The 144,179-nt window shown below is 43.0% G+C and overlaps 1 protein-coding gene across 1 annotated transcript; it reads left to right on the top strand.

Annotated features, from left to right (window-relative positions):
• Positions 1-64,775: 64,775 nt before the first annotated feature.
• Positions 64,776-135,289, top strand: VTCN1 (V-set domain containing T cell activation inhibitor 1). The gene is made up of 6 exons (XM_050778995.1): positions 64,776-64,906; positions 107,979-108,043; positions 120,861-121,208; positions 124,824-125,102; positions 131,109-131,279; positions 133,666-135,289. Exons 1-5 carry the CDS (start codon positions 64,875-64,877, stop codon positions 131,231-131,233), a joined length of 849 nt encoding a protein of 282 aa, XP_050634952.1. The 5' UTR covers positions 64,776-64,874; the 3' UTR covers positions 131,234-131,279; positions 133,666-135,289.
• Positions 135,290-144,179: the final 8,890 nt, after the last annotated feature.

Raw genomic sequence — 144,179 nt, 5'->3', positions numbered from 1 at the left:
TTTTATTTTCTTTTTCTTTTGTTTTTAATAATTTACCATAATGTACCTAGTTTTGGATTCATCTGTTTTTATCCTGCTGAAGATTTAATGTATTTCTTGAATATAGAGATTTACATTTTTATTATTTCTTAATAATTCACTATAATTTTATATTCAAATAATTCTTTCTCACTTATCCTAATCTTTCTTTTGGGAAGTATGACTGGTCATTCCTTCTTAGTCTATATTTTTCCTAACTCTTAACTTCTTTTTCATGTTTTTTATCCCTTTATCATTTTGTGTTACATTCTGGTTAATCCTCTAAGATTTACCTTCTAGTTCATTAATTGTTTCCTCAATTGTGTTTATATCTGCTATCTAATTTTTCCTTTGAGTTGTAATTCCAACTACTACATTTTCTTTTATAAAAGTTATTTTAAAAATCTAGTTCCAGGCCGGGCGTGGTGGCTCACGCCTGTAATCCCAGCACTTTGGGAGGCCGAGGCGGGCGGATCACGAGGTCAGGAGATCAAGACCATCCTGGCTAACACGGTGAAACCCCGTCTCTACTAAAAAATACAAAAAACTAGCCGGGCGAGGTGGCGGGCGCCTGTAGTCCCAGCTACTGGGAGGCTGAGGCAGGAGAATGGCGTGAACCCAGGAGGCGGAGCTTGCAGTGAGCCGAGATGGTGCCACTGCACTCCAGCCTGGTGACAGAGCAAGACTCCGTCTCAAAAAAAAAAAAAAAAAAAAAAAAATCTAGTTCCGGCCAGGTGCAGTGACTCACTCCTATAATCCTAGTACTTTGGGAGGCTGAGGCAGGCAGATCACGAGGTCAGGAGTTTGAGACCAGCCTGGCCAACATGGTGAAACCCCGTCTCTACTAAAAATACAAAAATTAGCCAGGCATGGTGGCAGGTGCCTGTAATCCTAGCTACCTGGGAGGCTGAAGCAGAAGAATTGCCTGCACCCGGGAGGCAGAAGTTGCAGTGAGCCAAGATCGTGCCACTGCACACCAGCCTGGGTGACAGAGTAAGACTCGGTCTTAGGAAAAAACAAAAAACAACTATTTCCTTTTGTCACTTTCATTATTAATATTATTATCAGAGACAGGGTCTCGCTATATTAACCAGGCTGGAGTGCCCGGGCTATTCACAGGCACCATGATTGAGCACTATAGCCTTGAACTCCTGGGCTCAAGCTGTTCTCCTGCCTCAGCCTCCAGAATAGCTAAGAGTACAGTTCAATTATTTTAAAAATACCGTTTTTATAGGCTCTTCAGATTGTACCATTGTCTAAAATTTGCAAAGCTACTTAATCCTACTAGTCATTGAGTTTATTGACTTTCCTAAATAGGGGATGGTTTAGTTACAGGGTAATCTTTTATTGTAAGCTGATTTTTAGTAAGGATATTTTATCCCTTTGGGTTCTCTTTGTCCTCTAAATCATAGGTTGGCAAACTTTTTCTATAAAGGGCCAAATAGTAAATATTCTAGGCTTGGCAGGCTACACAGTCTCTGTCTCTTCCTCCTCCCTTTTTTTTTTTTTTCTAGTAATAACCTTTTAAAAATATGAAAACTCCTTGTTTTTTTGTTTTTTGTTTTTTGTTTTTTTTTAGGAGACAGAATCTCACTCTGTCGCCCAGGCTGGAGTGCAGTGGCACAATCTCCACTCACCGCAAGCTCCGCCTCCCGGGTTCACGCCATTCTCTTGCCTCAGCCTCCCGAGTAGCTTGGACTACAGGCGTCTGCCACCACACCTGGCTAATTTTTTTTGTATTTTTAGTAGAGATGGGGTTTCATCATGTTAGTCAGGATGGTCTCGATCTCCTGACCTCGTGATCCGCCTGCCTCGGCCTCCCAAAGTGCTGGGATTACAGGCATGAGCCATCGCACCCGGCCGTGAAAACCATTCTTAACACACAAGTTCAAAAGAGCAGGCCGTGGCACTATTTGGCCCACGGACCTTGGTTTGCTGACTCTGGCTCTCTAGATGTTGGAAATGCACGCTTCCCTCTGCCGAGTTGATTTGCTGGCTTCAAACCGGTTTATTTTAATTTCTCGGATTTGAGGATTCCTATGCCACCTGGGTAGTTTATATTTTTGTTAAAGACAGGCTTGAGGCTTTGGGTTTTAAAGGAATAATTTTTCCTCCGATCAGAGTCCCAGGCGGATTCAAATTTCCTTATTGCTTTTCTGGGCAGAGAATTTCTTGTTTCTAGTTCACTGGAGGGTACCTCTCAAGGTCCCAATTTTATGCAGTGATCTTAGTGATAGCTTACCACCCTGGGCAGGCCCCAAACCCTGTCTATCATTTCCCTGAATGATTATTAGAGCCAATATCTGGATTTGATACCCTCACTCCTATCCCCAAAGTTATCACTATATTATTTCATTATTTCATAATTCTGGCTTTAAACTCCCTCACTGTTTACATATTATTGTTTTTCATTTTTTTCTTCAGCTTAGCTATTCTTTTAATTATATGTATCATATATCATTTACTATTTCTCCATATTGAGTGAAGCAAGGTGTCCACATTAGTTTATTCCTCCAAGCTGCCAGAGTAACTCTAAATCAGAAAAGGTGTTGAATTTTATCAAAAACCTTTATTCATTCATTGTGATTATAAGATATGTCTTATCCACTGTGAACGGCCAGGTGCGGTGGCTCACGCCTGTAATCCCAGCACTTTGGGAGGCCGAGACGGGCGGATCACGAGGTCAGGAGATCGAGACCATCCTGGCTAACACGGTGAAACTCCATCTCTGCTAAAAATATAAAAAATCAGCCGGGCGTGGTGGCAGGCGCCTGTAGTCCCAGCTACTGGGGAGGCTGAGACAGGAGAATGGTGTGAACCGGGGAGGCAGAACTTGCAGTGAGCCGAGATGGTGCCACTGCACTCCAGTCTGGGCAATGAGCAAGAGTGCATCTCAAAAAAAAAAAATGTAACATGTTATATTAATATTTTTCCTAAGTTATTCTTGCATATCTGGAATAAAGCTTTCTTGGTTATGAAGCATAGTCATTTAATATTCCGTGGATGCAATTTAGTAGGTTTATGATCCCAAATGTATAAATAAGCTTGATCTAAAGTTTGATATGCTTTTCTTTTTCTTGTTTCTTTTTTCTCTTTTGTATTAGAGTTATCTTAGTTCTGTTAAAAATTGTGTAGGTTTCTATATTTATTTTTATATCTATATGTGTTTTTAAAAATTATTGATTAGATGCTTATCTTTTGTACTTTTCCTCCAGAGTAACTAAATCTTGGATTTATCAATCTTATCTTTTTTGTTTGTTTTTGCACTTATTTATCTTGGTTGTTATTTTCGTAGTTTTCTTTCTCCTTTTCAAAGAATTTTCTATAAATAAAGTATTTTCATTTTTGCACGTCCTGCATCCAATTCTCTAACTTGGGTATACAGTGTAGGTCATCTCTCTGCTGGAATGTTCTTTTCCAAGATCTTCACAGATGAATTATTTCTAATGTTCAGATCTCAGCTTAAATGCCACCTCAGAGAGGCCTTTCCAACCAAAAGTAGTGCCACTCCTATGCCAGTCACTCTCAGTCACATCATTGTGTTTCATTTTTCTTTAAACTAGTGTTACCCCCTGATATTTTCTTATTTATTCATATTCTTGTTTATAAGCTATCTTCTCCACTGTACTGGTGGAATGTAAGTTCCATGAGAGCAGTGTTGTATATCCTGCTCTTAGAACCATGTATAGTATCTAGTAGGTAATCAGTAACTTGGGTTTATTACATGAATGCATAAAACAGTTCTCATTTTATTATTATTATTATTTTTTTAGATGAAATTTCACTCTGTCACCTAGGCTGGAATGCAGTGGCACGGCCTCGGCCCACTGCAACCTCCACCTGCCGAGTTCAAGTGATTTTCCTCCCTCAGTTTCCCAAGTAGCTGGGATTACAGGCACCCGCCCAGCTAATTTTTGTAGTTTTTAGTAGCGACGGGGTTTCACCATTTTGGCCAGGCTGATTTTGAACTCCTGACCTCAGGTGATCCACCTGCCTTAGCTTCCCAAAAGGCTGGGATTACAGGCATAAGCCACTGCGCTCAGACTCGTTTTATTATTTTAATAATAGCCTATATCTACAATTTTTGTTTTATTTTGTCACAATAACTGTTTGAGAGTTTGCCCTCCACCTTAAAGTGGATGGTTTATTTGCTTGTTTAATTTTAAGATTTATTACTTTGTGACATGATAAAATGGCTCATATAAATTTCATGCTTTGAAATTTACTGAGTTTATCTTTATGTCCTATTTACAATCTTTTTTTGTAAATGTTTCACAGAAGCTTTAAAAATGGCATACTTTCTTTTTATAAAGAATAATTCTATGATTTAGATCTTCTAATTTTTTTTTACAATTTTTATTTATTTGAGCTGTCAGTTTGAGATATTTGTGTTTAAAAGTCTCCCACAAATATTGTGTTTCAAGCATTTTTTTCCCTCATGTTTCTAACTACTTCATTATTGTCACATAAAGATTCCAGGTGTTAGATCATTATTGTGGATCGTACCTTAGTTCCACATAAAATGTTTTTCTTTGGCCCATTTGATGCTTTTTGTCATAAATTCTATTTGTCTGAAATAAGCCACCCAGTCCTCTTTTTATTTGTATTTGTCTGAAGAGACAATCTGGGAACCTCTGGCCTAGAGCTCTGATGGCTCCAAGTGCCCCTTTCATAATGTGCACAAAAGGATAAAATGGTACTCTGAGGGCCAGCTGAATTTGAAGGGTTATTTAATGCACTGTTTGTTTCAGTGGCTTCTCTTGCAGGAAATAAAAGAAATCCATGGGCAAATCCCCAGGAGTGCTAAAATGACAACTTTACTAGGGCCAAAAATTACATACCTATCAACCAGCTTAGAAAAGTCCTACAATATCCAGGCATCAAAACTGCCTCCATAGTAGCTGCAGTTGAGATTCACTCTTGACTATGTAATTGATTCTTTTGCGATGATGTCCCTGATGCTGACCATGATTCGAGATAGCCAGAAAGTTTTCTACACATAGCTAAGGGAGAAGGTTAAGGGGCAAGGTGCAGGAAGGCTGTGTGCAGTGGCAGGAAGGTCTATTTTCCAGATTCTCTCTGGCTTAAGTTGGTTAATAGTGGTTTGAGACATTTGTGATGGTTAAATTTATGTGTCAACTTGACTGGGCCAGGCATGCCCAGGTATCTGGTGAAAACATTATTTCTGGGTCTGTCTGTGAGGGTGTTTCTGGAAGAAGTTAGCATCAGAATATACGTACACAAGGTTAAGAAGATCAGCCCTCACCAATGAGGGTCATCCAATCTGTAGATGGCCAAAATAGTACAAAAAGGCAGAGGGAGGGTGCATTTTCTCTCTTTGTTTAGCTAGGACATCCACTCCCGCCCTCAGACATCAGTAGCCCTGACTCTTGTGCCTTTGAAGTTGGACTAGAACTTACACAATTTGCTGCCCTGGTTGTCAGGCTTTCCGGCTTGGCCTGGAACTATGTCACTGTCATCGTGCGGCTCCAATTTGCAGACAGCAGATTGTGGGGCTTAGTTTTATAATTATGTGAGTCTATCCCGCATAATAAATCTCTTTCTATATTTGTCTGTATATATCCTATTATACTATTTCTCTGAAAAGCTGACTAATACAACATGCTCATGTACTCTTACAAAATCTTCGTTTTGGTACTGGAGCGTGGGAGTAGAATATGCCTGAGAAAGTTCATGAAGTTCTTGTGATGGGGCAGAACTCTGAGAAGTCATTCTCCAGAAAACAAAACGAAAACAGTCTTCAGGTTTGGTTTCACAGCATCTGTTTACGGTAGCAAAATAAAAAGTAAGCAATATTATAGTAGCAGAAGACCTGTATGATTCTCTGTCACTGTCACTGGCTTATCATATGTCACTTTTCATTATGAAAAATCGGCATGAGAAGGGCAAGGAGAACTTCACTTCTCAAGAGACTTCAGCAAGTGGGTGAGAAAAATGTGCTAGTTTGTGAAGTGTTGAGAGCAGTTTGAAAGAAAATTGCAGTTAAACAAAACAAAACAGTATAACCAAGCTATAATGAAAACTGTGATTACCACTCTGATGCCCCTTCAAAGAAGGGCTTCTTGTCCCAGTTGCTGGGAGTGCTGTTGGCAGATGACCTTTAGCTGCTTCCACTGCAGGATGCCCGTGCATCTAGGGTACCCCCTTTCTTCAAGTGACCCCCCTACTGATTGTTAGGGGGGATTAGAGGCCTTGCCAACTTTGGGGAAATATATGTATATGTCACCCAGGCTGGAGTGCAGTGGGACAATCATGGCTCACTGCAGCCTCAACCTCCCAGCCTCAAGCCATCCTCCCACCTTAGTCTTCTGAGTAGCTGGGGACCACAGGTATGTACCACCATGCCCAGCTAATTTCTTTTTTGTTTTTGTTTTTGTAGAGATGGATATCCCTAATCTGCCTAGGCTGGTCTCAAACTCCTGAGCTCAAGCGATCCTTCTGCCTCAACCTCCCAAAATGTTGGGATTATAGGTATAAGCCACCGTAGCTGGCTGGGAAATACAATTAAAAAAAAAAAATCTTCTCTCGGCCCAGAAAACCTCTCCATGAAGATAGTGGAGGAAAAAAACAGTTTTATTATTAAATAAGCATTAAACCAGAATGTGACACACATCATAGGCAATCCACTAAGGGAATGCAGAGACAAAAGGTATTATACCCCTTTACGTAGCAATCTTAGTCTGATTCCTGCTGCTATAAGAGAATAACACAGGTTGGGTGCGGTGGTTCACACCTGTAATCCCAGCACTTTGGGAGGCCGAGGCAGGCGGATCACCTGAGGTCAGGAATTTGAGACCAGCTTGGCCAAGATGGCGAAACCCCGTCTCTACAAAAATTAGCCGGGTGTGGTGGCAAGCACCTATAATCCCAGTTACTTGGGAGGCTGAGGTGGGAGAATCACTTGAACCTGGAAGGTGGTGGTTGCAGTGAGCCGAGATCATGCCACTGCACTCCAGCCTGGGCAACAGAGCAAGACTCCTTCTCAAAAAAAAAAAAAAAAAGAAAAAACAAAGAGAGAGAGAGAGAATAACACAGACTGGGTAATTCATTCAAAAAAAAAAAAAAGATGGTTATTTGGCTCATGGTTCTGGAGGCTGGAAAGTCCAAGAGCATGACTGGCATCTGGCAAGGGTCATCCTATGACAGAAGGCATTATATGGTAAGCAAGCAATGAGGCAGAGAGAAAATGGGGTGACATGTATTATTTTATCAGGAGCTTGCTCCCAAGAAAACTAACCCACTCCTGAGATAATGGCATTAATCCATGGCTGAGTGTAGCGCCCTCATGACCTAATTTCCTCTTTAAGGTCCCACCTCTTAACACTATCACAATGGCAATCAAATTTTAACATGAGTTTTGGAGTGGTCTTTCAAACCATAGTAATAGCCAAGCAGATAGAACCATTATGAACCTGTTTTCGAGATAAATAATAACTAGTTCTCTGGCCGGGCGCGGTGGCTCAAGCCTGTAATCCCAGCACTTTGGAAGGCCGAGACGGGCGGATCACTAGGTCAGGAGATCGAGACCATCCTGGCGAACACAGTGAAACCCCGTCTCTACTAAAAAATACAAAAAACTAGCCGGGCGAGGCGGCGGGCGCCTGTAGTCCTAGCTACTCGGGAGGCTGAGGCAGGAGAATGGCGTAAAAACCCGGGGGGCGGAGCTCGCAGTGAGCTGAGATCCGGCCACTGCACTCCAGCCCGGGCGACAGAGCCAGACTCCGTCTCAAAAAAAAAAAAAAAAAAACCAAAAAAAAAAAAAAAAAAAAACAAAAACAAAAACAAAAAAAACTAGTTCTCAAGTAAGATAACTTATCACATATCATTTATCCTAACTTTATCATGGTAATTGAGGACCACCTGTGTTGGTTTTATCCGGAGGAGAAACAAGTTTCTTATCTCTTTCCAACAGGACATAGTTTTGCAAGGCACTAAGTACTCACTAAAGTTAGGCTAGTAGGGGAGGAAAAAAAAATGTTCTCTAATCTGGGACTTCCTATAACAAAAGATAGATTAACAAGAGAAATACAGACAGAAGCTTATTAAATGTATACCTCACATACACATGGGAGAAAACCCAGAGAAATCAGTAAATCTCTGGAGTATATCTCAAAAGAAAGCATTTAAACTTCAGGCTTAGATGTCATCTTTCTCTGGAAGGAAAGATGTGGAGGAGGTCCTGGTTTAGATGAAATGAACTGGGAAAGCATCTTAAACAAAGGTAAGGTTTGTTTTGCAGATTTAAGTAGATACCTTCTCCATTGTTTAAGAGTCTCTAGTGATTTAGTCTTCTTTTCCTGGTGCAAAGATGAAGAGACCCTTGCAAATGGTGATCTCCTTTACAGATATACGTTTCTCTTATGAACATCCAACTTTTCAGAGCTACTCCTGTGTCTTCAGTTTCTCGAAATAACCAGCTCAAAATAATCAAGATGCCAAAGAGGCATATTTTGGGGTGACATATTCTAGTTTCCTACAGTCTTTTTTTGAGTGGTGTGTCCTAAGCCCCATCAGACTCTAACTCTTCCACAGACGTGGAGGATAGAAAAGCAATTTTTTCCTGATGTTTGCATTTTAAAAAGATGGCTTTAAGGTTCTTTTTTTTTTTTTTTTTTTTTTTTTTTTTTTGAGACGGAGTCTCACGCTGTTGCCCAGGCTGGAGTGCAGTGGCGCGATCTCGGCTCACTGCAAGCTCCGCCTCCCGGGTTCCCGCCATTCTCCTGCCTCAGCCTCCTGAGTAGCTGGGATTACAGGCGCCCGCCACCGCGCCCGGCTAATTTTTTGTATTTTTAGTAGAGACGGGGTTTCACTGTGGTCTCGATCTCCTGACCTTGTGATCCGCCCACCTCGGCCTCCCAAAGTGCTGGGATTACAGGCTTGAGCCACCGCGCCCGGCCTGGCTTTAAGGTTCTTGAGGAAATATTTCTGAGTTATGAGACTGGCAAGAGGCCTATTTAGCTACTATAGAGATTTATATACATTTGCAAAGGCTAGAGAAATTCTGAAAATTAAAGGGAAATGGGGAGAACTCTTCCCTTACTTTCAATTACAGGAATTGAAATAAGAATTAAGACTCTTATTTCTGATTTATATTTGCCCTTGTGCTGTCTTGCTCCAACTCAGGAAACTATGAAAGGCCAGTCTAGGTTCATGATCCCTCGAGGAGTTTCCAAGGCTGTCATTGAGACTATGTAGCCGGACTTCATTGAGACTGGATCCTAACTGCAATATGAGCAATGTAGACTAGTAGACGTGATCTGAGGGACCAAAATAGATGCCCCTTTATCAACTAAGATGGATCCCAAGGTTAAGAAAACAAAAGTTACTTATGAGTCAACGGTCCAGGGCTTGGCTGGCACAGCAACTTCCTAAATTCTGACTACAAGAAAAACCTTGAGCTTGTTAAACTCCCTAACAATAGGGCTATCAGGCAAATTCCTACTTCTGATTTACAATGCAGACCACTACAACTCTGATTGGACAGAGGAAAAGCATTCTTTTCTGATAAGCAACTGAAGACCTCAAGCCAGTTTCAGCCAGCTTACAGAGACTACATACAATCTCTGTCTTTGTGTCCTATAGTTTAACTTTTGGTGTAAAGGGCCAAACTCCACCGCGTTTTAATACTAAAATACTGCCCCTACATGAACATGAGATGCATGCTATATATTATGTTTGCCCATCGTGCATGAACTCAGCTCCTCTCATAAATAAATATGACTTTCCCCCCAAACCTGCTAAGTATGTATGACTCTATTATGTATTACAGATCCTGTGAGGCATAAAACCCAACCTGTCCTTTCCCTTTTCAAAGAGAGGATACCTTTGGTACACACTGAAGACTGACTTCCCATTTTGCAAACTGATGTTGCCAGTAAAGCTTTCCTTTCTACTATTTAGTCATCCTGGTGGTCTTTTGAATGGCATAGGAAATTATTTCTTTCAACATTCCTTCACCAGAATTTAAGCACATCTTGAGAACAGGTATACCTCACCTTAAAAAAACACTGATTATGTGAGTTTTTATTGAAAGAGTTAAATTGGAGGGAAATTGTAATAATAGTGTGAAAGGAAAATATCTTGGGCTCCTTCAAGCTAGGAACAGCTCAGGGCAAGTCTGCCTCACAATCAAAGTCATCCCTCTGCTCGCAGAGATAGGTGCATGTTCTGATTGTCTCTTTTGGAAAGACTTATCAGAAACTCAAAAGAATGCAACCATCTGTCTCTCACCTACCTGTGATCTGGAAGCCCCCAGTGGCGGGGGGGGGGGGGACGCCTTGCTTTGAGTTGTCCCCACCTTTCTGGATGGAACTAATGTACTTCTTACATATATTGATTGATGTCTCATGTCTCCCTAAAATGTATAAAACCAAGCTATTCCCCAGCCACCTTGGGGCGTGTCGTCAGGACTTCCTGAGGCTGTGTCCCAGTGCATCCTCAACCTTCGTCGAAATAAGCTTTATAAATTAACCGAGATCTGTCTCAGATTTTCTGCTTTCACAATAGTTACCGTTAATTTAGCACTTATTATGTGCCAGATCTTGCCAAATGCTATATAACTATTGTCAGGCCTCTGAGCCCAAGCCAAGCCATTGCATCCCCTGTGACTTGCAAGGCACTAAGTTTTGTAGTGTGACTTGCACATATACGCCCAGGTGTCCTGAAGTGACTGAAGAATCACAAAAAAAGTGAAAATTCCCCGCCCCGCCTCAACTGATGGCATTCCACCACAAAAGAAGTGAAAATGGCTGGTCCTTGCCTTAAGTGATGACATTACCTTGTGAAATTCCTTTTCCTGGCTCATCCTGGCTCAAAAATTCCCCCACTGAGCACCTTGCCCCCACTCAAAAATTCCCCCACTGAGCACCACTACTCCTGCTCCCCAGAGAACAAATCCCCTTTGACTGTAATTTTCCTTTATCTACCCAAATCCTATAAAACGGCCCCACTCTCTTTTCGGACTCAGCCCACCGGCACCCAGGTGATTAAAAAGCTTTATTGCTCACACAAAGCCTGTTTGGTGGTCTCTTCACAAGGATGCGCATGACAATTATTAGCTCATTTAATTTTCATAACAATCTTTGCAGAGATCCTATTATTAGCGTCATTTTATAGCTGTGAGAAACTAAAATTTAAAAGGTTAAATAATTTGCCCAAGTTCGAATCTAGAAAGTGGTGGAGTGAATTTGAAACTCAATTCTGTCCCACACCAAAAACTTGACTAATTAACAACTACGCAAAATGCCCCTTGCAACTATATTACAGCAGGCAGCATGCTTCCCTTGCTGTGAATAATTAGTTCTTTTGTAGCACTGAGAAGAGAATTGTATAATGCAAAAAAAAAAAAAAAAAAAAAGACTGTGTGTGTTATGTAGTATGTTTTCTGGGGGAAAAATGGACACTTGTAGCTGCATAAATATGAAACCCTTCCTCTCATTTTCTTCAACATCCATGAAAATAACTGGAAATAGACTAAAAAGCGTTTCTCAATATTCAATACATCAGGAATCTATAAATTATTCGGGACAGTAGGATCTACATAAAAATGTATCTTGAAAATAGACCTTGTCTGTTGCCCAAGAGATACAGGGCCATTTATAATTTAAATGCCCTCTTTGGTTTATATGGACAGTGTTAAGCAAAATAACTTTTAGTGTATCTTTTTTTAAACCTCTTTCAAAGAGATATACTCTATCAAGTTTGTTTTCAATGTTTCAGTACCTCCTGCCAGAGCCCTGCACATGTTCCTACATCCTAACATGTTCACTGTGGGCTATGTCTTGAGAAGACCTGCTTGGTTCAGCAGCTGTGGTACCCATGAAAAAAATCCATCTCTGACCCTCTGGTAAGTGAAATCAAATTTCCCTGCATTTCCGTAAGACCCCCTATGCCAAAACACTGTTGGGGCTCACAAACTTATACCCCAAAATATGCTCATTGATATACTTAACTGAAGAAGCCTCAAGGTCTCTCTGATCTTCCCCATTTGGCCTGCCTCGTCTGTCCCAAAGACAGGATGATGTTGAAGTTCCTTTATCTGGCCAGATATGGTGTCTCACGCCTGTAATTCTAGCACTTTGGGAGACCGAGGTGGGCAGATCACTTGAGGCCAGGAGCTCAAGACCAGCCTGGCCAACATGGTGAAACCCCATCTCTACTAAAAAAAAAAGAAAAATGAAGTCTCTTTATCTGCCTGAGATGCTGAACAGACCCTTTCACAAGATAACATACAAGTTCATCTCTGTTCCTTGAACCATTCATTCTCTCCAGCAATTCCCATAATAGAATTTCTCTTCTCTATCACCCCATAAGCTATTTTGCCAGGACGTTACATAAGCTTCTGAATCCCGGTGGGGTGGGGTAATCACTCTGTGATTCATTCTGTGTGCATGTTAATAAATTGGTATGCCTTTTCTTCAATCAATCTGCCTTTTATGAGTTGATTTTTCCTCGAATTTTTTTTAGACAGAGTCTCACTCTGTAACCCAGGCTGGAGTATAGTGGCATGATCTCGGCTCACCGCAACCTCTGCCTCCCCGGTTCAAGAGATTCTCCTGCCTCAGCCTCACGAGTGGCTGGAACTACAGGTGCCTGCCACCATGCCCGGCTAATTTTTGTATTTTTAGAAGAGACAGGGTTTCACCATGTTGACCAGGCTGGTCTCAAACTCCTCACATGAATATTCACACTGAATATTCATGGTGATCTGCCCTCCTCAGCCTCTCACAGTGCTGGGATTACAGGCGTGAGCCACTGCCCCCGGCCCTCAGTGAAATTTTAGAGGGGGAGGGGAAGCTTTCCCTAGGCCCCTACAGCACAATAGTCAGTTTAGTATCCCTTGTTTTCAATTCCTTTTGTCTTTGCTAAGAATTTAAGTAACACCTGAAGCACCAGTCGGGCAGCATTCCAAAGAATATTCAGCCGCATTTAAACCCTTGTGTCTCCCTATGAGGCACTCCAGGCCAGATCCCAATCTCAGCCACATTCTTCACTTACACTTGACTGACTGAGAAAGAACAGAACAAAACTGCCTGGGGTCAGAGGCCACTTTTTTTTATATCAGATGATCTAAGCGGTTCCTGGAAGGATGTTTATCTCCTGGAACAAACACCCTGGGGCCTCCTGGCTGAAGCTGCGCTTTCCTCCGTCCGTGCATCCTCCAAGCCTCTCCAGAGAGGTTTGAGCAGCCTGCCTCGTCCGTTCTTTCCATTTGTCTCTGTCTCCCCACAGAGAAATGCCACAGGGAAGTCCATGACAAGCTGCTATGTTACCTTAACATTGAATTCCCAGCAGGGATCACAAAGCCATGGAAGAAACTGGTTCAGAAGTTAGCTGAGAGGGACAGAGGGCTTTTAGCAGAGGAGTACTGGTTTTGCTTTAGAGAGCTTTCTGGGTGGTGCTCTGACTAAGGGCATTTAGGTCTTCATGATTCAGGGTTATTATAATGGCAGGGCTAACTTTTCTTGCGTACTGATGTAACTGGCAGCACACTAAGTGCTTCACCTATATTACTTCAGTCTTCCCAAGAATGCTATGAGATTGGACCATTAGTGTTTAGGAAGTAGGAGGCCTGGGAGGTTCCCTTGCCCAAAGCTATACCAATGGTCTGAGCCACGATTCGCACTGGTCTGCCTGGCTTTAGAATTCATCCCTCACTGTTGCTATGCTGCAGAGGATGAATTGGCAGCCCATGGGCTGGATTTTGTTTTGCCTGCCAGTGTTTTAAAAGACATTTGAAAATATGAGCCAATATTTAAAATGCAAGTGATTTCACACATAAACAAACAAAATTCTAACATCTCTTAAAAATAGATATGACTGGCAACACTGGGTCCTCAATCCCAAAGGCTCCTGGCTATTGGAGGTAAGTGTTAGCTTACCTCCAATATGGGCATGTGCTCACAGTTTCCCATAGAACCTAGTATGGCAGGCTGGCTCCATTCATATACCTGCTCCAGAATTGCCAGGCTTGCATTGTAGCCTTCTAGACCATGATTTTTGAGTGCTCTGTGTATCTCTGAACTGGCATAGCCCTAGGAACAGAATTCTGTGCCAACACCATAGCTTGGGTTAGTTAGGAACAGAGAACTCAAGTGTAAGCTGCTGAGGGTTTCCGGCAGGTAATTAGTTTATGGTTAATTCCAAAGTCAGCTCATCTCCAAGGGAGAAGGCAGAATAAAGAGGTGGCATGGGAAGTGCTAGAAGTGATTATAGACTTGGGATTGACTCCAGGTTCTGCCACAGGCTGGTTACATGAGCCACATTGAGTCACTTTTCTTCTCTGCACCTATAAGAAGGAGAGATTGGAGTTGGTGTTGTGAGGTGGGCGTCAGCTCTGAAACTCTAATATGCCACTGCTTGTTAGTCAAATTTTCACAAGAGGAACTGACTTTGGAGGTGTATCTTCTGGCAGTGGACAATGGGTGCAAATGAATAGGTAAGTAGCAAACAACTCCGGCTCAGGTTCAGAGCAGCTGGAAGGTTATGGACCCGGCCCAGTGAAGAGAGGTGTGGGCCAAAGCACTGCAGCCATTTTGAATGCCAGAGCTTTCCTTCACATTAGTTCAGGGGTCAGTTCAGGGCTTGGCTCTTTATTTAGAAACCATAATAGGAACTACTTAAACCATTCTTTTCCAGAGCAAATGCCTCACCCCAAACAATATCACCGGGAACTCTATTCAGGAGAATTGCACAATCTTTCAGGGCATTCAGAGGAACTCACAGGAACTGTATTGGTTTCTACTTTCTTCCTTGCTTTCTAAATACAAACCTTATCACAACAAAGTGAACCTGTTTCTCCAATTAATTAAAGTAGTCATGAAAATAAATAGTTATCCACAAAACTGCTCTAAAAGAAACAAAAATAAGTCAGTAGATAAGCAAAGCACCAAGAAAACTCCTTCATAATACATTTTACTTACCTGCTCTTTTGTACCTCTGCAGGTCTTATAATTCCCTCTGGCCTGTCACCATCTCTGAGTGTACATTTCATTGGCTTCTTTGAATAAGCGTTATTTTCTCTTTAGCAAAGGTGGTGTGTGCAACCTTATGTTCTGTTGCTTGTCTGAAAATTAGACCTCAGGCATAACTTCCTGGTATCTCCCAGGAATGAGCAGGTGTAGGGGTGTGGACTCATAAGAACCTCTTCTGAGAGCCAGATACCAATCGAGGCTCTTAGAGACATCTATGAGAAGGCCAACTTGACTGAACTGAGCCTACTGGCTTGACTTTATAGAACCTTCCCTCTATATTGGAGGCTAGCTGACTTTCCAGCTTGTTCTGGGGCAGTGCCTCCTAGAGCAAGGCTTCTCCAACTTTAACGTAAGAATGTAGATTCTGATTCAGAAAGCCTGGGGTGTGGGCCAGGAGAGAGACTGCATTTCTCCCAGGGTCCCTGGTGATGCTGACACTCCTAGTCCAAGGACTGCATGTTGAGTTGTAAGTCCCTACACTAGTAATTCTCAACGTCTGCTACCGGGACCAACAGCAACAGCATCAACTGGGAACTTGTTAGAAATGGAAATTCTTAGGCTCCACCCCAGATCTCCTGAATCAGAATCCCTGGATGTGATCCAGTAATCTTTTTTTTTTTTTTTTTTTGAGACAGAGCCTCGCTCTTGTCACCCAGGCTGGAGTGCAGTTGTGCAATCTGGGCTCACTGCAACCTCTGCCTCCTGGGTTCAAGCAATTCTCCTGCCTCAGCCTCCTCACTAGCTGGGATTACAGGCACCTGCCACAATGCCTGGCTAATTTTTGTAGTTCTGGTAGGGACGGAGTTTCACCATGTTGGCCAGGCTGGTCTTGAACTCCTGGCCTCAAGTGATCCACCCGCCTCGGCCCCCCCAAAGTGCTGGGATTACAGGCATCAGCCACTGCACCCAGCTGTAATCTGTATTTTAACAAACCTTCCAAGTAAGCCTGATACATGTGAGAGTTTGAGAACTACTGTCTGTGTCATTGCTATGGGTTGAATTGTGTCCCTCCCCTAAAGGATATACAGAGAATTCAATATATTTCAATATATGAAATCCTAACCTCCAGTACCTATGAATGTAACCTTATTTGGAAACAGGGTCTTTGCAGATTTAATCAAATTAAGATGAAATCATTAGGATATACCTAGCCCAATATGACCAGCGTCCTTTAAGAAGATGATCATGTGACATCACAGAGACACAGAGGGCAAAGGTGGTCCTATGACAACAGAGGCAGAGGTTTGAAGTGATGCATCTACAAGCTAAGGAATGCCAAAGATGACCAGGAAAAAAAAAAAAAAAAAAAAAGAAGCTAGAAGAGGCAAAAAGAGAGAATTCTCACCTACATGTTTCAGAGGCAACATGGCCCTGCCAACATCTTAATTTCAAAGGTTTAGCCTCCGGAACTGTGAGACAATAAGTCTCTGTCATTTTAAGCAACATCATTTGTGGTACTTTGTTACAGCAGCCTTAGGAAACTAATACAATCATGAAAGGCTTTCCCTGCTCAGTGATAGAGTAGCAGGTACCTACAGGGCTCAGGTGTGGGTATTGACTGATGGGTAGCAGAAGATAGGGAAAGAAGTGGAAGAAGGCAAAATAGAAAGCAAGAAGCAGTGATGATTTTTGTTCTGAGGTATTTGTGGGCTTAATAATTTTTAAAACATTATTTGTAAGTTAATTATCAAACATTTATTGAATGCTTACTACATGCAAAGATCAGTTTTAGATTCTGGGGATTAACAGTGATCAAGTCCAGTTTCTTTTCTTCAAGAAACTTGCAGTCAGTAGAGGAAAAAGGTGAGTAAACATGCCCGCACTCTGCAAGCGCAGATAGCACTCAGAGTACACAGGCTATGGGAGCAGGGTAAGCCACATCGAGTTGTGTTGGTTGTGCACAGAACCACACATAGTCTCAGATATTAATAGTCTCCCCTAGGGTTGTGTGGTGCACAAATGCTCTACTGAGCATGACAGCTCCATTGGGAAGATTCAAGAGGAACATTAAATTCAATTCTTTTGATTTTTATTTTATTTTATTTATTTATTTATTTATTTATTTATTGATTTATTTTTTTTGAGATGGAGTCTCACTCTGTTACCCAGGCTGGAGTGCAGTGGTGCAATCTCGACTCACTGCAACCTCCACCTCCAGGGTTCAAGCGATTATCCTGCCTCAGCCTCCCAAGTAGCTGGGATTACAGGCACCTGCCACCACACCCAGCTAATTTTTGTATTTTTAGTAGGGACGAGGTTTCACCATGTTGGCCAGGATGGTCTCAATTTCTTGACCTCGTGATCCGCCCACCTTGGCCTCCCAAAGTGCTGGGATTGCAGGTGCGAGCCGCTGCGCCTGGCCGTCTTTTTATTAATTTATTAAATTTTTTTTTTTTTTTTTTTTTTTTTTTTTGAGACGGAGTCTCACGCTGTTGCCCAGGCTGGAGTGCAGTGGCGCGATCTCGGCTCACTGCAAGCTCCGCCTCCCGGGTTCCCGCCATTCTCCTGCCTCAGCCTCCTGAGTAGCTGGGACTACAGGCGCCCGCCACCGTGCCCGGCTAATTTTTTGTATTTTTAGTAGAGACGGGGTTTCACTGTGGTCTCGATCTCCTGACCTTGCGATCCACCCGCCTCGGCCTCCCAAAGTGCTGGGATTACAGGCTTGAGCCACCGCGCCCGGCCTTAATTTATTAAATTTTCAAGGCAGTTCCCTAGGGTCCATTCAGTTTATTCTTGAAGGTCAAGAAAAGATTCCCAAGGGAAATAGTATCTAAACTGAGACCTGAAGGGTAAGTAGAAGTTAATCAGGTAAGGGAAGCTGAGGGGGCTTTGGGGAATTGAAAAGGAAAGTGTTTAGAAAAAGAAAACCACATACGCCAGACTGAGAGACACTGGGAGCATCTGTGAGGTGTGTACTCCATCGAGGGCTCTGTAGGCAAAAAGCTAACTACCTGATTTGCTAGTCAGATTCTTATCAGGGCCTAGAGCCCCTTAAATAAGCTCCATTTTGTAGTAAGACTTTCTTTGGTTGCTCAAATATCTCCAAAGTAATTAAAGTCTGCAGATCTTACTCATTAAACTGCCTGATGCAATTTTCTTCTAATAGAATAATTTAGGTGTCTAATGGAACAGAATATAATAGAGTAGAAGACATGAGATGTCAATGCTGTATTTAAAATGTGTATGTCTAGTTGGCTAAGTAACTGTAACTTTAACTTTCTATTTTAGCCAGGAGTCCTCCTCTTTTCCTTCCCACTGAGAGTCAGTTGTGGAGAGACCATATTAAAGCTGGCTTATGTTTTTTTGTTTGTTTGTTTGTTTTTTGTTTTTTTGAGACAGAGTCTTGCTCTGTTGCCCAGGCTGGAGTGCAGTGGCGCGATCTTGGCTCACTGCAACCTCCGCCTCCCGGATTCAAGCAATTCTTCTGCCTCAGCCTCCCGAGTAGCTGGGACTATAGGCATGCGCCACCATGTCCGGCTAATTTTTTTTTTTTTTTTTTTTTTTTTTTTTTTTTTTTTTTGAGACGGAGTCTTGCTCTGTAGCCCGGGCTGGAGTGCAGTGGCCGGATCTCAGCTCACTGCAAGCTCCGCCTCCCGGGTTTACGCCATTCTCCTGCCTCAGCCTCCGGAGTAGCTGGGACTACAGGCGCCCGCCACCTCGCCCGGCTAGTTTTTTGTATTTTTAGTAGAGACGGGGTTTCACGGTGTTAGCCAGGATGGTCTCGATCTCCTGACCTCGTGATCCGCCCGTCTCGGCCTCCCAAAGTGCTGGGATTACAGGCTTGAGCCACCGCGCCCGGCCCCGGCTAATTTTTATATTTTTAGTAGAGATGGGGTTTCACCATATTGGCCAGGCTGGTCTCGAACTCCTGACCTCGTGATCCACCTGCCTCGGCCTCCCAAAGTGCTGGGATTACAGGCGTGAGCTACCGCGCCTGGCCAGCTGGCTCATGTTTTTAACGTACTGTACCTTCTCAAAAATTCAAGGCATGTGTAAAGTCCACTCATGTAGAGAGAAGGAACCTGCTCAAGTTCTATTCTTGGAACTAGAAAAATCAGTCTTCCCTTTGGTGTTGAGTGTGAATTTCTGACTGGGAAGTCCAAGCTGAGGAGCAGGTGGAGGCCTGGGGGACTGGCCATAGCTTGGAGAAGGCAGCCGCAGCTCAGCCGAGGCAGCCATGAGAACAGGACAAATTGGCCAGACTGCTCCTGGCAGCACAAGTTAGAGAGCCTGTTGGGTGCGTCTGTTAGCGGTAGAGAATCCATACTGGTCTGCAACAGCCTCAGTTCTTGCCTCCTCAGAAGAAAGAATTTGGCCAAGGGGTATAAAGCAGAAAAAAAGTCCTGGCAAGTTTTAGAGCAGGAGTGAAAGTTCATTAAAAAGCTTTAGAGCAATAACGAAAAAAACTAAAATATACTTGGAAGAGGACCAAGCAGGCAACTTGAGAGATCAAGTACACAGTTTGACATTTGACTTGGGGTCTTATACACTGACATGCTTCTGGGGTTGCAGCCCTTCTTCCATAATTCTTCCCTTGAGGTGAGCTGTCTGCATGTGCAGTGTGTTTACGGGAGTTGTACGCAGGCTCACTTGAGGCATTCTTCCCTGGCCAGCCGAAAGTTTCTAGAAGGTCACATACCAGTTAAACTCTGCCATTTTGCCTCTTAGTGTGCATGCTTGAGCCCACTCGCCCACCTCCCGAGATCTTATCGGGAAGCTGTTGATCATCAGCTTCAAGTGTTTTCTCTCTATTAGGAGACTGCCTTTCCCTGGAGCCAGCTGTGCCCATTATTATTTTAGAGAAACAGTTAACAAACCTCCTGACCATCACCTGATGGTTGCCTGACATTCCAGGTGTGGGGAGGGGCCCCCTCTTGTCCTGCTCACGTCTGCCTATCTACTGGAACCCTTCTCCAGAAGCAGCACATAATATCATTCAGGTGAGACCAGGATGCACTGGACACTGGGTCTACAGGCTGGGGTGGCGGTGATGGTGGAGCTTCAGGGGAGGCCCAGAAGGGCAACACACACACCTGGAGAGCACAGCAGCAGCTCCTGGTCCCATTCCTCATCCTGGGAGTTGAGGGATAAGCTAAGAGCTGGCTGTTTATTTACAAGCTGAAACAACCTTTGCAAACTTATAACTGAGGAAATTATGACAGTGAAAGAAATCAGACCTAACCGACTGCATCTTGCTTTTAACTTTAAGCTGTCCTTGTTCATTCCTGGGCGTAGACCGAACTAACTTCGGGAAGGAATTCAGTTCATAATATGACTCTGAAACAAAATTGATAACAGCCCTTTTCCGAAAAGACCATCCTTCTTGCCCGGGAACCAGTTTGCCTTTGCAGGACTAACAAATTAGCTGTAAGATTAGAAATTACAGTTTAGGGGTCATGCAGTGTCTGGCTCTAAGGGTCTGAACTGCCCCAGATTTTAAAACCTAAGGGCAGTGCTTGAGATATTTTGCAGACCCTGCACTTGATGGATCCGCTGACACCACCCAGACCAGGAATCTGGCTCAACCAGTTCTGCCATCCCACCCAGAAACAGAAAACAGCAAGAAAAACTCACTTTGACCCCCTATGATTCCATCTCCAACCTGACCAATCAGCACTCCTCACTTCCCAAGCCTCCACCTGCCAAATTTTCTTTAAAAACTCTGATCCCTGTATGCTTGGGGAGACTGATCTGAGTAATAATAAAGCTCCGGTCTCCCACACAGCCAATTCTGTGTGAATTCCTCTTTCTCCATTGCAATTCTCCTGTTTTGATAAATGGGCTCTGTGTAGGCAGTGGGCAAGGTGAACCCATTGGGCAGTTACAATGCCTCAGATTCCTTTAGGACCAATGATTGAAATTTCTTCCTAAAATCAGGAATTCCAGAAGTGGAAGCAGTGCGAAGGTCATCACATATAAGAATTACCCTGGCCTCGAACATCACACATGGGGGCCTGTCGTGGGGTGGGGGGCTTGGGGAGGCATAGCATTAGGAGAAATACCTAATGTAAATGACAAGTTAATGGGTGCAGCAACCAACATGGCACATATATACCTCTGTAACAAACCTGCACATTGTACACATGTACCCTAGAACTTAAAGTATAATTTTTAAAAAAATTAAAACAAAACAAGAACCATCTCGGCCTCATTTTGCCCTCCATTTCCCTCCAGAGCATTCGTGCCCTGCAGCCCACCAGCACCTGAGTACCATGAGAGCAAGTTGCTCTCTGTCTCCTGAACACAGCTCTGCCTGAGGAAATTTTCCTTTTGGATTGAGTGACAATGAATCTTTCTGTAGCTTTCTTTCACCAGAATTGCTGTCCCTTTCTCAGAGACCTCCACCACAACCTTGCTAGGTGACCTTGGGCAGCTCACCTTTTCTTTCTGTGTCCACATTTTCTCCGCCTGTCCAATGGGATTTCTGGCAAGATCAAGTTAAATTACTATATGAAAGCACTTTGAACAAGTAGACTGGACACATGGTGGTCACGGTGGTTATTGGTGTGTTTGGTATTATGTTTCGGCTCTCTCTGACCATGGTCTTCCTGTGCTCTGCCAGCTGCAGAGCTCTATACTCTGGATTATGAAGAAAAGATCTTGTATTCCAGTGCCCAGCTGTCCCTGTGTGAGCCGCTCATTGTTCTGATCTCCTCAAGAGAGAAGTGAAAACAAATTTAGGAATTTGAAACATTTAGACCACACCCCCAAACACAGCCCTAACAAATAACATACATTCAAGTTTTCTGAAAAGATTAAATCTTGTCCACATATTCCATCAAAAACTACACCCCAGTGCATCCAAGAGCTCTTCAACAGGGGTGTTTACAAACCTGAAACCAGCCATCAGAGCCACTGAAACTTCAGCTGGCATCTGTATTAGGGAGTAAAAATACCTTTATTCTCTGTGTTTAGGTTTAGTGCCTGGAGTTCTGCAGATGAAACAGAGAAAACACAGGTTAGCAAGAGAAAAGGGTTTCTTTCATATGCATATGGAGGACGCACAGAGAAATGAAAAAAAATCCCATGGGGTGCTTATACCTGGAGACTTATATACCATTTTAACAAAGAAAAATAAATTTGTAAAGAAGTGAGAAGATAAAGTTTGAAGTTATTATGAGTAGTAAACTGTGGGAAGGTAAATACATGGAGAAAATAAAGGAAATAAAAGGGATATTTTAGTAATATTTGGTATGCTGGTTCCTCTCAGACTCCAGTGATTAAGAGTCTAATCTCTCTGCCCTTCCTGGTATGAGCGATGAAAAGGGCAATGTCCTCATGAAGGGAAATTTATGCCCTGCCTTTAGGCAAATAGGAGGAGGATAGAGAAATTTTTTTGTGTCTGCTGTTTTTTAGTTGCCTTCAGCTCAAAATAATCTTTATGCCAAAGTGGCATATTTGGGGGGGCCTATTCTGAGCACCTTCACTTGCATAATCTTCTAAGCCATTTGTACTTCAGTTATTTCCCTCTCATTGTCCTTTGTGCTCAATCATGCTGAGACTGAAAATTATCCAAAAGTTTTGCTGGCCGCAGTTAAGAATCCCCAACTCTCTAACCAAAGGGTCAAGACCCATCCCTACCTGTCAAGATCCTACTTATGTGTAAAGGGATTATTTTAAAGGCAGTGAGTAGTTGATGAGTACAGAGTCATTGGTTTGGAAGTATAGCCACAAATTGACTTTTATCAATCATTATTGAGTGCCTCCTAAACACCAGGGCCTGTTCAATGTACTGGAAAACAAAGATAAATCAAGCACAATTCCTGCCTTCAGGGAGCTTTTCCTCTTGGGGGTCTGATATAGTTTGGCTGTTTTCCCACCCAAATCTCATCTTGAATTGTAGTTCCCATAATCCCCACATGTCATGGAAGGGACTAGCTGGAGATAATTGAATCATGGTAGAGGGTTCCCCCATTCTGTCCTTGTGACAGTAAGTTCCCACAAGATCTGATGGTTTTATAAGGGGCCTTTCCCCCTTTTGCTTGGCAGTTCTTCTTGCTGCTGCCATGTGAAGAAGGACATGTTTGCCTCCCCTTCTGCCATGATTGTAAGTTTCCTGAGGTCTCCCCAGCAATGCTGAACTGTGAGTCAGTTAAACCTCTTTCTTTTATAAATTACCCCATCTCAGGTATATCCTTTTAACAGTGTGAGAATGGACTAGTACAGTAAATTCGTACCAAGGGAGTGGGGTGCTGCTATAAGAATACGCAAAAACGTGGAAGCAACTTTGGAACTTGGCAACAGACAGAGGCTGGAACAGTTTAGAAGGCTCATAAGAAGACAGGAAAACGTGGGAAAGTTTGGAACTTCCTAGAGACTTCTTGAATGGCTTTGAGCTGAAAGGGATATGGACAATGAAGTCTAGGCTGAGGTGGTCTCAGATGGAGATGAGGAACTTGTTGGGAACTGGAGTAAAGGTCACACTTGCTATGCTTTAGCAAAGAAACTGGCAGTATTTTCCTTCTGCCCTAGAGATCTGTGGCACTTCAAAGTTAGAGAGATGATTTAGGGTATCTGGTGGAAAAAAATTTTAAGTGGCAAAGTGTTAAAGAGGAAGTGAAGCATAAATGTTTGGAAAATTTGCAGCCTGACAATGTGACAGAAAAGAAAACCCCCTTTTCTGGGGAGAAATTCAAGCTTGCTGCAGATATTTGCATAATTAACAAGGAGCTGAAAGTTAATCACTGAGACAATGGGGAAAATGTCTCCAGGGCATATCAGAGACCTTCACAGCAGCCCTTCCCATCACAGGCCTGGAGGCCTAGGAGTGAAAAATGGTTTCCTGGGCCAGGCCCAGGGCCTCTCTTCTCTATGCAGCCTCTGGACATAGTGGCCTAAGTCCCAGCTGCTTCAGCTCCAGCCATGACTAAAAGGGGCCTACAGCTCAGGCTCATTGCTTCAGAGGGTGCAAGCCCCAAGCCTTTGTAGTATACACGTGGGTATACCACGTGTATACCATTGGGCTTGTGGGTGCACAGAAGTCAAGAATTGAGGTTTAGGAACCTCTGCCTAGATTTCAGAGGATGTATGAAAACACCTGGATGTGCAGGCAGAAGTTTGCTGCAGGGACAGGGTCACTGTGGAGAACCTCTGCTAGGGCAATGTGGAAAGGAAATGTGGGATTGGAGCCCCCACATAGAGTCCCCACTGGGGCACTGCCTAGTGAAGCTGTGAGAAGAGGGCCATCATCTAGGCCCCAGAATGGTAGATCCACTGACAGCTTGCACCACGTGCCTGGAAAAGCTGCAGACACTCAATACCAGTCCTGAAAGCAACTGGGAGGAGGACTGTACCCTGCAAAGACACAGAGGTGGACCTGCCCAAGGCTGTGGGAGCCCACCTCTTGTATCAGCATGTGCAGGATGTAAGACATGGAGTCAAAGGAGATCATTTTGGAACTTTAAGGTTTAATGACTGCCCTATTGGATTTAGGACTTGCGTGGGGCCTGTGGCCCCTTTGTTTTGGCCAGTTCTCCCCTTTGGAATGGGTGTATTTACTCAACGCCTGTACCTCCATTGCATCTAAAAAGTAACTAACTTGCTTTTGATTTTACAGGCTCACAGGCAGAACAGACTTGCTTTGTCTCAGATGAATCTTTGGACTTGGAATTTTGAGTTAATGCTGGGATGAGTTAAGCCTTTGGGGGACTGTTGGAAGGGCATGATTGTGTTTTGAATTGTGAGGACTGAGATTTGGGAGGGGCCAAGTGAGGAATGATATGGTTTGGCTGTGTTCCCACCCAAATCTTATATTGAATTGTAGTTCCCGTAATCCCCATGTGTCGTGGGAGGGACATGATGGAGAAAATTGAATCATGGGGGCAGTTTCCCTCATCCTGTTCTTGTGATATTAAGCTCTCACAAGATCTGATGGTTTTATAAGGGGCCTCCCCCTTCACTTGGCTCTCATTCTTCTCCCTCTTGTCACCATGTGAAGAAAGACGTGTTTGCTTCCCTTTCTGCCATGACTGTAAGTTTCCTGAGGCCTCCCTAGCCATGCTGAACTGTGAGTCAATTAAACCTCTTTCCTTTATAAATGACCCAGTCTTGGGTGTGTCCTTATAGCAGTGTAAGAATGGACTATTAGAGGGTCTCAGAATCTAAACTGTAAGTACTCTGAAGAGCTACAAGTGCTGTGATAGACTGAAATGTAGTATCCAATGTGGATATAGGGAGGAAGAGGTCATTTCTATCTGAGGAGGATGGGGTGGGATAGGGTAAATCAGATAAATTGTCATAAGCAAGTGATGTTCAAGGCTGAGTTTTGAAAGAATGGGTACTCAGTGGGTGTTCAGGGGCCTGGCGCAATAAAATATTGCAATGATTCCCTTGCTTCTCCATGGTTTGTACCATTTACCCAAGGCTCAGTCATTAGTCACGTGTCAAGATTTGTATTCCTATTTGGGAATTATCTGGTTTCTTCATTCCTTGGTTCAGCAAGGGAACCTAAACTTCAACTTGACGAGCTTTCAATGGCAGCATCCACCTTCTCAATTGGAAATTATTTTCTTTGTGTTCCTATGACACTTTCTGAATTCCCTTCTTATAGGATTTACCTAGTAATATAACTGCTGATATACCTATACTATCTGTTATCAGTTGTAAGTATGATCAGGGCTTTGAAAGGAGAAGCACAGTGTGGTGTTTCAAGGTAAAGTAGGGAAACTGACATAGTGGAGATCCCAGGAAGGTGCCCTCAATGGGTACATTTTTTTTTTTTTTAGACAGAGTTTCACTCTGTCACCTAGGCTAGAGTGCAGTGGCACAATGTCAGCTCACTGCAAGCTCCACCTTCCAGGTTCAAGCTATTCTGCCTCAGCCTCCCAAGTAGCTGGGATTACAGGTGCATGCCACCACGCCCAGCTAATTTTTGTATTTTTAGTAGAGATGGGGTTTCACCACATTGATCAGGTTGGTCTCGAACTCCTGACCTCGTGATCTGCCCACCTCGACCTCCCAAAGTGCTGGCATGAGCCACCGTGCTCAGCTACATAATTCTATGTTGTTTAAATTAAGCTGGAAGACACTTGTCCCCAACTTCTGCCTGGCTAGTTTTACTCTTTGGTGTGCAATGCTCCCATATTTACCCTCTAGTTCAAAATCCTATAAAATGCCTCTCTTTATAAATTCGCTGTACCAGAGATCAAAGCCCCAATAGCTATCTATCATTCTCTTTTCATTTGTCTCCTTCTCTGTCTTCTATAATAAAACACCAATATTTAGCTGGGCAAATGGTCACTCGGTTAGCAACTGTATTTCCCAGCCTTTGTTGTAGCTAAGAGGGAAATATGACCAAATTCCTCCTATTGGAGTGTGAGTAGAAGTGATGTGAAGAACATCAGGGCCACATTCTTTATAGATAAAAGGGCTTGTTTTGCTCCACTATCCATTTCCTATTGTGTGGGGAAGAGCAGCAACAGCAGCAGCCACTTTAGGCCACATGGGTGCCACCACTGAGGGTAACAGAGCTGCCCTGTGCTGATACCTTGGGATAATCTTAGGGAACAGCATTGCCTGTCTGCTCTGGAATTCTAGACTCTCTATGGACCCTTCCAAGAGGGAAAATTAAACTTCTGTCTCACTGTACTTTGGGGTCTCTTTGCCAGGGCAGTTAAACTTGTATCCTAACTCATATATCCAGGCACTGCCTTTGGGCATGTCTTTAGTTTAGCTGAAGGCCATAAAAGCATCTACCCACTTTGTCATAATCTGTGCATAGTTTCAGTGGGAGGTTTCTGTTGAGTGATTTTCCAGTTTAAATATTATCATCCCCATCTGGTTGTCATTTCTTTTCACTCATCCTCCCCTAATGCTCACTTTTATTGTACAGAAGCTCTAAATATTTTGAGAACTGAAGTCATGGAGTCATGGGATTAATTGACTGGGTCATAATACTTTGGGAAGAGTGCACTAAGAGAGAAAGAGGATATGAATGAGATTCTAATATGAAGATGAAAGCCTTAGTTACCCAGAGTCACAGCTCTCCATTAATATGAATGTTTTCACCACACCTTGAGAAAGAAAAAAACTATGATCAAATCAGCTGTTATTAGAGATCCATTCAAAAAACCAATCTCGTAGGCCTATGCCAGAGTTTCAGCCCAATTGGCTACCCTTCCATGATGACATCCACAACTCTCTGTAATGAAGTGAGAATTTGTCATAATATCACTGAGGCCATCTTTTCAAGATCAGAGAGTCTCTGGTTTGTCAAAGCATTTTATTTGAGGGGAAAAATGGATGGCAATGCTTATTAAAGAATACATCCTAAAGAAGTACTATACACATGTGCAAAGGTACACCTACAAGGATATTTATTGTGGTATTGCTTACATTGGTAAAAAAGTACAAACATCCTAATAGCCAGCAGTATGAGGAAGATTAATAAAGTTTGTCTTATTATAGAAAGCAAAGCAGCCACTTCAAAGAAGGTATGTCTGTATCGACTGACTTGCAGAACTGCCCACAATATGTTGTTAGCAGAATGATTCTATTTTTGATAATAATAGACAATAGATATTTATGTATACCTTGTCATATACCTAGAAAAATAGCCTGGAAGGATATGCATGAAATTATTAATAATGATTACCTCTGGGGAGTAGAATTAGGCAGGATGGAGTAGACTTTCATATTTTACTCTGTATAATTCTATATTGTTTGAATTTTTTATGATGGTGGGAATTCATGATGAGACAGAGGTCATACTTATCCTGCTCACTGCTCTCTCATGCATAGAATAGAGGAGGTGATCAATAATAATAGTAACAGTTGCATACTACCTACCATGTGCTAGGCACCTTCCTATGGACTTTACATATGTTAATCTATCTAATTTTCATATATATGCTATGAGATAAGTACTATTACTATCTCCAATTTAAAGATGAGGAGACAGAGCATAGAGAGAGTAAGCAGTCTGCCCAATAGAACAAAGTGATGGAGCTGAGATCCAATCCAGGCAGACTGGCTCCAGCGATTCATCTTAACCACTATCGTTTGTCGTGTTGATTAATTGATTGAATTAATGAATGAATGAATGCTAAAAAAATTAATTTTCCGGCTAAGTCTTTCATAAGTAGAAGAATCAATAAGCCAGGAAGGCTCATTCCGAGAGCATTCTACTTAATCAGGAGTTTACGATTTATCTTTCATTGCAAGGTAATGGGCTATTTATACTTACAGCCTTCCAAATGCTGAAAAGACACTGATGTTAACTGTTGTTGATGAGTGACAGGGAGAAGCTGAACATTTTAATTTCAAGTAAGTGAAAGAATTAATTGTCAGCAAATTAAAAGGCTTCATCCGCTGTTCCTCTGCCTTCCACCTGGAACAATAGCAAGGGCATCGTGAGCAGAACATGACAGCCTGACTTTCCCTTTTCAAGCTGCCTGGTTTTCCAGCTTGTGAAAATTGTCTTCTCTGTGTTTACATCTGGTAATTTGGAAATGTAGGACAGAATTCTCTAGTCTGGAACTATCTCTATGCCTTAAGTGACCAATGGGACTCCTCCCTCGGGGAAAATGGCTAAAAAACAGACCATGCCCTTGGAGCAGAGGAACTAGCTTTTATCTTCTTAGTATTCTCAGCATCTGACAGAGTACCTGGCAAATAGTAGGAGCTTTATATGACCTAGAACAAGACCATCTTAACTGTCAGGTCAATAGAAATTTTTATGGTTTAGAGACAAGCACAAGAAAAATAAAGCATAGGCCAGGTGTGGTGGCTCACATTTGTAATCTCAGCATTTTGGGAGGCCATGCGAGCAGATCACTTGAGGTCAGGAGTTTCAGACCAGCCTGGCCAACATGGTAAAACCGTGTCTCTACTGAAAATACAAAAAAATTAGCCAGGTGTGGTGGTGCACACCTGCAATCCCAGCTACTCAGAAGACTGAGGCAAGAGAAATGCTTGAACCCGGGAGGTGGATGTTGCAGTGAGCTGAGATCATGCCACTGTACTCCAGTCTGGGCAACAGAGCAAGACTCTGTCTTAAAAAAAAAAAAAAAAAAGAAGAAGAAGAAAGAAAGAAAAAGAAAAAGAAAGCATACTCCTTGGTTAAAATAGTGTTTTCTAAGTATAAAAATAGCATTCATTTAGCAAATGAATACTTAGCACCTACTATGTGTAAAACACTGTGGGAGATACAAGTGAATACAAAACGGTCCCAGTCTTTAGCTTGTACTAGAGCCTGAGAGATATATGCGCGTATGTCAGCCCTGTGAATTTAGGATAGGAGAATTTTGTAAATTTGCAGTAGTCCCCCAACCAACCTTGTTTTTTTTTGTTTTTTTGGGTTTTTTTTGAGATGGAGTCTCTCTCTGTTGCCCAGGTTGTAGTGCAGTGGCACGATCTCAGCTCACTGCAACCTCCGCCTCCTGGGTTCAGATGATTCTCCTCCGGCTTCAGCCTCCCAAGTAGCTGGGACTACAGGCGCCTGCCACCACACCCAGCTAATTTTTGTAGTTTTAGTAGCCAGGCTGGTCTCAAAATTCCTGACCTCGGGTGATCTGCCTGCCTCGGCCTCCCAAAGTACTAGGATTACAAGCATGAGCCACTGTGCCCGGCCTCTCTCAATCTTAATGTACAACTCAGGAGTAATCTTGTGGGCGTGTGGAATTTGTAGACATCGCTAAAATGCATTTTTGTGTTATAGAGGGAGCAAATAGAATTTCTTCCTGAGGACAATTAAATGTGGTTTCCTGGCAGAATGGGGGTTGGTTTGCCCATGCATAGTTGAGTTGACAGTAGGTCTGCAGATAAGCACCCATGAGAGAGAAGGCAGAAGAAAATCCCATGGGAAAAAGACACATCAGTTTGTTTGCTGGAACAAATGAAGTTTTTAGGGGAGGAGGAAAGGAGAGCAGTACTTAAATTAACAATTGTGCTGGTTCCCTGATCATTAATGGTCTTCATACAAAGGGCATAGAGCACTACATAACTGACACAAAACTAGGGTGGAGTTAGAAAGGTACTTGTGGGAGAAAATTTGTGATGCTCACACTGTGTCTCACTCAAAGTGGATCTGCACAAACATTAAAGTTCTGAGCTCACACAGAATGGGAATGTTGCAATTCTGTTTGTTTCTGTTTAGAAATAATAACACCTCGGCCGGGCGCAGTGGCTCATGCCTGTAATCCCAGTGCTTTGGGAGGCTGAGGTGGGTGAATTGCCTGAGCTCAGGAGTTTGTGACCAGCCTGGCAACACGGTGAAACCCCATCTCTATTAAAATACAAAAAAAAAAAAAAAATTAGCTGGGCATGGCGGCATGCGCCTGTAGTCCCAGCTACTTAGGAGGCTGAGGCAGGAGAATTGCTTGAACCCGGGAGGCGGAGGTTGCAGTAAGCTGAGATCGCGCCACTGCATTCCAGCCTGGGAAACAGAGCGAGCCTCTATCTCAAAAAAAAAAGAAAGAAATAGTAACACCTCATCATATATTTTTCATGAATCTTTGAGCCTTTGGGAAGACAGCATAGTTTAGTGGTGAGAAGAGCAGGTGCCAGATTGCCAGGGTTCAAAACTTATCAGCTGTGTTACTCTGGGAAAAAAACAAAGAAACACCTTATGTGGGCAGTAATATATTCAAAGGGCTAATGTTAAGATTGAGACAATAGATGTAAAATGTGCAGCAGATCATAAGTACTCAAGAACTGCTAGCTATGAACAGCAACAGCTATACAATTATACATTACAACAAGAGGTAATGTGTGCGGAACCTTAGCTTGCAAAGTGTTTTCTTATGCGTGTTCTGGGGTGGTATCTTACATGTCTGAGTTTAGATACTGGTTCCCTTCTCACCAACTTTGCAAACATGGCCAAGTTAGTTAACCTTTAAGCTGCAGTTTCTTTATCTGTAAAATTGGATGAAAACAGTAAGAAGCTGTCCTCACAGGGCTAACAAGAAGACAGAAACATAGTTAATTCTGGACAGAAATATAGCTATAATTAAACAATCAGGCTGAATTTTGACTCACTTTTTTGCAACCAAAAGTCAGGGAGCACTAGATACTGACCACTTGTATCCCCATTGTTCCCATAGATAGGTTTTCTAGCGTTAGCGTCATAAGGCTTTTGTTTAAGATAGATAGAATATCTGACATTAGAATCATAAAGGTTTTGTTTTAGGAATTGCTTAAGCAGATCCTGAATTCTGGTTGAATAGCTGATGCCAACCAGTTTGAAGACCCCCACAAAGGAACCCAAACAACATTGGAATACAGTTTTTTTATCTTCCTGCTCACGACATCACCCTGTACTCTTCAACCAATCATCCATCTCCACACTTTGGCCCACTCCAAAACCCTTAAAAACCCTCCTCCTCGGGGGGTGGATTTGAGGTTTCCTTCTGTCTCCTCAGGCAGAAGCCCTACACTTAAACCTCTTTCTCTGCTGCAACCTGGCATCTTGGCACACTGACTTGGCACATTGACTTGCTACACATTGGGCAATGAACCTATTATGGTTACAAGTACACAAAGTGTATAAAGCAGTTCTGAATGTTAAATTGAATCATGTATGTGAGTTGTTTAGTATATAGTAAGTGTTCAATAAATGTTAGCGATTGTTCATCATCCTATTTATTCTCCTAAGAGGTGTATTCTGAGGGTCCTGAGGCTCAGAGCTGGAAGCATTCCAGAGCACGACTGAGATCAAACTCTAGTGCATGCGGAGCCCTTGCCTGAGAACATTTTCCAGTGATGACATAAGGGAGATGATACAGTTTGGGTGTTGACCCCCTCCAAGTCTCCTGTTGAAATGTGATTCCTGCCGGGCACGGTGGCTCAAGCCTGTAATCCCAGCACTTTGGGAGGCCGAGACGGGCGGATCACGAGGTCAGGAGATCGAGACCATCCTGGCTAACGCAGTGAAACCCCGTCTCTACTAAAAAATACAAAAAATAGCCGGGCGAGGTGGCGGGCGCCTGTAGTCCCAGCTACTCGGGAGGCTGAGGCAGGAGAATGGCGTGAACCCGGGAGGCGGAGCTTGCAGTGAGCTGAGATCCGGCCACTGCACTCCAGCCCGGGCGACAGCGCGAGACTCCCTCTCAAAAAAAAAAAAAAAAAAAAAAAAAAAAAAAAAAAAGAAATGTGATTCCTGTGTTATAGGTGGGGCCTAGTGGGAGGTGTTTGGATCATGGCAGCAGATCCCTCATGAATGGCTTGGTGCCATCCTCACAGTAATGAGGGAGTTCTCACTCTACCAGTTCACGTGAGATCTGGTTGTGAAAAAGAGTCTGGGTCCTTCTGCCTCTCTCTCTTGCTCCCTCTCTCACCATGTGACACACCTGCTCCCCCTCTGCCTTCTGCCATGAGGAAAACTTCCTGAGGCCCCACCAGAAGCTGAGCCAATGCCAATGCTATGCTTGTACAGCCTGTAAAACTGTGAGTCCAATAAACCTCTTTTCTCTATAAACTATCTATTCTCAGTGTTCCTTTAGAGCAATACAAAACAGGCTGACACAGAACGTGTCTCAGGAAATGAGCTGGAGACTTTCAGAAGGCATACCTTGTACCTGAGCCAAAAATGAAGATTCTAGTCCCAAAGGCCTTAAAGTCAGCAAACCCTTTCCCTTGGAGGAAGGACTCTATTTGAATCTGGCACAGTGACACAGAGATTCTGTCACTTCCCTAACGAGGACATTAAGTGGGCATTCTCTACTAGGCTTCTTTCTCATCATCAGGAATGAAAGCCAGTAGGGAAGTCATAAAGGGCCTTGATGTGCCCAGAGAGCTCTTGGCTGTCCTCAGAGCTCTGCTGCCCATGCCCTAAATTAAAGAAAATCCAATACAGGGAGTCACAGAAGTGGGGCCAGCTTGGGCCTCTTGGGTCAGCACCCACGAAGCTATAGGATGCATGATTCAGCTCTGAGATCTCCTGCTAAGTCAGAGATAATTGTCTCCTTACAGGCACATGTAGCATTTGCAGTAAGAGACATAAAAGAACTACATTCTGTTTCTGTTGATTCTATCCTCCATTCCCCCTACTTATTTTCTCTTTCTCCCTCCAATTACCTCCCACACTGCACTTACTCAGACCCCACCTTCTTCCTTGTGAACCCCTAATAACTGAGACAGGTCTCAGTCAATTTAGGAAGTTTATTTTGCCAATGTTAAGGATGCGCACTTGTGACACAGCCTCAGGAAGTCCTGACAATATGTGCCCAAGGTGGTCGGGGCACAGCTTGGGTTCATACATTTTAGAAAGACGTGAGACATCAATCAATATATGTACAATGTACATAGATTCAGTATGGAAAGGTGGGACAAGTGGTGAGGGGGGCTTCCTGGCTATAGATAGATGAGAGACAAACGTTGCATTCTTTTGAGTTTCTGATCAGCCTTTCCAAAGGAAGCAATCCAGATATGCATTTATCTCACTGAGTACAGGGATGACTTTGAATAGAATGGGAGGCAGGTTTGCCCTAAGCAGTTCCCAGCTTGACTTTTCCCTTTAGCTTAGTGATTTTGGGGTCCCAAGATTTATTTTGCTTTCACATCTTGTATGCAGATGCCTACTCACTCAACTCTGTTATTGAGTTTTATGTATGCATGGTCCTCTGCATAGACCACACTGTCTTGATGAGTGTCTATGCCTATCTATGTACAGTGTTCACTGCAGTGTGCATGTGAATATGTGTATTGGTGTAACATAGATATGTAGGGTCAGGGACTTAAGCCAAAATCATGAAGCTAAATCCTCAAACAAACATATTGGTTTGCTGAACTAAGGTAAATCTAAAAGTTAAGCTTACCTTGAACCAAAGCTTAGAAAAAAAAAGGGGGGGCTTAATTTGATTTAAGACAAAGAATAATTTTTAAAAAAATTATTTAATCTTTAACGTAAATAAAATGTTTATATGATTCAAAATTAAATAAACTTATATACATATATTTCTTTTTTCCACCCCTGTCCTGCATATGTTCATTTCCACTTCACCTTTGCAAACCAGTAACCAGTCAATGTTTTCCTTGAATTCTTTTTTTTTTTTTTTTTTTGAGACAGAATCTCGCTCTGTCGCCCAGGCTAGAGTGTAGTGGTGTGATCTTGACTCACTGCAACTTCCACCTCCCGGGTTCATGCAATTCTCCTGCCTCAGCCTCCTGAGTAACTGGGACTTTTTTATATTTTTAGTAGAGAGGGGGTCACCGTGTTAGTCTAGATGATCTCAATCTTCTGACCTCATAATCTGCCCACCTTGGCCTCCCAAAATGCTGGGATTACAGGTGTGAGCCACTGTGGCCGGCTTCCTTGAATTATTCTAGAGATTTTACGTTCGTATACGAGCAAATACAAATTTACAATTCAATCTCTTCTTTTCCATACAAATTAGAAAACTATGCATATTATTCTGCGTCTTACTTTTTTTCACTTTATAATTCATCTTAGCAACCTTTCAATATCAATTCATAAAAAGTGTCTTCATTCTTTTTCTATTAATACAACTATACAATATTCTATTATATGGATGTACTATAATATATATAACCAATCCCCTAATGGTGGACATTTAGGTTGTTGTCAAATTTCTTGCTACAGTAACTGCAATGAATAACTAATTTTTTTTTTTTTTTTTGAGACGGAGTCTCGCTCTGTCGCCCAGGCTGGAGTGCAGTGGCCGGATCTCGGCTCACTGCAAGCTCCGCTTCCCGGGTTCACGCCATTCTCCTGCCTCAGCCCCCCGAGTAGCTGGGACTACAGGCGCCCGCCACCTCACCCAGCTAGTTTTTTGTATTTTTTAGTAGAGGCGGGGTTTCACCGTGTTAGCCAGAAAGGTCTCGATCTCCTGACCTCGTGATCCGCCCGTCTCGGCCTCCCAAAGTGCTGGGATTACAGGCTTGAGCCACAGTGCCTGGCCTTTTTTTTTTTTTATACAGGGTCTCCCTTTGTTGCATAGGCAGGAGAGCAGTGGTGTGATCACAGCTCACTGCAGCCTCGACCTCCTGGGCTCAAGTGATCTTCAACCTTAGCCCCCAAAGTAGATAGGACTATAGGTGCATGTCACCATGCCTGGCAAATTTTCTGTATTTTTTGTAAAGACGATGTTTCACCATGCTTCCCAGGCTGGTCTCAAACTCCTGAGCTCAAACAATCTGCCTGCCTCAGCCTCCCAAAGTGCAGGGATTACAGGCATGAGCCACCATACCCAGCCTTGAATAACCAATTTTGATGGTTGTTGCTATGTTGCCTACCTACATGACTAAATGCCATTTGCAACAGTGGGTAGGGTAGTACTCATGTCCTTCTTCCATGATGACAGTGTGAATTAGTACACTTCAGTTTTACTAATTTGATAGTGAAAATGGTATCTCATTGTAGCTCGAGTAATGTGAGTAAGGTTGACACTCATATATTTAAAAGTTGTATGTACTTCCTTTTTTCTTTGAACTGTCTCTTTATATTCTTTGCCCAATTTTCTTTTGGATAATTGATCTTTTTTTATTGGCCTGTACGAATGCTTAAAATATTAAGGACATTAAACCTTGTCTGTGAAATGAGTTGCAAACAACTTGTTCCCATTTGTCTTTTGACATTACTCAAATAGTTTTTGCCAAGCAAAGATTTTGATTTTTATGGAATTTAATTTTTAAAACCTTTTCCTTTATGCCTTCTAGATTTTATCTCTCATAGTTAGAAAGGTCTTCTTGCTCTGAATTTATACAGGAATGTTCCTTTTAGGACTTACTTTTTACATACAATATTTGATTCATTTGGAATGGATCCTGGTATAATACATCAGGCATAAATCCAACTTTATTTTTTCCAAATGGACCCAGAGTTGTTCCAACATGATATATTGAATAGTCTATTATTTTCCTCACTGATTTGAGATAGCAACTCTATCATAAATCCCTATATGTATTTGAACCTATTTCTGAATTTTTGATTCTGTTGTACTGATCTGTCAAATAACAGAATATTTAAAACTGTGTAAATCACTGAGCTATCAGCCAAAACAGAAATATATCCTAAAGGACAGAGAAATTTGGGAAATGAAAATAATACTAAACTAAAGCCTTCTACAGGAATACTTGCTTTTCACAATTTCAGTGTGAATCTGAGGAGTGGGGCCAGGAAAAAAGTCAGAAGGATGGTACTGTGTGATCTGAAGGCTGGACACAAACATGCAGATGATTCTCGTGGCTTTGCCATGTTCTCCATGAAGCCTTGCCCATCCAGCCATAGATATCTGGCCCAGGATTGAGGCTCTGACCCAGAAGAGAGCCAATCAAAAACCTTTTCAGGAATTTCTGAACTGGAGACCAGAAAGAGAATCAGGCAGTTCTTGGTGGAGGTAATCATAAAGTGTAAACTTTGGAACTTCCATGAGCCAGGTTTTTTCTGCATGAAATAGGCAGCAGAGAAAGAATAAAACAATACAGAGAAAAAAGCAGAGATGATGGAATACTATTCAGCAATCAAAAGGAATGAATACAGGTCACACAACAGCATGAATCAATCTGAGTGAAATCAGACAAAAATAAGTACCTACTAGATGATTCCATTTATATAAAACCCTTGAAAATGGAAACGAATTCGTAATGGCAGAAATCAGGTCAGTCACTGCTGGGAAGGGAGGAGAGGAGAGGTGAGGCAGGTATGGGAGGGGGAAATTACAAAGAGACATGGGGAGATTGGGGGTGTTGGATATAATGAGGGTTTCATGGGTGTGTGCGTATTTCAAAACTTATACAATTGTATGCTTTAAATATGCACAGTTTATTTTATCATTTCAATTCAATAATACCTCAACAGAGCTGTTTAAAAAAAAAAAAAAGCAGAGATGAGAGGGAAACTAGTAGAAAGAAGCAGAAAGTAGGGTTGTGAGTAGGAGAGAGGGCAGGCAAGGGGAAGAATGGATTTAGATTACATTTGTTCTTTAGTTTTAGATACACAGTTGCATCTCCAATTTGTTTTCTTAACCTAAATTTGGATTCTGAGGACAATATAGTTACCATTTTGCCCGAGTTGAGTTTCTGACTTTTGCAGACAGAATAATAAGACCAATATTTACCCACAACGTTCCCAAGAAAGAATCAGAGTTTGTTTTGCTATTCTTCCTTATCTGTCACACTCAGTTTATTACCCAGTACAACCAATTCTACTTCCAAATATTTCTTGCATTTGTTCTTTCCCATCCAGATGTGCAGAGTCCAGGCTCCCATCCTCTTCCACTTCGACTCTTTTAAGGCCTCCCAAGGGGTCTCTCCTCCATCTTCTATCTGCCATGTTGTTTCCAAAGTTACATATTTAGAGCATAGATCTGATTCTTTCATCCCCCTTCTTAAAACAATAATATTGGCAACTGGTGACCACTTAACACGGTATGGTGCTCACTGAGCCAACCCCCAGCGTCCCCTCCCAAAAATCTCCAGCAGGCCCACCACTCTCGCAAGCATCAAACCTCAGCCATGCCAAGCATATTTACCCTTGAGTGCTCTTATCCTATTTGTCCACCTGACAAACTTCCAACATATTTAAAGGCCCAGCTCAAATGTTGTCTTTTTATATCTTTGTTTGGCTCTCTCCAGCTGAATTAATTGTTCCTTCATCTGTGTTCCCATAGCTCTTATCATCTCTGTTGTGATGATTAATGAGTCTGTTTTTCCCACAAGATGATAAACTTCTAAAGAACAGAAAGTGTGTCTTATTTATTTTTATATCCCTAGAAACAAGAATACTTCACAAAATATAGCAGGTGCTTAATTAATGTCTGTGTAATTGATTTAAATCGAGGGAATTGAAATAGATCAATGGTTTTCAAGCCTTTTTGAACACCCCACAGTACAACTCCTTAAAAACAAAATGTTACAAGGAATCTCAGCACGTAATTTAGATGAAGGTGGAACTGATCTTGTTGAAGAGTAAATCAATGCATTTGATACAGATGCTATTCTGGTTTTTCATAGTTTTCTTTCTGTCTGCATCCATGTATATAAGAGGTTTGCTTTTCTGCCACTTTCCTCAATTTCCTCATCTTCTCCATCACCTGATGAAGACTCCACTCACCCTTTTTAGATAGAAGTATCTGTAACCCTTCTGTATCATGAAATGTCCCCCAAAACAACTCTTTGTGCTACGAGGCGCCCCTGCTCACAGCTTTCATGTATCGTAAAAAATTCCCAGTCATGAAAAAACCAAATGGACAAGTTTTTGGACAAAGATATCTCTAACCACAGAGAAAGACAGTTCTCATAAAGAGGCTTCTGTTTGCTCAAGTTACTAAGCTAGTTTCCAAACAAGTTAAATGCAAGATTAAATGTGTCTCTAAAGTACCAAGGAGTCTGGGAGTTAAGCCACTAGTTAAGTCATTCATTCCTCCTGAGTTTAAATCGTAATAATAGGAGTGCTTCTCCTATTTATTCTTCCTGCATGCAGAGTTTTAGTTTAAAATTTTGAGTCTGTTGTCTTTTATTTCCAGAATACTGCTTTATAAAATTGATTCTGACATTGTTTTTTGTCCTGTATTATCCAAAGAGATACCATGTATTAATTCTTCCCGCAATTTTATAAATAAAACTGGTTCAATATAGAACCCAATGGGCTATATTTGTAACCCACGGGAAGCATTCAGAATATTTGTGACATATCAAATTTATAACAAAGATAAAACTAAAGCAATTTCATTGTGTTTGTAGGCAAAACGAGGACATTTAGCCAGATGATCGCCAAGGGCTCTTCCAACCTTGAGAGTTAATGACTGTAGGGCAAATGAGAACAACAGCATAGGTTTCAGATGAATTATGTGAGAAGTATATTGTCTTTGCACAGATGAATAGAATATAATGGCAACAAATCCCAGGACGAACATTTCCAAAATTATCTTAAATGCTTTATTATTGTACAGTTTCATTTTTTGGTTTTCTTACTTTGTAAGAAATGCCACTCTTGTGGGGTTTCAAATGTAATTCAGCAAATGATATGTCTAATTCTAATTTCTTCCATATTCCCGGGACAGAAGCCACAGGACCAAGAGCTATTTTGCAAGGTCAATGGGACTAAGTGAGGAAAGGGGAGAACATTATCCAGTTGTTTATCTGTCCAGAAAGAGAGTGTTTCAAAAGTTCATCTCTTGGTAGGAATTCAAAATGCATTTGCCCAAACCATCAAGACTATATGGTTAGGTTACCAGGCTAGATTCTAAGAGCCTGTTTAACCCTAAATATAAAAAGGTTATTAAGCTGGACATGGTGGTTCATGCCTGTAGTCCCAGCTACTTGGGGAGGCTGAGGCAGGAGGGCTGCAGTGCTGTGTGCTGATCAGGTGTCTGCATTAAGTTCATCATCAATATAGTGACTTCCCGGGAATGAGAGACCACAAGGTTGCCTAAGGAGGGGTGAACCAGCCCCGTTTAAAAACGGAGTAATTCAAAACTCCTGTGCTGATCAGTAGTGGAATCACACCTGTGAATAACCATGGCACTCTTGCCTGGGCAACATAGCATGACCCCATCTCAATAAATAAATAAATAGGATTCTTCAAAATTTTATTTTGATTTATTTAGCCTCATGTATAGCATCTTTTTCTTGGGAAAAAAAGTCCACACTCCCAGCTGTAATGCCATAGACATATCTCCCCCAGCCCAGTAGTAGAAACAGACTTGCAGTGGTGAAGACAGTTTATGGGCAGGGATCTGTGTAGGTGATCAAATCCACTGAGTAGATACACCTAAGCTTTGCATCTGCCTAAGAGAAGGCAAAATTGTTGCAAACTGGAGAACAAGGAAAAGTTACCTTGAGGAGTGGAGTTCTGAGTGTCAACTCTCCCCCTTGCTATATTTAAATTATATTACACATTGAATATTCACAAAGGGGTGCTTGTCTTTGCATTCATTTTGAATCCTGTTTTGTGACCATAATTAAGGACTCAAAGGTTTTTTTTTTTTTTTGTCCTTTGTCATACTTAGTAAATGGTTTTATGTTCCTTGATTATGATAAATTTGTTTTGGAAATTCATTGCAATATCTAAATTGATGATTATCACAAATGAGTGTCAGTGCTTGGCTGTCAGTGTTTTTCTTTTAGCAGAAATGAATGAACAAAATTTTTGAATTACTATCTTGTGGGTTTCATTTTTAACTACTGGAAGAGAAAAAACACAGAATGATGAAGTATATTTTGAACCAAACATGAGCTCAATCATTCATTCAACAAACATTTATTGAGTACCAATCATTGGGCTAAGTGCTTTGGAGTATAAAAAGACGAATAAGTCACATTTCCTGAACTCACGGAACATGATTTGAGGAAATAAGACAGATAAATAAATAGCTCTACTAAAGGTAAAGTGAATAAATACCTTAAGAGATGACAGAGCTCTTTGGGCATCAAAGTGGGAGTGGAGACCACATTCAGCTGAGAATTTTCCAGAGAAATTGGCACATAAACTGATTCTTGTTAGAGAGGGAAGATTTAAAAAGTATTCAAACGGGACCCCGAGAGGAGAGAATGGAAAACCACTGATGGTTTTAGAAAGGAAAATGACATGGGTTAGCTGTGTGCTTGAGAAAGATCACAGGTACTAGCTCGGTGGCTACTGTAGCGATTCAGATAAAGCTGTGAGCCAGGTAAGAGACCACAAATGTGAACGGAACACACATATTTGAGAGAGGCTTCAGAAGCAGAATCAACAAACCTTGGGGATCCTTTGGAAACAAAAGGTGGAAACACAGATCTGGCAATCAGTAAAAGTAATTACTAAAATCTAAAAATAGTGGTTCTTAAGCTTATCAAGCACAAGAATTACCTGGAGAGCTTATTTAATGGCAGGTTTCAGGCTCCACTCTGCGGAGAGAAAGATTCAGTTAGATTCAGTGTTGAGACCAGGAATCTATTTTTAAGCAGCATCCTAGAAGATGTGGATGCAGGTGCTGGGCTGATCACACTTTGAAAATCACTGCGATGGAAGTAGAGATTCCCCAGAGTGCCTAGGAAGAACAAAAGGCTCCTGAGAACAGCTTTTGTGAACCACCTACACTCAGGAGGTGGGAGGAGGAGGAGAATCTGCACACTGGAGCTCCTACTGTGTGCCCCATGCTTTTCCTGGGATGTCCTACTGTGTGCCCCATGCTTTTCCTGGGATGTCCTACTGTGTGCCCTGTGCTTTTCTATGTCCTGGGATAGCAAGGCCTTGACTTCTTGGAGCCTCCATTCTAATGTAAAATAATACACACAATAGACAAACACATACATATGTAATATGGTTTTAAATAGTGCCATGGAGAAAATAAAGCAGAATAAGGGCTTGAGATTGATGGGACGTGGGGAAGTGGGGGAGGGAGGAAGAGGAGTGGGGGTGGAGGAGCGCTTTTTGATTGAATAAGGAGAAGCCTCTCAGACAGTGACATCTGAGTAGAAACCTGAGAAGAGGCGGCCATAAGAAGGTCTGGAGGAAGAGCATTCCAGGCAGAGGAATGAGATGTGTAACGATTCTGAGTTGAGAAACAGCTGGTTGTGTCTGGGGAATGGCTGCAGAGCCAGGCAGGGTCCAGCAGGGCTGCAGCAGAGTGAGTACTGGGGAGGGGAGGAAGAGAGGAAGGCAGAGGAGCCAGCAGGAGCTGGGCAGGGAAAGAAGACTTTTGGCTATGGCCTTGTAGGCGCTGGTAAAAGGTCTTGGAGTTTATTCTTAGATGTGTTGGGGACCTCACTGGGAGCTCTGAGGAGAGTGACATGATCTGACTTGCTTTTTAAAGGCCCAGTTTGTCTACTGTGGACTGTAGAAAGTAAGTGTGGAGTGGAAGACCCACCAGCAGGCCACTGAGCTGGTGCCCAGAGATCACAGTGGTTGGGTCATGGATGGGAGCAATGGAGATGGTCAGAGGAGGGCAAACCTGACATGCGTTTTGAAGGCAGAAACAACACAACTGCTGAAGGGTTAGCTGTGGTATGTGAGAGAAATTTCCGGTTTTCTAGGGTTTTGGTAGAAGGAACAATTGAACATTTAAGAGATAAAGATGATGTAATGGGATAGAAGGCAAAGGAAAAGAGGACATCAGAGCCTTCTATGTCTTGGTATTGCTAATGCCTCGCACCATGATGCGCATGGCAAGCTCTTAACGAGTATGTTTTGAATGAATGTTTGGATGACTCAATGCTGCATTTAAGCTAAGCAGGCAAGGACTGAAAAAGTCATTAGATGGTATAATTAAGATGCTGTTGGGGGTCAGGGTGGACAGTGATGTTACTAACCAGATGAGGGACATGGAGGAAGCGGCAGTTTGGGGGCAAGAAGGTAACAGTTTACAGATGTGATGAGGAAGATCAACAGAGGAGAATGGGCCTTGGCAGGGCTGAGCTGACACCGATGAGGGAGAGAAGGAGTTTGAACCTAGAGGGGTAACCTAGACCAACTGAATAATGTCTGATACCTAGAAGCAGCACCATAATTAAGTGCTAAATTATTCTTCACCCTCTCCTGTGGGGACATGTGTGTGTGTATAGATGAGTGTGCTTACACATTTGTGGAGATTTGGATCCATGAGAGTGGTGTTGGTTAAGAGGAAAAGGTGTTTATATCACAGAAAAAATATCTTTGTGCCAGCAAATTGTAGAACTTTCTTCCATGCTTCTCTTTCTCTCTTTCCTTCTCCCTTTCATCCCTCTCCCTTCATTCTTCATTTTTTTCCCACCTAGTTTTCTTTGTTAATAATTTTTATATTGATTACATGTTAAAGTGATACTATTTTGAACATACTGGGTTAGGTAATATATAAGTCAAATTCATTTCACATTTCTTGTAACTTATTTAATGTGGCTACTAGGAAATGTAAAGCCACAGATGTGGCTTGTGTTGTTTTCCATGGGCCAGGGCTGCTGTGGAGCCTCACGCTCAGTAGCAATGTTCTTGCCTGCTTTAAAGACCTTCAATTAATGAGCTATGATACTCCCTTGGAAAAAGGATCCAATTTAACTATCTTGGTAATCAAGAAGGAAATGAAGGATTTCTGACCAATGTCATACTTTAACAAGGCCCTAGGACAAATGGGAGTAGACGTTGTGTTTCCAAGCTGAACTAGTGACTTAAAGTGTGTTTCAAAAGAGCCTGTGGCTACTTTCCAAGCAATAAGCAGTGGACTGCCTTTTGTGTAAGTGTTTCTAAGCATAGGTAAACTTTGGGTTTCCTTTCATCTGTGACCCTTTGAACTATTTTGATCAGAAAATATGGTTGCAAAAGGCTTACCCCATTCCAGTAAACAGCATCCATTATCACTTAACGGATAGAATCTTGGAGAAGTAGTTCACTTGCATAACATTTTATCTTTTCCAGACAGGCCCATTAAATTAGTTTTAAGTACCTCATAAAATAAGGCCATATTCCAAGTTTGTGTTCCTATAAGATTATCTTCAAATAAAATATCGTAAAGACCTTTTCTCTTGACACAACAAACTACCATTTTAATACAACTTCCTGAATTTGAGAAAATTGCCGTATCTAAGTAATCACTTTTAATTGGTTAAACAATCTGCCTATTCTATGCAAACTTACAACAGCAAAACTAATGCCACATTGGACTAGTTAGTACCCCACCTTTTTGTTGTTGTTGTTGTTGTTGTTGCTGTTGTTGTTGTTTGAGATGGAGTCTCACTCTGTCGCCCAGGCTGGAGCTCAGTGGTAGGATCTCAGCTCACTGCAAGCTGCGCCTCCTGGCTTCATGCCATTCTCCCGCCTTAACCTTCTGAGTTGCTGGGACTACAGGCGCCAGCCACCACGCCTGGCTAATTTTTTTTTTTGTATTTTTAGTAAAGACGGGGTTTCACTGTGTTAGCCAGGATGGTCTCATCTCCTGACCTTGTGATCCACCTGCCTCAGCCTCCCAAAGTGCTGGGACTGCAGGCGTGAGCTACTGCACCCGGCCTACCCCACCTGTTTTTAAAGATATGTGTACAAGTTTTTGTTTGCACCCGCTTCAATTTTGGGTGGTATATACAAAGGAGTAGAATTGCTAGATCATATGCTAATTTTATGTTTAACTTAATGAGGAACCACCAATCAACTGGGCACCTTTTACAACGTCCTCTCTGAAGACTTTTTTGAACTGTCCTTTCCCTTCCTACCCAAGTTATCCCTCCTTCTATTCCCACTGTTTCCAATTTACATATCTCACCTAGCACCTGAACTTGAGTTTAATAACCTTGTATTACCTGCCTCCTATCAGTAGTTTGTAAACCTCTTAAGAGCTTACTCCTTTGTATTGTTTACTTCAACTCCATTTATCTTTGATATAGTAAGCCCTCAATAAATCTTTACTGGGCAAAATAATAGAAAGGCTGTTCTGGGTGCAGAAAAGACTCAGCTTCAAACAGGGTGACTTTTCATTTGGAGAACCAAGAACTTGAGATGTTATGAAGTGTTAATTGCTGTTTTTATCTGTAATTGCTGAGACTATGCTGGCTCACCAAGGTTGCTATTATATTTATTTAGGCAAGAAAGAGAGGGTGTATGTGTCTATATGTATGGGGAAAGGGAGGCTGTATTTGGTATGCTACAGCTTTTTGACAGTAAGCTACATTTACAAAATCTGTCTACCAGCCAAGTGACCTCAACCAAAGTGGGAGGAACTTCTCAGAACTTCAACTTTGCACAAGCCGGAGTTGCTGGGCTCCTGGCTGATATGTAGATATCTGAAAATGCTGCATTTTACCAGCCATGGTTCTGCCTAGAGAGGCTAAAATTTTTGGCAATCTTGCAAAAATCACAAGGGTTTTAATTAAATTGCTTTCAACAGAGCTTTACTTAATGGGTCATAGGACAAAATGTTGAATTAACACAAAGAATTTCCTAATAGAGTGAAAACAAATGGGAGGTGGCTTCTCTTGTGAGCTTCCTGTAATTGGAACCACCAGTCAGAGGTGTCCGCATGAGGGCTCCCTGAAGGAATCCTTTTTTCTCTTTTTTTTTTTTTTGCCTCTGAGTCAGCACACAAAATTAAATGCTGAAGAAAGGTTGACTTTCCAAGTGCATCATTGCTGAGGATCAGACAGAGAAACTAAGGCATCGCTTTTCTGCTTGCTAAGGGCTTATCATCTAGCTGTAGAGGTGTGAAAGGGACACAAAAGATCTTAATAAATGTAGGTAGCATGTAAGAGAACTAAAGGAATAATATAAACAATTGGAATTAGGGGCATTAGTTGGGATGGAAGTCAAGGGGCGAGTGCTCACTGCAGCCTTGGGTGGGAAGAGAGATGTTACTTGAGCACGCCCTTGAATTGTGGAGAAGTTCATTAAGACAGGCAGAGAGGGTGCTGTGTGCCAAAGGAAGAGCATGATGATTGTGAAAAGCTTGTGAAGGTCAAGGGCCGTGGAGTAATCTAGTTTGAATGGAGTAGGACATTCAAATGTGCCAATGCAAGAATGGCATGGGTACATTGGGAACCAGATTGAAAAGAGCACTGAAAATAAAAATAAGTTTAGATAAGGCCAAGTGCAGTAGCTCACACCTGTAATCCCAATACTTTGGGAGGCTGAGGCGGGTGGGTCATCTAAGGTCAGGAGTTCAAGACCAGCCTGGCCAACATGGAGAAACCCCATCTCTATTAAAAATACAGAAATTATCCGGGCATGGTGGCATGCACCTGTAATCCCAGCTACTCAGGAGGCAGAGGCAGGAGAATCGCTTGAACCCGGGAGGTAGAGATTGCAGTGAGCCGAGATCATGCCACTGCACTCCAACCTGGACGACAGAGCGAGACTCCATCTCAATAAACAAACAAACAAACAAACAAACAAATAAATAAATAAATAAATAAATAAATAAAAGTTTAGACAGATTTTCTTCTGTAGGGAGTGAGAAGCTGTTTAGGTTTCCAAGCGGGAGAATGACACATTGACAGTTATAATTACAGCAAAGTAATCTAACCATGTTTTGTGGACTGGCCTAACTGGAGAAAATAACAGAAAAGAGACATAAATTAAGAGCTTATTGCAATAGTTCAGCTGAGAACAGAGTGTTTGAACTAGAGCGGTGGGAATAGGCATATAAAGAAGGGTATGGGGGGCGTGTAGACCCAATCAATAAAGTTTGAGTCCCTTTTTTTTCTTTTTGGAGATGGAGTCTCACTTTGTGGCCCAGGCTGGAGTGCAATGGTGCAATCTCGGCTCACCACAACCTCCACCTCCCGGGTTCAAGTGATTCTCCTGCCTCAGCCCCCCAAACAGCTGAGATTACAGGCATGTGCCACCAGGCCCAGGTAATTTTGTATTTTTAGTAGAGATGGGGTTTCTCCATGTTGGTCAGGCTTGTCTCAAACTCTCAAACTCTGGTGATCTGCTGCCTTGGCCTCCCAAAGTGCTGGGATTACAGGCGTGAGCCACTGTGCCCGGCCTAAGTTGGGGTCTCTTTAGTTTTAGGTAGATATTTTAAATTGATGGGTTTTATTTTTAATGTCTCTGCTCCTACTTCATTTTCTCCAGACAGTGCTCTGTTGGACATCAGAATCCCTTAGCTGACCAACACACAGTCATGGGACTGCTCTCATTCATAGCTTTGATTCTAACCTCAAGAGGGTCCCGAGTGCTGCCCGGCAGTCTGAGCACATTTCTCTAGTGGATTCACTGGAGTGTGAGCTCTGCGTGGACAGGGATCTCTGTGCTATCCCAGGTGCCTGCAAGAGTGCCTGGTATATGACGTGCAGTGAATGTGTATGGCTAGTCATTTCATACTCTTTCCTCTTTCCTCAGACCTCAAATTCATTTACCACAATTTGCACTCAGCTATCCGTCTTACTACTTGTTCCACTGTGAAAATAGAATTAATCTGAAGAGAACATCCACACACTCCCACAACAAAGTCAACCAGCCCACGTGCAACCTTATCCACAGGGCTCCTTCCCACTCATCATAATTCAGCTTGTCCCAGCTGCTGTCTAAGGCTAACCCTCCCAACTGTGCAATGGATGTTACCCTTCCTACTGATTGACTCTTCTCTCTCCTGCATGATCAGTTTTGCCTCTCAATGGGATAATTCCCATCAGTATACAGAGAAGTTCTGGAGGAATCCCTGAGGTAGAAAAGCAAAGAGGTCCTCTGGTGTGTGTCTGATGCAGGATGCTAGAAACTTGCACAGACCTGTCCACAGGGCACCCACAACACCTGCTAAAGGAGTTTACACAGTTTTCAGTACGTAATTTTACACCTGAAAATAAGTAGGTGCTTAATACATTGTCACTGAAGAGTGAATATCTCCCATCTTCAATTGTCCCTCCTTTAACTCCACATCCCTTCCAGCTACCATCCCATTTATCTGCACCCTTTTATGGCAAAATCCACAAGATCATTGTTTATATACTCACTGTCTTCTCCTCCTGTCCTCTTAGTCTCTCTTGCTCTCACTTGATTGGACTTTTGTCTTTACTCCTCTACTGAAACTCCTCTTTTGAGATCACCAGTGACTTCCATTTTACCAAATCCAGTTCTTAGACCTCTTCTGACTTGACCTTTCAAGCACCATTTGATGAGTGAGTCGCCTCTTCTTCCCTTTTCCTCATTGGCCCCTTCTTCTCAGTTGAATTTACTGCTTCCTACTCAGCTCTCCAATCTTTTCATGTTGGGATCTCCCAGCTTCTGCCCCCAGACAGCTCGTTTCTATCACCCTCTCCATCTTAGTGTCCTGTCTAAGTGCTGGTGACTCTCAAGTGTACGTCCAGGCCCTGAATGCAAGACTCATGTATTCAACATCTCCTCTTGGATTTTGAATAGACGTTTCTCTCTTTTAAATTTCAGGCACATAGAATCATAATCTGTGGTTGATGACACACTTGTTTTTGTCAGTGCTTGGCCCTCTTTCTAAATTTTGTTTATTTATTGTTTTAAATAATCCAATAAATACCTGTGAACCCACATCCCAATACAGAAAATAGAACATTGACACAAGGCCCACAAGGCCCTACATGATCTAACTCTCTGAGTCCTCATCTGCTACCATTCTCCTTGCTGTTCTTCCTTTGGCATAGTCTTTGAAGTTGCTATTTCAACTGTCTAGAACACTCTTTTTTTTTTTCTTTTTCTTTTTTGAGGCAGAGTCTCACTTTGTCACCCAGGCTGGAGTGCAGTGGCCTGATCTCGGCTCACTGCAAGCTCCGCCTCCCGAGTTCATGCCATTCTCCTGCCTCAGCCTCCCGAGTAGCTGGGACTACAGGCGCCCGCCACCACACCCGGCTAATTTTTTGTATTTTTAGTAGAGATGAGGTTTCACCGTGTTAGCCAGGATAGTCTCGATCTCCTGACCTCGTGATCCACCCACCTCGGCCTCCCAAAGTGCTGGGATTACAGGCTTCAGCCACTGCGCCTGGCTAGGATACTCTTTGCCAAGATATCTTCATGTCTTTCTCCCTCATTTTATTTGCGTTGTTATTTATCAGTGAAGCCTCCTTAGCATTCTCATTAAAAATAACATTCTTGCTTGGCTCCTGGTATAGTTTGGCTGTGTCCACACCCAAATGTCATCTTGAATTGCAGTTCCCATAATTCCCAAACTGCCCGTGTGTCGTGGGAGGGACCTGGTGGGAGGTAATTGAATGATGGGGGTGGTTACCCTCATGCTATTCTCATGTTAGTGAGTGAATTCTTATGAGATCTGATGTTTTGTTTGAGATGGAGTTTCACTCTTGTTGCCCAGGCTGGAGTGCAATGGCATGATCTTGGCTCACTTCAACCTCTGCCTCCCAGGTTCAAGCGATTCTCCTGCCTCAGCCTCCTGAGTAGCTGGGATTACAGGCGTCTGCCACCATGCCCAGCTAATATTTTGTATTTTTAGTAGAGATGGGGTTTCACCATGTTGGCCAGGCTGCTCTCGAACTCCTGCCCTCACGCGATCCACCCACCTCAGCTTCCCGAAGTGCTGGGATTATAGGCATGAGCCACTGCGCCCGGCTGAGATCTGACAGTTTTGTAAGGGGCTTTTCCCCCTTTTGCTCGGCGCTTCTCCTTGCCACCACCATGTGAAGAAGGACATGTTTGTATTCCATTCTGCCATGATTGTAAGTTTCCTGAGGCCTCCCAAGCCATGCTGAACTGAGTTAATTAAGTCTCTTTCATTTATAAATTACCCACTCTCAGATATATCCTTATTAGCAGCATCAGAACTTACTAATACAGCTCCTAAGTCACTTTCCAATTTGCTTATTCTGATCATCACCTCCTTTAACTTATTATGTGTGTGTTTGTTTATTGTCTGTCTTCTCCCAGTAGATTGTATGCTCTGTGAGGGCAGAGACTTGTTCTTGTTCACTACGCCACAAGCTAGACTAGTACCTGGTACTTGGTAGCCACTTGTTGCAGGTTGGTTCTCTGGGAAGCAGACTCTGCAATAGTTTGATGTGCATGACTTCTGTTAGAGAGTGCTCTTAGGATCAACAGCTATAAAAGGAGAAGAAGGAAACAGGATGGGGCAGAGGAAGAAGTTGAGCTGTGATGCAGTCTGACGACAGCTCCAGCCAATCTCATAGGAGGCTCTGAAGTTGTTCCAAATTGGTGTATGGGGCCTGAACCTTTATAAACCCACATAGACCACAAGTTGTCCTAGGAAGGGGGCATGACGTTGGAGGAGGGGCTCTTTTTAGCTAGACAATTGTATTGTGTGATAAGGGCTGAGGGCTTGCTGTCAGCAGCACCCCCAGGAGCTGTGTAGCACATCATAGTGCCCATAAGAGCCCCATAAGGTGGTTGGTTGAACAAATGGACTCAGTGAGATCTAAAAACAGAGCAGATGCAGTGAGGGTTCATGACATGCAAGACAGAAAGACAAGGAGAACCAGGTCAGTGAATTCTCCTGCCCAAAGTCCTCCATTTTCTTGTTTATCCATTTTCCTATTATAGGCAAAGCCCTGTCTGGGTACTATAAGGGATCTAACATCACAGACAATGTCCCTGACCTCAAGGAAGAGAATGAAACATAGGCACAAATATCCGTGGTACAAAGCAGTGTGATATAATTTACATGTATAGCACAAATGGGTGCTTATAGAGGGGAAAGAGGAGGGAGAGTGCTTCCAGTAAGGGGAAGGAGGAAGAAGGCCCAGAGAAGGCAACATGGAGGAGGCTTTTGAAGCCTTGAAAGAGAGCTAAGATTTTGTTGCACAAAGGAGGACGGAAGGCAGCCAGCAGGCAAAGAGGTAGCAGATCAAGGGCTCAGTTGTAGAAAATCCTAAGCCTTGGGGTCAACAGTCCTCTCTCCTCCTATGCGCTGATGCTTGAGGGTTGGAGGCTTGACCACATATGAATCCCTCAAATGCATACAACCTGTGTGTTCAGGTCAAATCCTGAGAGAGGAAAGTGCTGCCTCTTTGCCTGCCAACACAATCAGCCTCAGGGGGTAAATTTGTAGTTCTATGTGACTTGTTCTATTTTTAAAACTGTAATGAGCCAGTAAATCCAATCACCCAAACTATGAAACAGACCATTGTATTTGGGAAATGGAATGTAATCTGCATGGAAAAGACCACACCTTTCTGAAGAGAAACCAATGGGGTGTTAGCTGGGTCCCTAGTTTTAAAAGTTTAGACTCAAGTACGTAGTATAAAGCTCATCACTAGGGTAATCTTACAGGTGAAGAAACTGAGGCACAGAAAGGTGAAGGGACTTCCTCAAAGTCACGCAGCAGATCAGTGTTTGAGGTAAAATCCAACCGTAAACACAGCCCCTGCGTTCCTTGAACAGCCCTCTAAGGTTTTTGATCAGGACTCCTTGTATGACATCTGCTTTCCTCCTTCTTTAATTAACAACAACAAGAGCCACTGGCCAGCCAATCCAGTTGCAGGTCAAGTGGCCCCTCTCATCTAATCGTAAACACTGCAAAGAGGCCTGACAGCAATGGAGTCAGCTTGGAGTGTGTTTTCTTGTAGCTCATGGATAGCAAACCCAGAAGTAAACTATGGGCTTTATTGTTGGAGAAAGAGAACGATATACAAGGCCCTGGCAGGTCATCGGCCTTGGCTCTGATGGAAAGAAGGAAATAATCCGGGGCTGCAATTTCAGGGAGTGACAAATAGTCACTTGAAACCATGGTTTCAGCTTGAGGTTCCAACTTGGCTTTGTGTTTTCCTGCCAGTTAACTAATTTCTGTTTGCCTAACATAATCAAACTGAGTAACAACTTCCTGATGTGCTTCTAAAACAGTCTCTTCCCCCACTCCCCATACTAGAAAGGCACCCAGCATTTTTTTTTAAGGAACTAGACTCCTTTGACTATGGCATAGTGATCTCAGACTTCAGCTTGGAATGTGTGGAATATCTTGTGATCAGACCAGGGACCAAGGTGAACACCGGGTGCCAATAGCAGTAACTGCAGGGTTTGACCTTCCTGGAATCAGAACTCAGATGGGAAATGACGCTGTTAGAAATTAGGCCTGCCGGGCGCGGTGGCTCAAGCCTGTAATCCCAGCACTTTGGGAGGCTGAGACGGGTGGATCACGAGGTCAGGAGATCGAGACCATCCTGGCTAACACGGTGAAACCCCGTCTCTACTAAAAATACAAAAAAACTAGCCGGGCGAGGTGGCGGGCGCCTGTAGTCCCAGCTACTCGGGAGGCTGAGGCAGGAGAATGGCATAAACCTGGGAGACGGAGCTTGCAGTGAGCTGAGATCCGGCCACTGTACTCCAGCCTGGGTGACAGAGCGAGACTCTGTCTCAAAAAAAAAAAAAAAAGAAATTAGGCCTGAAAGATACAAAGAGCCCACATACAAAATTATTCAAAGTGTGTTGTTAGACCTCAAGAAATACAGAAGCAGGCAAATGTTTATTATTTATTCCAAATGTGATGGCTTTTAACTAGTGAAGAGGCACACCCAGTTTTCTTAGTAGCAAGCCACATGACCACAGATACCTGGGTGTGGACCACATGAATCCCTTATTCATGATTATGGGAATTCAAATGGTCCATGCTTGCCCTACAAGTTCTAGCAAGGACCAAGTACATACAGATGCTTAGATGATACCAATTATTCTATTTGTCAGGATCCCCCACAATGCCCAGTTTCAAGATGAAACTTGGGTAGGATGAAACGTTATAGAATTACACTCAGGCTCAAATATCATCATTAATGTATAAAAGCCAGCTAGTGTTAGACCAGGCAGAACAGTGTGTTAGGCCATTCTTGCATTGCTAGAAAGAAATACCTGAGACTGGGTAATTAATAAGAAAAGAGGTTTAATTGGCTTATGGTTCTGCAGACTGTACAGGAAGCATGGCTCTGACATCTGCTTGCCTTCTAGGGAGGCCTCAGGGAGCTTTTACTCAAGGTGAATGACAAAGAGGGGGCAGACACATTACATGGAAAAGCAGGAGCAAGCAAGAGAGAATGAGGGGAGGTGCCACAGACTTTTAAGTGACCAGATCTCCCTGGAACTCTCTATTACAAGGACAGCACCAAGCCATGAGGGATCCTCCCCCATGATCCAAACGCCTCCACCAGACCCCACCTCCAGCACTGGGGATTATAATTCAACATGAGATTTAGGTGGGGACAAATACCCAAACCATAGCAAGCAGTTACACAGCTGTTGTGCTTGTGTGATGAAGCTTATTAGATACTAGTGGCCCACCAGCTCAAGGGTTAGACAATTAGTAAACATGTTTTTGCGTTTCTAAAAATCTTAGACCGGCCACTCCTTATGGATCACAGTTTGGAGACTACAGTTCAACATGTCACTTGTTAGTGCCTCAAGTTTCCATTCTCTCTGTCATTCACTTCTCTGTGCCAGACTTTTGTCCAATTGTCTTGTTCAAAGATGGATTAACCATGCCATTAACTTGACCCTTTCACATCTACTAGGTACCTGATTCTATCATTCTTCACATGGTTGCAAAACTGCTCAACTTAATCATTTCTTACTATTCAGATTCTACCATGATGGCCTGGTGGTGGTGATGGTATGTGTGTCTGTGTGTGACATATGTCATCTTGTTTCATTCTAAAAGCCGCCATGCTTATTCCCATTTTACAGATGACAAGATGAGAGGATGCAGTGATGACATGGTAACAGGGACCAGATCTTCTAGGCCAGGACAGTTTAGCTTGAGTGGGAAACCACTGGAGGGTTGTTAGGAAGTACATGATGTGATCTGCTTTATGAATTTGGTCACTGTGGCTGCCACTGTGTGAATAACGGACTTGGTGATAAGAGTATCGAGGAGCCTGCAAGGTACTTCAGGAGAGAGTTCATAGTTTCTGTTGCCCAGTGCTAATCCTTTATCTTCACTCCTCCAGTAGGCTTTAAGCAAGTGAGGGAAGCTTTGGTGCTGCCTAGGATAGCAAGATGCTGGTTCTTCTCCCATATCCCCTCCACCCATTGCTGCTCAAGTGCCCCTTGGGTGGAGTGGTTGGAAGCAGACTCAACAGGACTGACTGCTGTCAAACCCTCTTCCCTTTCAGACCCAGTGACACTGATGGCTCCACCTCAGGAAAGCCATGAGCCAAGAATATCCCATGAGGCTGAGAGGCTTGATAGCCTGCTTTGGTTTTGTTTTGATTCTGGTAAGAAGGGAGTTATGGGGTGTGGGGGGATATGGGAAACGAGGTATGATGATGAAAGACAAACTGAAGTAAAAGCTGGCTGTGATGACCAGTGAAAGAGAGGAAAGGAGAAGAAAGGAAGTCACAGAAAGTGCCCACATGTACCAAAGATTCTTATGATGCCACCAATCCAGGGACTATGGAAGCAGTAAAAAGAGGGTTTGGGGCTTCATCCCACTTTTGTATCCCTCATAAATGTTTGGGGTGGCATGCCTAATGACCATTCCAACCCCTTTCCTCCCTTTATATCTCCCTTTATTTTTTTCTCTCTCTCCCTCCCTTCCTTCCAACCCGAGAGGCTTTTGATCTGCCATGTAGCTGATTTCACGATAGTCATTTTCTTTTTACGTGTATAAATCACTTTCCTACTAAATTGAAGTTTCCTAAGAACAGCAATTGAATCTTATAGTTGTACCTCCTGAGGTGCTTGATACATGCTACATAGATGATTGATGGATCCTGGCATGATTGATGCCAAGGTCTGTCATCTATGAGACAGGGATAAGCATTCTGATTTTGTGGCTTGTTGGAAAGATCAAATTAGACAGCATATATGAGCATCTCTGACACACAGTAAATCTTCTTCAATAAGTCTATAAATCTGAATTCTTTGGGGTCTTTCCACAGTCATTGGGCCACACCCATCATCGGTTATTTGGATTGGGTGTATGTGGCCTCAGTCATCTGTGTCTAAGACCGCCCATTGGGAGATGGATACAGCTCTCATTATGGGAGGCCACAGTAGAGTGGGGTAACATGATTTTCTGATAGGGCCACAAGTTCTGGAAGTGATTATATGGGGCCAGCATTTCTGAATTCATAATTGTCAGTTTCTTACCTGGATGTCTGCCTCCCCAAGCTAAGTTTTGCCTCTCTGATGTGTGTCCCATGGTCACTGAAGACAACTATGCTTTTAATAAGCAATCACTTGTGGAGCAGCTACCAAGGACAAGGTATTATGTTAAGGGCGGTGAGGGAGACCCACAGAACCACCATGTGTTGAGTATTGTTTTCTGTGTACCAAACTCTGGGTTAGGCCTTCTATATGCCTTATTTCATTTACAAAGATGAATAAAGTTTCTCACCATAAGGAGGTAAATATTATTTAAGGAAATAAGCATATACATACAAAAGGATAATGAAGAAGGAAGAAGTCACTGCTAAGGGTGTGGTCATGAAAGTCTGCAAATGAAAAGTTGAGTTTGATATGGGCTTGCAAGGATGGGCAACATTTGAGAAGGGAGAGAGAAGAAAAGAAGGCCACGCTGGACGCGGTGGCTCACGCCTGTAATCCCAGCACTTTGGGAGGCCGAGGCGGGCGGATCACCTGAGGTGAGGAGTTCAAGACCAGCCTGGCCAACATGGTGAAAGCCTGTCTCTACTAAAAATACAAAAATTAGCCGGGCGTGGTGGTGGGCACCTGTAATCCCAGCTACTTGGGAGGCTGAGGCAGGAGAATCACTTGAACCTGGGAGATGGAAGTTGCAGAAATTGAGATTGTGCCACTGCACTCCAGCCTGGGTGACATAGCAAGACTCCCTCTCAAAAAAATAAAAAAGAAAAGAAAAGAAAAGGAGGCCATCCACTGGAAGCATTGCATGAGTAAGTCTACAAAGGGGGATGAATTTAGGTTATTGCCAATCTTTTGCTATTATAAACAATACTGCATTGCATAACCTTGTGCATATGTCACTTTGTATATGAGTACACTGTAGGATAAGTTCCTAGAAATACAGTTACTAGATGAAACAATGTGTGCATTTGTAATTTTCATAGCTGTTGCCAAATTGTCCTCTATCAGGTTTTACTCCCACCCACAGTGTATGAGAGTGCCTGTTTCCTCATGTCTTTACCAGCTCAGCATGTTACCAAACCCTTGTATTTTTGCCAATCTGACAGGTAAAAATTCTATCCTGAGGGAGTTTTAATCTGAATTTGTCTTACTATGAATGAGTTTGAGCGTGTGTCCATATATTTAAACAACTATTTGTATTTTCTTCACTGTGAACTGTATGTTCATAATCTTTGCCCATTTTTCTTTCTTTTTTTTTTTTAAGGTTTTACATTTAAGTTTTATTTATTTATTTATTTATTTATTTATTTATTTATTATACTTTAAGTTCTAGGGTACATGTGCACAACTTGCAGGTTTGTTACATATGTATACATGTGCCATGTTGGTGTGCTGCACCCATTAACTCGTCATTTACATTAAGTATATCTCCTAATGCTATCCCTCCCCGCTCCCCCCACCCCACGACTTTGCCCATTTTTCTACTGAGTTGTTGGGCTTTTAAATTTTATAAGAAGGAAATTTACATAGCGAAAAATGTGTATTAGAAACATAAGCCCTTTGTTTGTGGTATGAGTTGCAAATAACTTTTTCATTTTGATTTTGCTCCTTACATTAGTTACTTTTTTCTGTGTATAAACCATCCCAAAATTGTTTGGCTCGAAGCAACAGTCACTTGTTTGCTCAAGATTCTACAGTTTGGATTCTGTTGAGACAGTTCATCTTTATTTGTATGTTGGTCACAGGTTCCAGGAAACAGCAAGAGAGCAAGCACCAACGCCCATGTGCTTTAAGACCCTGCTTGCATCACATTTGTTATTGTCCCTGTGGCTAAAGCAAGTAACATGGTAAAGCTAGAGTTAGGATGGGAAGGGAATACCTAAGAGTGTGAATAAAAGGAAGGAATTTTGTGGCTATTTTTGCAAACAATCTACCACACTTATAAGATTTGTTTGCTTGGTTTTTATTTCTTTTCTTGGTGATAGTGGTGTTAGTTTATTTTTCTATCAAGTATGAAATTTTTAGGTAAGGCAGTTTGTAATGCAATCTTTTCCTTCAAGGGTTCTGAGTTTTGAATAATAGTTAGAAAGCCCTTCCCCACTCTCAGGTTATAAAGGTAATTCTTATTTTCTTCTAGTACTTTTATGGTTTCATTCATCACATATAAAGTTTGATCCATTTAGAATTCACCTTTGTGCTCACTCCACCAATATATTCTTAGCAAAACCCAGTTCTCCTCTATTTGGGAAGGTTGTTTTTTCATTCGGGATTGGCAAAGTTATGACCAGTAACAAGCAACTTTTAAGTCTCAGTGGCTTTTAACAGTATGGTTTATTTCTGGCTCATCGTACGTGCCCATCACAGTTTGGTATAAGCTGGGTTCCATATGAACCTTCCTCCAGGCCCCAGACCAGTGGACCACTTCCATCTAGGACATTACCAATCTTGCCCAAAGGGAGAGAAAGCACAACCAAGCACACACTGCGTCTTGCAGCCTCCCCTTGGAAATAGCCCATGTCCCTCCCATTCATATTTCATTGGCCAAAGCAAGTTACATGACCAATCCTGCTGTCAACAGGGTAGCGAAGTACAATCTTCCCCTAAGAAGGGACAGCAAATATTTGGGAACATTTCATCCTCCATCATTGTCCTTTCTGTTGATGTGCAGCTTTGAAAAAGCACACACCTGGAGTCAGAAGCAGGCTGGGGAGCCCATCTCACCGGGTAGGCCAGCACATCATCCCTGGCCTGTGATAATGTGTCTCAGAGTCAAATTAACCTCACACCCAACCTTTCTCTCCAAGTTCTTGCATCTTGCTCAGAGCAGACAGCGTGTGTGTAGTCAGGAGCAGCAGAGTGGAGAAAGGAAGGAAAGTGGGCCTCCTCCAGGGAACATTAGGATCGAATTGTGTCCCACTATCTTAATCCATTTGGGCTGCTCTAACAGAATACCGTGAACTGGGTAGTTTAAACAACAAACATGTATTTCTTACAATTCTGAGGCTGAAAGTTCAAGATCAGGGTGCCAACATGGTCAGGTTGTGGTGAGGGCTCTCTTCCGGGATGCAGACTGCTGAGCTTTCGTTTTTCTTCACATGGAAGAGAGAAGGTGAGAGAGCTCTCGGGGGTCTCCCAGCTTTTGTTGTTGTTGTTGTTGTTGTTGCTATAGAGTTTTGCTCTGCTGCCCAGGCTGGAGTGCAATGGCGCAATCTCAGCTCACTGCAACCTCCGCCCCCTAGGTTCAAATGATTCTCCTGCCTCAGCCTCCAGTGTAGCTGGGATGATAGGCACCCACCACCACACCCGGCTAATTTTTGTATTTTTTTAGTAGAGACCGGGTTTCCCCATGTTGGCCAGGGTGGTCTCAAACTCCTGACCTCAGGTAATCCGCCCACCTCAGCCTCTCAAAGTGTTGGGATTACAGGCGTGAGCCGCTGTGTCCGGCCAGGGGTCCCTTTCATAAAGGCACTCAATCTTATTCATGAGGGCTCCTCCATCATGATCTAATCACCTCCCAGAGGTCCCGTCTCCCAATGCCATCACATCAGGGGTTAGGATTTCAACATATGCATTTTGGAAGGACATATTCAGTCCATTGCACCTCCCAAAAAGATATACTAGAGTCCTAACCATCCCCCTTTAGTACCTCAGAATGGGACTTCATTTGGAGTTAGAATTTTTTTTTTTTTTTTTTTTTTTTTTTTTGAGAAAAAGTCTTGCTCTGTCACCCAGGCTGGAGTGCAATGGCATGATGTTGGCTCACTACAACCTCTGCCTCCTGGGTTCAAGTGATTCTCCTGCCTCAGCCTCCCCAGTAGCTAGGATTACAGGTATGCACCACTACGAATGGCTAATTTTTGTATTTTTAGTAGAGATGGGGTTTCACCATGTTGGCCACCCTGGTCTTGAACTCCTGACCTCATGATCCGCCCACCTCGGCCTTCCAAAGTGCTGGAATTACAGGCGTGAGCCACCGCGCCCGGCCTGGAGTTAGGATCTTTAGAGGTATTCAAATTACAATGAGGTCATTAGGGTGGGTCTAAATCCAGTATGAACAGTGTCCTTATAAAAAGAAAAAGTTTGGACACAGAGGCAGATGCATAGAGTAAAGATGATATGAAGAGACATAAAGAGAAGATGGCCATCTACAAGCCAAGGAGAGAGGCGTGGAACGGATCCTTCCTCACAGGCTCATGCCTATAATCCAAGCACTTTGGGAAGCCAAGGTGGGCAGATTACTTGAGGCCGGGAGTTCGAGACCAACCTGGCCAAAACCTGTGAAACATGTTGAAAACCTATCTCTACTAAAAATATGAAAATTAGCTGGGTGTGGTCGTGCACACCTGTAGTCCCAGCTGCTAAGGAGACTGAGATGGGAGGATCACCTGATCCCAGAAGGTGGAGGTTGCAGTGAGCTGAGATCACGCCACTGCACTGCAGCTTGGGCAACAGAGTCAGACCCTGTGTCAAATAAATAAATCAATTGGGGTCTGCTGACCAGAGATTCCACTCAGGCCCCAGGACATTCTGACTTAGTGATAACAGTAGGGGTCACACAAATTTGTGAACTGGTAAACCAATAGGCAGGGCTGCCAGGAATTGATGTCTGAAGGCTTCTGGCTGAAGGATGAGGAAGGAGGAATGGAGAAGAAGCATAGCATCTGCCTCAGATACTGGTCCTCAGCCTGGCCAGTGATGAAGCAATCAGCCCTTCCCTTATATGGAGGTGCTAGTAACTAGCAGAAGAAAGTCAAGGTCTCAGATAAAGTGATAGCTCCTTAATATTTTACCAGATGTCAGCATCCCCTTCAATTAACCTTTTTGAAGTTTGCTATATTAAGACTACAAGGTCTGCTCTTCCCAGCTCTGCAGAATATTATAAGATCTCTTCTCCTTTAGCAGGATTCCAAATTCCTGCTATTGACAAGGTGTTTCTCAGAATTGAAACTGCCTTTACAAAAATTATAAGTGAGAAAATTATGGCAGTTGGGGAGATCTGATCTAGCCAACTCACTTCTGACCTTTAGCCTTCAAGCTACACTTATTACTGGGCTTGGGCCAAGCTAATTTTGGGAGACATTTAGTTTATAGTTTAAGTGAGAATAGCTCTTCCCCCAAACTTAACTGCCTTTGTAAAACCAATAACAGACCACCAGGCTAGAAGGATAAGGGAGCCTGAATTCTGCTAAGGTGTAGACAAACAATTGCCAGCCATTACTCCAGAGGTCACAATGACACAGGATTTTTCTTGATCACTCTGCCAGTCGGAGAGCTCCTGTCAGCAATGCCCCTGCCCAGGCCTTGTTCAGGCCCAACCCTTCAATTGTCAGCATGACCTCATTCTTCTTGGACATGGGACAAGAACTTAGGACCCATCAAATGAGGGGACACAGAAGGCTGTAACACTGTGGCCCCCTGCCCTCCACCGGTGAAGGGCAGCTGCCCCATGCGACAGAAAGCAGTGGTGGTGCCAAGTTAGCCCCAGAGCTGCTGGCCAGAGTGGGGCGAGGAACTCACAGAGCTGTTAACATGCCACTGTCCACTAGGCAGCAGAAACTGGGACTATAAGAACTAATTAGCATGCTGTAACACCCCCTCTGGGGCTTTGGGGTCATGGACACCCCTGCCTAGGTGCCACTGCATTCCCCTTGTCTGGATGCCAGAGACCACCAGGGGAGTGGCTTGCAACATGCCTGGTCCAGTCACAAGCACAGCACAGAGCCCGCTTCTGTGCCAACACTTGGAACAACTGGCTAGACCCACACTTACTCACAGGCAGGTGCTCTTCCTAACAGAGCCAGAATGTGCTGTGATTCCAAGGAAATGTAAGCCTTATACACAGGAAAATGTGCAGATACACAATGAGAAAATAGAACTCCAGGTGACTGGATGATTTAAATAATTTTTTTTAAAAATTCATAAGACATTTTGATTCCAGATACATTAAGCAGTCTCTGTCTCTTTCCCCAAGATCAACAAGGAGAGAATAGATTTTGTGCTTATCTCCTACATCTGCCTTACCTTTGTCTTAATCATCAATTGTTCCTCTATCTCAAATGCGACTTGTTCTCTGCTGCCTCTAATAGTGTCAATCCAGCTCACAAGACATCTCCTCCAGAAAATGTTTGATTGATCACACCCCAGGTTGATCCCTGCTCACTCATCCATCAAATGTTACTGAGTGCTTTTTATGCCTGGCACGGTGCTAGGACCTGATAACAAAAAAAGATGAAGGAGGCCTAGTTTTTACCCTCCAGGAGCTCACAGACTAGCAACGAGATAGATGCATAAATGGAAAATAGTAGCATTACTGTGTGCTGTGAAAGAAAAATGTGCATTTATCCAACAAACATTTAATGATTGCTTACTCTGTGCATGCATGCCTTATGCTGGTGTGAAATACAAAAATGAGTAAGACACCTTTCTATTTCTAAGGTGTGTCTAGTGAAGGAGACAGACAATTCAATGGTCCCAATTTAGGAACATAGTAAGTGGCACCAGGTTCACATGGGAGCCCAGAGCATGGCACCTGCCAGATGGTAGTTGTTTGGAATGTTTCCCATAACTTTTATATAAAACAAGAAAAAGGCAGGGATGGATTCCAAGTAGAAAGAGCAACGTATGTAAAGGCAGGATGGCTTGGGAGAACATGCTGGCAGGCATTTTAGAGCAACCTGAAGCAGCGCAGTAGAGCTGGTCCACAGAATGAGAAGAGGGGACGTGAGGGAAAAATCTGGACAGGTAGGCAGACGCCAGACCACAGGTTCTGGAGAGGCATTGGTCATTTCAAGCAGGCAAGTGCCTCATCAGATTTGCATTTGAGAAAGATCACTCTAGTGGAAGTGGGTGGATCAGCACAGGGAGAGGCAGACTAGGAGAAGGACACTATTTAATAATGTAATTCAAATTGGAAATGATGAGGGAGGAAATCTGGGCAATAGTATTGGGGATAGAGAGAAGGGATGGACTTAGGAGGCATAGAGGAGTTTTACGGGCTGAATTATGTCTCTCCCCAGATTTCATAAACTCCTAACCCCCTGTATTTGGTGATAAGGCCTCCAAAGAAGCAATTAAGTTAAAATGAGATCATTAGGGTGGGCCCTAATCCAATATGACTGGTGTTCTTATAAGAAGAGGAGATTAGGGCTAGCACTATAATCCCAGCTCTTAGGGAGGCCGAGGCGGGTGGATCGCCTGAGGTCAGGAATTCGAGACCAGCCTGTCCAATGTGGTGAAACCCTGTCTCTACTAAAAATACAAAAAATTAGCTGGGCGTGGTGGCGGGTGCCTGTAATCCCAGCTACCTGGGAGGCTGAGGCAGGATAATTGCTTGAACCTGGGAGGTGGAGGTTGCAGTAAGCCGAGACCACGCCATTGCACTCCAGCCTGGGCGACAAGAGTGAAACTCTGTCTCAAAAAAAAAAAAAAAAAAGAAGAAGAAGAGATCGGGACAGACACACACAGAGGGAAGGCCACGTGAAGACACAGGGAGAAGACACTATCTACAAGCCAAGGAGAGAGGCCTCAGGAGAAACCAACTCCACTGACATCTTGATCTCAGCTGTGCAGCCTCCAGAATTATGAGAAAATACATTTCTATTGTTTCAACCACCAGTCTATGGTACTTTTTTATGGCAGCCTCAGTAGACTAACACAAGGAGGAGGAATCAGGGATGTAGGGAGATGGGCAGGCGGAATAAAGGGTGGCTTTGAGGTTTCTGACTGTGCAGCCTAGTGTGGGATGCTGTTGTGTTCCAAAAAGTGTGACCTAGGGGGAGTAGCCGGGTTAGAGATGGGGGATGGTGCCTTCTAAACAGCCGAGTAGAGATGTCCACTAAGCAGCTGGGTGTGTGGGGTTGGGGTTTGGTCAAGGGAAGGGAGGTGAGGATGCAGATATTGTGATCTCCAGAGAGAGGAGCAGTTGAAGCAGAGCAGTGGACGAGGTCACCCAGGGCACATGCATGCTATGAGAAGAAAAGGCAGAGGACAGGACCACAGGGACCCCTATCACTTATGGGAGAGGTGAAGGAAAAGGGCCTGGGCACAAGGCAGTAAGGGGCATTAGTGAGAGTCTCAGAAAACAGTGTCAGGGGAACCAAGAGAGGCTTTCAAATGCTGGAGGGTTCCATGTTTCCAAGATTCTCTCTTTACACATGCACGCACGTGCACACGTGCACACACACACACGTTTGGGCTGTAGATTTGCAATGATTTCCCTCATTATTTTGTGTGTGATACTCTTCAGGTTTTGGAGTCAGAACCAGAGTACTGTCCATTTGCTTCTCCAGAGGCAGCAGAATGCTTTTCAGCTCCACATCCCTGCCAGGTAATGCCTGCCCTCTAACAGGCGGGCCGCTTCAGCGGCATTTTCCCTCTTACTTGGAGGTGTCTCTGCTGGGTTCTTGATTTTCCCTCCAGGGTCATCCTTAGCTGTTCCTGTAGTGATGATGCATGGCTAGAAGAGAGAAACTCCATGACTCTGCCCCAGGATGTTTGAGGTGGGGCTGCTTTTTTTGTTTTTTATTTTATTTTATTTTATTTTTTGAGATAGTGTCTTGCTGTGTTGCTCAGCATGGAGTGCAGTAGCATGATCATGGCTCTCTGTAGCTTCAACCTCCCACTCAAGTGATCCTCCCACCCAGTCTCCTGAGCAGCTGGGACTATATGCCCAGCTAATTTTTTGTTTGTCTGCCTCCTACAAGAAGGATTCTGTTTTGTTTTTTTTTAATTTTGTAGAGACGAAGTCTCACTATACTGCTCAGGCTAGTTTCGAACTGCTAGGCTCAAGAATTCCTCCTACCGGCCAGGCGCAGTGGCTCATGCCTGTAATCCCATTACTTTGGGAGGTCGAGGTGGGTGGATCACTTGAGGTCGGGAGTTCGAGGCCAGCTTCGCCAATATGGAGAAACCCCGTCTCTACTAAAAATACAAAAATTAGCTGGGTGTGGTGGCGCATCTGTAACCCCATCTACTTGGGATGCTGAGGCAGGAGAATCACTTGAACCCAGGAGGCAGAGGTCACAGTGAGCCAAGATTGCGCCATTGCACTCCAACCTAGATGACAAAGCGAGACTCAGTCTTAAAAAAAAAAATTCCTCCTACCTTGGCCCCCCAAAATATTGGGATTATAAGCTTAAGCCGCAGTGCCCAGCTGAGGCTGCTCTTCTTAAGGCTCATTGAGGGGCAGGGCAGAATCCCTGTGCCTTTGGTTGGAATTACAGAAACCACTGCTCCCACTGCCCTCAGCTTCCCCAGACCCGGGAAGGACCCACTCAGCACCGGCGCTGCATAGATTCCAGGGCATCGCCCTTTACTTACTCTGGGGAAGGGAAGGCACATAGACCCCCTCTCATTTATTCCTCACTCCAGCCTGGTGAGACACGCCTTGAAGTAAAGTGATATTCTCAAAGCCACACGATGAATTAGGAATCCAGGAATTGAACCTAGCTGTGTGACTCTGAAGGTCTTTCCACTGTGACCTTGCCCTCTCCTGTTGCCTTCTTTTCACTGCTCAGTTCTCCCTTCCTGCACCATCTTTACTCAATGGTTGCTCCACCTGCCCATACGCCAACCCTAGGAGGATGCTGCTGAAGGCCTGGAGCACCTTCACTGCAAACATAGTCAGTCAGCAGCAGCAGTAAACTGGGTAACCAGTCATGAAACTTTCCCATCTGAGGTTCTCCTGGGGGCTGGAGGAAACAATAAGGAGAGAGAGAGAGACAGAGAGACAGAGAGCAAGGCTTAGGCTTTAACAAGAATCTTGCCTAGTTGGCAATCTGCTGGATGCAATGTCAGAGATTTTTGCTAACCCACTCACCTTTGACAGCAAAGCTTCTGGGTCTGGGGATCTCCAGAGAGAGGGCCAGTTGAAGCAGAGTACATTCAGTGTCTTTTTGGAGTGTCAAAAAAATTGCAAGGTGGGAAGTGCTGGCCCTCTCCCGCTCCCACTGAAATGAAACTGGAAGAGAATTGCACACCCAGCTGGGCATCTCAGGAGACAGTCTTGAGTGACAAACTCAGTGGTCTTGTCACTTCAGCTCATGGCCTTCCTGAGGTCCCCCAGCATGAGTCTCCTCCATGAGAGATCTGACCAGTGGTGACCCAGCCTCTGAGCATCATCTATCAGCAGAGATGGGGACTCCTGGCCCCCAGGCTCCTAGCATAGCCTGACACTTTGAGTTATTCCAGTCCTTTCTTATTTTGAGATTAAATCTCCCTCCCTACAGCTCCCTTCCACAGTCAGGAGGAAAGTCCTGCTGAATGCAAGCCCTGAAGCAAGGGCCTGGGAAGCTTTTCCCCGTCATCCTCTCCCAAAGTCAAGGCTTGGAAAGGCAGCTCTGAGCCCCTGGCTTGGCTGGCTGGCTGGAGCAGGCAGCCACTGTGCCTGCAGGGAATTCTGCACAGCCAGTTTCCTCATACCTGAGCTGTCTACAGGTGCATGCACCACTCCCGGCCTGAACACACTATTTAAGGCCAGCACACGGGAGCTGGTTGTGAGTCACCAAGGAGGGCAGCAGCAGCTCCACTCAGCCAGTACCCAGATACGCTGGGAACCTTCCCCAGCCATGGCTTCCCTGGGGCAGATCCTCTTCTGGAGGTAGTATATACACTTCTGTCTATCCTTATGGGTGAAGGGAACAGCAGTGAGGTTTTTTGGGGGTGCTGAGCACTGCTGGGCTGTCCCATAGGACCCCACCTGTAATTTTATCTGGTCCAGCGGGAGCCTGGCCAGACAAAAGCCTAACTGGACTTTACTTAACATCCCACCTCAGCTGCTCAGGGCACCTGCTCAGGGTTAGGGAGGTTTTTGGTTGGTGGCCTGCCATGGAGGGCTGGCCCTTGCTGGGCAGCTTGGACTGAGGGGAGTGTGTGCCAGGCTGGGCATTCCCCTGAGATGTCAAGGCTGTGAGCACCGTTTTGGGGACACCGAGCAGGCTGGTGTGGGCTGCATTGCGGGATGGCAGGGAATCCACGACTGCGACGGTGGAGGGGATGCAGGAGGACCCCTTATGCAGCGCCCAGGGGGAAGGAGGAGAATGTACTTTCATTTCTCTGTGGGTGTGATTTCTTGCTACTCCTGAGCAATTCTCACCAACACCCTTCCCCAGCCCCCCACCCAGCTCAAAGGTGGGGTCCCTAGTTTTCCTAGGAGCTCCTTGGAGAGGAGAACTTGCTGCTGCTGCTGCTGCTGAACTCTCCAGAGAGGAAGAAGGAAGCAAGTCCTCTCCCCTACATTTTGCTTCTCCCCTGAGCTACATTCTAGTTGCCTCTTTTTCCCTCAGAACAGCATTTACCGTCCTGGAGAGAAAGAGATGGAAAGTGCAGGGTTTTCTTGAAATGATTGATCCAATGTCAGTCACAACTCAGGACAGTGTTTAGGGAGACTGATACTTGGTGGTTCTAGAGGTTGTTTGAAGGATTCGTCCTCCAATTTCTGTTTCTTTTTCCCACAAAAGGAAGAAAAGAAGAGAGGGAAGGAGAGAGGAAAGGAATCCTCAGGTCAACTGTGAAAAGTTTGTGAAGAGACTAAGAGAGTAATGTTACTTCCCAGAGGCAGCCTAGAAAATTCTTTTCCTTGAAACAAAATATCAGCTCCCGCCGACTTGATTCACATTTATCTGAAATCACTTGCCTGGTAGCAGGGGTGGGGAGCTCTTCAGGGCTGGCGGGGGTGGCTGCGGCAGCACTTTTCCCCTCCCTTGTGCCTGGCTAGAGCACTGTGCTCCAGGAGAAGCAGTGGGTGGCGGGGGGCTTTCCTCTAGACCCTTCTGCCCTGAGAGGATGTCCCTAAGAAGCACCTATGTCAGAGGAGCCAGCATTTTGTGAGCGCCTCTTTCCCTGCCCTGCACCAGGTGGCTTAGAGCAGTGTGTCCACCACTGCCTTGTGAGGGCTCGTTATCACCTCAGAGAAGTTAAGGCCGGGTGACTGTGAAACTGTGCATGCGGGGATCTTGCTCTGAAATCCCAAGCTCTTTCCCCCTGCCACCCTTGCCCCTGCTCCTGCCAGTCCCAGCTCCCCATGCCCCCCATTCCTCCAGCCTTGATCCCAAGGACATGAAACGCTCCTCCTATGACAAGTGGCTCCGTTGTTCGGAGGTCAGATGGGATGTGTGGGCTCTCTCATAATGCTTTGCATCCAGTCTGACTGGTTTTGCTGGAGGATTAGCAGGAGGTGGGTGTTCAAAATTCGGATCCCCCACCCTTCAGAAACCCATTGGAATCAACAGAGACTCCTCTTGTTGGCCCCTGCATGCCTTGTTAGCTATTCACGCTCTGCAGTTTCAGAAGCAGTGACTGTCCATGAGGGTGGCAGATCCTTTGTGCAAGGGGCCTCCAGGAAGAGGGCCAATGAGCAGCTTCAGTGGGGAGCAGGATCATGAAAGCTCGTCTTAGGGATGCAGGTGGAGCCTGCCTGGGGGAACTCTTGACCCTAACAACCCTCTCCCTTTGTCATAATGGCCTTCATTCATAAAAATACCTCTTCTGGAGGTGATCATAACAGTGGTGATGTGGGAACGCTCATGAAAGGGCCTGCCATCCTCTGCAGACCTGGTGAGTTATTCTCCTAAGTATTCATAATTACCAGAGAGCCTAATTCCTTCAGATCTCACTCCCAGCATGCACACTGCTCAGGAATCGAATGCTGATGTGCAGTTTTTACCATGCCTGGCCTCCGTGCACATTTAGGAGCTATGTGACTAGAACCCTCTTCCCCTCTCCCCATCACGGCTGTCGACAGCAGCAGCGTTCACTTATGGAACATTTGCAGAGTGCCTGCTCGGAGGACAGGGGTAGAAAACCCTTGCTCTGAGGGGATTAAGTTCCAGTGAACAATATTAACTGAGCACTTACTATGTCCTGAATATTGCACTAGACAATGGGGCAAAGGTGACTAAGATGCAAGATGCTGTTAAGGTCATAACCTAATGGAGGAGAAAGACTCCCACATAACAACTCTAATGTGCCACCCTTAAGTCCTGAGACAATAAGCACAGGCTGCAACGGGAGCACTTCCGTCACCCAAGGCTTTTGGGGAGGGTTTCTGAGCCAGAGGATCGGTGGGCTGTGTCTTGGACAATGAGTTCGTATGACCCAGGTGAAGAAGGGTGGGAAAGGCTGTCTAAGTAGAGGAAACAGAATTAAATCAAATGCAGTAACACTCACGAATGAGTATGGTATGTTGGAAAGCTGCACACTACTCTGTATTATCATCACAACATGAAGATGAGGCAGGGAATGCTGGGAGATGAGGCTGAGTGATCACACCAGGCCACAGTGGGCCCTCTTCACTAGACTCAGAACTGGGATTTGTGGTGATGAGGAGCCATTACAGGCACAGGCCATATTGGTGTCCAACTTTCAATATCCCTAAGCCTATAAAATCTGAGCCTTCAGAGCCTTCAGAAGGGGGTCAAGGTGGTTTTCATCAGGTGGGCAGTAAGCCTGGAGGCCAGAAGAAGAGTTGGGAAACAGTTGTGGTCAGAGTATACAGAATGACAGGGACTGGCATAGATGAGAGTGACAGTAAAGAACTCCAGGAGGAAAATGGATTCAGGAAACACTGGACTTAAAACTGGTGATATTTGATCAATGATTGGAGGGGCAGGTAGGATGCTGCAGAATAAGAGTAGATGAGGCAAAGGGCAGATCCTGGAATGACTTCCATGTTTCTGGATTGGGTGCAGTGAGTTGGGGACAAGGAAGAGAGAGGAGATCTAGTTAATGTGTTGAGCTTGAGATTCCCCTGGGACCTTCAGACAGGGATGCTCCCTGGGCAGCAGAAGGCATGAGGCTAAAACTAGGAGAAGTCAGGGCAGGGGATAGACATCTGAGTGTCAATAGCTCAAGGGCAAGGAATAGTCATAGTGGGTGGCTTCTAAGGAGAGCACATGGAGGGAGAGAAGCAAGGGGCTGGGATGGAGAGCTGAAGAACACCAACATTCAAGGGTGGGCAGAGGAAGAGGGGGGGTCAAGGAAAGAGCTGAGAATAAATGGCAAGAAAGGTAGCAAGAGGTCAGGATAGAGATTAATGAATGTCAACAGAGCGGAGTCTCATGGAACACGCAAGGCTGGTGATCCATAAACATTTGCCCTGTTTCATCTGAAATCACTGGTGACAATGGGATTGATAAAAACATCACAGGAAGGAAGCTACTGAGTAGAGAAGGAGCAGGGATCTTTCTACCAGAGGAAGGTGGATGAAGTAGAGAACGAGGGAGCCTGGAACAAGGAGGCTCAGGGAGTTTGCTTTGGAATTTTGGTTTCCCATTTCTCCTAAGTTTGCCAGCTGGTGCCTGGCTCAGACATCTCAGACCCTGATGGTCGGGGAAAACAGTGCCGAGCAACACCATGGAAGCTTGTCTGGTAAGAAAATCTTGCTTGAGCCTGGGCTGAGGAGATCTCAGCACAGGCCATATTGGTGTCCAACTTTCAGCTTCCCTGAGCCTATAAAATCTGAGCCTTCAGAACCTTCTGAGTCCATCCTGTGAACAGGACAGGAATCTGCAAAATAAGATAAATTGTACATTGGAAGAAAGACTTAAATAGGTGGCACCTGTGTTCCTGCCCCCATCGGGGGTAGATGATTTTCTGAGCGTTACGCTTTTCCCCCGTCTCCACCTGTTGCAATGCTACTCATTTCTTTCCTTGTTCAGCTCAAATGCCACCTCCACTTCGAAGTCTTACAGGATTTTTCTAGTTGCCATCAGTTGCCCATCTTATGTTCACAGTCAGCCATGTTTATGAATATCTGTTCCTGGTGCCTGTTTCCCTCACCAGCGTTCACTCCTTGAGGGTTGGGACTCTGTCTTGCTCATTGTGGTAGGGAGGCAATGCAGCACTATGGCTATGCATCTGGATTCAAATCCTTGTTCCACCATGAACATTCACCCTCCAAGAGCTTCAATTGCCCTATCTATGAAATGGGGCAGATAATAGTACCTAACTCCTAGGGCTGTATGAATGACATGTGATAATTATGTACCTGGCACATCCTAAGAACTCCATAAATGTTAGTTATTGCTATACTCATTACTTGCAACTCCCTCTACAATCCATGGTACTCGGTTGGCTCTCCATAAAAATTTGTTAAGCTCAATTTCACGACTCCACTGGCACTTCTGACCCTGAAATAGATGTCGCAGTGAGGGTATACTTTGGATTAATTGCCCCAGGGATCTCTTAAATTCAGTTAGCTCTAAAAGAACTCTGGAGTTCTCTAGATTCTTATTCTACAAAATAATAATAATAATAATAATAGAGTCCACCACACCTTTTGTTGTCATGAGAATACTCGTAGAGTTCTGTAGATTCTTATTCTACAAAAAAAAAGAAAAGAAAAGAAAAAAAGATAATAATAAAGTCCACCACACCTTTTGTTGCCATGAGTCTGAGACACACTCCTTCTCTAAACCTGAGGATGCTAGGATTTAGACTTATTAAATGTCTGACTCTTTTAATTCCAGTATAGAGCATTAAAAGCTGGTGGCGAAGAGCTTCAGGGTGGGTGAGGTGCATCTGGGAGGTCCTAGTGTGTACAAGCTCAGCGTCTAGATCTCTGCTGAGGCACTGCTGACACCAAGAACAACAACCTCAGGGGCCAGTTGGAGCGATGTGACTATGACCAAGCACGTGGTAATGCTTAATTAGCTCAACTGTCTCATAGTCCTAATTATCTCCATTTCATAGATGCAAATGTTGAGGCAAGTTACCTTGCTCAGTGTCTCCTAGGCAGCCAGTGGCAGGAACCAACCTGTTACTACCTAGTCCTCTATACTGACTTTTACTGAAAAATTACCTTTCTAATCAGCTGTGCTTATTCTCTTGCTACTTAAGCAGAACCCTTCATCAGTGGCAAAAAACGCGCCTCCTCAGTGACTGTCATGGCAGAAGAATTCTTAGCTGGCCAAGGGCAGAGCTCTTCCCAGAATTGGCTGGAAACTGTGGATTGTTGGTCTGTGTTGCTTCAGGCAGCTGCTCTAGATGAATGAGTGCAGGAGTAAGGAGTGACTGAAACTCAGTGAGAATTATATGCTGGCCAGGCACCGTGGCTCATACCTGTAATCTCAGCAATTTGGGAGGCCGAAGCAGGTGGATCACTTGAGCCCAGGAGTTCAGGAGCTTGAGGAAAGCCTGGGCAACATGGTGAAACCCCATCTCTACAAAAAATACAAAAATCAACAAGATGTGGTGGTATATACCTGTAGTCCCAGCTACTCGGGACTGAGGTGGGAGAACTGCTTGAGCCTGTGAGGTTAAGGCTGCAGTGAGCCTTGGTGTTACTGTACTCCAGCCTGGGTAAGAGAGCAAGACCTCTCTCTCTCTCTCTCTCTCTCTATATATATATATATACACACACACACACACACACACACACACACATAAAATATACAAAAAATATATTATATATTTATATAAATATATATATTTATATATATATATATTTAAACTCCTTCTTAACTTAAAAATTCAGAAAGTCAGAACACCTTATTTTATCAATGGGATAATCAGAATAAAGTATGCAGCTTGTCCAAGGGCCATGCATTTAAAGAATGGTAGAACAGGGTTTCTTTTTTTTTTTTTTTTGAGATGGAGTCTCACTCTGTTGCCCAGGCTGAGTGCAGAGGCACAGTCTCGGCTCACTGCAACCTCTGCCTCCCAGGTTCAAGTGATTCTCCTGCCTCAGCCTCCCAAGTAGCTGGAACTACAGGCGCCCGCCACCACGCCTGGCTAATTTTTTGTATTTTTAGTAGAGACGGGGTTTCACCGTAGTAGCCAGGATGGTCTCGATCCTCTGACCTCGTGATCCGCCCACCTCGGCCTCCCAAAGTGCTGGGATTACAGGCGTGAGCCACTGTGCCCGGCCAAAACAGGGTTTTTCAATGATCTTACATTGCCCAGGGACCCTAGCTAAGAACTGTGTTGAGTGGCCGGGCGCCATTTAATCCTGGCTAACACGGCGAAACCCCGTCTCTACTAAAAAAAAAAAAAAAAAATACAAAAAATTAGCCGGGCGTGGTGGCGGGCGCCTGTAGTCCCAGCTATACGGGAGGCTGAGGCAGGAGAATGGCGTGAACCCGGGAGGCGGAGCTTGCAGTGAGCCGAGATCGCGCCACTGCACTCCAGCCTGGGCGACAGAGTGAGACTCCCTCTCAAAAAAAAGAAAAAAAAGAAAAAAGAACTGTGTTGGACCCTAGCAGACCACATTTTACCCAAGCACCAAGAATCCACAAATCTGAGAGACCCAGACTGCATACATACTTACTTTTGCCATATGAAAGTGTGGAAATAACGTGGATACTGGAGTTAGTCTGATCTGTGCATGTATTCCAGCTCTCCATTTCCTAGCTGGGTGACCTCAAGGAAGTTACTTAACCTCTCTGTGTCTTCATTACCTTATCAGTAAATTGGGCATTAATAATAGTAGCACCTAGGTCACAGGGCTGTTATAAAGACTAAGTGAGTTAATGCAAGTAAAGAGCTCAGAGCAGCGTCTTGTAAATAGCACTTTATGTGTTAATTACTCTCAAATTATTCCCTCCAATGTTTTTGCAGAAAACAGAGACTTGGAGGGAGGGAGAGGAATAACAAGTCCAACAATAGCAGCTGGACTTAAGGACATTTTCTGTCTGGAATCTTTTGAGATTTCAATGGATTCAGATATCCTTTTTCTAATCCTTGTGCTGTGAGGTGTGGGAAATCCTCTGCCACCTGAGGTGGTGAACTAGATGAACCCTAAGGCCTTCCCCATCCAAACTCAATGTTCAAAGTATGGTCTTCCAACCAGCAGCATCCACACCACCTGGGAATTATTAGAAATGCAAATTTTCATTCCCCCCATCCTGCAAAGAATCAGAAATTCTGGGGGCAGGGCCTGGTAATCTGTGGTGTAACAAGACCTCCAGGTGATTGTCTGTATTAGCAGCCTCTCTGTGCTCCCTGATTCCTCCAGAAAAGCACAAGGATTTAATGCAGACAGATATAAATTTCACCTGGGATCATTTATCATTGCACATTCTTCTTTAAGAAGTCTGCTACAGAGCCGCAGATGGGTCTCGATGAAAACAAAGGAAAAGCCATGAAGTTTCTACAGGTAAGAAACCCAGGCTACATTTCTCTCTGTATGCGCTTTTCACAATCCCAAACCATCCGCCTGCAATGCTTCTGATTTCCTGTCACATCACTTCAGATGTGTTCCCGCTGCTGCCAGCACAGGGATCATGGGAGAGAGGGCAGGCAGGTTTCCTCCTTCTTTTTCTGCAATTTAAAATGAAAAATGTCATAGATAAAAACCATGAAAGATTTGAGAGACAGAGAGTGCATCCATAAAATGTAGGAATTGTCTCTTGTAGCTCCCCGCCTTGCCTCCTCATTGTGTTTTCTTGGCACCTCCACCCCCAGAATGGCCATTTCATACCTCTCTTCCCTCTTCAATCCTCTTACAATCCACATCCCTTCTCCCCAGCCCAGCCTCAGATGATTATCTTGCTCTACCCCTCACTGAGAAAAGAGAAACCAGCAGACAGGTACTCCTTCATCTTTTCACATCCGAAACTACCTGCTACACTCACCGGGTGCCCTTTTTCTCTGCCTCCCCTCCTGGTACCAGAGGATTTGCTCAGCTCCTATCAAAGGTCAGCCCCTCTGTGCTCTGGATCCATCTCATCTCCCAGCTCACAAACACCTCCTCCAGCCGACATCATCAGTCTCTCCTCTGCACCTCTATTATCCCCATCAGCGTGCAACCCGTGTATCAGGATTTTCTGTCTTTAAAGAAAAACCTGTCTCGGTCCCACAACCTCTCCAGCTACCCACCCCATCTCTCTTTTTTTCCTTTTCAGCACTTGTTGCTAGTGTTGCCTGGAGTGAGTGTTCATCCTGGTTTTGTGGCATTGCAAAAGGAGAGTGAGGTAGAGGTTTCAAGCACAGGTTGGAGCCCGGTTGTCTGGGTCCATCCAACTCTGCAGTGAGCCGAGTCACACTTTCTAACTGTGTGACCTTGAGCAATTTAATTATCTTCTCTGTGCCTGGATTCCTCATCTGTAAAATGGGGATAATATTAGAATCTACATCATAAGATTGTAATAGGAATTAGATGAGCTAAGACATAAAGCGCTTAGCAACATATTCTTATTTCCTTTTCAACTTACTCTAGATGGATTTTGTCCCCACTATACCTAGATACTGTTCCTGTCAATGCCTCTCATCACCTCCACATGGCCGAGTCTAATGTTTACACCTCTGTTCTTATCTTGTCTTCACTTCAGCATTCAACACAGATGTCCCCACCACCTCCCTGAAGCTCTTTCTTTTGGTTTCCATGACACTACACTCCCCTGATCTGCTGCTCTCCCCCTCACTCCTGACATCGGCTGGTCTCTCAGCCTCCGTTTCTCTATATGTAGTTGCTGGTGGCAGCTTTTCTCCTCTGCTGCCCCCACGACTCAAAGCCACCAAGCTCTGCAGTCAGGTACAAGGACATACCCTTTCATCCGTTTCCTATATTTGGTGATTGACCCTACCTTTTGCCAAAAGACCTAAGTGTTCAGGAACAGAATATAACAGTATGGGAACAATTATCCTTTAAAGTGGTTGGCAGAAGCTTCATAAAGTCTTATGAGGCATGATAGGGTAAGTCATGTCATAGCAAGTACTGTGTGGGAGGGAATTTCTTTTCGCATCCAGAGGAGCCCCAGGCATAAGCCCTTAAAGCTTGAGATAAGTTTTCCAGACAGGTCCTGGTGGAAAGCCCTGAGGCGGGAGAGATTTGGACGAGGGAGGCAAGAAGCTGAGATTTGATTTCACTTCTGCTCATGCAAGGAAACTGCCTTCTAGCCTCTTCCTTCTTTCTTCCATTTGTTGAAGAGAGACCAAATATTAATGATTTTCTGCAGCCAAGAGAGAAGCAGCCAGATTTGATGGGAAAGTCATGGTGTCATTTTATTGGCCTTAGGCCAGGTGATCTTTGTCTAATGACCTTAATATGGGGTCATGGCAATTTAGCAAAACAAGCCAAGTTTTTAAGGCCCACCCCCGCCCCCCACAGTGGTCACCTTCACCTTGGGACCAGCTCTGTGGGTGCTTCCCCATAGAGGGGCTATATATCTCTTGGGTACTTACTCATGTCAGGTCCTTCAGAAGGACAGTATGCAAGGAATATTAGGGGCAGGCTTGCAAATTGCTGCTGGCTCAGAACCTAGGAACAAGACTGCATTTGTGAGTGGGATGTGTGCAGGGAAAGGGGGAGATCAGGATTCCAGAATTTCCCCTACACGGAGGGATTCCCCCACAGAGCCCTGGGGAGAAAGCCATAATCCTGAGTTACTGTGCCTTTCTGGTCAGCAGCTCTGTGGTGCTGCTGCACTGGGAGTCCCTCCCGCAGGCCAGGCTTTGTCTAAACGTCTGGGCAGAGGAATTCTCTTGGGCAATGACAGTCTCACTCTCCACCAAGAGGCTGCTGAGGGGCTTTTGGGACAGTGATGTAAGCAAGCCCAGGAAGACATTTTCCCATGGACACAGCTTTGTAAGTTGGAGCTAGTTCCCTAAGTTACCCTCAAGAGTGCATTCTATACTATAGTTTTGCATTTATGATAGGATTATTTTCTACTATTTTCCTTTCCCATTATAAATGTACAGAATTGTCTGGGCAGGGTGGTTTATACCTATAATCCAAACACTTTGGGAGGCCAAGGCAGGAAGATCACTTCAGCCCAGAAATTCGAGACCAGACTAGGCAACATGGAGAAATCTTGTCTCTACCTCCTGCACCCCACCAAACAAAAAACAAACCAAAAACATTAGCCTGGCATAGTAGCGGGGATTACGCCTATAGTCCCAGCTATTCAGGAGGCTGACATGGGAGGACTGCTTGACCCCGGGAGACGGAGGTTGCAGTGAGCTGAGATCACACCACTGCACTCCATCCTGGGTGACAAAGTGAGATCCTGCCTCAAAATAAATAAATGTGCAGAACATCTAAAACATTAGAATCCAACAGATATCTGGGGCCCTGCTGGAAAAGTTAACCATCATCTGTAAATAGTGTTGCTGTAGGATCCTGTACAGAACTTCAAATAACCAACTTAAATGCAAACTTTGGAAAAGAGCCATTGGGTGATGGGAATACCTGAAGACTTCGGGTATTCCTGAAGAAGATCTATGTAGGCAGGCTTCATCTGGGTAAGGAGACAGAGAAGCTGTTCAAAGGGTAATGCTTTACCTGTCTCTTAGGTCTTGGAGTCCACCTAGCTCAGTGAGGAGGCAGAGGAACGTAATACTGAAGTCCTGGCTGGAGGTCATCTTCTCCTTGACACTACTCTCCAAACTTGGAAAGAATGGGGAGGGGGTACACTGGGATTTTTCTCAGAATTCTGTTTCCCAGGCTGGGTGGCAGCAGTGAGATCATGGTTCATTGTAGCCTCGACCTCCCAGGCTCCAGCAACCTCCCAACTCAGCCTCCCAGGTAGCTGGGATTATAGGTACTCACCACCATGCCCGGCTACTTTATTTATTATACACGGTGTCTCCCTATCTTGTCCAGGTTGGTCTCAAAAACTCCTGGGCTCAAGCAATCCTCCCACTTCAGCCTCCCAAAGAACTGGAATTACAGGCATGAGCCACCATGACTGGCCCATAGTTCTATCCTTATATATGACTCTTTCTGTTTGTTTGTTTTTGCCATTTTAAAGTCCAACTGTGCATAGTTTTTACATAGTTATTAATACAATGTGTGTGCTTTTGTGCTCTGCTTTCTCCATGAAAACTTTTTGTGTTAAAACAAAATTTTAAAGCAATTTTACAGTTAAAAGAATCCTTGTGGGCCGGGCACAGTGGCTCAAGCCTGTAATCCCAGGACTTTGGGAGGCCAAGGTGGGTGGATCACAAGAGATGGAGACCATCCTGGCCAACATGGTGAAACCCCGTCTCTACTAAAAATACAAAAATTAGCCAGGCGTGGTGGCACATGCCTGTAGTCCCAGCTACTGGGGAGGCTGAGGCAGGAGAATCACTTGAACCCGGAAGACAGTGGTTGCAGTGAGCCGAGATCACACCACTGCACTTCAGCCTGGGCGACAGGGCGAGACACCTTCTCAAAAAAAAAAAAAAAAAAAAAAAGAACCTTGCAGCTGGGCGCAGTGGCTCATACCTGTAATTCCAGCACTTTGGGAGGCCAAGGTGGGTGGATCGCTTGAGGTCAGGAGTTCAAGACCAGCCTGGATAACATGGCGAAACCCCGTCTCTACTAAAAATATAAAAATTAGCAGGCCGGGCGCGGTGGCTCAAGCCTGTAATCCCAGCACTTTGGGAGGCCGAGGCGGGCGGATCACAAGGTCAGGAGATCGAGACCACAGTGAAACCCCGTCTCTACTAAAAATACAAAAAATTAGCCGGGCGCGGTGGCAGGCGCCTGTAGTCCTAGCTACTCAGGAGGCTGAGGCAGGAGAATGGCGTGAACCCAGGAGGCGGAGCTTGCAGTGAGCCGAGATCGCGCCACTGCACTCCAGCCTGGGCAACAGCGTGAGACTCCGTCTCAAAAAAAAAAAAAAAAAAAAAAAAAATTAGCTGGGCATGGTGGTGGGCGCCTGTAACCCCAGCTACTCAGGAGGCTGAGGCAGGAGAATTACTTGAGCCTGGGAGGCAGAGTTGGCAGTGAGCAGAGATCGTGCCATCGCACTCCAGCCTGGGAGACAGAGTGAGACTCAGTCTCAAAAAAAAAAAAAAGAAAAAGAAAAAGAAAAATGGTAATTTCAAAGGATTTGACCTAATATATATTCTTCTAGGGCATTCATTGTGCATATTAGCATATTAAAGGCTTTAAAAAATCCTATAGACTTAAAGAAATCTGTTTAATTGTAATTCACCCAATATTATGAAAATGTAATGCCTTTAAAAATAATACTTGTTAATATACATTAGGACACCTTCAAGAAACTAGGCACTGGGGTAATTACAAAAGAATAGAAGCCACGACGAGACAAAAGTATGTGAATGTGGGAGCCCAGGAGCAGCGTCTGGGGCCTTCTCCCACCTTCCAAACTAGATGCAGATGCTGGCTGAGCAGATGCCCAGGAACCAAAGGACAGGCTGGTATTTTTACTTCCCAGGAATGCCCTCCCATATCTGATATCCAAAGTCATCATATTTTTCAGGCCTTCCCCTTCTACAACAATGCTTTCTTGATTAACCTTGCCCCACATTGGCTTTTTTTGTAACTGACCTACGCTCTTTCCTCTCTCATAAAAGTATAGAGAGGATTCATGAGGTGATAGGAATGGGCCACCCCATAGTTCTCAAATGACAGATATTAAATAAACATGGGTATTGTTTTGACTGCCATCTCATTGTTATAATTTTAATTACTTTACCTTTCAGGGTATTATTCTCATCTTAGTTTATAGATGTTCATTTCATTTGCTGATGACTACCAGGTGGGTGATGCCAGCGTGGATGTAGGAGGCGATGCAGCCCTAGGTTACCTATGCCTCTACAGAGACCACGGATGCTGAAGGCACAAGTAACCAGAATTTGAATTAATTTTTCTGCAGCCACTGGAGCCAAATGTCTAAGACAGGGAATGGAAATGTCGGATGGGGGTAGAATCAGAGTACAGTGAAACAATGGCTGGCCAGGACTAAATCCTTAGTACTTCTACTTTTTTTTTTCTTTTTTCACTCCACTGTCCCACTATCTGGAATCTTTCCCATGAGAGATCCTTTAACAGGCTTGTCTGTCATTCACATATAACACACAAGCCTTTATTAGGGCTGTCTGTCATTCACATGTTGTTAGTATGACCAATTCTCTAGAGAGTGAGGAGGCATTTTGACATCACTGTGCCAATCTGATCTGGTTACCTAGCAGTTGTTAGACGTGAATAGAAATAATCGTGATACTTCAGGGAAGTGGAAGATGAGAGTTGAAAGGTAGGGTGGGGGCATCCCTAGGATAGCAACATTAATGTAATTAAAGTGGTTAACTGTAGCTGGGTAAGGTTGAAGTGACATTAAATGGGGCCCTGACAGTTTTGTGCTCCTGCAGTAGAAAGCAGTGCCCAGAGTGAGTATACCTACAGGAGAAATTCTTGGACTCTCAAGGGCATTGCTACAAACACCCAGTTACCAGGAGGCATAAGAACAAGCCTTTTGCTTTCTCATGATGTAAATGGAAGTACAGCCCTTGATTTAGACTCACCGAAAAAGCAAACACTGGCAAACCTTGAACAAGCCATGCCATCTTCCAGATCCTTACCTCTCATTTTGTTACTGGTGGAGGGTGTCCAGGTTCTCAGCGTCTTGAACAAAGAATTGGACAAAACACACAAACAAAGCAAGGAAAGAATGAAGCAACAAAAGCAGAGAGTTATTGAAGATGAAAGTATGCTCCACACGGTGGGAGCAGGCCAAGCATAGGGGCGCACGAGCCCTGTTACAAAATTTTCAGGGGCTTAAATACCCTCTAGAGGTTTCCATTGGTTACTTGGTGTACGCCCTATGTAAATGAAGAGGATGAAGTAAACTTTCAAAGTCATTTACTCAGTGTACTCCCTAAGTAAATGGAGAGGATATTTCCTGCTATAGCTGAAGCGTTTCCATTTGACTTAGTTCTAGGAAGTCAGCATGAATGGGCCATATGCTCCCTGTCTCCAGACCCTATTCTCCTGCCTCAAATTTGTCTTCTATAAAAGTCAAAAAAATCCTAATAATATATCCTGGGTTCTCTGAGAGCAATGAGAAGGGGGAGGGGTGTGACCATTGCTACTTCTCTTTAAGTACATGATAAATCTGTTTTCTTGTATTTCTACATTGATATTTTCTAGTAGACAAATTACTAGGTCAATGAAATGCTTGACTTTTATGGGCTTAGCAAATGAGTACTTATAGTTTCACTAATACTGACCCCAACATATTGTACTTATCTTAATAAATATGTTGCGTGAAAGTAAATGATGATTTTCCGAGGCAGAAAGTATGTGAACTGCAAGAGAATCTTTTTAATATGGGTAGAGGCTCCTGCTAGCATCACAATTTTCTATCTTTAAGGCAAATAAAGTTGTAAAGAAGTGAGTTGCAAGATGGTGGCTTTCATTAGCATTCCCCAAAGGTGTCAAACTGTGAAGGAAGTATTCTGTTTATTCGAAAATTCTAGGGGCTCCAGGTGCTGCTTGCTTGGGCTCTCTGGAACTGAGGCTGCTCTCTAACCATTGCCTGGGGTAGCTTGTGAGCCATGTATCAACTTATGAAGAACATGCTTGCTCACTTAAATGAAGAAAAACAAGCTATCTATAATTTATAGCACATATTCACTTGGGTACTAGCTCTTTCTGTGAGAGTTCTTCTGAAAATGCAAACCACTAACCCAGGAAAGTATTTAAGTTACCAGCTTTATGAGAGCATTAAAGGGAGAGATGCCTGTTTGCCCAACATCTAAAAGAGTTAGATTGTAGTCTTAAAAAAAAAAGGCAGGGTTTTCTTTTTTAGAATATGTTTTCCTTGTTTGTTTTATAAGAATAATATTGGATTAGTGTGGAAAATTTGGAAAATACAAAAAAGCACAAAGGAAAAAAATCTCTCTCAGTCCTAACCTAGAGATAACCACTATTTATATGTCCTTCCAGTCTGTTTTTTCCTCTCTCTCTCTATATATATATATGTATTTAATACATAGTAAAATACTGTACATATTATTTTGGAAACTACTTTCTACTTATTGGTCTTATAAGTATTTCTCAAATAAATCTTCTATAATATGATTTTTTAACAAATGCATAGTATTGTCACTAATGGTGAACCTTAATTCACTCATTAAGTTCCCTGTTGTTGGACATTTAATTGCCTTCAATTATTTGCCACAAATATTACATTTATTTTATTTTATTATTATCATCAAGACACAGTCTCACTTTGTTGCCTCGCCTAGAGCGCAGTGGTACCATCATGGCTCACTGCAGTCTCAACTTCCCAGGATCAAGTGATCCTCCCACGTCAGACTTCCGAGTAGCTGGGACTACAGGTGCATGTCAACATGCCTGACCAAATTTTTTAAATTTTTATTGAGGCAAGGCCTTCCTATGTTGCCCAAGCTGGTCTCAAACCCCTGGGCTCAGGCAATCCTCCCTACTCATCCTCCCAAAGGGTTAGGATTACAGGTGTGAGCCACTGCACCCAATCCTATTACATTAATTTTAATCAACACTATAGAAAACCTTGGAAATGCATCCTGTTGGTTCTATAGAATGAATTTCTAGAAATAGAATTACTGGATCAAAGTGGGCTGTGCATATCGTAAGCCTTCTGATATATGTGGCCAAATTTTTCCCCTCTCCCCACACTAAAATTGGTACCAACTTATGCTCCTACCAACCATTTAGATGCCTTAAAGTATTAATTTTCACTAAAGCCTTTTTCCAGAACCAGCACTAACCCTGCCAACATATTGAAAAAGAAAATGACAAAATTTTAATTTAACATTTCCATCTTCTTCAATATTTGAGATTTTCTTTCTTGTTTCTTAGCCTCCTTTCTCTTTTTTCCCCACAGCTTAATTGAGGTATAATTGACAAAAATTCTATGTATTTAAGGAATACAATGTGATGATTTGATGTATATATACATTGTGAAATGATTACCACAATCAAGTCAGTTAACACATATACCACCTCAGTTATTTGTGTGTGTGTGTGCAGTGAAAACACTTAAGATCTGCTGTTAGCAAATTTCAAGTATACAATAAAATATTATTATTATTATTATTATTATTATTATTATTTTGAGATGGAGTCTTGCTCTCTCTCCCAGGCTGGAGTGCAGTGGTGTGATCTCTGCTCACTGCAACCTCCTCCTCCCAGGTTCAAACAATTCTCCTGTCTCAGCCTCCCAAGTAGCTGGTACTACAGGCGCCCGCCACCATGCCTGGCTAATTTTTGTATTTTTACTAGAGATAGGGTTTCACTATATTAGTCAGGCTGGTCTCGAACTCCTGACCTCAGGTGATCCACCCACCTCAGACTCCCAAAGTGCTGGGATTACAGGCATGAGCCACTGTGCCTGGCCTACAAAACAATATTTTTAACTACAGGCCCCATGCTGTATATTAGATCCTCAGAACTTATTATTCTTATACATGAAATTTTGTACCCTTTGACTAACACCTTTCCATTTTCCCTAACCCCCATCCCCTGGCAACCACCATTCATCTCTCTGCTTCAATGAGTATAACTTTTTAAGATTCCATATATAAATGAGATGATATAGTATTTGTCTTTTTGTGTCTGATTTATTTCACTTAGCATAATGACCTCCAGGTTCATCTATGTTACCACAAACGGCAGGATTTCCTGCCTCTCATATGCTGAATAATATTTCATTGTAAATATGAGACACAATTTCTTTGTCAACTCATGTATTGATGGACACAGGTTGTTTCCATATGATGGCTCTTATGAATAATGCTACAATGAACATGGGGGTGCAGATATGCCTTCTAGACATTGATTACATTTCCTTTGGATAGACACCCAGCAGTCAGATTGACGGATCAAATGGTAGTTCCATTTTTAATTTTTTGAAGAAACGTTGTACTGTTTTCCATAATAACTATACCAATTTACATTCCCAGCAGTAGTATACAAATGTTCCTTTTTCTCTGCATCATCACCAACCTTTTTTTTTTTTTTTTTTTTTTTTTTTGAGACGGAGTCTTGCTCTGTCACCCAGGCTGGAGTGCAGTGGCGTGATCTCAGCTCACTGCAAGCTCCACCTCCTGGGTTCACTCCATTCTCCTGCCTCAGCCTCCCGAGTAGCTGGGACTACAGGTGCCCACCACTGTGCCCGACTAATTTTTGTTTTTGTAGTAGAGACAGGGTTTCACCATGTTGGCCAGGACGGTCTCAATCTCCTGACCTTGCCTCACCAACATTTTTGTCACTTGTCTTTTTGGTAAGGGCTATCCTAACAGGTGTGAGGTGATATCTCACTGTGGTTTTGATTTATAGTTCCCTAATGATTAGTGATGTTGACCACCTTTTCATTTGCCTGTTGGCCATTTATGTATCTTCTTTGAAAAAGATGTATATTCAAGTCTTTGCCCATTTTTAAAACTTGGGTTATTTAGTTTCTTGCTATTGAGTAATATGAATTCCTTATATATTTTGACATTAACTCTTACCAGATATGTGGTTTGCAAATATTTTCTTCTATTCTTTAGGTTGCCTGTTCATTTTGTTGATTGTTTTCTTTGCAGAAGATTTCTAGTTTGAAGTATTCCATTTATTTATTTTTGCTTTTTTGCTTGTGTTTTTGGTGTCATATCCAAAAAGTCATTGCCAAATCCAGCATCAAAGGGAGCTTTTTTCCTGGTAGTTTGAATTTTGAGTCTTATATTTAGTCTTCAATACATTTTGAGTTAATGTTTGTGTATGGTATAAGATAAAGATCCAATTTTATTCTTTTGCATGTGGATCTCTGGTTTTCCCAATACCATTTATTGCTGCTGCTATTGGATGGAATGTTCTGTCTATGTCTATTAGGTCCATTTGGTCTGTAGAATTATTCAGGCCTACCGTTTCTTTATGGATTTTCTGTCTAAATGATCTATCCATCATTGAAAGTGGGATATTAAAGTCCCCTACTATTTTGGTTTTGTTGCCTTTTCTCCCTTCAGTTCTGTTAATATTTGCTTTATATATTTAGATGCTCCAAGGTTGGATGCATAGATATATTTAAAATTGTTATATCCTCTTGATGATTAACCCCTTTGTCACTATCTTTGTCTTTCCCAACAAATTTTGACTGAAAGTCTACTTTGTCTGATATAAGCATAGCCATTGTTCTTCTCTTTTGGTTACCATTTGCATGGAATCTCTTTCCATTTCTTCACTTTCATTCTGTATCCTAAGGGTAAAATGAATTTCTTGTAGACAGCATATTGTAGGATCTTTTAAAAAAATCCATTCAATCATTCTGTCTTTTGATTGAAAAATGTAATCCATTTACATTTAAAGTAATTATTGATAGGCAAGTACAATCATCCCTAAGTATCTGTGGGGAATTGGTTCCAGGAACCACCCCCAACCCCAAAATGCCTGATACTAAAATCCACAGATGCTCAAGTTCCTTATATAAAATGGTGTAGTATTTGCATATAATTTATGCACATCCCCCATATACTTTAAATCATCTCTAGATTACTTAAAATACCTAATACAATGTAAATGCTGTGTAAATAGTTGTTATGGTGTATTGTTATTCTTATTTCCATTGTTATTGCTGTGTTATTGTTATTGTTTTCTTCCTAACATATTAATATTTGATGCACAGTTGGTTGAATCCACAGACGTAGAACCCACGAATACTAATGACTAACTGTACTTATTATTATTTCATTTTGTTGATTGTTTTCTGAGTGGTTTGTAGTTTCTTTCTTTCTGTTTTTCTGTCTTCCTTTGTGATTTGATTACTTTTTTGTAGTGTTATTCTTTGATTCATTTCTCTTTATCTTTTGTCTACTAGAATTTTTTTTAGGTTATCCTGAGGTTTACATAAAACACCTTATACGTCTATTTTAAGCTAACAACTTAACTTCAATTGCACATGAAACTCTACAATCTTACCCTCAACACATACCTCTTATGATATTAATGTCACACTTTATATTTTTAAAAGTATATACCCTTTAAAAAATGATAGCTGTAGTTGCTGGATGTGGTGGCTCATGCCTGTAATTCCAGCACTTTGGGAGGCCAAGGTGGGTGGATCACGAGGTCAGGAGTTCAGGACCAGCGTGGCCAAAATGGTGAAACCTCGTTTCTACTAAAAATACAAAAATTAGCCGCGCCTGCTGGAAGACACCTGTAATCCCAGCTACTTGGGAGGCTGAGGCAGAGAATTGCTTGAACCTGGGGAACGGAGGTTGCAGTGAGCTGAAATCGTGCCACTGCACTCCAGCCTGGGCAACAGAGCGAGACTCCATTGCAAAAATAAATAAATAATAAATAAATAAATAATAGCTATAGTTATATTTAATACTGTTGTCTTTTAACTTTTACACTACAATATAATGTGATTCCTATACCACAGTTATAGAATTTGAGTATTCTCAATTTGACTGTATATTTACTTTTTCCAGTGAATTTTATACTTTTATATGCTTTCATATTGTTACTTGGCATCCTTTAATTTCAACTTGGGAAACCTTCTTTAGCATTTCTCATAAGGCAGGTCCGTAGTAATGAAATCCTTTGGCTTTTGTTTATCTGCGAATATCTTCATCTGTTCTTCATTTCTGAAGGACAGTTTTGTTAGGTTTAGTATTTTGGGTTGACGTTGTTTTCTTCCAGCATTTTGAATATATCATCCCATTTCTTCCTGGCCTGTAAGGCTTCTGCTGAAAAATCCACCAGTAGCTTCATAAAGTTTCCCTTATATGTGACAAGCCTCTTTTTTCTTGCTGCTTTCAAAATTCTGTCTTTATCTTTGAGTTTGGATTTTATTTTGTTATAATGTGTCTTGGAGTAATATTCTTTGGGGACCCTGCTTAAAATCTTTTGAGCTCTGTAAATTTGGATGTCTATATATATATATCCTAAGATTTGGGACATTTTCAACTACTATATTCACCCCCCCCCCCACCCCGAACAGCATCTTGCTTAGTTGCCCAGGCTGGAGTACAGGAGTGTAGTGACATGATCATAGTTCACTACAGCCTCAAACTCCTAGGCTCAAGACATCCTTCCACCTTAGCCTCTCAAGTAGCTAGGACTACAGGTGTTTGTACCCATGCCCAGCTTATTTTTTATTTTATTTTATTTATTTATTTATTTATTGAGATGGAGTTTTGCTCTTGTGGCCCAACCAAGGTAAAGTGCAATGGTGTGATCTCGGCTCACCGCACCCTCTGCCACCTGGGTTCAAGCAATTCTCCTGCCTCAGCCTCCCAAGTAGCTGGGATTACAGGCATGGTCCACCACACCCGGCTAATTTTGTAATTTTAGTAGAAACAGGGTTTCTCCATGCTGGTCAGGTGGGTCTCAAACTCCTGACCTCAGGTGATCTGCCCGCCTTGGCCTCCCAGCATCCAGCCTGTTTTTTTTTTTTTTATAGAAATGTAGTCTGGCTGGCTATGTTGCCCAGGCTGGTCTCAAACTCCTGGCTGCAGGCAATCCTCCCACCTTGGCCTCCCAAAGTGCTGAGATTACAGACATGAGCCACCACGCCTGGCCTATTACATCTTTAAATAGTATATTTTCCTCTTTCTCTCTTGCTTCTCCTTCTAAGACTCCCATAATGGATATATTTGATCACTTGATAGTGGCCCAAAGGTCTTATGTGCTTTCTTTACTATTTTTCATTGTTTTTCTTTTTGTTCCTCTAAATGGCTGATTGCAAATGACCTGTCTTTACGTTCATTGATTTTTTTTTTCTTGCGTGATCAAGTCTGCTGTTGAAGCTCTCTCTCTATCAAACGTTCTGTCACTACATTCTTCAGCTCCAAGATTTCTGTTCAGTTCTTCTTTATGGTTTTTGTTTCTTTATTAAACTCTTCTTTTTTATGTATTGTTTTCTGATTTTTGTTTAATTGTCTGTGTTCTTTTGCATCTCATTGAGCTTAAGATTATTATTTTAAATTTTTGTCAGGCAATTAATAGATGTTCATATTTTGGGTTGGTTGCTGAAATTTACAAGTTTCTTTGGTGGTGTCACGTTTGCCTGATTCTTCTTAATCTGCATAGACTTGCATTAGTGTTTATGTATTGTAAGGACCAAACATCTGTTTTAGACTGTATAGATTGGTTTTGGCAGGTTAAGGACATTTGCCTGTCGGTTCCCTGGGCTGATGGTATTGCCTCCAGGATTGTAGTTAAGCAGGGTTGGAGTCGGGTTACATAGCTGCTCCTGGGTCTGCAGCGGAGTCCACTGCTGGTGGACCCATTACCAATGGCTTGGGCAGGTATGGGTCCTGTCTGGAGGAGTCCTAGATTTTGGTCAGTAGGGCTGATACTGAGACAAAGGTCTGCCTCAGGGTCTACGGGTCTGTGGACAGTGGTCTTGTTATCAGGTGTGTGTATGGCTATGGCTCCTGCCAAGTCTCTGGGAGAATCCCTGCTGAGTTAGTGAGCAGGCAGCATTGGCTCTGGTCTGTGGCTAAGAGGGGCTGAAACCAAGTCACAGAGTTCCTTCAGGATCCACAGTTGAGACCAAGGTTTTCAGGCCTACCTCTGCAGACATGGATGGGCATGGCTCCTGCCAGGTTCTTGGGTGGTTAGGACTACTGAGGCCATAGCCTGAGAAGTGCTGAAGGTAGGTCATAGGGCTGCTTCAGAATCCTCAGCTGGACTGAGATTGGCAGGTCTGTCTCCATGGGCACGGACAGTTACGTCTCCCATCAAGTCCCGAGTGAACAGGACTGCTTCACGGGCACAGTGGAGAGGGACTAGCACTGGGTCACAGGCTGATTTGCAGCCCACAGATGGGAACAAGATCAATGGGCCTGTTACCTGCGGCACTTATGTGTGGTGTGTGACTCCTCCTGGGCTCCTTGGCTGATGTTGCTGGTGGCAGGACCAAGACCAAATGGGGTTGTAGGTGAATCCACAGAGGATGAAGCTGTTTCTGGATCTTGTGGTGAGTGAGTCTGCCACCAAGGCATGAGCCTACCTCCTTGGTCTTGGGCTTCACTGGGGTTTTGCAACCTCCTACTTGGATTCCAAAGCTCCCACAAAGGTACCTGGATCCACCAGTGGTTGCCAAATTAACATTGCTATGGGGGAATATGAGTGGGGATCTCCTATCCCACCATTTTACTGATGTCCCTCTTCTTAGCTGCCTTCCTTTTAATTTACCACCCAACTCTACTCCCAGTAAGGTAACTGATACACTCATTTACCCAGCTCTCAATAACTAATGAGTGAAACATCATACTAAATATTTTAATCAGGAACAAAAACAAAGAAATAACTTCCTTGTTCTAAAGTTTCACTTTATTATCAGGCTAAAGATGAGAGTTATTTTGAGGTGAAGAAAGTCCACCTCTGCAGGGCTTCAGAGCAAGTAAAGCAGGTCATCTGTTCCTGTTGTTCCCGATGCTGACTTTTGCCAAGTCTCCCTTTCATGGAACGACAAGGAAAAACAATTAAGTACTCACAGAATTTTCTTTTTATACCCAACTTCTCGTGAAAATCTTGGTACTTTTTGCTAAATCTCCACATTCCCCAACTCACAATTATGAGTACAATGGAGTAAATCATGCAGAGAAGACTGAAAAGGAAATGACAGAAAGGACAGAGGATAGTGGACCTGCAGGTGCAAAACAAGAAAATAGGCAGCAGGGTGGGCACAGAGGGAGAAGAGACGAGGAAGTGAACTTCAGAGAGAGTTTTGAGGAAATTCTAGGAAGGGAAAAGTTTGGGGGAACTAGTAAGAAGGGTGGAAGTTGGTAAAGAGGATCTTTTCAAGAGGAAGTTTTGCCTTGTGTTATCCATGTAATGCATTTGATATTTTTCTAAATATTCATTGGTTTCACCTAAACTTTTCTGCTTGGCTGATACTTTGTTTACTGTGACACTGCCAAAACCTAGACCACAGACATCAGGACTTTATATGGATTATAATAACATTGTATCTCTGGAGTTAGAAAACTATTTTTTACTTATATATAATAATTAGCAGATTCCTTTTTCTTTTCTTTTTTTTTTTTTTTTTTTTTTTTTTTTTTTTGAGATGGAGTGTCGCTCTGTCACCCAGGCTGGAACGCAGTGGCACGATCTCGGCTCACTGCAAGCTCTGCCTCCCGGGTTCATGCCATTCTCCTGTCTCAGCTTTCCGAGTAGCTGGAACTACAGGCGCCCACCACCATGCCCCACTAATTTTTTTTTTTTTTTTTTTTTTTTTTTGAGACGGAGTCTCGCTGTGTCTCCCAGGCTGGAGTGCAGTGGCGTGATCTCGGCTCACTGCAAGCTCCGCCTCCCGGGTTCACGCCATTCTCCCGCCTCAGCCTCCCAAGTAGCTGAGACTACAGGCGCCCGCCACCACGCCCGGCTAATTTTTTGTATTTTTAGTAGAGACGGGGTTTCACCATGTTAGCCAGGATAGTCTCGATCTCCTGACCTCATGATCCACCCGCCTCGGCCTCCCAAAGTGCTGGGATTACAGGCTTGAGCCACCGCGCCCGGCCCTTTTTTGTAGAGGTTGGGTTTCACCATGTTAGTCAGGATAGTCTTGATCTCCTGACCCTCGTGATCCTCCCGCCTCGGCCTCCCAAAGTGCTGAGATTACAGGTGTGAGCCACTGTGCCTGGCCAATTAGCTGATTTCTAAATATGTATTTATATTTAGTTAATTGTAATTGTTCACATAAAACTACCTAAAATTGTTCACATAAAACCTACCCAAAAGTATAATTTAAGGAGTCGTTACCCTGAAATGAAAATATGAACTGCTTTCAATGGCCTGAAGGATCTTGGGGAAAAAAAAATGGGCTGCCATTCAGTTGGGCTGTGTCATGGACATATTTTGGTATAGTAATAGAACATGTCCCAAAATCAGGGAGCTCAGTTTAGCATTTATCAAATGCCTAGGATGAATCAGGCATGATGTCTGACACTTAGGGAAATAAATGTGATTGATGAATTGATTCAACATGACCAGTAGTTATAATCAAAGGAATAATTTCTTTTTATCTTCGACCTTTTAAAGTGTATGTATAGAAATACATGATGAAACTTCTAAAGCCTCTAATGAAAACCTGGTTTTATCTTCAACTGCCTGATGTTGCCCCAGTCCCTTATTCCCCAAAAGTCTACTTCACACATGACTCAGTTCCCTCTCCCAGTTATTCCTACTGGTGACGACTCCACATGGTTCTAGGACATCTGTCCTGCTGGAAGGATGTACATTCCTTGCCTCATAGAAGAGTGTCTCGCAGCTCTCTGTGTTCCCTCTCTCTGTCTCTGTCTGTCTGTCTCTCTCCTCTCTCTCTGATCTGTTCTAGATCATTTTGAATTTCTCAAGTATGATTTAAATTCTAATCCTTGGTGTCCCCCACCTTACCCCATCAAGAACACATTACAAGCTCTTCAAGTTAAGCTTTGTATTCGTGTGTTAGAGGCGGGGAGGAGGATGTTCACATAGCACAGGAAAAAAAAAATCCCCAAAGAAATATCTTCCCAAATCTTTTCCTACCCTGGTCCTTTTCATATCCTTCATCTGAGTGAAGCAGCTAAGCATTATGGAAATAATTGTCTCAGTGAGTGAGGTGGGTAAGAATTATGGAAATGATTGTCAAATACCCCCTTTTTATTTAGTTTTTTTTCTTTTCTTTTTTTCATTTTATCATTTAGTTTTTATTTTTGGTTTTTTTCTTTGAAGATTCCCTTTTTAAGCTCTGCATAGTGATGTGGCACCTCACTTTGGTAGGCAGCATCTATTGTATCTTGGAACCTCAGCTGAAACTTTAAATGTAACATCCTGTTATACAAAAATGAAAAGACATGGTCCCTGTTCTTGAGAAACTTAGAGGAGACTAAAGGAGACACAAATGTGTGACCAGATAATTTCAATACAATGTAACACATTTGTGTTAGAGGACTGTATCTGCTATAATGAGGACACAGAAACAGTTTCTGATGTATATGGTCACCAGTTTCCCTAAAAAATTGTCTGGAGGTAAGCTATACACTAAAGAAGGAGTCGTCTGTGTAGCTCACAAGTGCGCTGACAGGATCCTGTATGTCATTGGGGACTTCGTGCTATTGCTTTGTCCCCTAGTTCCTCAAGTGCCAGAAGGAACAATAATGAAATTAGAGGTTCTTGGTAATACTGTTAAATGGGTAGGGAAAAGCTTCTTTTTTTTTTTTTTTTTTTTTGAGACAAGGTCTTGCTCTGTCATCCAGGCTAGAGTGCAGTGGCTCACTGCAACCTCTGCCTCCTGGGCTCAAGCAGTCCTCACACCTCAGCCTCCCAAGTAGCTGAGACTACAGGTGCACACCACCACACCTAACTGATTTTTGTATTTTTTGTAGAGATACAGTTTCACCGTGTTGCCCAGGCTGGTCTTGAACTCCTGGGCTCAAGCGATCCATCCGCCTTGGCCTCCTAAAGTGTTGGGATTATAGGCATGAGCCACTGCTCCCAGCCAAAAAGCTCTTTTTTTAAAGGTTTGAAAAAGGGCCCAGAAATCTTAGCAGCCATATATAAAAATGGTAAGCCCCTCTGAATCTGCCCTAAGGAATTCAAGAACAGGATCAGTTCTGGAGCCTGAATAACACTGTTTAATTTGTTTTATGGGGACGAGGTATGTTGCCCAGGCTGGTCTCGAACTCCTGGCCTCAAGCAATCCTCCTGCCCCAGCCTCCCAAGGTGCTGGGATTCCAGATGTGAGCAACCACTGACCTGGATAATTCAGATGTGTCTTCCTACAGTGCCCATGGCTTCACGGACATCAATGAATGTACAGAGAATATCTAGACTTGAAGTGGAGAGGGAAAATAAGGGGCCCCATCCAATATACCTACCCTCTCATTCCCTGCATTGTATCTCTTATCCAATTATTTCCTTTCCTTTGCAATAACTAGTTCATTTCACTTTCCAAGCCCCAGTCCCAACATAAAACATGACATTATAAAATCACAAAATACTCAAACGGCCTAAGAATGAACTTGCTCCTCTAATACTGCTGAGGCAGGGAAGCAGGAAGCTGTAACCAGTTAAGGGCCTTGCCTGGTTTATGCTTCTGAGCCCCAGCATCTTGAAGACGTTTCATTTGGCTGTCCTAGCAGGTATAATCCACTTTATGCACTGAGAGAAAATGCCTCCTTGGGAGTCCAACCACACCGATAGCTGCATGCCTCAGATTTAACATGATTGTTCTTATTTCAGCTATATTACCTATTGTCTCTCCAACCATTGGCATATTCCAGAAATTCAAATAGCTATGAAGCCAAACTATACCTTTCAGATCTCTCATGCCTGGAAGTAACACTCATGACTATGGTTGAACGACATTTCCAGTTTCTGGAAAAGATAGCTTCTATAGCTAGGGACCACATTTCAGAACAGTGAAGCAGAATTTCATGCAAGGAATGTGTGAACCCAAAAGTATCTGAGACAGGTCTTAATCAATTAAGAAAGTTTATTTTGCCAAAGTTAAGGATGTGCCCATGACACAGCCTCCAGAGGTCCTGATGATATGTGCCCAAGGTGGTTAGGGCACAGCTTGCTTTGATACATTTTAGGAAGACATAAGACATCAATCAATACATGTAAGCTTTACATTGGTTCAACCTAGAAGGGTGGGACAACCTGAAGTGGGGGTTGGGGGGCTTCAAAGTCACAGGTAGGTTTAAAAATTTTCTGACTCGCGAATGGTTGAAAGAATTATTATCAATAGAAAGGAATTTCTAGGTTATGATAAGAGGTTGTGGAGACCAAGATTTTATCATGCAGATGAAGCCTCCAAGTAGCAGGCTTCAGAGAGAATAATACATTGTAAATGTTTCTTATCGGATAAAACCTGTGTTGATTGTAACGCTGGTGGGCTTTTCTTGAATTCCAAAAGAGAGAAGGGTATAATGGGATATGTCTGTGCTTCCCATCACAGCCTGAACTAGTTTTGCAGGTTAACTTTGGAATGCCCTTGGCCAAGAGGAGGGGTCCATTCAGCTAGTTGAGGGGTCTCAGAATTTTATTTTTGGTTTACAAATGCCACTTTTGCACTGATCAGGACATCCCCAGCCTAGCTATATTTTGATTCTGATGGCAGCCCATGGAAACTTTTTTCTAGTGGAATGTGGTTCGTTTCCATTAAGTAGTAGAAAAATTGTCTGGATGGAAAAGGACCAAGACCCTAGTCATTCCTGCCTCTTTTCCCATAAGGCCCTGGTTTCTGCTGCCATAACTTGGTCTTTCCTGGGTTTCTCAGGAAGAAACCTGAGACTTGCGTGACCACTGGGAACTGTTGTATTTGACTAAAATATGAAAAAAAATGTTTCTGCCCTACGTTTGGGTAAGATATGCCTAAAAGATGGGAGAAACTAAGAAACATTATAAATATAAAACTAACAGAGCTAGTTATTTATCCTGACTTCTCAAGTCTAAGTCAAGATCTGATTTCGCTGTGGCAGCATTAGAGGTACCAGCATTGGTTCCTTTTCTTGTCTCTGGGTTAGCAAGAAGCAAAGCTAATTAGTTTCTAGATCAAGGGAAAACTGGCTAGGCATTGCTTCTAGGCCTAGTAGGATTCTCAGTCCTTAACAGAATCTACCTCTAAGTGTCTCTGGATGAAACCTTCTCCTAACTCTATCCTTCACCCCTTTGGCCCTGAAACACAACACACTTGGTATCCACAGTCACCCTGGCTCTTGCTGTGGTCCTTAACCTCTGAGTAGCAGGAAAGAGCCAACATCTTTAGTGCCTTTGCTCCATGCCAGGCACTATCCTCCCAACGCTACATACACACATCATGAAGAAGGGCACCAAGTGAAGAAAGGAGCTCCGTCCCTGGACTGTAAATATTCTTCCCTCAAGCTCAGAAAAATGCTGTAAGTATTAAAAAGATGGTAGTACTGCCCACTGACATCCCCACCAGCCAGCATAGAATTCAAAGTATAAAGAATACGGAACTATAAAAACACATACAAGGTAAAAAAAAAAAAATGTTTAAAATCACTTCTTTCTAGTTTTCCTGATTATAAATTTCTAGATAAGTTCATTGAATCTTAACTTTTCCATCTGGTCCCTTTTTGTGGGTGTGTTGCTCAGGGATGGGAGAGATAGGCTGCTGCTCCTGCTTGGCTAATGCTGGAAGGACAAGCTCAGTCAGCCTTGCAGATAGCCCAGTGTTGCCCAGACTTCAGGTGACACCAGACTGGCCTAATAAATACCTTCCATATCTTAAGGTTCTTGGTAACTTGGACTGCCGGACAGCAAAGCTGGGGCACGGGGAGTATGAGAAGGCAACAACCTCACTTGGTCTTGGTGCTAGGTAAAGAAAAAATATATATATATTCCCTGAAATTGTGTATATATAAGCCAGTCATCATGCAGATTTGAGGCCTGAATTCATAACACCTCCATTTCCCAAAACCCCTGAAACCAAGATTTCATTTTAAAGGGCTCCTTCTTGGCAGTGAGTCCCCAGCTTGAATGGCCCCTTAGCTCTGTCTCTGGTATTTGGCATGGAAGACAGAAGCTTTTGGTCCCTGGAATGCATAGCCAGTGTGCCCAGAACTCTCTTACTGATCTGGATGCATGTGTTGGTTTCATTTTTAGCCTCTGCAAATCTCCCTCATTTTTCTTGCTGGCAAAAATGAAGTACTCAAAAATGTGTGTGTGGTTTTGTCTTGTTTTTTATTGTTGTTGTTGTTTTCTTTTCTTTTCTCTTTATTCAGCATTTTAAGTATTTTTAGCAAGGATTTTTTAAAAGGCTATTTAGTATGCACTATTCTGGAAATTTAACTCTTCATTCCCTACAAAGTCATTTCTCTTTTAGAGAAACACTTCTATTTTGTAACTTATTTGTGGAGAGAAATGGCCAAGAGGACTCAAGATTAACAATTATTCAAGCACAGCTATTATGAATCTCTAGGTTCCCTTCTTAACCACAGCCAACCAGGTCTTCCGTGTACAACCCTCCAAGGCATTTTGTTACAATTTATAGCATCAGCAAGATTTCCCATACCACAATTTTTCAAAAGACTGTTTAAAGAGAAAGATAAATGACAATTTCTCCCATAAATGGTTTCTCAAAAGTTAAGAATGTGTTAGTTTCTCTTAATAGCACAGCATGGATATTTATTTGTTCATTAATTCAACATATTTTAAAGACTATGTGCTAGACGCTCTGAGGGAAACAGTCTGTAAGGTGGGGCATTTATTCAACAAGCATTTGGTAAGTTCCTCGCATGTTCCAAGAACTTGAAAAATAATAGGAACAAAGGCATGGAGGCAAAAAGCAACCTGGCGTAGTCAGGGACCCAGAGTGGTTTAGAATGGATGGAGTGTGGAGCTGATGGGAGATGGGAGAAAGTAGTCACAGGTTTATGTAAATTCTTCTTGAGCTTATACTTTTATTCAAACTTTCAGGTTTAGTATGCTTTCTTCGCTTTCCATGCTTAAATCAATACTTTATATTTTAATCTTATTCTTTTTCTCTAAGAAATGGTATCAGAATGTATAGAAGGCTTAGAAAATAAAACAGACTTCTTGTGATTCATAAGCGCCCCATAACCCATCTCCAGGTCAGTGTCCGGCCCGGGGCTTCAGTGGGTCAGAATGGCAACCGGAGGTGGGGTAGGTACAGGACGTAGCACATAGCATCAGGTTGGGAGTCTCTACCGGGGAAATGCTGAAATCTATAGGAGAAAGCTAAGATTGGTGCCCAGGAAGTCAGGCTGGACCAGAGAGAAAAGACCAAGTAACAGAATCTGAAATCACAAGGCAGGCCCTGGGTTGAAGGCAGCTCCAAGGAGTAAGAAAACTACAGATTCCAGGCTGGAAGGCCTGGGAAGCTTCCTCTGTGTCTGCTACAGATGGTCAGGACCACAGAAGGGTTCTACTTAAGGATGCCTCCACCCTAGGACAGGGAGCATCTCCCCTGCCTTGGGTTTCAGAATGCCCCTTGATGTAGGCAGGCAAGGGTTGTTATAGTACAGAGCGGCCCCAGGGGCTGCAGCCGGGGAATTGCTCAGGCAAGCCAGGCCCTCAAGGGGTGGATCTGGCAGCCTGATTTTCATACCTGAATTCTCACAAGCTCTACATGGCTACACCTGCAGAACTGGGCCCCAGTATAAACTAAGAGAATGTGGGTCCCAGCAGGCGAGGATTTGCATTGGAACTCATGGTAGATCTTTTGGAAGACTGAATAATACATCCCCTACTTACTTTTAGGATACAGTGGTCTTCTTTTCACTGGGAAAACTATAATTCTGGCATTATAAAATAAAGACAGTGGATGACAGAAGCCTTGGAGTGTACAACTATGACCTAGTACATAGGAGAACTCACAGACTGCCTGAGACAGGTGTATAGGCTTTCGTAGAGAAAAGCTCTGAGGGTAATAGATGTACTTGTTTCCAGCTTTATTAATGAATAAACAGTGAACTGATCCCAGGGCGAGGCTTTCTGAGAAGCAGCCAGCCCAAGTGCTTCTCTGAATCTCTTCAGTGACAGGCACAGATTTCCTGAAGGCAAGTAAAGGAATGAAATTCAAAACAGTCGCGGTGGCTTTAGGGTGTTGCAAAGGTAATCTAGATTACAGCTCACTCTCCCTGTCAGGCCATCCATCTGCCTGAGGCCCAGATCATGGTGACTGATGACCAGGGTGACTGATGACCAGGGTGACAGATGAGCATGCTGACTGATGACCACACTGACTGATGACCTCGCTGACTGATGGGGAGGACAGGCTAAATAGAAATGCAAGTCCCTCACAGGGAGCCTGCCCTGTCCTTCCCGTCAGCCCTTTCGGGGCCTAGTTCCCCCTCCCAGCTCCCGTCTCAAACCCTAGTGCCACTCAAGCCCTTCCTCCTCTTCTTCTCACACGGGTTCAGCCTCCTGAGGTTCACCTGCCTTCCCACTCCCTTATATCCATTTAAAAAAGAGAAGGGAGGGCACATTCCAGGCTGGCCCTCAGGAAGGAGCCTGAGGCAGGTCAGAGCTGAGCTGGGCTCTGGATGGGCCTGCTTCTGATTACCTGGGAAGAGGTGGAAGCGTGTTCTAAGCAGAGAGCAACAGGGCAGTGAACAGTCTGATGAGAACACAGGGCTTCCTAAAGGGAGAAGGGTTAGAAAAATAGCTCGGGGCATTTAAAGGTGGTCTTAAATTCTAGGATCAGTTTCAATTTTCTTTTTTCTTTTCCATGACCACCAGGCAAGAACAGTTTGAACTTTGATAAGCAATCAGGAGTTATTTAAATTTGGGAATAGTGAAAAGTAAAAATAAGAATTTACTTTTTTTTTTTTTTTTTGTAAAGGCAGGGTCTCACTATGTTGCCCAGGCTGGTTTCCAACTCCTGGCCTCAAGCAGCTCTCCCGCCTCGGCCTCTCAAAGTGTTCGGACTACAGGCGTGAGCCACCATGCCTAGACAAGAATTAACGTTTATGGTTTTAAAATAACGGCTAATATTTACGTTTTGTAAGGAATAGTTTGTTTCTTTGGACCCTCACAATAGCCCTGTGGAAAAAGTCGTGTTGAATCTGGAGGCAGGTACAGGATGAATTGCAGTGTTGTCCAGCTGTTCATGTCTCCTGCTCCCGTGGAGCCCCGGTTAGGAAATGCTGGGTTCTCCATGGAGTGGATAAAGGGAGGAGTAGCAGCGGCTTCTTTTTGTTTCATCCATTCCAGAAATGATCAGGCTGTCCCTGAGCGGTGCTGCTGCCCTTGTCTATGGCTGGGCTGGAAGAGGAGAGGTGAACAGAAGTGGAGAGAGGTGGGGCGAGCAAGGGGATGCCAAGATTATGGTGGGGGGGAGTTGGTGAATGGGAGAGCAGCCAGGACAATAGCCAACCATGAAAAGAAGTGTTCATTATCAGCCAGACCTCCCCCAGGTGCTGTGAGCACCCCTGCAATCTCTCTTAACCTCCACTTCAGAAGACACACAATTAGGCTGTTTTTGTTTACACCACAGAGACTGCTTATGGGATACTCGGCTTTTCTAACAGTACAGGCCCTTTGTGGGAGGGTCATGAAAGGTTTGGAGTGGGTTTGTTATTCAACACAATAGGATCAGTTATGCTGCTGAAGGAATCTTGTGGAAATGTTTTTTTTCTCTGCAGTGAGAATAAGGAGGAACAGGAAATACAGGTATGATTACGAAAAGGACTGGTAATCAACCTTGCATTGCCTTTTGTCTCGCTCCGCTTGTGCCAGTGACAAATAGTGTGCTCAAGGATGATGATGAAATGCTAATGTGTGCTTACGGCAATCAGGGTGATGTTATATATAGGACAGGCTGAAGAATAAAATAGAATGGCTTTGCTGAAAACTCAAATGTGGTTTAAGGAAAGGTGTCTACTGTTAACATTGTGAGATTTTCCACCTGATACTCACGCCCCTTCCAGTTTTCCTTCCAGAGTCCGAGATGAAAGACACTTCCTGTGGGGGAGAGAAATGTTTTTCAATCTATGTAAGGTTTGTGTACTGTCCTTCCATCAGTTACAACTGTACAAACACAAGCCTAGCCCCTGATTCAAATCCCAAGATTTACAAATCTTTTAATTAATATAAAATACGGTATAATGATGAAGACTAATGATGATGGCATCTGAGACCTGAGTCTAATCCTGCTCTCTCTAATTTCCCAGGACTGAGTCCTCAGGGGAATTACTTAGCATTAGGCCTCAGCTTCCTCATCTATACAACAAAGATAATAGTATCTATCTCCATAGGTCGTCCTACGGATTATATTAGATAGATGAGGCAATGTACTCAAATAAATATTAGCAATCATTCTTATATTATTAACAAAGGTTTTAGGAGGCATGTGCAGGCAAAGCCAAGGCCGCAGCAAATCCCAGGGAATATCAAATTACAGAATCATATAACAAATTATTTGAAAAGGACTTTCAAAATTCTTTGAAGCTTTAGCTGGTACTAGAAACTTTTCCCGCCCACTGTGTGTTTACCCAGCCCCTGCTTGCACATGAAATTGCAGGCCAGTCTCCGCGAACTCTGTTGGAAAGTTTCTCCGTATTTTGAGTCTAAATCTAATCTCCTAGAATTTTCACTCAGTGCCTCTGTTTCTTCCTCCAGAGTGATGGAGAACAGGCCAAACACTACCTTTCTTTTTTTTTTTTTTTTTTTTTTTGCTTTTTAAAATTATTATTATACTTTAAGTTCTAGGGTACATGTGCACAACGTGCAGGTTTATTACATATGTATACGTGTGCCATGTTGGTGTGCTGCACCCATTAACTCGTCATTTACATTAGGTATATCTCCTAATGCTATCCCTCACCCCTCCCCCTACCACACAACAGGCCCCGGTGTGTGATATTCCCCTTCCTGCAAACACCACCTTTCAAATACTGAAATGACATCACTATATTTAGTCTTCTTTAAATTGAACCACCCTAGTTCCTTCAACTATTTTTCAAAAAACATGATTTCTAGTCATATCACCGCCCTGATTTCACTTCTTCTAAATCAATGGTTCTCAGCTGGGGTGACATGTCTGGAAACATTTTTGGTCGTCACAACAAGGGTAGTGGTGGTACTGGTATCTGGAAGGCACAGGCCAGGAATGCTGCTAAACATGCTACAGTGCAGAGGATGACCCCCAATAACAAAGAATTATCTAGCACAAATAGTTCGTAGTGCGGAGTTTGAGAAAATGCGGAGTTTGAGAAACCCTGTTCTAAGTATGCATGTTAATCAGTGTTCTCCTTAAAGTGTGAGCCAAAAATGTGCATGGAGGAGTGTCAGCTAACATTGCTATTGTACTGCCATTACATTGCTATTAAATTAGCCTGAGATTCCCCTGGTTTTGTAGCTAGCAGTGACTTAAAGTCTCTTTTCATGTGTTTCTGCTAACCCAGGGATGGAATACATGGGGCCCACATGCTCACTTAGAAAACATTTACAAGGCTGGGTGTGGTGGCTCACGCCTGTAATCCTAATACTTTAGAGGCCAAGGTGGGAGGATTGCTTGAGGCCAGGAGTTTGAGACCAGCTTGGGCCACATAGTGAGACCCTGTCTCTACATGAAATAAAGAAAATTAGCTGAGCATTGTGGCACATGTCTGCAGTCCCAGCTATTCAGGAGGCTAAAGCGAGAGGATTGCTTGAGCCCAGGAGTTCAAGGCTACATTGAGATATGATTGTGTAACTGCACTGCAGCCAGGGGAACAGCTGGCCCTGTCTCTAAAAAAAAAAAAAAGAAAAGAAAACACTGTAGGCTGGGTGCCGTGGCTCATACCTGTAATCCCAACACTTTGGGAGGCCAAGGCGGGCGGATCACTTGAGGTCAGGATTTCGAGACCAGACTGGCCAACATGATGAAATCCCATCTCTACTAAAAACACAAAAAATTAGCCAGGTGTGGTGGCACATGCCTGTAATCCCAGCTACTCAGGAGGCTAAGGCAGGAGAATTGCTTCAACCCAGGAGGTGGCAGTTGCAGTGAGCCGAGATCATGACACTGTACTCCAGCCTGGGTCACAGAGAGAGACTCCATCTCGAAAAGAAAAGAAGGAAGGAAGGAAGGAAGGAAGGAAGGAAGGAAGGAAGGAAGGAAGGAGGGAAGGAGGGAAGGAGGGAAGGAGGGAAGGAGGGAAGGAGGGAAGGAGGGAAGGAGGGAAGGGAGGGAAGGGAGGGAAGGGAGGGAAGGGAAGGAAATAAAAGAAGGGAAGAGAGAGAGAGAGAAAGAAAGACAACACGCAGTCAGGTGTGCCTGTAATCCCCACACTTTGGGAGACCAAGATGGGAGAATCACGTGAGGCTAGGAGTTTGGGTAACATAGTGAGACCTTGTCTCTACAAATTTTTTTTTTTTTTTTAATTAGCTGGGTAGTGTGCACCTGTGGTGGTGTACACCTCTAGTCCCAGCTACTTGCAGGGAGGTGTGGTGGAAGGATTGCTTGAGTGTGGGAGGTCAAGGCTGCAGTGACCCATCATCGCACCACTGCACTCCAGCATGGGCAACATGCTGTCGCCCACCCCACCCACCCCGCCAAAAAAAAAAAAAAAAAAAAAAGAAAGAAAGAAAAGAAAACACTCATTAGTGGTGGCACTCTTCCCTGTGAACACAGAGGCAATCTTGCAGTCTTTTCAACACAGTATTCTAAGCCACAACTGCCAGTCATTCAAATGATTGTTGGCATACAAGATGAAATCTTTCTGCCAGCCATGTTACCCTAGTTTTACAGTGTTGGGACCCAGGTCATGATTTATTCTGGGGCCTGTGCTTTGGAGGAATCCACTAAACTGTGCTATGATTATTGGGGGTAGCTAGAAAGAAAAGAGGATGCCTCAACCTGATACTCAACAGCAGCCAAGTCTCTTGTACGCAATTCCCCAAAATTCCTTTCCCAAATACAAAGCCTGGCCATTCACTGCCATATTGATGGAGCAGAGGCTGCCCTGAAAGGAAGTCCTCTCTCTTCCACACACACCCCTCAAGTCTCATGTAATGACTCCTCCTCATTGCCAAGTTCTCCTCAAGCCTATACTCACCATTCCTGATGCTTCTGCTCTTGGTTTCCTGGACCAAAGCAGGCCTTGACTTTACCAGTATAAAGAGATACAGGGAGAGGAGTAGAGGCCAGGAAACATACTCTACACCTTTTTTTTTTTTTTTTTTTTGAGACGGAGTCTCGCTCTGTCGCCCAGGCTGGAGTGCAGTGGCGCGATCTCGGCTCACTGCAAGCTCCGCCTCCCGGGTTCACGCCATTCTCCTGCCTCAGCCTCCTGAGTAGCTGGGACTACAGGCGCCACCACCGCGCCCGGCTAATTTTTTGTATTTTTAGTAGAGACGGGGTTTCACCATGGTCTCGATCTCCTGACCTTGTGATCCGCCCGCCTCGGCCTCCCAAAGTGCTGGGATTACAGGCGTGAGCCACTGCGCCCGGCCGAAACATACTCTACACCTTGAATTCTTCAGCAAAACAAAAATTGGAGTGGACAACAATCTAAGCTGCTCAGAAACCTGAAACCTATGCTAATCAATATCTGGAAAATGTTTAGTTTTACCTTGAAGCCCAGTGCTTTATTCCACATAGCATTGAAAATAATTCCTTTTCCCCTTTATAGGAAATACTTTTTCCCCATAAATAAATTTCCTTTTCTGCTTTTACTCTCCTTTTTGCTTTTTGATTTTTTGATTTTTTTGAAATGGAGTCTTGCTCTGTTGCCCAGGCTGGAGTGCAATGGCACGATCTCAGATCACTGCAGCCGCCGCCTTCTGGGTTCAAACGATTCTCCTGCCTCAGCCTCCCAAGTAGCTGGGACTACGCATGCACACCACTGGGCTCAGCTAATTTTTGCATTTTTAGTAGAGACGGGCTTTCACCATGTTGGCCAGGCTGGTCTCAAATTCCTGACCTCAAGTGCTCTGCCCGCCTCGGCCTCCCAAAGTGCTGGGATTACAGGCGTGAGCCACCGCGCCCGGCCTTAATCTCCTCTTTGGATAGGCTGAAGTAAATGTCTTTAATTTCAGCATTCTTTATAAACCGAGTCACTTCGTTGGTTTGTGAACAATGTAATATGTTTGCTGCAACTTGATTTACTCAAATATCCTGCTTGGTATATTCAAATAAATCACACATTTGCAAAACTAATCTAGTTTTCAGTTTTAAACATTTAGCAATCACACGAGTGGAGCTGAACTATGATCTATAAGGAATGTGGTATCTCCCAGTTCTGTTAGTATTTGAGAAGGAAACAGAAACTCGAGAACATAGAAGCCATTCATGTTTGAATAAAACAAAAAGCATTTTATGTTTTCCAGACTGAGGGCTCTATACACTGTGTAGCAGATGCAGAAAGCTCTTGTTTTTAGAAAAGGAACTTGAGGAGGTGACAGGAGCCTTCCAAACATGAGGCCTCCTGCCACTTTTTCTAGAAGTATAGCATGTAGTTAAGACCTCAAGTCTGTAAGTCATACTCCCTCAAATCGAAACCTGACATTCCCACCTTCCAGCTATGACAGCTTCATCTGTTACTTAAGCTAAGCCTCAGTTTCCCCACATGTAAAAAGGTAATAAGGGTAGTACTTATCTCATGGGGTTGCTGTAGGGTTGAACGAGATACCATATAATGAAGAATTACCACATATGCCTGTTAAGCATCAGCTACTGTTATGCCATTCCATGGACCTCTGATAAATGAAGGGTTGTCCTTAAGAGATAGGTGTCTCCGGCCAGCTGCGGTGGCTCACACCTGTAATCCCAGCACTTTGGGAGGCTGAGGCAGGCGGATCACGTGAGGTCAGGAGTTCAAGACCAGCCTGGCCAACATGGTGAAACCCCATCTCTACTAAAAATAAAAAATTAGCTGGGCGTGGTGGCACGCGCCTGTAATCCCAGCTACTTGGGAAGCTGAGGCAGGAGAATAGCTTGAACCTGGGAGGCGGAGGTTGCAGTGAACTGAGATCATGCTACTGCACTCCAGCCTGGGCAACAGAGTGAAACTCCGTCTCGAAAAAAAAAAAGAGAGAGAGAGAGGGAGAGATAGTTGTCTCTATTCTGGTTTATTTTTTGGTGTGTGGTACAGTAAGACAGCCTGTGTGCTGCAGTATATGTTTCTATAGCATCAATGAGCTCATGTATGGTTTAAAAACGGGAATGATGGCAGGACAACATGGAAGTTGTGTTGGTTCACATGCCTTTTTTTTTTTTTTCCCAAAGCAAGGAGAGTTGAAATAGCAGAATAGAATGAGAACTTCAGTGGGAAAGGCTTAGCATGGCTTTCAGTTCTATTTTTATTTTATTAAAAAGAATTTTTTTGAATGAACATCTGCACACGGGCTCCCTCACCAGGGAAGTACATCCTACCCTTGCGAGTTCTAGGCTGCACATCTGCCGCACCCACCTTCACAGCAACCACGCCGGCTCACAGCACCCAGCAGCCGGAGTATTTATTTCATTATATCTGTGCATTTTTTATATTCATTTTTATATTTATATATTCCTCTAAAGTAGTTTCCGGCCCTACTGAGCTGCCTGCCTTGTCTGTCCAAGTTATCTCCCGAGGTACTAGTTATTGTTTCTGTTAGTAGAGTAATGACAAAGCCACATAGGTTTCGAGCGGTCTGCCTTTAACCCTATTTTTCCCCATAAAGCCTGTTACTTTTATTGTGTAATTTCGCAGAATGTGAGGCTTTTCAGGAATGTGCATATCGTGTTTTAACAAAGGCCCAGTTTCTTCCACGTGCTGCAGAAGGCAGCGGCAGCTGAAGCAGGCATGTGAGGGAACCGAACCAGGCCCTCCTCAGGAAGGGGGACAGAATTCCAGGCTGTAAAGCTGCTCCTTCACCTGGAAGGCTCTGGGTTCTGCAGCCTCTGAAAGCACCTTCCCAGCCCACAGCCCAGAGCACTAAAGTGCAATGCTTAGATCCTGACCCCCTGCACCCCCAGTGCAGCAGAAATAATACCTTTTTGTGTGTGTTTCTGCCTTGGACAGAGAGTATGTAGCAGCATGGATCAGCTCAATACATTTCTGAATAAAGCCTTTCTCTTCACTTTCTTTGAAATTTGTTCATGGAAATGCACTTTGATTATCTCTGTTTCCCCTGGGTTTAAATTTTTCCTACCTCCCTAAGTCTTGGCTCACTGCAACCTCCACCTCCCGGGCTCAAGCAATTCTCCTGTCCCAGCCTCCCAAGTAGCTGGGATTATACGTGTGAACCACCATGCCCAGCTAAATTTTGTATTTTTAGTAAAGACAGGGTTTCACCATGTTGGTCAGGCTGGTCTTGAACTCCTGACCTCAGGTAATCTGCCTGCCTCGGCTTCCCAAAGTGCTGGGACTACAGGTGTGAGTCACCGCGCCTGGTCTGTTTGTTTCTTTACTAAAGCCCTGATCACATTCTGCCTCAGATTATTACAAAGGTTTGTGTGTATGTCACCTCAGTTTAACTATAAGCTTCTTGAGGGCAGGGACTTTGTTTACATCATCTCTCCGTTTCCTTCATATTGACTAGCACTATGTCTTTCACATAGTAAGTACTTAATAAATGTTTACTAAATGAGCAAGCCCTCCAAAAGCATTGATTGTTGTTTGGGCCCTTTTGTAATGAGTGGGTACCAAAAGTACACTGTGAATCCCAATGCAGTGGTTAGAAGACATAGTTTTGCATTAAACATTTCCTGTAGCATAGTTATTGGAAATCATTGAGGGGAAAGCAAAGATCAGAAAGCAATGTAAGAACCCCTACAGTGAAATATTTTTTTCATCTTTCTAAATAATTAATAAGCAACAGACAGGAATTAATTTGGCTGCTCTGATAGTTCCTGCTTCTCTTTCCAAGGCTCTGGAAGTTGAACTGTTTCCCAAGGGAATACTAGTTCAGAACAAACCTCAAGGTGATTCCTGCTCCGATAGGGAATTTGGTGACAGATGGCAGGCTTCTGTTTTCACAGTGAGGGAAACGTGGGCCTGGTGTGATGGAGGGGCTAGGAGCTTTGGCTGAAATACACAACTTCCATTGTCCCCCTCTTCTTGGTGAGTGCCCACGTATCTGTTCAGTGTCGCTGCTCAGGTCCCCTCCCGTAAAAGTCACAGCTTTTAATAATAAACGTACAGCAATAGCTTATATATAAAATGTATTTATAGTAAAAGTGTGTATGAATAGCCCCTTCTGAATAATGCCACATTCATCATCTAATTTGATCCTGAAATGACCTTTTTGTATTAGTTTGCTAGTGCTGTTGTAACAAAGTACCAAAAACCAGGTGGCTGAGAAATGGAAATGTGTTCTCTCACAGCTCTGGAGGCTACAGGCCGGGATGGACATGTCTGCAGGATTTGTTACTTGTGAGAGTGGTGAGAGAGAATCCGTTGCATGTCTCTCCTAGCTTCTGGAGGTTTGCTGGCAACCTTTGGTGTTCCTTGAGTTGTAGATCTCTGCTTTCATCTTTACATGGTGTTGCATGCGTGTGTGTGTGGGTATGTGTGTTCATGTGCGTTCAAATTTCCCCTTTTTATAAAGACACCAGCCATACTGGATTAGGAATTCACCACTACCCTACTCTAGTATGACCTTAACTAATTACATCTGCAGTTGTGTCCGGAATTTATTCCTTCTGGTGGGTTCTTGGTCTTGCTGACTTCAAGAATGAAGCCACTGACCTCGCAGTGAGTGTTACAGCTCTTAAAGGTGGTGTGTCCGGAGTTGTTTGTTCCTCCCAGTGGGTTCGGGGTCTCTCTGACTTCAGAAATGAAGCCATGGACCTTCATGGTGAGTGTTACGGCTCTTAAAGTTGGTGCAGACCCAAAGAGGGAGCAGCAGCAAGATTTATTGTGAAGAGCGAAAGAACAAACCTTCCACAGTGTGCACAGGAACCCGGGCAGTTTGCCCCTACTGGCTGGGGTGACCAGCTTTTAGTCTCCTATTTGGCCCCACCCACATCCTGCTGATTGGTCCATTTTACAGAGTGCTGATTGGTGTGTTTACAATCCTTTAACTAGACACAGAGCACTGATTGGTGGATTTTTATAGAGTACTTCTTGGTGCATTTACAATCCTTTAGCTAGACAGAAAAGTTTTCCAAGTCCCCACTTGACCAGGAAGTCCAGCTGGCTTCACCTCTCACAGTGACCCTATTAATAAGTAAAGGCACACTCAGAGGTACTTGGGGTTAGGACTTCAACGTGAATGTTGGCAGGGGGGCGGACACACGCAACCTTTATAATAGGTAAAGCAGGAATTACTTTATTTCCCATTTTACAAAAAAAGAAAATGAGCCTCAGAGAGATGAAGTAATTTACCCAAAGTGAATGAAAACCCTAGGTCACACACAAGTCAGCTGCCTGTCTCAGTAGTCAAAGACAGCCAGAGGATGGTGCCTCTTGCTATAACTTTATCTAGCTGTTCTCACTCTCTTGGACCAGTAAGAACTGAGGCTGCACAGAGGTGTGGAAAAAGAGGAGCAGTGGCCAAATGTGGTCTCCCCTTGGAATCATTTTAGCAGATGCCCTATTATTTAAAGCATCGCTTGCTGCCCTGAGGCTGCACCTCATGAGGGCTTGGCCTGCAGGGTACTCTTGTTTCTGTCTGGTGGGTCCATTCCTGAGCCATAGGAGGCTGGGTACAATGAGCCTATTCAGGGCAGAAAGTGCAATGCCCCGTGCTTCATTTTCCTCTCTATAGCATCGTTCTTTGCCTCCCTGTGCCTTTCTTTTGTCCTGCCTATTGAGTAACATCAGCGTGGGTGTTGGGAGCGTGTGAACTGGCAGCCCTGTGAGAGGGCTGCTGAGGACGTCTGACCGATGATGTATGCGCCAGGACAGGCAGCAACGGGCGAGCTTCCCAGGAACCACTTTGACCTGTGCCTTCTGCTCTGCCTGAGTCACTCTCACGAGCTAAAGCAGGTGACCCCTCAAGGAGTGCATGTTCCCCTTGGCAAAGGAAAGGGACACGCCCCATCTGTGAGCTCCTACCCTTGGTACACTTGGAGGGAGTTGAGTACAGATTTAAGAGACAAATTCTAAATTCTAATCTCTGCTCTGCCACTTGCCAACTGTGTGACTTTAGGGAAGATGCTTTATCTCCCTGTGTCACTTCCCCATCTATAAAATGGAGACAATAAAATTTGCTCTCCTCCTGAGATTACTAAATGGATAATTGATATAAGTTATAAATGCTGCTTGGAACAACATGTCTGCCATATAATTCTAGCACTTAGTACATGTAAGCAATACTTCCTTATTTATTTATTTAGTTTCCCAGGTGTCATTTGTTAATCTGTTCATTAAAAATTGGTGAGGATCCACCAGTTAGAATGGTGATTATTAAAAAGTCAGGAAACAACAGATGCTGGCAAGGCTGTGGAGAAATAGGAATGCTTTTACACTGTTGGTGGGAGTGTAAATTAGTTCAACCATTGTGAAAAATGGTGTGGCAATTCCTCAAGGATCTAGAACCAGAAGTACCATTTGACCCAGCAATCCCATTACTGGGTATACACCCAAAGGATTATAAATCATTCTACCATAGAGATACATGCACACGTGTGTTTATTGCAGCACTATTTACAATAGCAAAGACTTGGAACCAACCCAAATGCCCATCAATGATAGACTGGATAAAGAAAATGTGGCACATATACACCATGGAATACTATGCAGCCATAAAAACGAATGAGTTCATGTCCTTTGCAGGAACATGGATGAAACTGGAAACCATCATTCTCAGCAAAGTAACACAGGAACGGAAAACCAAACACCACATGTTCTCACTCATAAATGGGAGTTGAACAGTGAGAACACATGGATACAGGGAGGGGAACATCACACACCGAGGCCTGTCGGGGGTTAGGGGGCAGGGGGAGGGAGAGCATTAGGACAAATACCTAATGCATGCGGGGCTTAAAACCTAGATGACGGGTTGATAGGTGCAGCGAACCACCATGACACATGTGTACGTATGTAACAAACCTGCACGTTCTACACATGTATCCCAGAACTTAAAATAAAAAATAATTGGTGAAGATCATATCAAAACACAGTGGTTGTGTTTAGATGATGGGATTACAAGTGATTTATTTGTCTCATTTTTGCTTCTTTTTTTTTTTTTTTTTTTTTTCTTTGAGATGGAGTCTCGCTCTGTCGCCCAGGCTGGAGTGCAGTGGCCGGATCTCAGCTCACTGCAAGCTCCGCCTCCAGGGTTTACGCCATTCTCCTGCCTCAGCCTCCCGAGTAGCTGGGACCACAGGCGCCCGCCACCTCGCCCGGCTAGTTTTTTTGTATTTTTAGTAGAGACGGGGTTTCACCGTGTTAGCCAGGATGGTCTCGATCTCCTGACCTTGTGATCCGCCCGTCTCGGCCTCCCAAAGTGCTGGGATTACAGGCTTGAGCCACCGCGCCCGGCCTAAGGTACCCATTTCTAGGAAGAAGCTTCTGTGGAAGAAAAAGTTGAGATGCTTTATGTAACTCATCTTATCCACAACAGATTCGTACCCTGGTTGCAAAGCAGCACATCAAGGGGAACGGAGAAGTAATTTTCTGTTTCTCTCTCTCTCTTCCCGTAGCATAATTAGCATCATCTTTATTCTGGCTGGAGCAATTGCACTCATCATTGGCTTTGGTATTTCAGGTATGTGATTTCTTGCATTACTGCAATCTATTCACCCCTCACCATTAAACTCCTAATCACTCAGTGTGGTAGCATGGAAACAGCCCAGAGCTTGGACCCAGAAAACCTCAGAGTATAGCATTCATTCTTCTACTTCTTGTGCTCTCTCCACATTAGTCATTTAAGTCCTCGACGTCAGTGTCCTCATTTTTCATTATGTATTTATTTATTTTGAGACAGGATCTGGCTCTCTTGCCCAGGCTGGAGTGCAGTGGCATGATCTCAGCTCACTGCAACCTCCACCTCCTGGGTTCAAGCCATCCTCTCACCTCAGCCTCCCAAGTAGCTAGGACTACAGGCATATGCACCATCACGCCAGGCTAATATTTTTATTTTTAGTAGAGATGGGGTTTCGCCATATTGCTCAGGCTGGCCTCAAACTCCTGAGCTCAAGCAATCCACCTGCCTCGGCCTCCCAAAGTGCTGGGATTGCAGGCCTGAGCCACCGTGCCCAGCCTAGTTTCCTCATTTTTGAGTGGGGAGATACTGTCAACATCTCCAGTTAGTTGAGATAATCAAACGACATGTTTATCAGTAGTCTATCTATCAGTCAGTGCTGAAGATGTCATTCTGGGATCACAGGTAAAGTGCTGCCTCTGAGCCATTCTGTCAGTGGTTGGCCTGGGTGGATGATTTCTTTGCAACGAAGCTTCAACTGAAGTGTTAAAGAATGTCAAATCTTTGTACACAGGGGTCTTAGGTAAAGAGAAAACTGGTCATGACTACTCTACCTTGTAGGAAACAGATACCACTGTAGCACAGATGGCTAGTTTCTGAACGTAGCTAACCAATGTCAGTTGTGGAAGAGTCTTCACTTTGCTCTTCTGCCTAGGCCACTCCTCTGAAGCATCTTTTATGGATGCTGCTTTAATTTTGACACTGAGTGAGTTAAGGCCGGCAGCTGTCTTCTCTGAGGCGAATTTTCTGCTCTTTTTTTCATAAACCACCTGACTCAGTCCAACACATTCATTTTAACTCAGTCTGTGACCAAAGCTCCATAACTTTAGTTTCTATATTCCAGAGACCTTTCTGCCGCACTCCTCCAGTGTAGACATGCTGCCACTCAATTTTGTCACAAAGTCAAAGCTAAGAAAACTTGCTAGAGTTGTGTTTGCTAGAAAAGACATTCATCCCTTCCCCACTTTCTTCATCATCAATCATGTATATTTTAGGCCAGGTGTGGTGGTTCATGCCTATAATGCCAGCACTATGGGAGGCTGAGGTGGGAGTACTGCTTAAGGCCAGGAGTTCAAGACCAGCCTGAGCAACAAAAAGAGACCCTGTCTCTACATTAAAAATAAAAAAATAAATAACATGTATATTTTATCTTTCATTCATTTTTTTCCATTGGGATATTTGTCTTTCTCTTTTTGATTTGTCAGTAATTCCTTGTATATCCTGGATGCAAACTAGTTACAGGCATCACCAAATCTCTTAAACTCTACACTTTGCTTTTTCACTCTCTTAATGATGTTTTTCAATGAGCAGAAGTTCTTAATTTTAATTTTTGTTGATCCTTTTCTTTATATTTGGAGCTTTTCGTAACCTGTTTAAGAAATCTTTGCCTATTGCGAGGTCATGAAGATGTTCTTCTAGATTATCTTGTAGAAGCCTCATTTTTTTGTCTTTCGCATTTATATCTGCAAACCGTCTCAAGTTAATTTTGTACGTAGTACAAGAGAGGGGTCAAGTTTCATTTTTTTCCTTATGGTATCCAGTAAACCCAGCACTGTTTATTGGACACACTGTCCTTCCCCCACTTCCCTCCAGTGCCATCATGGTCGTAAATCACGTATCCAAATGTGTGGGCATCTGTTTCTGAATTCACTCGCCTGTTTCATTTTAGTATTGATTTCCTATGTTAATTTATTTCTTTTCCTGTTCATAATCTCGGTTGTTTTTTCTCTCTCTCTCTTTCTTTCTCTCTATTCTGCTCTCTCTCTTGTTTTCTTTCTTCTGTTCTCTCTTTCTTTCTCTCTCATATACTAAAATAGATTTATAAGGTATTGTTATCTTTATAGCAGTTTTGAAAGAACCAGCTTTTAGCTTATTTATGTTTTCTCTGATTTGTATTCCTATTTTATTAATTTTGGCTTTTATCTTTATTAATATTCCTCTTCCTGCTTTATTTGGCCATCTTTCAATTATTTTTCTAATGTCTTAAAGCAGCTCACAAGAAGTGTGAGTGCTTAAAAAAGCAGCTCACAAGGAGTATGTACAAAAGGCCAATAAATAGCTTTTAGTAGATACTGCCATTCCGTTTTTCAAAGTGATGAGCCAATCTACTCTTCAACAACAATGCATGAGAGATCGAGCTCTCCACGCCCTCACCAATACTGGGTGTTGTGGAATTTTGTGGTTTTAATTTCTGTTGCCTGGTGACAGAGACTGAGTACATTTTCATATGCAAAACATAATGTGGAACTACAGAAGAGCACAAAAGCGTAAGTTCTGTATGATTCCATGCATATGAAGTTGAAAAACAGGCAAATGATCTCTGCTGGTAAAAGGTAGAATAATAATAATGGTTCTTACCTTTGGGGACAAGTAAGCGGGTAGCAGTGAGGAGGGGCATGAGGGCACTGCTGGGAGGGCAGTAAGGTTCTATTCCTTGATGTGATGATGGTTACCTGGAATAAAGTTATAATCATTCTTCAAGCTGTACAGTTATGATGTGTGGATTGTTATGTTTGTATACTTCAATACAGACATACAAAAACTTTTGTAAATATATGTATATAAATATAATATGTATAGAATGTCATGAATGTATATATACACTTTATGTTTATATACATATATATTTTTTTTTTTTTTTGAGACAGTCTTGCTCTGTTGCTCAGGCTGGAGTACAGTTGCACAATCTTGGCTTACTGCAGCCTCTGCCTCCTGGGTTCAAGCAATACTCCTGCCTCAGCCTCCCAAGTAACTGGGATTACAGGCATGCACCACCACACCTGGCTAATTTTTTGTATTTTTAGTAGAGACAAGATTTTGCCATGTTAGCCAGGCTGGTCTCGAACTCTTGACCTCAAGTGATCTGCCCGCCTCAACCACCCAAAGTGCTAGGACTACAGGTGTGAGCCACTGCTCTCAGATTTACATACATATTCTTTATAAGGAAATAAAATATTGACTGATAAACCAAATATTTTAGAATAAGTTTTAAAGATATTAATGCTAAAGTACATTTTGGTACCTTCCTCACTAAGGTTTAACTCTTAATTATAATTTACCCTATTCCTGATCTTATACATCGCCTTCAATTAAAACCCTAGTATTTGTTTGTCACTCTAAATCTTAATGACAAAACTTTCTTGGACCTGAGGCTCAGTGACTTGGCATCAGAACTCAGAGAGTTGTTTATCTTTTGGTTGTTAGTGGTGTTGACTACCCTAGCAAGAATTTTCACAATGTCATAACTTCCCTGTGTTAGTCAACAGGTTTGCTACTCATATCTTTTCCTGTAGCATAGCGACAGCCACCTTGAGAACTGAACTCAGTTCCTTGAATGCACAGGGTGCTCCTTAAGTGCTTTTTGAATGGACAGTTGGATGGATACATGGAGGTGTGAATAGATAGAAGCAATAGTCTACTCAATCCAGTAATGTACAATCCATTAATGTACTCAATCCAGTAATGTACTCAATACAGTAATTTAAAAATTTGAAACTCTACTACTGCCAATAAAAAGGTGTTCTGCCTCCTTCCCATTTCACTGGGTGACAGCTGGTTATTTCGATAAAATGGGCAGTTTATTAGTTTAATACTGTTTAGTTGGATTTTTCAATTGCCTCTATTAAAAGGACTATAACCTTTATCAGAGATCATCATATGAGCACACTTTACATGAATTCAATAAAATGTTAGCTGGTTTAATATATAAGACGTTGAAATTAAGCAAAAAGCATTAAGCAGACAATGATGTGTATTAGGCCATTCTTGCACTGCTATAAAGAAATTCCTGAGACTGGGTAATTTATGAAGAAAAGAAGTTTAATTGACTCACGATTCTGCAGGCTTTACAGGAGGCATGGTGCTGGCATCTGCCTGGCTTCTGGTGAAGCCACAGGGAGCTTTCCATCATGATGGACAGCGAGGGGAAACAGGCATGTCATATGTCGAAAGCAGGAGCAAGAGGGAGAAAGAGAGTGGTCACTTTTAAATGACCAGATCTCATGTGAACTCAGAGCCCAAGAGCTCACTTATCACCAAGGGGATAGCCCAAGCCATTTATGAGGGATCTGCCCCCATGACCCATACACCTCCCACCAGGCCTCACCTCCAACACTGGGGATTACATTTCAACGTGAGATTTGGGTGAAGACAAATATCTAAACTTTATCATGATGATAACATCTTTTGAATCCTTTCTTCATGCACTCTACTGTACTAAATAACTTTGCATACATGATTTGTCTTACCACACACAACAAATAGGAGGTAGATGTTATTACTATGTTCAGATGAGAAATTTCTGGAAGGACACACACAGTCAGCAAGTGAGCATGGCTGTATTTCCAGCCTTGGGAATTTGCTTCCCTAACCTACACTCCTACCCATCACCCCATACCAAGGACAACGTCCACACAGAGTTGTGGTGGAGAAGGGTGTTTTGTGGTTTGCCTTGCAGGCATGATTCCTGAGACTATAGCTTTTGAAAATGTAAAACTTTTCCCCAATACAGAAAGAAATTTTATTTTTTTGTAACTCTCCTGATGCTGTATAGGCCACCTTTGCATAGCCATCCTGCTCCTTACAAATTCTAAATAAAGACCCCATAAAACATAAAATGCATTTGGGGTGGACCATTTGAAAGAGAGGTGGAGGGGTTCCAATCAGCCCCTGGTTAAAGGACAGCTCTTGTGGATAAGCCTTCAGGAAGGAAGGAGACGTGATGGAAAGGCCCCTAACCATACCCAGCCCAGTCCCTGCGCTATCAGGCACTCTCTGAGCGACTTTGAACAGCTCTATATAATGGAGGAATCTCAGAATCAGAGCCATTCCAATCTCAGGGCTCACAGTAACTGTATATCCTTTGGGATACAACTTAAACGTTTCCTCACTGGTAAAATAGGCAGGGTCATTGTGAGAATTAAAGGAGAGTTCTTATCGAGTACCTGACACCTGTGTGTGATAAACAACTGCCATTGTTATTTATATTGATGCCATCAATGCTTTTAGTAAAAATTTGCTATTATTAACGCATTCCTATAGCACCTCCTAGGAACTGCACAATTTCCTGGTCACACCAGGAAGGGCCTCCTTTGAAGCCACAGGATGCTGCCTCCTAATAATTGTTAGGAGCAAAACCTGGAACTGTAACATGTGTCCCGCATCGCCCCCACAACCCCCACCCCTCTGCCAGAACTGGGAAGCAGCTGAAAGACCAAAGAATGACTTAGACAAGTCCAGTCTGGTGAGTAATTGAGTTTATTAGGACTTACATACAGGGCACTCCTGGGCGGCACAAGACAGCCCTAGAGATCTGTGCCATCTCCCATGTCTAAGCTGCATTTAAGCTGGTTTTCTGGCTCTTTGCCTGCGGTGTGTTTGCAATGAGACTGTTTTTCTTGGTGTGTTCTCAGATACTGTCTGGGATGTTTAGGTTCTCAGGGACATCTGCTCCTCAGCTGGGCACCAAGGCCTTGGCTCACGCCCAGCTGTTGGGGTTCAAGCAGCAGACACAAACCCTTAAGTAACCTGGTGAAGGACCCATCACACTATAGTAATGCTCCAGCTTCAGACATTGGATAAACCAACTAGGTGTGTGCTGATGACACCAAAACGGAAACATCGCACAGTTTATTTAGAAAATATTTGATCTATCCAAAAAAAAAAAAAAAAAACAACTCTGAGTCATCTGAGAAAATAAACAGCTATGGGCCTTTCTTACACTTATTTTGTGGTTTTTAGTTGTTTGGATTTTTAAGTGAAGTAGGGATACCTTCTTATTGGGTTGGCACTCTACATGTCTCAATCTGGCCCTGGGTATCAGCAAAATATGGTAGAAAGGACATAGGCTCAGGACCAGACCACGTTGTGTCTGACCCTGACTCCACTAACAGTAAGATCCAAGGCATTCAGCAAGCCATTTAACCTCACGGAGTCTCTATCCTTATCCATAAATGGGCATAATGGTCATTCTTACTCTCTCATGGCTTAAAATGAGTCACTGTAAGCAAACATTTAGTGAAATGTTGCTTTCCTTACCTCCTGGGGCTCTGATCTGCAATCTTTCCAAATGATTCTAGTTAATAATGGTTATCAATATCAATACTGATTTAAGGTTTAGCATGTGGCAACTCAGGTACTGTATTAAGCACTTTACCTGCATCGTATCATTAAGTCCTTTCAAGAACTCTCTAAGGGAGTATCGCCATTTTACAGATTTTAAAAAATTATGAAATAAAGCGTTGGAAAACTTGACCCAGGTTACATATCCAATAAGTGGCAGAGCTGGGACTTGAACCCAGACAGCCTGTACCTGTGCCATGTTCTCAAACACCATGTTCTGCTGCTTTCCTACATTGTTCCGTATCTGGCCTGGCCCAGTGTCCTTTTAAATTTCTTCTCACAGAACGAACTGTTCTCTCAACCCCACCGTCTTCTTTGGCAAGAGTGGCACTCACAGGTGTGATCCCAAGGTTAATCTTTGCATTTCCACCTTGTAAGCCGTGTGCTGTGGTGCCCATCTGGACAGCTGAGTTTTAGCAGATGCTGATGACCATCTGCTAAAGACATCTAGCATGCTCTCTATGCTATTGGAACGTACAGAACTTGTCTTTCTGAGTCATTTCAAAGGACAGCTCATTTTCCAGGTTTTATCCAGTGCTGTAGGCTGCCCCAGCATCATAGTTTCTGCAAAGAATCCTTGCCTTGTGTTACCCGTACCCCCACTTCAGGATATTCCTGCTCCTACAACGGAGCACTGATTGAATAGTACTCCCTCCCGCCGTGTGAACACAGGGCTGCTCAGGTTTCCTCTTGCCCCCGCTTTAACAGCCCCACTTTCCTCATGCAGACAGGAGCTGTGCTAGTAATTAGCCCTCACAAGCTGGATAATTAATTTTCAGTAAGTGGCTCAGTCTTCCAATTTTAAAGGGGTTTGATGAAATCTTAGAGGCTAATGAAATGCTTAAAATCTGTGCCCATTTAATGAATTCTCTATCAATAGGTACCTGCCTCTAACCCATCTCCATGGGGCCCTTTTGTCCTTTGACTCAACAAATCACACAAGAATCTTTGGTGGAGTGAGTCTCTGTCTCCAAAAAACAAAAATAAGAAAGAATCTCTGGTGGTCAATAGGCCTGGAGAGTCATACGAGGCCAGATGGTATAATCCTCCTTGAGCCTATGTTTGTTTGCAAGTCTGAATAGTTTCTTTTCTTGTGAGAAGTAATATTTACATGTGGTTGCTTGCAAATTAAATTTTATCACTTTTAACAATCATGTATTCACTTAACAAACAAGTATTTTATTGACTGCTTTCTGGGTGCAAAGCAATGGCTAGGTCCCTGTGGTTTTTTTAAGTTCTCACTGGCTCTTATTTCTCTTCTTTATTTGACATTGGGGTGGAGGGGATTTAATCAACATTACACTCATTCCATCTGCCACATCATTAATGCAACCTTAAATGACTAGAACCTGCAGCAGGTCCCTGGGGCACTCTACAGCTGCTGCTTTTAATCATTAACTTCTCTGGGAGATAGGTGGCTGGTTTTCCTACCTGTGAGCTCAAGGCCAACATATTAAAATTAATTCAGTAATACAATTACTGAACTAAGATATGTCATTGCCATTTCATTCTCTCCATAAACCATGCTAATCATGTATTTTTTTTCTGAGAAGTAATTTTTCAATTCAACTTTAACGGCACTTTATCAACAACCCTCAAATTTACCCTTGCTCTAACATGGTTGTATTTGATTCATGATTTTATTGTGAACCTCTCTGTATTTTTATTGCCTTCCTTTTCACTGGCTCACATTTCCCCAAAACTTAGATGTGGTAATCCCGCCAAACATCCCTTACCCCTACAATAATTTTAGCCTATCTCAAACAATGCTTTGATTTCTACTGATTTCCATTTATTTAGTCATTTATTCATAAACTCAACAAACATTATTTTTCTCTGCAGAAACATAGCTGTAGGCACTACAGGACTTACAGATAGGATTAAGACAGTCTCTGCTCTTGAAACACTCACAAACTAGTTCCAGAGATAGACTAGAGACCAGGTAGAGGGAGATAGCTGCTATAATAAAGGCAAAAAAAAAAAAAGTTACAAGAAAGTAAAGAGAGAATCTACTAATTTTTCCCTTCGTTAATTAAAAGAAGGTTTCATGGGAGGGCTGCCATCTGAACAGACTTGAATATAAGTAGAATTTGGATAACTGGTGGTAAAGAAGTGTGAGCTGTGAATTAAAAGGTGCAAGATGAACAGGGGTGTGAAGGCGCATAGTGTAATTGTATAACCCATGCTAGCCTGGGATGCCTTGGATATCAGTCTTTAAGTAACAATACTTGAAAAGCAAACTGAATCTTTAAATCAATGTTCAAGAAAATACCAACGCAGGGAATGGAGGTGTGTTGTGTTCTTATTACACCACAAAAACTTCATTTTGTCCCCTTTTATAATTCCTCTCCCAGATCTCCCACAGGAAAGGCCATGCATGGCAGCTGCTTCCAAAGTCTCTCTTCTCACAATCTCAAGCCTCTAAAACATCCTTCCAAACCAGGCTATGTACTTATTTTTGTCTCCTCTTCCTCCTTTTCTAGCTATAATTTTTCTTCCATCAGTAGCCTTCTGTTCTTTCTGCTGCAAATCCATCTAGATTAGCTTCTCCAGTTCTCTCTTCCTCATTCATGACCCTCATTTACTTTGTAGAGGTCTAGGAGTCAATGAGATAATTCCAACCCCTAATAGGCTGGAAGAGGAGAAGAGCCAAGGATATCCTTATGCCGATAATGTTTACCTCTTACATTAAAAAAAACACACATGTCTGCTTTGTTTGTGTGTTTTTTGTTGAAGGCAGAAAATCAACAAATAATTTGATACAGATAGACAGAATGGACTATGAGAGGATGTAGTTGGAGATAGGGCTGCAAAGATAGCAATAAGAGCTAATATGTATGGAGCATTTACTATGTACCAGGCAGTATTTGGCTTTGAAGGTCAGGCTGGAAAATGTGAAATCCATTCCACAGCTCTTAGGAACCATTAAAGATGAGTGATTAGGAAACAGACATGTTCAAATTATATTGTAAGAAGGTCTACCTGTAGGATTAATGCATGTAAAGTGGATTGGATGGAGGCAAAGATGAAAGGTAGAAATATCAATAAAGAAGCTGAAAAGTCCAGTTAAGAAGTGCTCGGGACCCGTTATGTTGGGCTTTTTTGGCTGTAAGAAAGAGAGATTTGTGCAGGCCACTTTAATATCAGGTGTTGTCTAAAGGATATGCAGAGATTAGGACAGGAACTAGACCTGAACACCCCCAGGATCCAAGACAGCTCTGGGGATAGAAGACTCTTTCCATTTTTCTCTCCCATGGTCTCTCTCCCATACTTCTTTGTGTCTCCTCCACTCTCTTCTTGGGCTCCAAGGCCATCTGCCCTTAGTTTCATATCCAAGCCACAGAAAGAGCCTCTCAAGAAGATTCAGTTAATTAAATCACCCCAGTAGGTGTCCTCAGTCAGCAGCCCCCAGTGTACAATGAACAGCTGATTGATCCTTCCCTGACTGGGTGGGCTGTAGTCTGGCCAAGCGAGGAAGAAGTAGTTGGATACAGCTGGCACATAATTAATATTTCTACTGGTGGTATGTTTGGAGAGGAGAGGGTGGCTTTCATGTTAAACCAAAAGTCAACCGAATTAAACGCAATTCTTCATTATGCTATAGCTAGCACTGTAAACTTGATCAAATCACTTATTTTCTCAATGCCTTAGTTTCTTCATCATTCAAATTGAGATAAAAGTCACAGCACTTTAGAATTCAGCATTCTTCAGAATGACTAGCCACATTTAGTTAACATGAGATTTCACTTCTGTGCCACTTCTGGTTAACTGAGAATAACAATACCTTATATGTGTAATTACAGTTTGCAAATCAAGTTAATATCCATTTGATTTGATCCTCATAAGAAACCTTTAAAGTAGGTGATATAGTTTGGCTCTGTGTCCCCATCCAAATCTCATCTTAAATTATACTCCCATAATTCCCATGTGTTGTAGGAGGGACCTGGTGGGAGATAATTTGAATCATGGGGGCAGTTCCCCCTATAGTGTTCTCATGGTAGTAAATAAGTCTCACAAGATCTTACGGTTTTATCAGGGGTTTCCGCTTGTGCATCTTTCTCATTTTCTCTTGCCACTGCCATGTAAGAAGTGCCTTTCACCTCCCGTCATGACTCTGAGGACTACCCAGCCATGTGAAACTGTTAAGTTCAATTAAACCTCTTTTTCTTCCAAGTCTCAGGTATTTCTTTATCAGCAGCATGAAAATGGACTAATATAGTAAATTGGTACCACTAGAGTGGGGCACTGCTGAAAAGATACCTGAAAATGTGGAAGCAACTTTGGAACTGGATAACAGGCAGAGGTTGGAACAGTTTGGAGGGCTCAGAAGAAGACAGGAAAATGTGGGAAAGTTTGGAACCTCCTAGAGACTTGTTGAATGGCTTTGACCAAAAACTTGATAGTGATATGGACAATAAGGTCCAGACTGAAGTGGTCTCAGATGGAGATGAGGAACCTGTTGAGAACTGGAGGAAAGGTGACTCTTGTTATGTTTTAACAAAGAGACTGGCGACATTTTGCCCCTGCCCTCGAGATGTGTGGAACTTTGAACTTGAGAGAGATGATTTGGGGTATCTGGTAGAAGAAATTTCTAAGCAGCAAAGCATTCAAGAGGTAACTTGGGTGCTGTTAAAGGTATTCAGTTGTATAAGGGAAGCAGAGCATAAAAGTTCAGAAAATTGCAGCTTGGCAATGTGAAAGAAAAGAAAAACCCATTTTCTGAGGAGAATTTCAAGCTGGCTGCAGAAATTTGCATAAGTAATGAGGCACTGAATATTAATCCCCAAGACAATGGGGAAAATGTGAGAGGTCTTCATGGCTGCCCCTCCCATCACAGGCCTGGAGGCCTAGGAGAAAATAGTTTTGTGGGCCGGGCCCAGGGTCCCCATGCTGTGTGCAGCCTAGGGACTTTGTTCCCTGTGTCCCAGCTGCTCCAGCTGTGCCCAAAAGGGGCTTGGGCATGGCTTCAGAGGGTGCAAACCCCAAGTCTTAGCAGCTTCTATGTGGTGTTGAGCCTGTGAGTGCACAAAAGTCAAGAATTGGGGTTTGTGAACCTCCACCTAGATTTCAGAAGATGTATGGAAATGCCTGGATGCCCAGGCAGAAGATTGCTGCAGGAGTGGGGCTCTCATGGAGAACTTCTGCTAGGGCAGTGCAGAAGGAAAATATGGGGTTGAAGCCCCAACACAAAGTCCCCACTGGAGTGCCACTTAGTAGAGCTGTGAGAAGAGAGCCACTGTCCTCCAGACCCCAGAATGGTAGATCCACTGACAGCTTGCACTATTCTTCTAGAAAAGCCACAGACACTCAACGCCAGCCTATGAAAGCAGCTGGGAGGGAGACTGCACCCTGCAAAGTCACAGGGGCGGAGCTTCCCAAGATCATGGGAACCCACCTCTTGCATCAGCATGACCTGGATGTGAGACCTGGAGTCAAAGGAGATCACTTTGGAGCTTTAAAATTTTGGACTTGCATAGGCCCTGTGACTACTTTGTTTTAGCCAATTTCTCCCATTTGGAATGACTGTATTTACCCAATGCCTGTACCCCCATTGTATCTAGGAAGTAACTAGCTTGATTTTGATTTTACAGGCTCATAGGTGAAAGGGACTTGCCTTGTCTCAGATGTGACTTTGGACTGTGGACTTTTGAGTTAATGCTGAAATGAATTAATACTTTGGGGGACTGTTGGGAAGGCATGATTGGTTTTGAAATGGGAGAACATGAGATTTGGAGGGGCCAGGGATGGAATGATGTGGTTTGGCTGTGTCCCCACCCAAATCTCATCTTGAATTATACTCTCATAATTCCCATGTGTTGTGGGAGGGACCCAGTGGGAGATAATTGAATCATGGGGGCAGTTTCCCCATACTGTTCTTGTGATAGTGAGTAAGTCTAATGAGATCTGATGGGTTTATCAGGGGTTTCCGCTTTTGCATCTTTCTGATTTTTCTCTTGCCACCACCATGTAAGAAGTGCCTTTCACCTCCCGCCATGATTCTGAGGCCTCCCAGCAATGTGGAACTGTAAGTCCAATTAAACCTCTTTTTCTTCCCAGTCTCAGGTATGTCTTTATCAGCAGCGTGAAAATGGACTAATACAGTAGGTAAGACAGATATTGTTACCTCCAATTTTCTAAGATCCAAGAAGGTTACATGACTTATTGAAGGTTACATGGCTATTAAGTGACAAAATCAAGACTTGAATTTTCATCTTCAAACCCCAAGTCCAATGTGTTCTCAGGGTTTGGGTTACTTGGTCTTATATAAGCCATTATATATGACAGATCTGCTATATATATATATCAAAACGATTGTCTTCCTGCTCTTTCTTTTCTTGTCTTCTTTTTCTTAATGCCTCTCATGTTCTTCTGTATTTTTAATTTATCACAGAAGTCTCTGTCTGGCTTTCAGTAATGAAGGGTTTGGTTGTAGAAGTTCCAAGGCTTCCCTTAGCATTGATCTTTGCTTCCTGAACTGCAGGGAGACACTCCATCACAGTCACTACTGTTGCCTCAGCTGGGAACATTGGGGAGGATGGAATCCTGAGCTGCACTTTTGAACCTGACATCAAACTTTCTGATATCGTGATACAATGGCTGAAGGAAGGTGTTATAGGCTTGGTCCATGAGTTCAAAGAAGGCAAAGATGAGCTGTCGGAGCAGGATGAAATGTTCAGAGGCCGGACAGCAGTGTTTGCTGATCAAGTGATAGTTGGCAATGCCTCTCTGCGGCTGAAAAATGTACAACTTACAGACGCTGGCACCTACAAATGTTACATCATCACTTCTAAAGGCAAGGGGAATGCTAACCTTGAGTATAAAACTGGAGGTGAGTTACTTTGGAGAGACATTTTTTTTAAAGCACCAAAAGTATTTGAGGCTAAAGATTATGAGTTGCTGGCCGGGCGCGGTGGCTCAAGCCTGTAATCCCAGCACTTTGGGAGGCCGAGATGGGCGGATCACAAGGTCAGGAGATCGAGACCATCCTGGCTAACACGGTGAAACCCCGTCTCTACTAAGAAATACAAAAAAATAGCCGGGCGAGGTGGCGGGCGCCTGTAGTCCCAGCTACTCGGGAGGCTGAGGCCGGAGAATGGCGTGAACCCGGGAGGCGGAGCTTGCAGTGAGCTGAGATCCGGCCACTGCACTCCAGCCTGGGCTACAGAGCGAGACTCCATCTCAAAAAAAAAAAAAAAAAAAAAAAAAGATTATGAGTTGCTGATGAAATATCATGTTGTGACCAATATCAGACAATGACGCTCCCAATTCTGCTAATAGCTATTTTTGCCATTTTATGGCCAAGACCCACACCAACCCCAAAAGTTGCCAACTATAAGAGAGGCCTTAAAAATCTTTTGTTCTGGGTTCTCACTACTTCTGAATTTCCCGGTGTGTTCTCTATTCAACAAAATAAATGTAGTCTCTTTTGTGGCAGCCCCTGGTATAGCTAATAAGAGCAGCCTAGCCTGGGACATTTCCATGCTAAGTAGACCCAAGTCCAGTCCTGAAATCAGTACCTTCAGAGACTCATGACAGTGGGCACATTTTAGAAGTTCAAAGGGAACTAACCAAAACAAAAACAACACTGCCCTGTAAACGTATCAATTCCCCTTCCCCTGCAACAGTGAAATCCACCCTTTGTTGCCAACCCAATTTAACATATGTTTTCTGAATTTATATACAAGGGACTCAGGTACTGTGAGGACTACAAAGACGATGAAACAGATTTCCCTTACCCTTGCAGAGCTCATAGTATAGATCTCACAGAGTTAAGCATCCAGACAGAGATAATAAAAGTCTGTAAATGATAATAATTAGTAAAGTGTATCAAATGCTTTAAGAGAAATATAAATAGAGTGATTGAGAGGAAGAGAGAGATCCTGTTCAAATGCATAGGAGGGGAGGCACGGGAAAGCCCCCTGGAGAAGCTGGCATTGGAGGGCAGCCTTGAAGGATAGACCGAAACTGGGCCTTTCCAGCCTAAACTAGTATGCACAGGCCTTTCTTGCACACCTCATAACATGTATGTGCAATGATTCGAAGTTCAGATCTAGAATCAGAGCTGTGTACGTACAGTGACCTGGGCAAAGCAATCTCTCTGAGCTTCAGTTTCTTCATCTTAAAATGGGGTCATGTCAAAGGAATACTGGAGCCAACTGAAAGAGCTTCTAATGGCAAAGCTGTAGCAATTTAAGCAACAAAATAAATAACATAGTATTGAATTATAACTCAAAGGTATAGAATAAATACATATGACTTCATACTTTTTAAATAAATGAGGGATATGAAACAAATTCCCCTTACAGATGAATTCCAAATAATTTATTTAGATCTCTTCCCCTCCAGAAAATGGAGCTTGAAACCTTCCCTACCCCACTCAGGGTATATTGGACTTAGTGAAATCCAGCTTGCAAAGAAATCCGGCAAACACTGCTTTAGTCAGGTGATCCAGGTTAACATCATTAATAAGTCATGTTAACAGCATGTTCCTTCTGATAGGATGTGATGAGAAGGGCACTTTGCCTCCTGTGCTCTTCCTCTCTCAAACCTGTAACCTCAGTCTAATCAGGAGAGAAACATCAGATGAATTCCAACAGAGGGTCGTCCTACAAAATACCTAACCAGTACTCCTCAAAAACTGTGAAGGTCATGGAAAATACCTAACCAGTACTCCTCAAAACAGTCAAGGTCATGGAATATACAGAAATTGGGAAAACATGACAGACTAGAAGGAACTCAGGCAACATGATGACCAAAGCATGGTGGTGTTCTGGATGGAATCCTGGAACAGAAAAAGAACATTAGTGGAAAAACTTGAAATACAAATCAAATCTGGTATTTAATTGATAGTAATGTACCGATGACAGTTTCTCTGTTTTTTTTTTTTTTTTTTTTTCGAGATGGAGTTTCGCTCTTGTGGCCCAGGCTGGAGTGCAATGGCGCGATCTAGGCTCACCACAACCTCCGCCTCCTGGGTTCAAGTGATTCTCCTGCCTCAGCTTCCCAAGTAGCTGGGATTACAGGCATGCGCCTCCACACCTAGCTAATTTTGTATTTTTAGTAGAGACTGGCTTTCTCCATGTTGGTCAACTGGTCTCGAACTCCCAGCCTCAGGTGATCTGCCCACCTCAGCCTCCCAAAGTGCTGGGATTACAGGCATGAGCCACTGCGCCTGGCCAGTTTCTCAGTTTTGACTAATGCACATTGGTTATTTAAGATGTTAACATTAGAGGAAACTGGGTGAGGCTTATGCCGGAACTCTATACCTTCTATGCAACTCTTCTGTACACCCAAAATTATTTCAAAATTAAAAGTTGATTTTTTTTTTTTTTTTTTTTTTTTTTTTTTTGAGACGGAGTCTCGCTCTGCCGCCCAGGCTGGAGTGCAGTGGCCGGATCTCAGCTCACTGCAAGCTCTGCCTCCCGGGTTCACGCCATTCTCCTGCCTCAGCCTCCCAAAAGTTGATTTGTTTTTTAATGGGGATGATAGTATTCACAGGAGTGTTGTGAGGATCAAATGAAATAAGGTCTGGAATACAGTACTGGCACAGAGTATACCCTCAATGAATGGTGGTTCATTGTCATGTAAACTTAGTTTCCCACATCATCTCCCAAGAGCATGTTCCCTGCCTGCTCCGAGCATATGAGTCTTGTCTCCCCTGCTCGATAACAGACTCCTTAAGGGTTAGGCAAGGGCTTTCCTTTTACTACTTACTCAGCACCAGCTCAGTCCCAGGTAAAGGAAGATGCCAAATAAATTAATAAATTATATTTTTCCCCCATAAAAAGTCCAGGCTTTAACATTTTTCCACAACTGTCTCTCTGCCTGGATATGGGGGGAAGCTAAGTCTTAATTTCAAAATGCAGTTACCTCTCTAGTGAGGAGAATTACCTTGGAGGAAAACAAACTTCTATTTCTATCCCTGGATACCAGAGCTGGACGATATCTGCCCAAGCAAACTCCAAATCTCTGTGATGACAAAGTTTGTGGATGGAATTTCTCTGGGTGATAGATGAATGCTGTTTGTTTCTTCTTTCTCCTTCTCCCTCCCCACCCTAACTTTATCCTCCAGGGAGAAAAATACATAAAATCCGGAAGCTTCATAGATCCCTAGGAAAATGCCTAATTTCCCTAAGGGATAAGCTTTTTTATGACCACTGAAGTTCCTCTTACTTGGAGAAAATTATCTATTGTAACAATAATATACCTAGAATTTAGGTCCTTGGGGTTTGTGATTGGCCAAAGGGTTGTGATGTATAGCAATACTATGAGCAAATAATTATTCGTGCCTATAATACAATCGGCCACACACAGATGGACCTCTGAGGAAGTACTGAGTAGCTTCAATGGTTAAAAAAAAAAAAAAAAAAAGACTGCATTTTTAAGACCTAGTACTTATGTGTCTGACTTTGGCATCTGCTCTTTCCGACTTTTGACCCTGCAGCCTTCAGCATGCCAGAGGTGAATGTGGACTATAACGCCAGCTCAGAGACCTTGCGGTGTGAGGCTCCCCGATGGTTCCCCCAGCCCACAGTGGTCTGGGCATCCCAAGTTGACCAGGGAGCCAACTTCTCGGAAGTCTCCAATACCAGCTTTGAGCTGAACTCTGAGAATGTGACCATGAAGGTTGTGTCTGTGCTATACAATGTTACGATCAACAACACATACTCCTGTATGATTGAAAATGACATTGCCAAAGCAACAGGGGATATCAAAGTGACAGGTGGGTTCCTCCCTACTTTTGTATGGATTTACTGAGGAAAGAGTAAAATCTAAATTAAAATTTAATTACATTAATAGATACATATACCAAGGCACAAAAATCTCTATAGAGTCCTCTTCACTAAGAGTTTGATCACTCAATTCCAGTTAAGATTGTATTACATAAGAGAAAGCCCAACACAAAACAATATGTATGACATATAGGTTGAAGATGGCAATTAGGTTTCATCTTGTATGCTTTCTCATTGACCGGTTGTCTGGGGGACAGTGTTTAGGATTCTGAGGCTCTGTGTAACTCAGTAGGACTACCTTGGCATAGCAGTGGGGAAGTGATAATTAATTACTTGACATCTTTGATATGTTCAGCTGGACTTCAAGCCCTCCAAATCTTAGACTAGAAACCAAGGTTTGGTTCACCCTGACTTTGAGAAGCCTGTGAATCTGAAGACTAAAGTCTGGAGTCTGACTTAGTTTTGTTCATCCCTCATGGGACTGACTCATGATCCCACTAATTTGGCTCAGGATTAATCTGAAACCCTTAGATGGAACTGGTCTCCCAGCACCCTAGCTGAGAACTGGCTGAGAAGACCCAGCACCCTAGTCTCCCTGCAGTGCTTTAGAGCATACAAAACCTTAGGTTGAGCTAGTATCAAGAAAATGCATAGACTGAATTATGACTTTTAAGACCATCCTTCCTGGGGCTAAACTGGGTTCAAACTGTAGTGAAAGGAGTATGTCAGGAGGCCGCCATTTAAATCAAACCTAGCACTGGGCACAAAATACCTTACACATTATAAGTACCCTATAAATGTTTGCTGAATCTAACTGAATAAATCATATTCTTATGATTTTTTAATTTGAAATTATACATATGAACCCAAAATTATCTACAACTCTGATATATCAATTTAAAAAATAAATTGTACACACACACACACACAAAAGTAGCCTATGGAATGTGAGAAAATATTTGTAAATCATTTATCTAAATAAGGGGTTTCAATCCAGAATATATTAAGAACTCCTACAACTCAACAACAACAAAAATCAAATAACTTCATTTTAAAATGGGCAAAGTACTTGAAGACAGATTCATCCCAAGATGATATAAAAATAACTAAAAGGCAAATGAAAAGATGCTAATCACTAATTATCGGAGAAATGCAAGTCAAAACCACAATGAGATATCACCTAATGCCCATTAGGATGGCTACTCTAAAAACAAAACAAAATAAAGCAAAAACAGAAAATAACATGTTGGTGAGGATGTGGAAAAATTGGAACCCTAATGCACTGTTAGTGGGACTGTAAAATGGTGCAACTGCTATAGGAAATAGTATAAAGTGTCATCAAAACAATTTAAAAAAATAACTACTGAGAGGTGAAGCCAGTCAGACTTCCTGGGTCAAGTGGGGAGTTGGAGAACTTTTCTGCCTAGCTGGAGGATTGTAAATGCACCAATCAGCGCTCTGTGTCAAGCTAAAGGATTGTAAATGCACCAATCAACACTCTGTAAAAACGGACCAATCAGCACTCTGTAAAATGGACTAATCAGCCTTCTGTAAAATGGACCAATCAGCAGGATGTGGTTAGGGCTAAATAAGGGAATAAAAGCTGGCCACCGGAGCCAGCAGCGGCACCGCACTGGGGTCCCCTTCCAAGGTTGTGGATGGTTTGTTCTTTCGCTGTTCACCATCAATCTTGCTGCTGCTCACTCTTTGGGTCCGCACTACCTTTAAAAGCTGTAACACTCACTGAAGTGGTCTGTGGCTTTATTCCTGAAGTCAGCGAGACCAGGAACCCACCAGGAGGAACAAGCAGCTCCAGACGTGCCATATCTGAACATCTGAAGAAACAAACTCCAGACACAACGTGTTTGAGAACTGTAATACTCAGGCCAGGCGTGGTGGCTCACAACTGTAATCCCAGCACTTTGGGAGGCTGAGGCGGGCGGATCACGAGGTCAGGAGATTGAGACCATCCTGGCTAACACAGTGAAACCCCGTCTCTACTAAAAAAAAAAATACAAAAAATTAGCCGCGCGTGGTGGTGGTCGTCTGTAGTCCCAGCTACTCGGGAGGTTGAGGCAGGAGAATGGCGTGAACCTCGGAGGTGGAGCTTGCAGTGAGCCGAGATCGTGCCACTGCACTCCAGTCTGGGCAATAGAGCAAGACTCCGTCTCAAAGAGGAAAAAAATAAATAAATAAATAAATAACAATCATCGCGAGGGTCCGCAGCTTCATTCTTGAAGTCAGCAAGACCAAGAACCCACCAGAAGCAACCAATTCTGGACGCACTACCATATGATCTAACAGTCCTGCTTCTGGGTATGCCTCCAAAAGAATACAGAGTCTGAATCAGATATTTGCACATCAGTGGTCACAGTAGCACTATTCACAAAAGTCAAGAGGTAGAATCAACCCAAAATGTCCATTAGTAGATGACTAGATAAAATATGGTATACACATACAATAGAATAACATTCAGGCTCAAAAAGGAAGGAAATCCTATTATGTGCTACGACATGAATGAACTTTCAGGACATTACAGGACATTATGCTATGTGAAATAAGCCAGTCACAAAAAGACAAATACTGTATGTTTTAAACAAGGCACCTAAAGCAGTCAAATTCACAGAAACAGAAAGTAGAACGGTGGTTAGCAGGGGGCAGGGTGGAGGAGTTGAAGGAGAAAGAGGTTTTTGTTTAATGAGTATAGAGTTTCAGATTTGCAAAATGAAAAAGTTCTAATGATTTGTTTTATAACAATGTGGATATACACTACTGAACTGTACACTTAAAAATGGTTAAGATGGTACATTTGTTGTGTTTTTACTGCAATTTCTTAAAAGTATCTAATTAAAAAATTATATATGAGAGTGAGAGCTCTTGCGCCATCTTGAGGAACAAATTGGCAACTATCCTGGTTAGGATTATTAGTTGCCTGTAACAGAAAACGGGTATAAATAAACCTAGGCTGAAAGGGAAATGTATGAAGTGTACTGGAATGTGATGGAACCAAAGACAGGAAGTTCAGTTGACTTCAGGAACAGCTGGAACCAGGAACTTAAATCCCATTGGGATTCTTTGTCTCTCATTTCTACTTAATTCTTTCTTTACTCTCTCTTGTTTTAGTCCATATGGCAAGAGGTGGTTGCCAAGTGTTCCTATATTCAAAAATCTCTTAAGAGAGTGATGAGACTGAACCTCAATTCATCAGTCTCATTCTACATTCCCAAGAAGGACTTCGACTCAACTTGGGTCAGTTGCCCATACCTAGGCAAATGAGTCAGTATCTGATGAAAGGCCTTCGCAGAAGAGAAGGAGGGACTGAAGGAAGGAGGGACTGAAGTATTGGTCATTTAAAACAATGGGTGCTGACAACAGTATCTCAGTCCAGTTCTCAGTAAAAAGCTCCAAACTGTGTAAATAATGTCTTCTAGTAGCAAGAGCCATAACTGAACAAGACATAGACGTTGAGCACACCTTTTATTCAATTAATAGATCTTTCTTCTTTACATGCTTGTTGGATACATCAAAACAAGTGTTTGAAGTGTCAGTCTAGGATGAAATGCAACATTTAGTAGCTTAAAATTAAGAAAATAGCAGAATTTCTTATTGTTATACACGAAGTAGGTGCTCCATACATGTTTTTAAACAATTAAGTGGGGCCATGGGATTTACATCCTGTGTTCTCTGCCTATACTACTAATTTAGGTCATTCATTTAACAAATATCTATTGTGTGCCAAGTATGTTCAGAGTACTTTTTTAAGCCCCCTGAGATACTGAAATGAATAGTGTAAGTATCAAAAGAGAAATTAATCACAGTGTAGATTTAGTACCTATGGGAAAGGATTGTTAATTATGACTGAAGTGGATCCATAGATAAGGCAGAGTTCAGGCTGGAAGACAAAAAATGGTTTGGATAAAATGGGAAGACATGAAGTCAGGAGCTTACAGTAATGGTCTGGGGGAGAAACTGTGAGAGTGTTAACTGGGGCAGGGGAAATGGGAAAGAAAAGGGGGAAGAATCAAAAGTTGCTTAAACAAAATAATGTGCAGTCCTCGGTGATGCAAATGTGAAAGTCAAGAGAAATCACAAGTCAAAATGGGTTTGATATTTCTACCCAGAATACTTAGAAGGTTGGTGATGCTACCAGGAAAAAAAAAAAAAACCAAAACATAGGAGCAACATGTATGAGGAGTAGATGAGAGTTTTAGAGATGTTCAGTTTAAAATGCCCATAGTGTACCCAGGTAGCGATGCCCAGTGCTTAGCACAATACTCCAGCATGTGGTAGGTTTTGGGGAAAACACTACACCCTTACTCCATATATTTCCTTTTATGAGAAGGGATCCCCACCAGTGTAATCTTTTTAGCCTCTCTCTTCCTCCCTCTTTCACTCTTCCCCGGAGAACAAGGAATTAATTTATCTGATTGTTGAGTATATTAGGAGCAGCTGGACATAAGTAGCTCAGCTCCTTCTTTTTCTCTTTGTTTTTGCTAACACTTAGGAAGCCCGTGTCCATTCTGCTGTGCTCCTCCAGGCCGTCAGTTGTTCAGGGGTAGAATCTGCTCTTGCAGTAGACTTGTGCCAGTCTGGTTCTGTCTGACTGGGGAGTCTAGACTGTAGCCCACTTGCCTGCCTACAAAGCCTCATTCTCTATTAACAGATTTTCAGCACTAAGGGTGATATTTTGATCTTCCAGTTGCCTTACTTTTTTGTCCTTTAATTGCTTCAGAGCTAAGCTGGGGAAGAGGCTGTTATTTATTGGACTCCTTTGAACCCCAATAGTAGGTACTCAGAAATATTTACTGAATAATTATGTTTTTAAACGACATTATCTAGCAGCAACTGGAAATCTAGATGTGGAACTCAGGACAGAGTTCAAACTAAGGAGGTAGACTTGGAAATGACCAGCATGAAAGTGATGCTTAGTAGGCTTGAGTGATGTTGGTTCTATTGTTGTTTTTACAGCCAATACTTATGGAGTGCTTATTATGGGCCAGACACTGTTCTAAGTGCTTGGCATGCATTAACTCATTAATCCTCATAAGAACCCTATGAAGTAGGTTATTAGTATTTTAGCCCTATTTATAGATGAAGAAACTGGAGCACATATATTGAGTAACTTGCCTAAAGTCACACAGCTGGTAAGTGACAGAGCTGAAATGAAATAAAAGAGATGGGATTGGGGCCGGGCGCGGTGGCTCAAGCCTGTAATCCCAGCACTTTGGGAGACCGAGACGGGCAGATCACGAGGTCAGGAGATCGAGACCATCCTCGCTAACCCAGTGAAACCCCGTCTCTACTAAAAAATACAAAAAACTAGCCGGGTGCGGTGGTGGGGGCCTGTAGTTCCAGCTGCTCGGGAGGCTGAGGCAGGAGAATGGCGTAAACCCGGGAGGTGGAGTTTGCAGTGAGCTGAGATCCGGCCACTGCACTCCAGCCTTGGCGACAGGGCGAGACTCCGTCTCAAAAAAAAAAAAAAAAAAAAAAAAAAAAAAAAAAAGAGAGATAGGATTGTCTAGGGAGGAAATCGAGCAAAAGAAGTATTATTTCATTTCTTTACATCTACCTTTCTCTACTTCAGAATGGGAATAATACTTCCCAGACACTTTATAATGGTATGATGAAAGCTAATGTAATAACATGGATCCTGTAAAGATCACTGCCTGGAGGGAAAATGCATCTCAAGCCAAGAACTGGCCATGGCTATTTGTTTAGCCTATTCTTTATTTGGTAACCAATAACAATCTCTGTATTGGTATAGTTTTTCATTCGGCTGAGTGTTCACTGGAGTGGACCACAGAATGGAATTTTCTTTGAAGAAAGAGAAAGCTCTACTTTTAAGCCAGTTATGGAAAGGTGGGCAAAGGGTAAAAAACTGCCTGTATTAGAAACAACTTGTTCTGTTTTTCAGGTACTTTTCTTTGCTAACCAGTCATGTGAAGAAGATATCCAGCTTCTCCTGCTGACCCTTAACTTTTTCTCTCACTTCACAGAATCTGAGATCAAAAGACGGAGTCACCTACAGCTGCTAAACTCAAAGGCTTCTCTGTGTGTCTCTTCTTTCCTTGCCATCAGCTGGGCACTTCTGCCTCTCGCCCCTTACCTGATGCTAAAATAATGTGCCTCGGCCACAAAAAAAGCATGCAAAGTCATTGTTACAACAGGTGAGATTAATCACAAATAGTGTGGGAGACTGGTTCTGTGGGTGCTTGTGCTCCTAATGAGAGTCAGATAGCCTTCAGCATCAGCCACACAGAGAAACATTTAATGACACCAGGGCTGTGACATTATTTCCACTACTACTGGGAAAGGTAATCATTTGTTAGGTAAGCAAACAGCCTAGACTTCATTGACAGACCCATAGGAAAAATAACATACAATTCAAGTATTTGTGTAAATTCAAATACCTTATAAGTTACTCAGTCATCAATGAAGGCAAAATAACTTATTGAAGAGAAAGAGATATTTAGCCCTGACTAATGACCCTGAATTTCACTGTTATTTATAAAGCATGATGACATGCATATCATCATTCACATGAAAACCCCTCCCTGCCCCTCCAGCCGGCCCCCGTGGACAGTTGGCAGATGACTCACCAACTAGCCCTCCTGCTGAGATTTCCTTCTCACTTCAGTCCTCTGGCTCCAATGGTTGTTAGGATATTTCCTTTTGAATATTCTTCTGCATATGAAATGTGTAGAAAGCTGAGATCATGCAATTCCAGTTGATACTCCCATATTACTCAGTGGAATCCCCACCAAGCCTCCAGGTTTAGAGCCTCAGAGCTATTTTTGTCTCCCCTCTGTCCCTCATGTCAATTTCTTAACCCCTACCTATCACATTTTCCCATGTTGCCTCTCAGATGGACCCTAATCCAGCCTTCATCATCTCACACCCAGCCTGGTTTTGAAACACTGTGCCTGCTCCTTCCTTTCCCTATTTTAGCTGATAGGAAACACGGTGCCAGAATCGAAGTATTCTGAAACATGATTTCATCATAGCCTTCCTTTGCTCCAGAGCCTAAAGTGACTCTCTGGGCATTACTATATCAAAGTTAAAGTCACAGACACATACCTACCATTACTACCTACCACTGCTGCTGCCTACCACTACCTGCTACCTACCGTTACTTTCTGGTCTTGCTCCCTCCCTCACTGTCTTTTCCTGAAAATCTTCTCTACTCTATGGCAACTTATACCCACTACTTCCTTTATCCATTGTAGGAAAGTGCTTCCTAGCTTATATCCCACCTTCCCGAGGGTCTTTGTATTTTACATCCTCTTGGCATGCATGTATGATTTATAGCTTACACTCTCCAAGGCGCATGTATTCCTTGCCTACATTGCTAAGTCCTCAGGGGCAGGTAAAGATCTGTTGATCTGCTTCTTTTCATTCCTTCTCTTGTTCTCCAAGATTTCACTATAGTGCAGCGAACAAAGGAGATTCTTTGTAAGGAAACCCGCCAGTTTTCATCATTTCCAATCCTCCGCAGTTGTCAGCAGAGACTTCCCTAAGGAAACTGTAACTTGGGAATCTCACTAGTACAGGGAAAAGCACTTTTTTCTCTCGCTGATTCCCCACAACACTGCAAATGAGTGTTTAATAACCTGCAACTAAATAAAATGTCCTATATAACATAGCTGACTCATCTTTACCTTGTATTCCCTTACAGTAATAATTGACAGCTTAAAAAAAAAAAAAGCCATGACATACATCTAATGGATAATATTCACAGGCAGCACATGTAGGCTTACATACAATTACCCAGTTAGCTGCAGTCCACCTTTTCCTCCCTGGCACCATAGAGGAATAACCATAAATCAAGTAGATTTTTTAAAGTAAATGAATAAGGCTGGGCACAGAGGCTCACACCTATAACCGCAGCACTTTGAGAGGCCAAGATGGGAGGACTGATTGAGCCCAGGAGTTTAAGACCAACCTGGGCAATATGGTGAGACCCCATCTCTACAAAAAAATTAAAAAATTAGCCAGGCATGGAGGTGCACCTGTGGTCCCAGCTACTCAGGAGGCTGAGGTGGAAGGATTGCATGAGCCCAGGAGGCTGAGGCTACAGTGAGCTTTGTTTGCACCACTGCACTACAGGTGGGGCAATAGAGTGAGACCCTATCTCAAAAAAAATTAATAAAAGTAAATGAATAGAACATTATTTGAGACACACAATATAATGAGTCATGGCATTTTAGGCCACACACACTCCCTGGTTAGGAATTGCAGCCGAAACCACCCTTCCACCTCTATTCAGGAGACTGCCCAGACTCCTCTCAGTTCTCATTTACTATGAGGACCCGTCTCTTCCTTGAGACTGCCACTGGGATGATACCCCATTAAGGAGAGACGCAAGCTATCTCTTTTTCCCCAGCAACCCATGGGACCATGTGGCCTCAATAGAACAACATCGAAATACTGAAAAATAAGCCCCTTTCTAAACAAGAGATACACCACGCAGTGGCAGGGAAGCTCTCAGTTCTCAATAATTGTTTTGTAAATGGCTATAATGGTATCTTATTGCTGTTATTTCCACAATCCCAGGGATCTACACAAGTATTTCACCACCAGATATGACCTAGTTTTATATTTCTGGGAGGAAATGAATTCATATCTGGAAGTCTGGGGTGAACAAACAAGAACAAGAAACAAAAGGAAGCCAAAAGCAAAAGACTCCAACATGAACAAGATAAATCTATCTTCAGAGGCATATTAGAAGTTGGGAAAATAATTCATCTGAACTAGGCAAGTGTGTTAAGAGTGATAAGTAAAGTGCACATGGAACAAGTGATCCCAGATCTCAGGGACCTCCCCCTACCTATCACCTGGGGAGTGAGAGGATAGGATAGGATATTGAATGTCCTTTGTCTCTGAATTTTTAGTTATATGTGCTGTAATGCTGCTCTGAGGAAACTCCTGGAAAGCCTATCCCAATATATCCACATCTTATATTCCACAAATTAAGCTGTAGTAGGTACTCTAAGACGCTGCTAATTGACTGCCACTTCGCAGCTCAGGGGCAGCTGCATTTTAGTAATGGGTCAAACGATTTACTTTTTATGATGCTTCCAAAGGTGTCTCAGCTTCTCTTCCCAACTGACAAATGCCAAAGATAAGAAAAATGATCATAATTTTAGCATAAACAAAGCAGTCGGCAACACTGATTTTATAAATAAACTGAGCACCTTCTTTTTAAACAAATGTGGATTTATTTCTCAAATGATGTTCATCCGTGAATGGTCCAGGGAAGGACCTTTCACCCTGAATAGATGGCATTATATCATCACAAGCTCTGAGGCTTCTCCTTTCCGTCCTGCATGGACAGCTATGACCTCAGTTTTCAATAGTAGTGGGACTCAGCTGGGGTGATTTCGCCCCCCATCCCCAAGGGAATGTCTGAAGACAATTTTTGTTACCACAGTGAGGGAGTGGAGGAGGATACAGTGCTACTAGCATCTAGCGGATAGAGGCCAGGGATGCTGCTCAACCTCCTACCATGTACAGGATGTCTCCCCATTACAATTACCCAATCTGAAGGGTCAACTGTGTCAGGGCTAAGAAACCCTGGTTTCGAGTAGAAAAGGGCATAGAAAGAGGGGAGCCAACAAAGCTGTCTGCTTCCTCACATTAGTCATTGGCAAGTAAGCATTCTGTCTGTTTGGCTGCCGCCTCAGCACAGAGAGCCAGAACTCTATCAGGCACCAGAATAACACCTCTCAGCGAACGGAGTTGACAAGGCCTGTGGGAAATGCCTGATGGGATTATCTTCAGCTTGTTGAGCTTCTAAGTTTCTTTCCTTTCATTCTACCCTGCAAGCCAAGTTCTGTAAGAGAGCTGCCTGAGTTCTAGCTCAGGTTTTCTTACTCTGAATTTAGATCTCCAGACCCTGCCTGGCCACGATTCAAATTAAGGCAACAAACATATACTTTTCACGAAGCACACAGAGACTTTTGAAAGCAAGGACAATGACTGTTGGAATTGAGGCCCTGAGGAATGAAGCTTTGATGGACAAGAATATGTTTCCAGCCCCCTTCCCACACTTTTCATGTGTTAACCACTGCCTTCCTGGACCTTGGAGCCATGGTGACTGTATTACATGTTGTTATGGAAAACTGGTTTTAGAGTGCTGATCGTTCAAGAGAATGATTAAATATACATTTCCTACACCGTTGTCTGCCTGGTTTGTCAAAAAAAAAGTGAGTGAAGGCAAGATGGACTGAAAAGCCATAGAGTAGGTTCTAAAGATTAGTACCTAGCACTTAACAGGCCTTCAATAAACGTTTGTTGAGTGAATGGGTAAATGAATGGGAGGAATGATAAGACTGTGAGTATGGGCTGGGTGGCTGGGTCTAGTTTCTTGGTGAAAATGCACTGGGCTTATACCAGCCAGGCACATTTCCATCTTGGAAAATACTAGTGGCAATGGGCTTCAGGCAGATAAATGTAGAAGGAATACATATAGGTGGACAAACTAATTGCTCTAGTGTCGAGAAATCTGACTTTCACTACTGAGCAATTACTAAATTCTCAAATATTAGAGCTGTAAAAAACTCAAAGTCATCTTTTCTAGTCCTTTAATTTTTCAGATCAAGACCCAGAGGCTCAAGGTAAAAGAAATGTAACTGGCTATGCTCAGATTTTATAACGTTCTAAAAGTCACACTGGTAATTGGTAGAGAGATGTAATCTACAGAAAATTTAATTGCCAAATGGTAAATTCCCGGAGGATTTTTAGACCAACTTTGCCCTGTTGCATTCCCAGTTTGGTCCCAATATAGGCTTTCTGCAAGAAGAGATCAATGCCGAACCAAACTGAGAAAGAAAACTGTGAAAGCATAAACAATCCTGGCCCAGATTATTTGGCTTTGTCCATGAGTACACAGTAGATACATTAGACAACAGATGTGTCATATCAGCCCGACTGCAATGACCAGATTTTGAGGTACACCATAGACATCTGGAGATGTTCAAACTGAGGTGCCAAAGGCAAAAACGTTTCAGAAGTGTTAACACATTTGAGGAAAGAGACAAGCCAAACTTCAAGGTGAAGTATGGGCTATCAGCTATCTCCAGGTTGTAAATACACAATGACCTCAATCTGTGCATTGTTAATTGAGGGAGAGAAGTGTGCAGGGGTCATTATTACATAATAAGGATTCTGCCCTGTGGCATAGGTCATGTGCTTTGGTTCTGTTGATGAAACCTGTAATTCCCAGTCTGCTTCCAGCTGGTGAAATCTCCACACATCCATCAGGCTGCTCTAATTCCGACTATATTACTATGTGTTTGAACTGTTTGCTCCTTCGAACCTTGGCTTATTTCATCTTTCATGGAATCATTCCCAGGAGTTTCGATATGGGAGTCATCAGTGAAAATAAACAGTCACAGAAACAGATGCCTTGTCCATGAGCACACAGTAGATACCTTAGACAACAGATGTTATCACATCAGCCCAACTGCAAGAACCAGATTTTGAGGTACACACCACAGACATCTGGGGATACTCAAACCTAAGTGCCAAAAGCTAAAACATTCCAGAAGTATGGATACATTTGCTGTTTCCCATCTTTCTTTAAATTTTACCCATCATCAAGTTCCCTCCAAAATTCTTCTTTCCTCATGAAGCTATCTATCACTTCATGGTCCAACGCACCGTGATGTTACTCTTTTCTTTAGTCTACACATGCATTTTAGCACAAAATCACACAAGTTTTTTTTCATTGCTGTGCACTTGGACTCCCTGAAGATGATAACAAAATAAGGATTGGACCCAGGCAGCCCTTGGAAGTTTGCTCTGTGAAAGAGGATCAAGTAGATATTCCCTGGAAGGCTTGTTTACTGATGGTGTCTGCTGGGCCAATGCAATTAATCTGCAGCCTGGAAACAGCGGGTCTGTAGTTAATCACTCCAGAAGCCCCTGTCTACTGGAAGATTGCCTCCCTTGATGATGACATTGCCTGACTCTTCTCAAAGTCATAACTTTGACCTTCAGCTTTATCTTATCTCTTCAGTTCAAATCTAATTGCCTGGCCTAAGAAGTATTCTTAGTAGTTTCAATGGAAAGATCTCTTACCCCAAACTCTAAAAGTTACTTTAAGAACTTTATGGACACTTTGGTCTTATATCCTTTCCTTAGAACAAACCAAAAGCTATGTTCAGTTCACGTAGGCTATGAGCTGCTCATGGTAGACTGGGACCACTTCCTTTCTCTCTAGTTTTCTGTATTTGCAGTTATCAAACTTTATTTGTAACCATTCATGTATCATTATAGGGAGAACTATTTAGGTTTTGACAGATTAAATCCGAGAATCTTATAGTACTTAATATGCCTTTGATGAGATGGATCAGGTAGCCATGTATAACTTAAGTGGTGAGTGCAGGTCTTATACCTTGGGTAGGTGAGACTGGATGAGAGACACGGTGATAGCATAAAGATGGCAGTTTCTAGTGAGAGACAGCTGGTACTCCCGAAACAGCCAAGTCTCAGCCTGCTAAATGAGGCTCTATGAGAAAAATGATCATTGTCTTAATTCCTCTCACCTTCCCTTTTATCTGTTTTTCCTTATGGTTCAATCATCCCTCCTCTAGGTCTTGTGTACTCTCCATCTTTCTACTATTATTTCCATCAAAACTCCCTCCAGCACCACCCCCAACAAAAATACTCCCTGGCATCCAGCTATATATGAGAAGGTAGTTTATCAACTACAATTTTCATTAGCTTAATGCACTGCCTTCCCATGTAAGCAAAGCCTTACTTTATTGAAATAAAGCTACTAAGAGTGAAGAATAAGGTATCACAAAAATATCAAACTCATGAGAGATACTTGGGGTATCATATACTATAGACTGACAATTCTCAGGAGGCTCAGGGGTGCTTCTTAGCAATACAGATATTAACGCCTCCATGCCACATTGCTGAGTTAAGAATCACTGTGAGGCCAGGTGTGGTGGCTTATGCCTGTAATCCCAGTGCATTGGGATGCCAAGCCAGGAGGATCACTTGAGGCCAGGAGTTCAAGACCGGACTGGGCAACATAGCAAGACCCTGTCCTTGCAAAAAAAATTTTTTTTAATTAACCAAGTGTGGTGGCATGCACCTGTAGTCCCAGCTACTCAGGAGGCTAAGGCGGTAAGATATTTTAAACCCAGGAGTTCAAGGCTGCAGTGAGCTAGGATCACACTACTGTACTTCAGCCTAGGTGACAGAGTGAGACCCTATCTTTTTAAAAAAATCACCATGTAACATGAAACACGTTTGAAGAGAACACATCACTATATAAACATGTAACTATTGTGGAAATCTGAGGTCTACTGATGCAACTAACCACTTTTATAGAAGGGAAGGAAATGGAGTGCCTCCTATGGGTCAAACTAGGTATTTCTGTCATCCAATCCTTATCCCATAAGGTGGTATCATTTTGACCCTAGCACCATCACCATCACCATTTTATAGAGGAGAAAATAAGTTCTGAGAGGTTAAGTAAGTCACCCAGGATCACATAGCCAAATGGTTAACCAGAATTCAAACCTAAATCTATCATCACAACCCACACTATTTCTGAAAGAGTACAAGAATGTGCAAAATTGCTACATAAGGTTTAAAACATTGCATGAATATTGACGATCATATTTGTATCAAAATATGAGGATTTGTTGGGAGGTTCAGCTTCATAAGATCTTCAGCCGTCTGTGAGGAGGATGATTCCTCTCCCTGGAGGAGACAGCAATGGCTGCTCAAGTATTACGCTCAGGCCTTCCCTGATGCACAAAGTGGCTGGCAGTGACAGTGCAAGCCTCTTCCTAGCTCACTGTGAGGACACTGCCTTGTGCCCATGCAGCTCCTTGGAGCTCTCTTCAAGGCTTCACCTGTAGTCTGTAATCTGATGAGGCAGAAGTCTTTACCAGATGATGCAAAATGTTTCCTGAGACCAGATTATGTGTTCCTTCTTGTTGGCCTTAAGTATACCTGGAAAGAACAGATTTAATTATTAAATCCTCCTGAGTACACTAATGTTGAGAATAGATTACATATAGTTCTAGCCTCTTTGCCATGACCCACCACACTGCTTTTATATAGTCAAATCTACCAATATTTTCTATTTTGGTTTCTTTCTTTATAGTTAAGTACTTCCTTTAGTACTTGTGCCTTCTGCAGCCCTCGATTATACAAAAAAGTAATCTTTACGTTTTAATGCTTCCATGTTTTATTAACATTTAAATATGTAATCCAATCTGAAATTAATGTTTTGTATATTCGATGAGATGAATTAACTATTATTTTTTCAAGTGATTTTATAATACCATTTGTTAATTAATTTATCCTTACCCCCACTGACTTTTAAAAATATTTTATTATGTATGTTTTTCTTACATATACTTGTATCTGTTTCTGAACTTTTGATAACCTTTGAGACCTACAGTTTTAGCCAGCATATACAGAAAGGAAAATGTTATGTGCACATACATTCACCCAGCCATTCCATGGAGATGGGTAAGAAAGAACAAAATAGAGGAAAAAATTTGAAATTGTTAGTGAATAATCAGAAAGGGCTTATCAGTTTAATAAATAAACAAACCCTTGTAAGAAGTCTTCCTGGTGTAAATTAGGGTATTACCATTCTCCTTTAATGAACAAGGAGCAAACAGCTAGATACAATCTCGATAAAGATACACAAGTGTCAGGGAATTCTTGTGTCCATTCAACTTCTCTCCCCACCTCATCCATTTATGAGCCGGAGCATTCTACTTACCTACTTTCAGGGTCAAGCCTGAGCATACTCTCAACAGAGTTCCTGCTGTGGGCAAAATTTATATTGGGAGTGCCTGTCTAAATAGTACCGACAATTAAATGAGATAATTCATAAAAGGCAGTTATTACATTGCCTGCCTGTGTTAGTCTGCTAGGGCTACCATAACAAAATACCACAAATTGTGTGGCTTAAACAGTAGACATTTATTTCTCATAGTTCTGAAGCCTGGAAGTCTAGGATCAGGTGTCAGCAGATTTGGCTTCTGCTGAGGCCTCTCTCTTTGTCTGGTAGACAGCTGCCTTCTTGCTGTGTACTCACAGCGTTTTCTCTGTGTGTGTGCACTCCTGATGTCGCTCCCTTTTCTTTTTATTTTTTTCCACTGAGGCATTTTATTTGCAAGTATGTATCACATTCTTAGAAAAAGAATCCCAGGATTTTCCCTCCTGTGTGTTTTTGTCTTACTTCTTTGTGGTCCGTGATGCCAGCTTAGATTGTCAGTACAATGACACCAAACTGGAGGGATGGGAGCAGATTTGTCTCCCATTTTTCTAGATCTTTGAGTTGCACATTAAATCTGGGCCTTATCACTCCACGCTTGTTTAACTTGCCTGTGAGATTCACAACAGTTTTCCCAGCTCTGTGATCATCAGTGATTTCAAATTTGCCAATGTAACCATGCTTCATCATCACAGTTAGAAACCCAATGATGACTTTGGAGCATAGCCTAGTAAGAATCTGGTGTTTGCCTCCTCTTCCAGTGTTTATGTTCTTGAGAGCATCAGCCAGGGCATTCATGCATTCCATTATGGCAGCATGGAGAGATGGCGGAAGGAGGATGGGAGGGGAGGGCACATGGAGTTCTCCCTCTTCTTATGAGGACACCCATCATACTGGATTTGGGCCCACCCAAATGACCTCATTTGACCCTAATTGCCTTTTTAAAGGCTGATTCTTCAAATAGAGTCACATTCTGAGGTATCCTGGAGGTCAGGAATTTAACATATAAATATGGGGTGGGAGGGGCACAATTCTGTCAATAACATGGGCATATATGAAGGAACTAATAAAAATTAGCTATTATTAAGTACATGTGGTGGTCAGAGCAAATGAATATCAAGGAACCACAAAAGGAAAGATATGAACTTTGCTTTTTTCCCTCCATTTAACCAAGAATAGAGGTTTAATGCTTGAACAGCTGGGACACAACAGAAAGTCTTATCCAAATAGCTACTGATAGCAAACCAGGTCAGAGGACACTTAAAAACTAGAGCACAATGGCTCAGCAGGTAGATGCTGTTAAGGGAAGAGAATTGGCTAATGGCCTCCCCAAACCACAGGTTACTATTTTAAATGTTACAAAAGACCATAGATCATGAAAAGATAAAAAATAAACCAGTGTGGGTCCAATCTTCAAAGGAAGAGAATTGAGTGATAAAGGAGCAGTTTGTCTCCATATAACTAAACTAAATTGCTGAGTGCTAAGGATGTTTTTAGGCTAGAGGTAGATTACAATCTTTTCTGTCCTGGGGCTCTCAGGATAGAAACCGGTATGTGTTTGTGTGTGTGTGTGTGTGTGTGTTTTCTTTCCTTCACTCTTAACTTTTTGTAGTCCTTGAAGACTGAAAACACCTGTGTGCTGGCCAGTCAGGCAAAAGGGATACAGACACATTTACTTCTAGAGCTACGTAGTATAAACATAAAAGAGGGCTTTTCTGGGGAAACACAATCAAATTTCAAGGAGCAGGGTAATCCTCTGGGCCCTTATAGCACTTAGGCTGGGCATAGCTATACTAGACTCATCAGGTTCAAGTGTTCCAGTAGAGAGTGACCCTTCCCCACAGTAATGGTCTATATTATATTTGCAGGAAAAGTAGGCAACCATGATGCTATGCAAGCCTCCAGTTGAAGAAATAGCCCTGTTGGAAATGGGAACCCCCAAATCTCAGGAGCTGTTATTAGGTTGTGCTTCCAAGGACTTCCAGGGCCTTTCAGATGTATATCTGCTCGGATAAAGAAAAGGAATAATCAGACCTCCCTAACAGCCATTAGGACGGTCAGGCAATCCTCCCTACATACAAATGTCATTGAACTATTGATCAACTGAAACTGCAGCACAAAGGGTGAGCACTTGGGTGTGGCCACATGTGCAGGGTGCCAGCTCCCTGCCACATATGGGAAGAAGAGGCCTGCAGGACTCTGCTCAGATTTGCATTAGCGCTCAAGTGAACAATTGCCCCAGACTCTCGACTAGTCTTCCTGACGTCAGACTTTCAATTTGTGATCCAAGAACCACCCCTCCCACCCCCTTTTTTTCTTTGAGACGGAGTTTCGCTCTTGTTGCCTAGGCTGGAGTGCAATGGCGTGATCTCAGCTCACCGCGACCTCTGCCTCCCGGGTTCAAGTGACTCTCCTGCCTCAGTCTCCCGAGTAGCTGGGATTACAGGCGTCCACTGCCACACCTGGCTAATTTTTTGTATTTTTAGTAGAGATGAGGGTTTCACCATGTTGGCCAGGATGGTCTCAAACTCCCAACCTCAGGTGATCTGCCCACCTCAGCCTCCCAAAGTGCTGGGATTACAGGCGTGAGCCACCACCCCTGGCCCAAGAACCACCCCTTTAATACAAATACACGTAATCAGGAAGGGGAGAGCAAGCATTCATTATGCCTGCAGGTTCAAAACAGAAGAGTGATCAAGTTGAGAAATAGACAAACAATTCTTTCCCAGGTCAATGTGTCATGGTGCGGTGGTTTGATCCAATAATTCTGGCAAAGTCCTCTGCATGTTCTTGAGAGAAGGTGGGAAGATTGTCTTGATTGGAGCTAGGAAGACAGAGAGAAAATGGCTACTCAACTAGTGGGTTAAATAAACAAAGAATCCTTTAGGACTGAAAATAGGTGATTCTCAGCTTTCTTTAATTAATGTGCAAAACTTGGGTATGTACATATGCTAAAAATTATTGATGATTTTTAATTTATAGAGAAAATAATTACTCCTAAATCCACCTCCTTAATAATGATCAGAATGTGTATGCTTTAGTCCTCATCAATGTGCACACGTATTTTGAAAAGCTGTGATCATAGCCTTTGTCTTGAATAAATGTATATTATTACATACCCAAATATTTGCTAATTTAGAAAACAATGGATTTACCAATCCCATCCATTTCACTTGAGAAATTTTCCATCTGGAGTACAACTTTCATTAGACAATAGTTCCTGCTGTTGAAGGCTGAAGTTGCAGCCTGGGTTATACCTACACACTTTTATACAATAGGAAAGGTGCAGAATATGGTAAGGAGTGGTAGATTTTAAATGATGGATTCTAGATACGGGGGAAATGTCTGGACTCTAGAAAACAACCAAACAAAAAGAACGTCTTACTTTCATAGCACATCCTGGCTTATGTTAAAATCACCCTTAAAATGGGGCTAATAATGCCTACTTTAAAGGACTTTTTGAGGAATAAATGATGGGAAATTGCACTGTAAACTGCAAAAAAAAAAAAAAAATGATAGAAATGTAAGGTAGAACTGTTGGTATTACTCATGAATCTGTATCTCTCGCTAAACTCCAAATTCCTGAAAAACAATTCCCTTACTTTTCATCTTTGTATCCTCCCCACTCTCCCCGACTTCCCGCCTCCCACCACAGCTCCTGCAGAGTAAGATAGAGGCAGAAACAGCTCGGTTGTCGCTGAGAGAAACAACCAATCAATTTTTTCTAGGACTGTCAGGGATATTTCACCCAGAGTTTCTAATAATGGGGATCTGGGAGCTATTTTCAATATTTTATAAAAGTCTAACCTGAAATTATGCTGTTGTCATCAGTAAAGCTTTACAAACCAAATAAAATATCAAAGTTTCTTTTTTCCCCCCCCTTTTTCTTGTTTTTTTCTTCCTTTTGAATGGGATTATATAAGCAAGTATGCATTTGATTGAAAAATTAATTATTACTTTAATAAATATTGTGAGAGGCCCTGTCATAGTTGCAGAGGACAAAGAATGAATAAAATAAATCATAATCCTTGCTTTTAAGGAACTCATAGTGCAGTGAAAACAGACAAGTTTAATGTACATGTATAATATTGTATGACAAGGACAATAATAAGAACAATTACAATAAAGGAAATATATATGAGAGTCTTAGTGTACACTTTAGTGGGGTTAGGTGATCATGAAAGGCTTCCTGGAGGAAGTGAAACTTTAAAAGACCCTTGGGAGTTATCTAGGCAAAGGCTGCATGTGAAGGACGAAGTGGGAAGCCAGACAGTATGTCCCCTGCAGAGGGAGAAATATATGCAAACATCCA

Source organism: Macaca thibetana, chromosome 1, assembly GCF_024542745.1.
Source record: "Macaca thibetana thibetana isolate TM-01 chromosome 1, ASM2454274v1, whole genome shotgun sequence".
In the NCBI taxonomy this organism is placed as follows: Eukaryota; Metazoa; Chordata; class Mammalia; order Primates; family Cercopithecidae; genus Macaca; species Macaca thibetana.
This window is presented reverse-complemented; position numbering and strand designations above follow the sequence as displayed.

Bases quoted from the DNA above. Each gene is read 5' to 3' on its own strand.
- VTCN1 (XM_050778995.1), top strand. From the start codon at position 64,875: ATGGCTTCCCTGGGGCAGATCCTCTTCTGGAG. The intron at 108,044-120,860 runs GTATGTGATTTC...CCTGAACTGCAG, and splicing joins CATTGGCTTTGGTATTTCAG to GGAGACACTCCATCACAGTC. The intron at 125,103-131,108 runs GTGGGTTCCTCC...CTCACTTCACAG, and splicing joins AGGGGATATCAAAGTGACAG to AATCTGAGATCAAAAGACGG.